Source organism: Manacus vitellinus, unplaced genomic scaffold (assembly GCF_001715985.3).
Source record: "Manacus vitellinus isolate BGI_N305 unplaced genomic scaffold, ASM171598v3 scaffold_5_pilon, whole genome shotgun sequence".
Classification (NCBI taxonomy): Eukaryota; Metazoa; Chordata; class Aves; order Passeriformes; family Pipridae; genus Manacus; species Manacus vitellinus.
The window spans coordinates 20,021,141-20,165,319 of NW_021940682.1; the positions used below are offsets into that span (position 1 = coordinate 20,021,141).

The 144,179-nt window shown below is 38.1% G+C and overlaps 4 protein-coding genes across 9 annotated transcripts in view; all 4 read right to left on the reverse strand.

Moving 5' to 3' along the window:
- Nucleotides 1-7,276: 7,276 nt before the first annotated feature.
- On the reverse strand, nt 7,277-24,459 carry GAS2L3 (growth arrest specific 2 like 3). 2 transcript variants are annotated; one of them, XM_029963650.1, is made up of 12 exons: nt 24,418-24,459; nt 23,369-23,487; nt 21,615-21,676; nt 20,734-20,862; nt 19,348-19,393; nt 18,193-18,361; nt 17,671-17,789; nt 15,821-15,962; nt 12,149-12,212; nt 11,329-11,467; nt 10,039-10,146; nt 7,277-9,323 (listed from the first exon to the last, which is right to left on the reverse strand). In XM_029963650.1, the coding sequence occupies exons 5-12, from the start codon at nt 19,375-19,377 to the stop codon at nt 7,950-7,952; spliced, it is 2,145 nt and encodes a 714-aa protein (XP_029819510.1). In that variant the 5' UTR covers nt 19,378-19,393; nt 20,734-20,862; nt 21,615-21,676; nt 23,369-23,487; nt 24,418-24,459; the 3' UTR covers nt 7,277-7,949. The 2 variants fall into 2 exon arrangements, with proteins under 2 accessions (XP_029819510.1, XP_008918481.1); XM_008920233.3 differs by having other exon boundaries at nt 21,615-21,782.
- Nucleotides 24,460-25,211: 752 nt separating this feature from the next.
- NR1H4 (nuclear receptor subfamily 1 group H member 4) lies at nt 25,212-69,939 on the reverse strand. Of its 4 annotated transcripts, none has more exons than XM_029963543.1 (10): nt 69,909-69,939; nt 56,865-57,004; nt 48,175-48,537; nt 42,980-43,132; nt 39,255-39,388; nt 38,629-38,727; nt 37,409-37,508; nt 36,006-36,152; nt 27,236-27,349; nt 25,212-25,917 (listed from the first exon to the last, which is right to left on the reverse strand). In XM_029963543.1, the coding sequence occupies exons 2-10, from the start codon at nt 56,947-56,949 to the stop codon at nt 25,679-25,681; spliced, it is 1,434 nt and encodes a 477-aa protein (XP_029819403.1). In that variant the 5' UTR covers nt 56,950-57,004; nt 69,909-69,939; the 3' UTR covers nt 25,212-25,678. The 4 variants fall into 4 exon arrangements, with proteins under 4 accessions (XP_029819403.1, XP_008918483.1, XP_029819404.1 ...); XM_008920235.3 differs by lacking the exon at nt 69,909-69,939 and adding an exon at nt 62,494-62,626; XM_029963544.1 differs by lacking the exons at nt 56,865-57,004; nt 69,909-69,939 and adding an exon at nt 62,494-62,626.
- Nucleotides 69,940-78,756: 8,817 nt separating this feature from the next.
- On the reverse strand, nt 78,757-108,729 carry SLC17A8 (solute carrier family 17 member 8). The gene is made up of 12 exons (XM_018080241.2): nt 108,596-108,729; nt 101,231-101,483; nt 96,562-96,680; nt 91,292-91,406; nt 90,608-90,695; nt 88,339-88,425; nt 87,296-87,435; nt 85,589-85,738; nt 82,689-82,821; nt 81,321-81,431; nt 79,786-79,913; nt 78,757-79,156 (listed from the first exon to the last, which is right to left on the reverse strand). The coding sequence occupies exons 1-12, from the start codon at nt 108,694-108,696 to the stop codon at nt 78,818-78,820; spliced, it is 1,764 nt and encodes a 587-aa protein (XP_017935730.1). The 5' UTR covers nt 108,697-108,729; the 3' UTR covers nt 78,757-78,817.
- Nucleotides 108,730-118,549: 9,820 nt separating this feature from the next.
- The window catches only part of SCYL2 (SCY1 like pseudokinase 2), a 31,765-nt gene continuing 6,135 nt past the window's right edge, over nt 118,550-144,179 (reverse strand). The window contains exons 2-18 of one of the 2 annotated variants that reach the window (XM_018080595.2): nt 143,966-144,123; nt 141,188-141,332; nt 140,404-140,553; nt 139,563-139,784; nt 138,571-138,687; nt 137,144-137,269; nt 135,474-135,650; nt 131,976-131,987; nt 131,720-131,842; nt 130,351-130,464; nt 129,726-129,858; nt 127,813-127,931; nt 127,101-127,201; nt 126,363-126,429; nt 126,142-126,231; nt 124,955-125,074; nt 118,550-124,401 (exon numbers count right to left, since the gene is read on the reverse strand). In XM_018080595.2, the coding sequence (XP_017936084.2) occupies nt 123,751-124,401; nt 124,955-125,074; nt 126,142-126,231; nt 126,363-126,429; nt 127,101-127,201; nt 127,813-127,931; nt 129,726-129,858; nt 130,351-130,464; nt 131,720-131,842; nt 131,976-131,987; nt 135,474-135,650; nt 137,144-137,269; nt 138,571-138,687; nt 139,563-139,784; nt 140,404-140,553; nt 141,188-141,332; nt 143,966-144,123 (2,625 nt within the window). In that variant the 3' untranslated portion in view covers nt 118,550-123,750. The remainder of the gene's footprint in view (nt 124,402-124,954; nt 125,075-126,141; nt 126,232-126,362; nt 126,430-127,100; nt 127,202-127,812; nt 127,932-129,725; nt 129,859-130,350; nt 130,465-131,719; nt 131,843-131,975; nt 131,988-135,473; nt 135,651-137,143; nt 137,270-138,570; nt 138,688-139,562; nt 139,785-140,403; nt 140,554-141,187; nt 141,333-143,965; nt 144,124-144,179) is intronic. The other variant, XM_008920238.3, reaches the window with a different exon arrangement.

The following is a 144,179-nucleotide window of genomic DNA, read 5'->3' on the forward strand; positions in this document are numbered from 1 at the left end:
TAGAATAGCTAAGTTGGAATGAACCAATACCAATCATCTAGTTCAATGATACTTCCAGTGTGATCCAGAGCTTGTGGAATAGAGATACTGCAGGTTTCCTTCTACAGAGCAACATACAAAACTGTCAAATAATATTGGAGTCAAACATAAGCTTAGGAAATAACACAACTAAATTGGTCAGAATTGCTTGTAGCTCCTGAACTTAGATCCCTTACATGCATTTAAGATGAGATGAGCTGCAACTTCTGAACAACTGGTTCTGCTTCCTTGGGAGTGATAGATGGAGATGAACACGGAGGTAATACAGGAAAGCTGGATTGATTATTTTCTCATCTCTTGCTTCAGGCAAATAATTTCTGTCTTTAGGAACAAGATTTATATATTCTTCTTTTTTTTCCTTTGTCCTTTCCTGCACGATACCAGACAAATGAAATAAGCCCACCCTTTCACAAAGAGTTACTTCAATTTCTCATTATGAGTGTCTGACTTAAGCCCATTAGCCAAATTTGCAGTGCTGCTAAGCTCTCCCAGCTGTAAGTAAAGTCACTTGAAATTTCAAAGTCCTGTATCTCACTAACTACTTTAAACACTGAAGTATAAGTCAACTCTAGTTAATTAACTCAACTGAGTGGGTGCTTTAATCTCAGTGACTTTCAGGTTTGACTTTCCTTCAGTTTAAGGAGATAAGCCTGTTTGACTTTATACCTCAAGAGACACTCAGGTGCTGGTGATGAGGTCGTGGAAATGCTCATGACAATGAATCACTGCCTTCAGCACAGGGTGGAAAATAAGGTAGGGGGGCACCCACTGCGGTACAGTGAGAATCCCCAATACTGTACAGCTGCTTATGCAGTCAGAGCTGTCTCTTCTGCAGGCTGAGTGAAACAGCATCCTGATGAAATTGTAGTTTATAATGGAAGTATATGTCAAAATTATAGAATCATAGAATGGTTTGGGTTAGAAGAGATCTTAAAAATCACCTAATTCTAACCCTCCTGTCACAGGCAGGGAAGCCTTCCACTAGACCAGGTTGCTCAAAGCCCATTCCAACCTGGCCTTAAACACTTTCAGGGATGGGGCATCCACAAATTCTCTGGGCGATCCATTCCAGTGCCTCACCACCCTCATAGTGAAGAATTTCTTCCTAATATCTAATCTAAACCTACTCTCTTTCAGTTTAAAGCCATTGCCCCTTGTCCTAACACTATATACCCTTCCAAAAGTCCCTCCTCGGCTTTCCTGAAGGCCCTCTTTAGGTACTAAAAGGCTGCTCCAGCTCACTTATCATATTCATGGCCCTCCTCTGGCCACATTCCAATGGGTCCAGGCCCCAGAACTGGACACAGTACTCCAGATACTCCATGCATGCTAGAGAAACAGTTGCACTTACCGTCTGAATTATATTTTTTTCTAAACTGTAAATGTTTGACTTTACAGTCCTAATATGTTACTTTTACTTTCCAATGTAAAAGGACTGTGACTTAAGGACCCAAGTCTTGGAGGAAACTTGTGGCTTTTTAAGCAGGAAATCACGAAGAAACTTCTCAGTATTTTCCTTTAAACAATCAAATGCACACATAGTCTAGCATAGACGTTCCTATGGTCTTTTTCACATAGATCACCAAAAATGCTTCTTCGTGTATATATTTTGTAAGTAACTTGACCTAGCTGAATTTCCTATACAGTTAAGGGTGTTCTAAAATCCAGACAACTGTGTACTCACAAAAATCTCCCAAATCTAATGTATTATATGGGAGCTTAATTCCAGGAATATAGACCCAGACCAAATTTGATTTTTAAATAAACTTATTCTGCTGCTCTTTTCTTTGAATGCAGCAATAAATAACGTCAAGGTACTGCAAGGGTCAATGCTGCAGTGTGTACACAATAAAAGTAATTTATTATGGTTTTGTTTCACAGGTGTCTATAGAGTACTGTACTCAGCAAAAATCAAAAACAAAAAACCTGTGAAGAAGCATACTGTTCATCACCATGACACACCATGGTAATTATTTCTGTTCTTCTGGGAATATAGGGAAATGTAAGTTCCAGTACAAGGTACCTTTTGTTACAGCAGCCGTGCTTCAGAAGAGTAAATAATAATGATGATTATATAAAAGATCAGCAAACTACAAGATTCTCAAACTGAATTTCAACAACTACTTTTATTTTCAAATGCAAGACAGGTAAAGCCTATGCTTTAACATTGTAAAGATGGATGTAACTGACCTTAATATGGTTCTTATGAGGTGCCATGGGTGAGTACTTTGACAAAGACTAATGTATTCTACTTTTCCTGTGTGAATATCCAAGCATGGTCTTTTTTTGAGGAAGCATGCAAGTTTGTCTTTGTTTAGTAGGACCTCAGCTTTGCACAGTACTTTCTGACTCAGCACTAAAGACCGATTTTATATCAAAGTTCTATGCTGCAATCCTACCTCCTAAAAACTCTTAGCACAACTAATCTGTCAATATTTTCTGCCTAGCTACATTCCTTGGAGAAATGGACAGCTGCTCCCATCCTGTAAGTTTTCTCTTCCATCTGGAACATAATACTTCACATAAAGTGCTGTAATAGCTTTGATTTAGACATCAGTACTCCTCCCCAACTAGAAAGTCATCCGCTTCTGCCATTCCCACCATCTGATACACCTTCAGGTTTGTGTATGAGTTAGTGGGGATTACTGGCTAGCTAGACCTGTACTGTGAACAGATCTACCTCTCAAATATTTTAATGTGTTTTTTTCTTAAGATATCTGAAATGTACAAAATGTTCAGCTTATTTACATTTCACACAATTCATTTTTTAAAAGTTTTAGTAAGGAAGTGATCTTCAATCTCAGCTCTTAAAAAAAAAAAAAAAATGAAAAGGTTTTCAAGAATGTATTTGCCTGAAATGGAAGGGTCTTACAGAATTAAATATTTCTTGCAGTATTTGTTGCTTGCCAAGTCTGGATTTTGCCAGCTAAAAGGTTTCATTGGAATCAAAGAGAAAAGTTTTGCCTGTGGACTTCAAGAGAAGTTAAAGAGTTTACATTGCCAGAGTAGCCTCTATAAAGCTCATAGACACCAGATGGCCCCATAGCTCTCGCTCATCTAACAAACAGATTTCAGTTTCCCTGTAGGGAAATAGAAAAGAAGCTGTAGAGTTTGCTGTTCAAAGCTATAGCTGCTCAAAGTTTTACATGGAAAACTGCCTTGAATTTTATCAGATATATATATGTGTATGGGTTTTTTGGTTAGTGTATATAGGTAAGGGTTAGGACACTTACCTGAGACAGTCTTGGACTGTCTTCGTATTTTATTGGCCAGCTGTAACAATATGTCTTAAAAGAAAGCTGCAACTAACATCTTTGCAGAACTTGGTCCTGTAGGAACAAGTATGGTAGATGCCACAAGAATGTGACCAGACAAAGCTGAAGTGGAAGCATAAGTGTATCTACATGATCAGGCACTAGCATCGGACTGGCAGGAACTGAAGACACTGGAACAGGCAGAGAAATGCAGATATTAAAAGATTTTTAAAAAATCAAATAGGGAAGGGGAAAAAAAGTTCATTAGGTGGCTCCAGTGAGAAGACTCAATTCACTTCTCAAAAAAACTAATTAGGTTTCTGTTATTGATAGCGACAGACACAGAGATGGGTCTAAAGTTTGCTGACAAGATGTAAGCATGGAAAATATTAGCACACAAGTGCTTTATATTTCAAGTGGAGCTGCAAATAATAAAACTCTCAGAGGTATATCTGAAAATACTTGGGCTCTCTGTCAGCTAGGGATGAATAGAAAGCCCCTTCTACACAATTAGTCATATTGAAAACAGGATCAGAATAAAAAGGTCTTGAACTCCAAACAAAGCAATGGATTTGATGCAGCTATTTATGTCTTTATCACAGCCTGAGATACCATTTATGTGGGGGTAGAGAGAAAACATAAGCCTTCTGAAATACATTCTCTTTCCCTTCCCACAAAAAGACATGAGGACTAAAAACATGTGTGCACCTAAAAAGGTGCAGTGTATGTTTATTCAAAATAAGTACTCATACAGAAGGACATTGATATGACATGAAGAATTCAGTCAGATTCTTGCTTCAAATTATCTTTCCCTCACAAAAAGTAGCACAAGCTGAAGATTAGACTTGCTATTTGGCAATATAAACATTGCAAAAAGAGTATGTATTCCCATTAGGAGGTACTTTGTTACATCTTATTCTTGGTTCACCTCATGTTACATGACACTTGTAGTTAGAATATGACTATACAGGTGAAGACTACAATATTCACAGAAGTTGAACCACGCTCAAATACACTATTTTTATAATAAAATCAAACCAAGTCTATCCATGTGTAACAGAGGAATGATCTTTAGATTAGCTGAAAAAGGTTTCAACTGTAAAAGCTTATGCTTTTTATGTCATTTTGAACCATAAAAATCAATTTTTTACATGAAATAATAGATCACAAAATGAAGCTATCTGCTTCATTTTCTCTGTAGTTCAAAAAGGTAGATGTTAAAATTGCTTTACACTGAGATCCAAGAGTCTCAGTGTTTAAATTGCTACTAAAAACCTTGTAAATGGTTCAAAAAGTATTGTGGGTTGACCTCAGCCAGCAACCAAACACCTATGCAGCTGCTGCTCCCCTCATCTCTCTTTATCCCCAGCAAGACGAGGGAGAGAAGAGCAGCAAAAGCAAGACTCACTTGCTGAGATAAAGACATTTTAATAAGTGAAGGAAAGATATAAAAAAAATAAACCACCAAGTGATGCAAAGGCAATCCCTCACTACCTCCCACATGCAGATTGATGCCAAGCCAGTTGGCAAACAGCCACCTTGAAAGCCACCCACCCTGCTCCCCCTTCTTTCTCCACCTCTTCCTTGGTTTTATTGTTGAGGTGATGATATATGATATGGAATAGCCCTTTGGCCAGCTTGGGTTGGCTGTCACAGCCATGTCACTCCCAATCTTTTGCCCACCCCCAGCCTACTCACTGGGGGCAGAGCAGAAAAAAGAAAGACTTGACCCTGGCAAGTGCTGTTCAGCAACACTGGTGTGTTATCAACACCGGTTTAGCCACAAATCTAAAACACAGCACCATATAGGATGCTATGAAGAAAGTTAACTCCATCTCAGCCAGACTCAGAAAGAAACCCCAACAATTCAGCTATTAATCTGCATGAGATATATCGCATGTAGCTCACTATTTGGATGTCCAAAAATCAAAAGCAAGTCATCTACTGTAAAATGCTTTCAGCATATAAAACCATGTGCCACATTTATCAAACCTGACAGCAATCCACTACAGTCAATACTTTTCTTAACATTTGTAGCAGTGGCTTTGACCGGTGTACTTATAAAATAAGTAAGCCTAAGGCCTTCCCAAACATACAACTTTGTATGTGAGCTTGTGGGACTTGTGTCCACATTATCAAAAGTGATCTGTTTTCCTCCTACAATTTGCATATTGGTTTTTACCGTTTACTCCCAGCAGGTTGTAAGCAGTATGGTACAGTAGATATGCATAAATAGAATCATAAATAAAATAAAAAAAGCTAACAAGGTGCTCAGAAAGGCAGCTCAATGACTTTGCCATGCATGAGAACTCAGTTCATGATGCTTGCTTACTGTAGTTCCAGGGAAAAAAAACCCCAAACCAAAACCAATAAAACCTCATAACAGCAGAAACTGTTGTCCTTTTTAGGAAACTTTCTTGTCTGACCATCCAGGAGCCAATCTGGCACTCACACCTGCTCCTGCCCATAAATAGACTGGGAATGGAGAGAAGTGATGATCTGTGGAAGTCAGCAGTGTCTCTTCACAGACCTTCACTGCTTCTCAGTGTTTGCAGGAATGACTGTTCATGAAACCCAAAAAACCCCAAACAGTGCTACTCCCAAAGACAGTAGTTTTTAATCTACCATGACGCTCCTCCTGTTAAGGGTAAGACGTTTAACACACTGAAAGCCTTCAGAGTTGAGAGTGTAAACAATGCATAGCTTTCTGGCATTTTAAGAGGTTTACAGGCATTACCCCTCACCTCCAGAGAGTAATAGAGAAGAGTCAGTAAGAAGGTCTTCATAAATAAAACAAAAAAGGCCACCGCAGACTAAGAGTGCCTACAAAAATGAACCTGTAGCACTGAGAAAAGTATTTAATGATTCAGCCTTACATGCAAAGGCCATTCCTGCAGAGCAGTAAGACTCTGCCAGTGCAGGTCAGTCTTGCAGCTCAGTGTTGCTGCAGCTGGAGCTGCTTTGGGGCTGCAACGTGGGAGCAGCAGCTGGTGTAGGGCTCCAGCCCAGGGGAAAATGTCCTCCCAGGAACTCAGGAGCATATCTTAATGCAGCAAGAGCTTTCTAGGAAAGCCTGGGCTCACTTATAGTCAGATTAGAGCATGGACTAAGCAAATTTGTCTGCCCTGGGTTTTAGAGGTAGTATTGCTCACTGAAGAGATCTTTTATGAATTTGAGAGACTAAGGCACAATGAGAGCAAGCAATCAAGGCCACGATTTTCCATGTCCAATTTAACATAGACCAAGAAAGCTCCACTTCCAAGAGAGCTGAAGAAGGCATATGGGGGGCACAGTGAACACTGATAACAACATCTGTAAAATCTAAACATGAATAGAGATTCCTTTCTTTCTAATACATGCAGGTGACCCAAATTTGGATTGTGGGACACCAGTGAACCAAAAACCGTTGTTTTGTTTGAGGTATTACAAATGTTACAGTAGAGCACAGCTCTACTGCTTGCCATGGGCCTTGATGCAAACATGCCAGAACCACCAGAGTCACTCAGGCTCTGCCCTGGGTAGCTGTTTCTTGTGCAGACTTCGCTCCACTGAAAATGAGCAGCAGCCTTAGCTCCCCTTTCCTCTCTCCTGCTGTCCTACAAGGGCTGTACAAGGGCTGGGACCAGTTTATCACTATGTGGGTATAACCAAAACTGTGCATTCTACACACTCTATGTCATTTGTGATGGACTGTTAATAATGGACCGTTTGCAGCAGCTGCCCAGGGCACACCTGGCACCTAAGGCTACGAGCTGGGTGTTAAATAAACCCTGCAAGGCTGTGAAGTGTTCTTTTGTTTTCACACCAATGACTCAGCTGCGATAACTCCCCTTCGGAAAGGCATTAACGCCTTCTCACCCAGCCTGAGGAGTCACCTCTGCTAATGGGCCATACTGGACTGGCATAATAGGCAGCTGCGACACTTAGACTTCAAAAATCAAAGACTCCAAAAATATCCCATGACTAACAGAGTTAAATCACCCACTGTGAAACTCCCCGCCCTGGAGGAGGAACTGTGCATTACCACCTGAACTTGAGCATATATAAACTTTGGGGTTTGGAACTTCTGGTACCACTCATCATATCCAGAGGACCAGAACTCCAACAGGACTGCCATTGCCACTCTCGACAAGACTGTGCTCATTATTTCAACAGAACTGCCACCATCATCTGAACTAACAGGTTTTCTTTTCCTTATACTTTACAGTCAGGGAGGCCACGTAGTGATCAGCACAGGGGCCACTAAACACTGTTCTGTTCTTGTCCCAGGGTTATATATCTGTTTGTGGGGGGTGAAAAACAGTTTTCTCTGTATCATTTCATTTATTGTAATCTCTTTTTGGGAAATTGTAACTCTGACTTGTAATCTCTGTTGAGTTGCACTCACTTCTACCTCTAGTTTACTTTTAAACCAGCACACCCACTTTTCTTACAGCAGGTCAGGAATATTTTCTATTCCACAGTGCTAAACAGCAAGCAAGCTCACTTCTAAATATATCCAAATAGAAGTTTCTAATCGCAAAATAAACACAGTTCTTACAGTAAGTTATGCAGCAAAATGTAGGTTATACCTAATATTTCATGTTAAATGTAGTGTTATTTAACATTTTTTTCTTGTCCTCAGTGTTTCATAAACTTATTTTGAAGAAAATAAGTTTACTTTCTGGGCTTTTTACTCCCTGTCATAACAAAATAGTGATCATCTTGCCTGCTCTTCACAAGAGGAACTTTTGACACACCAGGTGTGCCTTTGTTACATGACTGTTCCTTCGGGAGAGGCTTCTTGGCTGCCGGGGCCAGACTTTTGTTTGTTTGCAAGGTTTTGGCTGAAGGCTGACCTTTTGTGGAAGGCTGTGCCGACTTTTTGGTCATTGCCACTTTGGCAGAAGTTTGAGGAAGTCGTACAACAGATAAGGGGGTACGTTCAGGAGGTTTGGATAAAGAGGGCCCAACCAGACTGGGATTACTGACATTCGGCTGCTTACTGACAGCTGATGATACGTGTTTGTTTGTAGGTATCAGTGAAGGTGGTGACTTTGATGCTTTGCTAACTGCGAGGGAAGGTGCAGAAGCGGAGAGGACCGATGCACTTTTCAAATTCCTTGCCAGGTCAGAAGTTGTTCGTAGGGCTTTCTGAGGATTCTGAGACGCAGCTCCCGAGATCTGAATAGCATTTTCAGAAGGAGGTTTTGCAAGGAGCTGCTGAGAATGCGCAAACTTGGCAACAGCACGCAGATTTGTCACAGGCGGCCGAGCAGCCCTCGGAGCGACTGAATTCGCTTTGGTTTTAGTGATAGAGACAGGTTTGCATTTAGCAGGGACACGCTTCTGTTTTGAAGCCATCATTTCAGCTGTCTCAGACAAATGAGACAGCTGTTTTTTAGAGGATGAGAGGGTAGGATGGAGTGCTGGTGCTGCGGAGCCCTGAGGCGGGGCAAATTTCACCTTGGGAGCATCGGGGGACCAAATACGTTTGCGCACTGTTTCGGAGGGAACTAGAGCTGTTCTTGTTCCTGCACATGAAGAACTTTTGCTTACAGGCTGTGAAGAAGCAGAAGCTGGTGAGCTGCATGCAGGAGACTCCAGTTTCTTTGAGGTACCAGCTAATGTTTTGAAAGGAGACTGCACACCTGTTGCTGAAGACCCTTGCATTTTGGACCTGACTGTTGATGACTTGGCTGTGGAAGATGGGGGCCCTGGCACTCTTGGTGATGCCAGAGCAGGGGACTGAGGATGTTTAGATAAAGCCTTCTTGGCACCAGCCCCAACAGCTAAAACAGGAGTAGTGACTTTTGATGGCTGCTTTTGAAACATATTGACAGCTGACATTGGATTCATAACAGGAGGCTCCTGATTCCTAGCTGATGAGTTAGGGGTACTGTCACTGGTGACCCCTTTCTGAAACGCAAGGATTTTTTGTTCCAGAGTTGCAAACTGAAGCACTCGGCATGGATCATATTTGAGCAGAAAACCTTGAAGAGTGTCCCAGCCTCCACCAACACGTACCATCACATGCTTGCCATGCAGCATCTGAGAATGGAGGAAGAGGGGTTGGGAACAGAAGGACAAGAGAAATTTCTATCTTGTTTTATGCGGCATTAGGTCTTCAGCTTACATTACCATCTATTGAAATTACCTAAAAATAGCACCTCCTTTCTTATAGAGAAACCTTTTAAAAGAGAGAAATTATGCGATAAACAAGGTTTATGCTTCCCAATTATTTTATTAGATAGTTTCTCCTGTAGAGACAGTCATTACACATCTGCAAATAATGGAAGCATCTTTACAGAAGACATTTTAACCATTCTGTAAGCATCCTCATTTAGTATTTAGAGTTTTGGATACAGGTTTTGTTCAAATTATAGATGCCCCTGTAACACAATCTCTTATGATTGCTGAAGAGAGTACTTAATTATCCTGAAAATTATAAACTCCAAGAGTGGAGGTTTTGAACAGTCAACGTTCTCAGGATATTCCATGACATTTCCTTATTTATATTGCAAATAATTGTTGAAATTTTAAAACCACCACAGAAAAGCATTAACTTTTTTTAATGTGATTGTAAAATGAATAGTTGTAAGATCAAAGTAACTACACCTACTTTGAATAGGTGATTGAATGGCAAGTTGTTCCAACCCAAATAATTCTGTGACTCTAAAACAACACCATAAAAATGAGGTATTCCACTTAAAAGCATTTCTCTCCCCAGTAGAAACATAAGTTGGAGTTCTGAAAAACAACTTACTCTTATGAAGAGTATTTTATCTCCAAGTCTATAACGTCCCTCTGATAAGTATTCAATTGAAAACCGATGGGAACAACTGCAGGGAGGATCTTCTGCTATATGTTTTACCTAGTTATTAAAATTGAAAGTATTTGTTAGTCTTTTGAAAGAAGCATGTGTTGAATACAAGAAAAGACACCAATATCTTCAGCCCATAATATAAGAAAATACTTGAATTCTCTTCCTTCACAAGAAAATCTCAGCTACATAAAGATACAGAGTGTAGAATAAAAAATTAAAAGAAAGAACAAATTGTATGTACAGACAAATATTTTGAGTTGTTCTAATCCAATTTTTTTGATTTCTTCAATTTTCTGTTATTTCCAATTCTGGTATTAAGACAAGTCTATACTTCTATGCATAGTAGCCTCATTTCTAACCACAACCTTGTAAAGACACTCTTATGGTCTCTAGAAACTGAAACGAATGTCTGGGTCTCTCTTGTGACCAAATCCATTGCTACACCTGGCTCAGAGCTACTTCACCATGCTCCCCAAATTTCTGTTAGGCTAAGTTAATCTTCTGTGAGATGACCAAGAAGGAAACCACTGAAAAAAGGAGAAAGGTAGTCCCCAGATATGTGCCAGGTTAGAGAAGATGCGTCTCTTAGAGCCATTTAGAAATGTAATAAATTGGAAGGTCAAGACTATTGCCAAGAAGAAAAAACAGTGAGAGTTTTGAGAGAGAGCAAGGACTTGGTGGCTGACGTTCCCAAAGAAACAGAATTTTTACATTACTACAAAGAGGACCTTTAAAACAAATGAATTTTAAAGACTTAACATGCATTTTTAAGCAAATCGGAAAATTACTCGTAATTTCTTTCGGACCAATTCACAAGCTGTTGTGAGTTTCATCAAAGCCTACTTTAACATTTGATAAAATTTTAGGAAAACATCAAATTGAAGAGAAGCATTCATTGCAGTCATAGGATATTGACACACCAGAAAAACTGAATGAGATTATTTCTTATACTCAAAGAAGCAATGAAAAGGGAGCAGGGGAAAGGAACTCAAGGTGGGTTATATGCACAAAGGCATTTACTCCAAAACATATAGAACAGCATTGTCTTTATAAAACAAAAACAAACAAAAAAAAAAATTATAAAAAGAGATGCATACACTTTTGTTTTCTGTTTAAAGAGGCTAACATATTAGATGAAAACCAGCCAATGCTTACTGAGCCAGATCATACAAGTACAAAACTTAAGAGCTTGATTTAAAGCCCATATCACACTAAGTAAGAAGTACTTACTGCCTCATGTAGCTCCCCATGGTGACAACACGATTTTGCTGCGCTAATAGGTGATGGTGGCCCAGAGGTCATCAGTAGGGTTTCTTCTAGCTCAATTTCCTTCTCTAGTTTTACAAGTACAGGAGGTTCAACTCCATACCTCAAATACCAAAGTAGAGAGTTTAATTGCTAATTTACTAAAGAAAACGGAAAGAAACTGATATTAACAAATTTGCAAAATTCTAAGTGGTTTGGCTGACATGGCACAGCACTAAATCAGTCAGAGGGATAACTGCCTTGATAATCCAAAGAGAAGGAGCAGCTCTGAGTTTTTAGCAGAAGTCTTCCTTAAGGTGGCCTTGGTGTTACCAGAGAAGGAAGTAAAAATACTGTCAAAATTACATAATTTAGGTCACAACCAATTTAGATAAACTATCTTAAAGCTTCCAGCTCTGCACTAGAAATAAATCAAAAGTCTAAATGTAGAGAACAAAGAGATACCTGCCAAAAAGATGAAAAATTATACCCCTTAAAATAATCTTTAATGTTCACTGAGTTCTTCCAAGAGGTATACATATCTATAAGTTGAATGTATAACTTAAACACTCAACTATAAAAGGCAGCATGGAACAGTGCCTCTCCCTGAAAAGGTCTGATAATTATTTGAAAAAATATTCATATTATATGATGGTCCTAGAAAAACCACTCATTACTTTTTGTGAGGAATTAACATCCACTGCATTGCACTAAATGACCACAGATTGTCTTAACTTTGTCTTAGCTTTTACTAAATAGGATGTATTCTTCAATTTCTTGTTAAGATTATGTGCAGTTCACGTACTTGGATACAATGCGTCCAATTTCCAACAGACAAAGATACACTTGTCTTGGATCCTTGTGCAAAACTAAAAGGGAAGAGAACGAAGAGGAGTTACAGTTCATATTTATTGCAGCAAGGCCTATGCAATTAGGTACATAGAAGAGAAGATGAGGTATAGATGCCTACAATTTCCCATTTTACCCAGGGGCAAGTTACATTATCATTGACAAAGCACTATATGCTTTCCAACTCTAATTTTCTATTTCATAAAGTCCTTAAATGCATCTTGGCATTCCTGAAATCAAACTGTTCTTTCTAGGAGAATTATGTTTTATTTGGTTTTATGATCTTCTTTCTTGATGAGAACAGGAAAGAAAGAGATCTGAGAGCTTTCCCTACCCCCAAATACATTATCATAGTCTTAAAGATGAAAAGCATTTAGCAACTGCAAATAGGAAAATATGCTCATGCATACAGACAGATAGGCACAGGCACTCTATAGGTTAACATCCATAGGAGGATACACTGTGAAGGACCAAGTGGTTGGCTACATAGCCAGTCAGCCTAAGCGGTTTAGTCCCTTGGCTGTGAAAGAACAGTCTGGGTGACTGCTACCATTTCAGTTAGCAACAGATCTTTTTTCTTATAATTTTAAATGTTCCAGGTGCCAGCAGTGTCCATCCATATGGCAGATTCATCCAGTTCCACTAGAAGATACCACTTTGTCAGTGGCAGCTCCTGTACCTCATCATTTTACCCCCTCCCAAGCAGCCCAAACCTCCTGCCCCATCCACCAAGAGGTTTTCTTCAGAATTTGGCATCTTTGTGAGGCTGTATCTGAAAAGGGTGGTCAAAACCCCTGAGCATAAGAAGGAGGGGAGAACAATGCTGGTTTAAAATACAAATGCTCAGATTCAAACATGAGATACTAGCTGTGATCACAGAGAAGCAGCAACACACTTTCAGATACGTTAGTAGCACAGTTTTGCGCAAGGCTTTGCTTCTCAAAGACTTGTCCATAGTAACTCAGCTAGTGCCCAAAGCAGAGGTTGCTTCACACCCCTCAATTCAGAGCAGCTCTAGCAGCTATATGAACTTGATCTTGTAGGCACACTAAATGATTATCAGGAGAGCTGAAGAATGAGATGCAAGAGTGATAGCTAAGCAATGTGAATATGATGGTGGCAAGTCTGGGTTTTCTTAAGAACTTTGAAATGGAAACATTCAATTATTTCTACTGTTGCACTGAAGAATGGAAGAGGCAGAAGGAAAACAATGTCTGTTTTGGTTTCTTGAAAGTTCCATCTTTAGGTGTGCAAGAAAAAGCAAAAAGAAACAAGGCCAAGAACAGAGAAAGAAAATAGTTTAAAACCTCACGCACAAGCAACTACTTCCTCCTCTGTCCCCATACAAGCCTCAAAATCGAGATTCTTTCAATATGTTCTAAGAACAGTTGTACAAATGCTTTAGAAAACAGACGATCCCTGTGCTTTCTTAACTACGTAGGAATATTGCCTAAAAACTCAAAAATCAAAGACTGGGAGAAAGGTCATTCAACTTGCCTCAACCCACACACAGCACCATTCCTTCCCCCACTACCATCAAGTATAAGAAACCAGATAAGTTGTAGAACATCTATGTGAACAAGTCTGACTTTCTTCACACCATGTACTAACAATACTCAGTAGAAACCGGAAATTCCCTCTGAAGAGAAACCTGAGCCTGCTCTATATTTACAGATGAAAGCTGACATCTTTCTGATGTTCAATTTGATATTTAAAATTGCTTTGATTTAAATAACACTGAAGTGTTTCCTAAAGTATAAGCTGAGTATGAAGTCAGATTCCCTTGTTTACATCATCTACTCCATTTTGTAAGTCTGCTTTTTAAAAGGTCTGATTATGAAGGATAAATCTAGAATAGAAAGTTGACACAGCCATAATTTAAAAGTTACTAGAGGTCACCTAATATCTTTTCTCTGAGTGTGTGTGTTTGCCAGAAGTCTTTTAATTTGCCTGAACCCAAAAGAGAAAAATCCAAATATACCCCTAGCAGAAATCAAGATATTTATTTTGGCTTGATGTCAAAGGGCATCCCATGATGTCTATTCTTCCTTTCTGCTGTCTCTAGACCCTCTTAATTTATTTCCTTCATAGTCATCTACACTTTCAGGAGATGTTGCCATATGCATCTGATGGGAAAAAGACAACTGTTAAATTACCCTTCCCCTATTTCATTTATAAAGAATGGCTTGAAGGTCTGATGGAAAACATCAGTGGAAAGAATGTTTCATCAAGGAGGCTGCAAGTCTGCTCATTTCAACTGCCAGAAAGGCTCACAGAAGATATTTATGCCATAAAGCAAGCTTCTGTCAGGAGTCACAATCAGACTTCAAAACACTTATTTGCTGTGAGTGAAAGCCACAGCACCAGGAAATCCTGTCTGCTTATCTCAGGAAGGCTAAACAGGCTCCAGTTACCCATCCACTTACAGGACCTAAGATGTTTAAGCAATACGATTCATACAAGGAACTAAAAAAAAATTATTAAAACTAATTTTCTTACAGCTCAGTTCTACTCATCTGTTTTTCATGGCACTGAAAAAAGATACAGTCACCAGACTAGTTAATCAGAGTGAGACAGATGCAAATGATGGTGTTTTCTCAACTATTTTAAAAGATGACTTATCCAGTGGAGAAGGCACTGGCAGTCCAACGAGCATGCAAATGGCATTAAATGGCACAAAGACTTTGAGAAAATCCTGTGAATATTGTGACAAATTCATTTGATTACTGAAAACAAAGGTACTTTTCAATTTTTTTTACTATTCTGCTGACAGGCAGATATTTTGCTTATTTTAAAAAAATTAACAAAAACAAACAAACAAAAAAGTATTGGCTTGCCACAGAAAGTTTTGGATTAATTAATTTTTACTGACATAATAGCTGGTAGAAGAGCATTTCTTTATTTACCATGTGATAGAAGTATAGTTCCTCTTAATTAGCAGTTAAAAAAAAATTATTTCATCTGTAAGTATCAGTCTAGAAGCTGTTTGTTATAAGGGACCAACTGTGCACTGGGGCAGGCACACAACACACAACACAGTTGGCAATATTTAGTTTTATAACAATCTTATTGGATGAGAAAACACAAATGGTTTAGGGGCATATCAAGTAGGTGCTGAAGCAAATGTTAATTGCTAACAGACTGTTGCCACTTCAGGCACAACTCCCTAATGTAGTTATCAAATTTATCTGTTATGAATGCATTATTCTGAGGGATTCCTTCAACAAGAATGAGCTCTAATACCAAATAAAGGATCTCATTGTGAGTTGACTCCATGGCCCTGTGGTCTTCCCACACAGGGAAAGCAAAACCACAATTTTCTCCTCTGTTTCTCAGTGCTTCTTTTTACTGAAGGACAACATGCAAGTTTGTTGCACAGCTGTCAGCCCCCGCTTCATCCCACACCACAAGTTTGGAAAAGCATCATGCGAGTTAGAGCAGTCACTGAACTGATTTTTCAAGGCTTTTACTTGGACACTGCCTTAAAATTAAAAAAAAGCATTAGTAGCTTGCACGAGACAGGAACGGTCAAGAGAAAAGGTTCAAAAGACTATACACAAGGGATCTCCCCAACCAGGTAGTTATCCACATACAGAGGGAAGTAAATCTTACAAAAACAAAGATTTACCTAAACCTTCAGATTCAAATAGATAAGTCTCCTCAACTCCAATGGCCCTACACCAGTTAAGAAAGTTGGCTGTATTATCTCTGGCAAAAAAGGATCCTGATGGAGCATCCTTCTTACATGGAACTTTTCTCATAGGAAAATTCTGGCAGGGGAAGAAAACAAAAAGTACATTGTGCACATCAACATTGCCAACAGACTTCAAAGCATAGTTGCAAAGGAAAATACACCCTAAATTCAGAGTACAGAAACAGTTGTAACTATTTTGTGTTCAACCCACCATGTACTCTATCAAAAAAGCTACACTAATATAGAAGGCATTCTATCTTATCACTGTGAACAGTCACTGAGTGAAAAATCCTTAGCTCTGCAGCCTCTCCCAAAGCTGTCCATGCAGTTGCTTCCCCATTTCCCCACATGCTGGGGTAGAAGTCCTACTGGTGGTTTCACAGGCCTGGATAATTATTCCCCTTTCCCAAGCTTAAGTTCACAGCAGCAGAATAAGCACAACAAGAGAATGTTAAATCAACTAACTATACTTAGCTGACAGATTTCAATATTTTAGAGCCTTTTCTAGAAAGTGAAAGGAATCATAAGGGAGCAAGGAGCAGTTTCCTTTAAAGCAATTCAGTACTTACTTGTTTTTAAATTGGTACCTTCAAAACTAAAAACATAGTTCAAAGATACACAAGTTGTACGTTTCATCCTCCTTAAAGAGCCCTAAGGATTTGCTGGGTATCTGATGGACAATGGCTTACACAGTGAAATCCATACAAGTGTGGAAATGCATTGTTGTGTTTAGCAACAGAACCACAGGAATCACTAACGTTGTGGATAACTTGCATATTTCTTGTAGACAGAGTAAGGAAGCACTGGGACAGGCTGCCCAGGGAAGCGGTTGAGTCACCAACCCTGGAGGTATTTAAGAGATGTGGCACTTAGGGACTTAGGTTTCACGGTGGACTTGGCACTGTTAGGTTAGCAGTTGGACTTGCTGATCTTAAAGGTCTTTTCCAACCTAAAAGATGCCATAATTCGAGGGTTCCTTATAGCTCTTGTATAAATACTGTTTGGCATCTTAAATCTGCTGTCTTGTACCCCACAGTTAATAATAATTCTAATATTAGTAATTATACTGCTAACTGGTAAATATCCATTATTTAAAACTTTTGTTTTACTAGGTAAACCAGTAAAAGTTAAACATTAAAAAAATGGTCTGGTTATAGTGAAACAGTTCCTCCTGTCCTCCAGGGCAATTTAGCTGGTAATCTACTGTTTAACAAATCCAAGCATTGCTGTAGCTATACAGGGTACTTGTACATTCAACAAATGTTATCTTGACCAGTTTACATGACTTTGTACTTCAAATACAGAGAGTTGCTTGAGATTCATATTTCAACTGAGCATTGATTCCCAACCAAAACACTGAAGCCCATCTTCAGGTATATCAGTTTGGATATTTTTATGGCTGATCTGTACACTAGAGTACAGCCATAAAACATACTACCAAGTGCCAGCATATGTCTCATTATCAACCCACACTGATGTGGGTTGATAAAACTCCAGAACTGCACTAAATCTTCCTCAGGCAAGACTTCTACTGAAATCAAACTAAAGACCAACCAAGGACCTTAGGATTTGATTAACAAAGCAAGAAGGTAATTTTTTGCACAAGGCCAGTTTATCCATCTACAAAAACACACTATTGTTAATCAGTCCCTGGATACAGAGGGTACAGAGCATTACTTTGGGAAGCCTCACTCATCTGCTTTCCTTTTAATGACAACTACTTACTTAACTACCTACAACTGGAGAGTTTATATATGTATTTTAAAAGTCATGATATGACTCACCATTAAGTTATTTGAGCTACAACATTTTTTAATTGTGTTTTGAAGAACACCAACCAACTGGCAGAGTAATACCCCATTATCAAGTTCTTCTAGCAGTTGTTCTGCTTTGACTTCCATTCCTTAAAAAAAAAAATAAAAAAGAAGGTCAGTATTAGAGTTACTCTACAGAAGGTGAAGAAGTTTCATATGAATTTAGAGGCAACTCAAACAGATTTCCAGTGTTAAAGACTGAAAATTAGTGAAATATATAAGTAAACTAAAATCAAATATCCATTTAATTACATTTTAATTAGACTAACAAAATTCAGAAATATAAATTAGAATTATTAATTATCCTCCCTCTAAGAGGTGGCAGCTAATAAAATCTGAAATCAAAGCATGCATTTTAATGCAATTCTCCCAGCCATTCAGACTCAAATATGCCACATCTTAATAGTAGTATAGATATTAAATGTCACCAGTGACTAGAATATTGGAAGGTTCTTTGAAGTTCATTAGACAGTGATTTATTTTTAACCTCACCCAGCAAGCCAGACAGCCAAATGGACAGATCTTCTTGCATAGGTACCAAAGTTGCTTCATGCCGCACAGATATCCATTGGTCATACAGGCACACATCTGCCAAACCCGGCCCGTGTCTGGGAGTCAGAGGACTTCGGGGAGTTAAGGGAAGGTCATCTCCAAACCACACCTGCAGAGGATTTCAGTAAGCTGAAGACAGAAAGCTCTAATACTTGCAGTCAGATGACAAAGAGTCATGGTTCTGAATTACGCTGAAGAACTATTATTCAAAGTGTTCCTTTCCCTTTGGACAGATACACCAAACCAACACAACACCAATCAGATGGTGAAGCTATCATTAGTAACTCCTGTGTTAAAATACTACTGCGTTCATTCTCTTGAATTTTTCAGATTTAAAATTACACACTTTCTTGAATATTGAATAAAGAAAACGTGCATTAAATGTGTGGGTGATTTTTTTCCTCAGCACATTTTAAGTCTTAAAATCTGAAGTTTATCATATAATTTACTACAGACTACTGATTTCTCTGATCAAACATTTCAGGGGGATTTTGTGCTTCAATCATTAAAAATTATGACATTAAAAGAGGAAATACATTCACGTACAAGAACATAACACATTTATTGAACGTGAATCCTTAGCATTTCAGGAGTGCATATTTTCAAAATGACAGGTAACTTACATTTCAAGAAAAGGACCACACTGAAATTTTGTGTACAAAATTCCCAAAAACAGAGTCCTTCTGCTACTCTTAACTACTTTCCTTCAGTTCAGTGTGTGTAAAAAATACATTTATTTATTTATACTTAAGTAATTAACTAGAATGTTTTACATATATGAGGTTTTAAAAACTATAAAGTTTTAAAAAACACTTCTTAATCACCAAACAGATGTTTTAATAATCTCAGCCTCTGACTTCAAAACCTTCTTAGGTAACAGCACTAAGAAGTAAAAGGGTCACCTGATAGTAACAGTGGGTTATTCATTGTCACATTACTCCACTTGTAAAATGGAAAATTATAACTTTTTTTTTAATTAGAGGTAACTCTGGGGAGTCTAGTATTTCATCTGCCTCAGGGTAGATCTTTGCATTGAAAAAAACAAAAATATATTATACATGTATGCAGGATTGAAACACTTCAAAAGACATTTACCTGAACTGCATTCTGCATGGTCACCTGCATTTACATTCGTTTCTCTCTCTGGGAAAAGAGAATAGATTTTTAATACAGTTTGTCCTGCTTTCATGAAAATCCCAAGAAAAACTCACCAGTACTGTTTTGGAAAAATAAGAAGTCTAATCAGGAAAGGAAGGGGAAAGAGAAAAGTATCTTAGTGACTAAGGTTTTGATCCAGTCAACTTCAGTTCTCTGCCCTGAAATAAAGGCACAATTATTACAGCACAAAGTAGCAACTGCCTTTGCTTTGGATTAACACTACTCCAAAGTAGCTGTATGGCATTTATTCTGCCAAAGTGTAATACAAACACTTCAAACCATTCTTGGATTTAACAACACTGGCATTCATCTTTTTCTTCTGAGTTATCACATGTATATCTTTTACGTGTGTGTAGGCAGATATATGCATCCTGACTTCACATTAAATACTCCGAAGATTATGAAAATATTAAAGCAAGGAAACAATTTTGAAGAATAAGATTTTTTCTTACAGAATCATAGAATGGTGGGGGTTGAAAGGGACCTTAAAGATCACCTAGTTGTTATACAGATACATGAGAGAAATCAATGTTTTTAGTAAATTCTATTGGGATTGTGACTTCCCAGGCAGCATGCATACACCTAAGGTTTCAACAGGCAGCTGCAAACTATTGCAGCAATATAGTTATCCGGACAATTCCCTGGCAAAACAAACCTTAAGGAAAGTTTTAGAGGCAACCTAGTCAACACTTTCTCTCCTGAAGCCAACACAGTATTTTCCAGAAATGCTTTTAACTATGGGAAAATCCAGCACAAGCTCTACACTGGGCTGAGGATTAGTAAGTTTCTCCATGGAGGCTCCAGGTCTAGAGATGTGCAGCATTACCAGGTTTGCTAGATACACATGTACTAGAAGGTATTTCTCCATCATAATTCTCCACAGTGGTACTGGGGGGCAGTACAACATCAAAAACACCTGCTGTGTCTTGCAGCCGGTTAAAAGACAACTTTCTTGCTCTGTTACTCAATAGCTGCAATAAAGCGTCTTACTGATTAAAGTGAAAAATCAGACTGAAGACATTATCAGATGTTTTTAACTCATCTGTTTTCCTTTGAAAATAAGTAACTTTCCTCTCCTGTCCCAGATGTTTAAGTTTTGTATGTAGATGGTATTGTTCTCTCGTCCTGCAAAACCTGGCCTTCCTATGACAAAAGGCTTGAATAGCCCATCACAGAAAACAAATTCTTGTAAAAATTCTCCCCTTTCATCCTACACAAAAAGCAGAACAATGTCATTTCCTTCCCCTTTTTTCCTCCCACTGCCTTAAACCCCACACACTACATCAGATCACATGTCAGCCATTTCAAACATTTCAAACTTACCTCTGTGACTAGCAAACAAGCAACCAGTTCGTTTTCAGGCTGAAACCACTTCCCTGTAGCACAACTGCTAGCACTTCCCAGACTTTATCAGAGACACTCCAACTGGTATCTTTCCCCTTCCTTTTATTTCTAGGGAAAGAAAAAAAAAAAAAGACATGCTCTCCTTGATGTCATTTTTCCTTCTATGAATGAACAAGGGAAGGGCAGGGTATGTACCAAGCATTACTAATGAGCATGTTATGTTTCCCAGAGCTTTGTCCACAGGAATACATTTTCCTTTGGCATAAGAAAGCTATTGTCCCAAGAGAAGCTCAGTAAGAGGCTTCATTGATTAAAAAAATAAATAAAGCAACAGCAGACCAGCCAGTAGAGATGTTGGTCTCATTAAAATAAGGAGCTTCATATAGGCTAACAAGAGCTCCAGCATATTAACTGCCAAGGGAAAACAAAAGGCAGCCTAATTCACAGGGAGAACTCAAAACAAGAACAAAGCAAAATATTCACACAGCAGCTATCACAAGAATTCTCAGCATCTGCAGTTTTGTGGCATGCCTAACAAAAGCTAGTCTTACAGAAAAAAAAAAAAAAAGAAGGAAAAAAGAGGAGATTGAGGAAAACTGTGGCACTTGAACTTCAAGGGCCTGTTCTTCTAAAACAAGTTATTTTGTAAACCCATATGCCAAAGGGTTCCCTAGAAAGTGAAACGGCTTCACTTATTATCAGGGCATCTGAATAACACTTAACAAAAAAACCCTCTGATGATAAAGACTACTCTGCACGAATTTTGAGTTGAAAAGGTAATATAGTAACAATTACCCATTTTCAGATCTCAAACAGTTCAGCTCTGAGACTGCAGAGAATACGGATTAATATAGGCTTACCACTTACAGGGAGAGGCATAGGATGAGAAGACCCAGATGTCTGCCACCTTCAAGTAGTCAGCCTGCAAAGGTGCAGAAGGTGTTCTGGTGAGGTGAATGCTGCAGTACCAGGCAGAGTCATAACCAAGTCTGACTTCTAAAACCGGTTGGGTTCCCTGCATCAAAAAGCTGTACATAATGAAGTAAGTATTTGACACTGAAATCTGGCAGTTCCAGCTAGAACTGTATCAATTTCTACACATGCCAGTTTTATCAGCTGGCCTTCATTCAACAGGAATTTGGTGTTCAGGGATCACAGTTTGTGTAAGAAAAGACCTCAGAATGAAAATACACTGTAATATGTCCCCCACATAGCTTCAGGCAATGCCATTCCCATGCCAGCTGATATCCCCAAGGTCCCTTGGGACAAAAGACTGAATAAGCTCATCACAGCAGAAACAATGCTTTTAATAATTCTTTCCCTTCCTATTACTCTTTCTGGGCAGAAAACACTCTTTCTGGTGATGTTTTCCCTCCCTGCTTCACCCGCTAAAACAGGGAAACACCAGAAAGCTCTCTACTTCTGTTGCTAATGGCTCTAGGATGGAAGGATAAGAGAAGTGTCACCTAGCCACACCTTACACCTGTATGAACACAGCGACACTGATTTACTGTGAGATGAGTGGTCAGCCCCAAATGATACATTGGGAAAGGCAAGCACTGCCTTCAGCTGGCAGATTAACAAACCTCCAATGAAGGACTAGAGCTATGGATCAATATTAGCTAAGAGAGATGAGAAAAACATTCCTATCTATTGACATGTGGGGCAGAGGGACAAGCATTTCTCAAGAAAAGGGGTGCAGACACCCCCTGGACATGACCTACACAGCCTTGCAAGACCACAGTCTGTCTCTGCTCTCCAAAAAGATGCCTGGCATTTTGCCCTCAGGGAATCTGAGAAACAGCAAAGTCAGCAAATGCTAAAGCACTTCAGGGTGCTAAACACATGCTCTTAGATGCTACATGAGATAGCCTGTTTAACATCAGTTGTATCAGGATTTATAGATCATTCACTGGAGCCCAACCCAAGAAGACATGCTACACTAATTACAACCCATTCTGTAGCACAAGATGAACAGAGTCCAAGTCCCATTTTACTTGACTGCACAGTTTACAAAGAAAGAAACAAACAAAAAAATCCTCAACTCCATAGGTAGCTCCAACATTGATGAAGCAGCCATTGACCTAGCTGAAGTGGAACCTAAAGGGATTCACGGGCTCATTAAAATGCCTTGGGTTAACAGGTTCATTAAAAAAAAATAGGGTAGAAACACTTTTACATCTTCGCCCTATATTTAATATATATAACACATCATCTTCTATTCCATCAACACCCAAAGGCAGCCACAACAGACTCACCCAGAGCAGCTGGAAACTGCAGATTAGTCTTAACAGTACCTACTGAAACCCATGTTTTTAAACACATTGAAATGAAAGAAGCTGTCATTTCAGTATCTGTTGAAACCTACTACAGGATAGTCAAGATTTTATTTGGTACACGTATCCTTACATGCAGAAGAAAAGAGGTAGGCACAAGAGATTCATTGAGTGGAGCATTACTCCCTCCTCACTACAGCAATTACAGAGACTTTTTGTTGCACTACTGAGTCAGCAGGAGCCCTGCTTCCCTGGGGAGGCCTTAGAGCCATGAAAGAGAAAGAACCAGACTAGTCAGTCCAAGGTGATGGGCTTTAAGGTGGCAACCAGCTCCTTACATTCATGCACGCTGATTGCTCTCCTCAGGGACTGCCTTTCCGCACCTCTCCATGAAGTGAGTGAGCATGCAGTGAGCACACTCTCTCCTTCCAAATGGCAACAAAGGCCTTGGATACACCTGTCAAAGCAGAGAAAACCACTTGAAATCAGGGAGGAGTACTTAATCTCAACAGCTGGCATCTCCACAGGAGACAGGCAGACGGCTCCTTTACCACAGGAGCATCCAGTCTGGGGAGAGGCTCATTAACACAAGGTGAACTACCCCAGCTCTTCTCTGGACTTCACAGGCAAGCTCTTCTCACTCTCTCCCATTCCCACCTCAGACTTTTGCCAGCAAAGCAGCATTGGAGGGCATCACTGCTAGATGCCCATACAGTAGGCTGCTGACTGGCAACAGTCAGGAGGAGTTTATTTTGACTTAAATATAAAATCCTGTCTTATTATGAAAGATCCACCCAGTACAATTTCAAATGCATAGGCCAGTTATGCCTTATAGATCCTAAAAGAATACATGTACTTTTTGCCATGGCTTGATCTGATACTATGCCAAAGGTGACACACAGCATCCCTGGAACATGGCCAGCTTTTGGGCAAAGAGAGGAGCCAGACGCTTTTCGGCTTATTAAGCAATATGAATGAGTGTTCTAGCCAAGAGCACTGGAGCAAACTTCCTACAGAAACAGCACTGCATCCTCAAACGCCTGTATGGGGCACAGGAGAGACTGGTTTGAAGGCTGTTATGCAAAAACTGTCCCCTCTCCCTTCTCCAAAGTAAGTTTCGCGGTGCTTTCCCTTCCGACACCCATGCCGGAGACGCTGGATGGGAGCTGCTGCCCCTGGACGGATGACTGGGCTCAGCCCAACACCGGGCTCTGTCCGCGCTGCTCGGGGTCCCCGACACGCTCAGCGAGTTTCCAGCGCTGCCCCTACAGACAAGTGGGACTCACCGAGAGCCGCCGTTCCGGAGCTGCGCGCCCGAGGCACGGACGCGAGCGGAACCCTGCCACGGCCCCCAGGCTGGGCCCGCCGCCGCTCAGGCGCTCCTCACCTTCCACGCTATCCTATGCGATCCGGTCCGGTCCCGTGCCGTGCCGTGCCGTGCCTTGCCTTGCCTTTGCCTTGCCTGTACTCACCAGCCCCGCGCGCTGCCGGCCCCGCACCACCGGGACGGACGGGACAGGACAGCCCCGCCCGCGCCGCGCCGGCCGCTCCTTCGAAAGCGCCAATCAGCGCCCGGGGCGGGGCGCGGCCCGGCCCACCTGTCCGCGGCGCCGGCGATCCGCGCTCGCTGACGGGACGCGGCCGCGCGGGGACAGCGCTGCGCCCGGGGACCCTCGGCCATCGGGGTGGGAGCAGGGAGCCGGCCACCTGCCCGCAGAGCAGCCGAGAGCCGAAGAGGCCCTTTGGCAGCCGGCATTCTGCACCCCGAGCCTTCCGGCGCGCTGCTCGCACGGCTCGGCTCACCGCTGCTGATGAGCCGTCGGGGCTCAGGGCCCTGGGAGCGGACCCGGGCACGGAGAAACTACCCACCCTGCCTGCAGCCCCTGGTGGCGTCAGGAAGCCTCGCCCACCATCCAGACGCATTCGCGTGTTCCAGGGATGTTGCTGATGCTATTTTTCAGAGCCATTAAGCACCAACAGTCGAAGTCATAAAGCAAAATAATGACTTGTGTCATTATTTTGTGACACACTTTCACGAAGTACAGATACTGTATAATTTTTACTTTGAAATAGTAATGCAAATGAAGCTACATGTTATATTATGAAAAGGGGTTTTGTTTTTGTGTGACTTTTCTCCATTTCATAATGTTTCTTCTTGTGAAGAAATAACATCTTGCACACCTTATATGAACACATTTCATGGCTAAACAGCAAATGACTATGGCATTACCATTTCATATGGTTTATTACAGTAAATATCTGGAATATGTTTTTTAACAGAGGCAAAGCACAAAAAAAAACACTGAAATGAAAAAATGCGAATGGAAGCTTGCATTTCCCCATTTCTCTAGAGGAACTGTAACTCCAATCAGCTTAATCACAGATGGAATTAACTGTTCCTCTGAGGAGCTGGTGGGCTCTTTCTGATCAGACAGTATAAATACAGAAAAAGTTATACTCACGTGTGAAGATCTGGTAGCTATACAATATTCTGTGCATAGTGAACAAAATGACTTTTATGAACCCATGTCATGTTTCTATAAAAATGCATTAAAGAAGATACAATGCACTGTGGGATACTTTTCTATGAAAGTAAATGTTATGTGGTCCTTTAAAAAGATATTTCTCCTAAAATAAAAAAGTATCCATCACTGCACATCCCAGATCTCACAGAGAAGTGGTGTGAATTTGTGATCATTCACTCTCCATGACATCAGCATCTCTGCGTGATGATGGTTAAATGTCCGTAATTCTGGGAGACGACCCAGAAGACATGCAAAGTGTTGAGGGTTGTCTGGGTGGTGAAGTTTGCAGAATTTTTGTAGAATGTCCAGCAGTGGTTCCTGAAGCTTTTCCACAGAATCTCTGTCCTTTATGTATTGTCGATCTGGTTATGGTTTTAAAAGGAAAGAAGTAGTTAGCAAATACATACTATGATACATTGCAATTATTTACACTGATAATATAAAAATATTCAAATATTTACATGTGCCACTGATGTTCACACCTACCAAGAATATTTATTTTCAAATTAAGAGGAAATAAAAATGCTTAACATTGTATTTTTACATTAGGGTTTTCATGTAAACTTCCCACTTCTGGCTAGGGAAAACTTTTAACTTTCTCAAAAACCAAAGTGTTTTAACTCTGCAATGTTTCACTGGGGTTTTATCATCATATCCCCATGTGGTTCTGCACCTGAGTATGTTTTGTGATGCACTGCAACAACTGAGCAATGCTGCATAAGTCCTTGGAGGTGTAGTACTCCCTGGGAATTTGGCCAGTACAGAGGGGTTACAAGTGGGTCACCAGGGCAAAATCAAACATCTTCATCCTCAGATGAAATTTCTTTGTTAGAAAATACTTGTCTTTTTATTTTGTTCATATGGAAGTATGTGTTTGGGTACTCGGAGAGGGAGGAAAAGAGGAGGATGGGGGTTTGTCACTGAAATTTTTAATGTAAAATAATTTCCTGAAACACACTGACTCAGAGAGTGATAGAAATGCTTCACCTTCCCATCTTCCATGAAACCTGATTTGGAAACCTCACTGTCCATCTTTTACCCCGAAGCATCAAGCTTCTCTTCTCCCATTCCTGTGACAGTCAGTTTGTTTGATGCACTATACAATTTCTCTATATTCTGTACGTAGAGATAGTTAGCTTTGTGTTGCCAAAGAAATAGATTTCATGGCAGAGCCTGTAATGAGGGCAGAGATGCTATCATGCCAATACTTCCAAAAAGTCTGTTTTCAACAATTTAATAGTCAAGAGGGCAACTTGCTACTGTCCTTCTGCTCTTGGCATCTGGTGTTTGTCCAACAAAGGATGAAGACCTTCATTGCTTTATTCTATTCTAAGTTATAGGATTTCCCAATTTCCCTCTAAAAATGTGACATTCCACAATTGTCAGTAGTGATGAGCATGTAACCAAATGGGATTTTCTGAAGGAAGAAGCCTGTTGTGCTAAGCAGTGAGGAGACATCAGTAATTTTTTTAAGCAGAGTATTTAACCACTCTTTTCCTTGTATGCAAAACAAAATGATGTAACAGGACATTTGGTGTTCGGATTTGTGTACTTGTTTTCTGGTTTAACAACTAAATATACTGAATAAGCATGTATGCTCACTCCATGTAGAACGCAAGGTCACACTCTGCGTGCTTTCTTCCCAGAATCACAAATATTTAATTCCGGATAGGAAGTTACCTGGAGACAGGATAACTATGGCTGTGAGCAGTGCATATTCTTCCTGTGTCATCTTTAGCTCTCCAATGCTTTTGTAAAAATTAAACATGGGAGTTATGAATTCATCTGAAATACCTGTGGGAGGGAAAAAAGTTATAGTATTTCTTAATTATTGAAACAATCCAATTTATTGCTATATAGCAATTATTTTTTATTTCATAATTATTGTCTTGGTGGGAGAAATTTACTACACAAATCAGACCTGATGTAAGACAATTACAAAAGTGTGAGCATATCCTTGTTTTCTAGAGCAGACTAGACATGGGCAAGTACTGGTAATTCCTTTTTGCATGGTTTCAAAGTCTTTCAAATAATTAATTTTCCTCTACAGGTATGTTCATCTGGCTCTTCAGGACAAGTCTCATACATGGTTTCCTCACTGTCTGATATTCTAACTGCCTCCTCTTTTTGAAGCAGTCCCCACGTTCCCTGTCTCTGCATTAATAATGTGGAATTCTCTCAGGGCATATGGTTTAACTCTAGCCCAACTCTACTCTACAGCTAACTGCCTCAGGCAGTTGCTTCAGTCATCTCCACAGAGACATTTAATTACTCCTTCTATATAGCATGAAACTTTACTTAGGTCTAGGTTTATCTGTAGTCCAAGATCAACTTGCCTGCAACTACTACTACTTTAAAGCATAAAATAGTGTATTATAAAATATAGAGCCATAAATAACTAAAATCCAGCCAAATTTAAGCATGGGATTATGTGATTCTCTCACCATCAGCGAACCCTTTTGGGGTTACCAAACTGTGGCATGTCAGTGGGGCTTCCTCTTACTGACTTTGTCATCAGGTCACAATGTTCTTAGTTAGCCTTAAATTACAGATGTACTCCATTCTGCTCTTTGGTGTAAAAGAGAAGTAGGTCCTGTGACATCAAAATTATTATTTTTTGAAATGATGTATGAGTCACTCAGAGCAGACTCTAGATTATTGACAGCAGCTGCTTGCAACTCTGAAATGGTGGCACTGATGAAGTGTAGACATCCAAACCAGCAGTTCTGCAGCAAAAGCCTTTTGGCCTTCCTTGGCTGAAAAGATGGAAACCTCCTCTGTTGCCATACATGAGTGCCATAGGATCTCTTGTAGTTTTACTCTTATTTTTGAGCTGTTCTAGGAGAAGCCTTTATAACTTGGTGTGGAAATCTCATGAAATAATGCAGTTTTGAGTGCTCAGTACAACACAAAGCTGAAGCCCAGGACTGGTTATGTTTGGAGTGTCTCCAATAGGGGAAAGTCAAAATGAAACTCACCAGGTGGAACTCAAACAAAGGAAACATAAAGTCACTTGACTTAACCATGAAACAGTCACATTTTGCTGTGACAATGAATTTACTTCATCCAATGGAATAGTTATGTGTCCCAACGGTGAAAGAATGGTCTTGCAGGGTGTGGTTTATTTCATAGCTGAGTCATGTGTTTAAACACATGACATGAGCAACCTATATTCACTTCAGATTACAAGCCACAAATTTTGGTTTTGTAATGAGTTCAACACTACTGAGTCTAAGTTAATTAAGCAGATATATATGATGCAGGTCAGCTCGTCCTGTAGAAGTTAGTAACACAGCTGGAGCTTTTTACAGAGCAAACAATAGTCAGAGATTTTAATGTTCTGTGAGGATTATGTTGTTAGTCATCAGCATTAACTATTTCAAATTTTGAACACTTGTTATTGCTAACTTTTGGGGAACAACCTGTCTCTCTCCTGGGCGGTTTTAAACGCCAGAGTTCCTTACAATATATAAGTAACACATACCTATGGCACATCAAAGTCTTAAAGTTTGCATGAAACTAGAAACAGGAAAAAAATCTGAGCCTTAAAGCAGAGCAAATGAATTCCTTTCATGGAAGTTAATAACTCAGCAATGACATGAGAAAAGTCCAAGACAAACTTGATATTTTTAGAAGTCTCTGTGCAAAGTATCGTGCCGCTGGGCACGATCGTTTTGGCAGCAGACAAGAAATAGGAGGAAGTGGGCTGTGACTAAGACTCCCATCATTTGCTTCTCATATTCATAATTCGATTCTTTTTTTCTCTCTCCTTTTTTTTTTTTTTTGAAAGTCAGGTTAGCTTTCAGCTGGATGAATTTATTGTTTTGCTGACCACAAACTCCTGAAGTCCTGCTGTTGATATAGCAGAGGCTGGGTGAAAATGATGCTGGGGAACAAAGTGAGGAATAATTAATTCAGGTCCTCACTGGTCCAAACACTGCATAAGCACGTAGTAAAACAATCCCTGTCTCACAAAGCTTATAAGCTAACCCTAATAAACTAAAGTATGGATGAGTGAAGCAAAAAATGAGTATAGATGTGGAAACAAGTGAAATTATGGCAGAGAACTTCTCTGCATTACTGTACTCCAAACAGAGAACTAAAACAAAATAGAAGAGATGAAAGGGAATAAAAAGGGATGTTTTGGCAATGCAACTGATTTACCCTTCGACTTTTACTAAAGAGAATAGAATGCTGAAATCTTTAAACCGATATATATCACAAGACAATTATTAACAAAACCATGCAAAATGAGCAACTTTGAGACTAGGATAATGGAATTTTCTATTAGTTACTAGTTTTGTCATCATCCCATCCGTGCTGTGGTTTCCCATCATCGTTTGCGCATTAAGCAAATTGCTCTTCCGTCACAAGAGGGGGCTGTTTTCTAATGTGATTGAAATGCTTCAGTTTGGATTTAATAAACTCCAACAGAAAGAAAAAAAAAAAGCAGAAAACACAGGAAACAGATGTTTGTGGTTCTTACTTTCTTTTTCTTAGCTACTGTAAAATATGTTGTCACTTCAATTCACATTATCAGAACAAGAATTAAAGGCGACTTGGCACTTGTAATGGGAAACACTAGAGAAGAAATAAATTACATGACTTTCCCAATGCCATTGTTGCAACTTATACCCCAAAAGTGAGAAAAAAATCAAATAAATATAGTTATATTTCTGACCTCAATAAGAATAGAAAAGTTAGTTCTGTTTAACCCTCTTTATCTAGATCAGCCAAGAGCCCTGCACTGTGCCGTGCCAGGCAGGCAGAGCTTCCTGGTCAGTGCTAATAGTGTCTCCTTCCTAATGCTTATTTCAAAAAGGTTTCAAAACTTTGTTTCATGCAGCATTACGGCAATAAGAACATGCTCGTCCTTCATGGGTCCTTGGGCATCATTCTGAATTGCACAGATTTCTACCTGACTACCAGCCCCGCTCAATCATCTGCAGAAGATATTACAGATCATTTGATTGATTTCTCTATGTTAATGCATGACTGGCTGTAAACCCAAGTGTAGTCAATCAGAAATATGAGCTTTACCGAGTACAGCCTTGCAGCATCAGATTAGAGCAGATTTAAACCCATGAACATTATTCATTGAACACCCCTTACTTGGGTAATTTCATCCCCATTTGTAGGTTAAGACACAACGTTGCTTTAGACCCTGCCTTTTTTAGAGTTTCGTTGCTATGTTTTCTCTATAAAGTTAGGATGACTGATGCTTTCATAAGGTTTGCAGTTTCAGGCCATAAATAATTATCTGGTTAATGTAATCCTGCGGTAGGTGGTTTTAGTGTGATATCAAGTCAGTATTGGCAGCTTTTTGAAACAGTATTCTCACTCCTATCTTCTCTGTTTGATAAAACTGAATAATTAATTTATTGCAAGAAGAAAGCTTGATAGTATGTACTAATTAACAGTAACTAGCACTGTGTTATTAATATAGATAAAGAGATCTTTTTCTTGATAAACATGGAGGTGGCAGTGGATATGAAACCAAGGGTATATTAGCAGCTGCTTTATGCAAATAAAATATTTTAATTACTTGCAAACTTACATTTTATCTTGCACAGTATTTTATCTACCAGAACTACTTTCCATGCTGCTTATGAGCTCTCCCTTCTGAGCTATTCAAATGTATCAGTGGCCCTTGTATGTATCAGGGACCAAATTCACCCCATTGATGCCAAATAGGGGAAAATCTAGCCGGTAGAGAAGACACATTGGAGCAGTGCACATGACCTCTCTTCGGTCTGTCACCATTTTGTAGGGATTAAATGGCTAACTTAAATGAGAAGTTAGCATGTGTCAAGGAGAACTCAGAATCAGGATAGCAAAACTCCATCTCCTTTAAAGCAATCCACAGAACTTCTGTGAACTCAGTATTGCAAGCAAAGAAACCTTAGTTAGAAAAAAAAACAACCTAACCTTCAAGGAGGGTGCAAATGACATTGTCACATACCATCCTTTGGCAGTAGCCTGAGTGCTTGCAATCAGGAGACAAATTGGGTCTGGCACAGAGCAGCAGCATCTGCACTGCCTTGAGCTCGTCTTTGTAGGTAGAGTCTAAATAAGTTTTTGGCCTGGAAAAGCATGCTTACATAGAAGAAAAGAGACTGAGTCCCTGAGATCTGCTCTTGTTTTCATGGGTATAAATCTACTCTGCAGATGTAATTTAAATACTTTCAGCGACTTTATTTGTAATTCAGGAACATAGCACTGGCTAACTCAACGTGCAGGAAAGGTATGTTCTTCTTAAGGAAAGAACAGAAAAGCTCTTTACGATATTCTGCAATTTAAAGTGGTCCTAATTTCTAAATGTTTTAGGCAGTGTGCCAGTTTTGAGTTGAGTCACAGAATGGTGTGTCTTTCCCTGAGGATGCATGTGACTGTTTCAAGGGTTAGACACTTTGGACTCATCAGTGAAGATAATTTCATTTTGTTTCTCTGCACAAACCCCAGTACAATGGGGGTTTGAAACACCACCATTACTCAGTACCAATAACCAAATGATAAAAACCAAAGACAATGGAAGTGATTAGCTCTCCAGGGTTCTGATAGCAAATTTTGCCTTTGGTTGCAGGAATCTCTTGTCCAAATTAATGGGAACTTTGTATCCCCCATTCAATGGCAAAAGGTGGCCTCTTGCCAGTGGTTTGAAAGTGTAGCTAATTCTTTTTTTTCCTTGGATCTGACTGTACTTCAGCCCCTGTAACCTATCCAGGAAGACAACAGTGTATTTCACAATGTCAGTTGTCCTGCTGCCAACCTAAAATTTGTGTCCAGATTCTTCCATTTCTGTTAATATCAGATAGTATCTTATTTCCCAATACTTAAATTCGTAGAAGAGCTCTGTAGAATAAAATGATGAAATAAAAATCCGTGTCTGTTCATGACCACTGAAAGTTGGTGTCCTTAGGAAAACAAACTACAAATGCTCACTGAGAAAATAATTCATTATCTCAGCACTGTTTTTTAACAATACTGTACTGCTCAATAATGGGGAGAATTTACCTTCAAAATAACAGAAAAAAATCTAAGCATTAAATTACTAGGATGTCAGCCTTTCACAGAAAGAGTCAGTCACAATGTGGTGTATGCATAATGAAGCATCTACTAAGATAAATGGCACAAATTCTCAATAATATTAAATAAAATGTCTGTATTTTTCATAAAGTCTTAACATTAGGGTGAGTAGGAGAAGATTTCAGTCACAGGAGCAGCTAATGTAATAATTTCCATAACACCTTATGAAGAAAGACCATCAGGGCACAGTCTCTGAGATGCAACAGGACTTGAGCAATATGCGCAAGCTAAGAAATAAAAATGGACCTCATCAGCATGAGAATGAAAATGAACGCTGATAATGCTCAAAGGTCATCACCACCAAATCTCTGACTTCTATATCAGAAAAAAACCAGCAAACCATTCCATACAATCAAACTGGGGAAGGCATAAATATTAATACAAGAGAGCAGCTTCAAAGTGGACTTGGTGGCAGGTGACATATCTGGACAGCTTGTGACTTTTAGGCAGGATCACCACCACCCTCCCTGATTTTATGGATAGAAGCATCAAGGCTTGACAATAGGACTTATGTGATATTTAGGCATTTGTCTGCAACTAAAAATATGCAGACAGAAGTTCTGACTAACAGCAATATTTTGTGGCTGCTGGCGTGATGGTGTTTAGGATCTCACTAGGAGCCATGAATAATCTTGATACTGTTTTTCCATTTATCACCTATAAACTTAATTTTTAAACTCTCATTCAACCATCCCTGAATTTCTTCTGCTGTTCTCTATTTTCTTTGTAAGTTTCAGTTCACTGCATTTAGTCTTTTTTTTTTTTTTCCAGTGAGGTGTTTGTAAAAAAAAATGTTTAATCTCTTCTGGCAGTCTTATCTCTTGGACCAGTCTATAACATAATGGCCAGCTGCAACTTTTAGTAGTGTTTGTCCTTACTGGTTAAGGCCGGAAAAGACTGCTTACATTTCTACCCTGATGTCACGTTTGGTACAGGTTACTATTCAACCCAGAGTCCTGATGTTGAGTCTTATGACATGCATATTTAGTATTTTTAATATATTATACTTAATGTTTTTGAAAGCCATATGTGTAAACAACAATAACAGAAGAATTTGGATGCTTTTCTTTAATTTTTTTTAAACTTGCAACACCTGAAAATGATGAGGATTTAAGCCACAAAAATAAGCTATTTCAGTAGTAGGTATTTTAAAACTATTTTTAAGTTTTATTTATTTAAATAGGTTTAGTACAGCAATTAAGTTAACAGTGCTACAATGCAAAGATTTACAAGCTGCTTTTGTTGTTTACTGTCACAGCCCCATTAAATGCAGTCAAGGAAAATCTTTTTAAGTAGGCTTGAATTTGCACAGAGTGGAGAAATAAAATATATGGAAAAGGGTACTTTGTTCTCTATTCTGCCTTTTAATAGAAGGAAAGAATGCAGTCAGCAGCAGTAAGCTGGATAATGCATTATCCTTCTGTAATATATTCTAGCAGTATTTCCTCTTATGTCTCCAACTTGAGCCTGGCTTCAGGGAAGATGTTTTAGAAAACCTTTTCCAAGGGCAAAAAGAAACATGCATATATATATATACACATTAAAAAAGTTATTGTGTTTCATTTCTTGGGAACTATTCAGCCTAGGTTTTTGGTCTGATCCAGAATCCATTTTTAATTTACCTTGGAGGGTTTTTTACCCCCAGAAAAAAAGAATTGCAGGAAATCTTTCTTTGGAGTAAACAATACCTCATTTGACATGGTTACTTGTCTTGACATTTTCTCCTACACAAAATGCTATTTTTCAAATCTGCTTCATGACAAGTAAATAATACTAATGCAGAATGCAATGTAATATTCCAGCTAGCAGTGTTGTGAAGTGTTATCATTAAGTCTAATACAAACTTGCAAAAAATAATATTGCATCTTATCTGGATTCAGTAGTTGCAGACAATTAACAGAATATTTTAAAATTACGACTAAGGAAAAATTATTGGTATGACATAATGGCTTATGTAATGGTCTGGATTAAGTATTTCCTCTGCTTCTGATTTTTTTATGAACAGTGGATACCTTGAACAAGAAGGATGATACTCACTGTATAGATTAGAGGAGAGAAGTTTTCAGTAATCATGTAGCCATATGGATTACTTTCTCTAAGACCTATTTTTATAAAAAATTTAGGTTATAAACCAATAGAAAAATCTCTTAATGAAGAGATTTGGATACACTCAATACAGTTTCCAGGAAATACATCTGGTCTTCTTGACATGCTTATCTGCCTGCAGAACCTGGACAAGGAGCTATTCATATCACTCTGGAAGTCATCATTTCCAGTCCATCAAACAGTACCCTCTTACAATCAATCAAAATGAAAGAAATATAAAAACCTACTAAATATTAACCTATAAATAAGTGTACTAAGGCAAAATAAACACATACCTGCAACAAATGAATTATTATTAAATTTTCTAACTCCTTTTCAGTGTTTCCAATATATAAGTATTGGCTTAATTTTGCATACATCAGTAGTACTTTCTGATTAAGAGTTTCAGAACTGAGATCATGCCCATTTTCATGACTAGTATTGAGTTTACATGTTCTTCTGTCTCTTCTCTTTCTGACTCTTAAAACAGAATGTCAGAAGCCAGAATCTATAAGCTAACTCTCTGATTCAGAATTGTTGGCATATTCTGTATTCTGTGATTTGAATTTTCAATGATAGGTAGCTGAGGCTTAGACAAAGCTTGCTGGTCAATACAGAAAAATGGAAAACATTCAGTATTGCAGCAGTGGAGTACAAAGAATGCATAATAAGACAAAATACTGCTTTGGAATAAGCAATATCTAGAACCATTTGGCTTTTCATAATTATTAAGATTTATGTCTAGAACCAGTGGAATTTATCAGAGTCACTGAGCCTTTGATGGACCTGAAGAATCAGAAAACACACTGAGAACATGCCATGTTTATAATTCTTCTATACACCTTTTGCAGTGTCATTTAGTTTTACCAATGACCCTAAGAATAGGTGGTTCCCTTCAGTCATCTCCAGTAACATCCTAAAATCACTTTTTCTTTCCTTCTTACAATGATTGCTTTTGAAAGCACACTTTATGTGAAAAGATTATAATAGTGATGTTTCTTCTTCACTGTTCTTTCATGTCTATGATTGGAGACATGCACTACATTTATTTGATATAGCATTATTCATAATACTTGCAATGTATTTATAAAGAAACCTTAACCTTTTGAGCTTTAGACTCAAGGCAGAGTTAGGTTTGCTCTAGTTAGTATAAAGAACAACACTCAGATAAATCTGTTTCAGTGCTAATAAACAATTTTACTAGCTTTCCGAGGGCCAAATACTGACAGAGAAGTGTAATGGTGTGGTTTGTTTTTTCCTCATTAAACAACACACTCACCACTGTTGCGAATTCTTTCTTCTAAAAGGACAGTATGTCCTGTAGGAAGTTTCTTGCTGAAGATCTCAGCTGAACGGAGGAACATGGCTTCTACTGCTGAGCCCTTCAGCAAAGCAATCTGGTCTTCATGATCAAGAGTTTGGAAGCCTGTGGAGACATTAGAGATAAGTCAGGCAGCAATGGTGAAAGTCCCACTTCTTTCTGTCCTGAAATTCTTATATGTGAGGTGCCACTCATTTGCATAACACTGATGTGGGTGTCAGTAGGGTTGCCAAGTGCTGCATAAATTCTCACCTGGATTCCAGAAAATGACACATATTTGAACTTCACCAAATTGTATGAGGATTACATGTGTTTCAGTGTTCATGGTACTTTTAGAGGAACGTGATAAGCAAAATCTAGTGGTGTAGCATAACCAGTAGAATTTTGTCTAGCCTTATCCTACTCCCTAATATCTTCTTTCATGTTTCCACCAGAGCTCTCTATACGGCTTTCCCACTGCCATGCTGCTTTCAGACCTTTCCGTGCTCTGATGGCAAAAATCAGCACTTGAAACATCTAATTTTAAACATTTCACCTTGCCTTTGGACTAATATACTATTTCACACAGAAGCTTCCTGCTGTGTTTTAAATATTCATTTCTCTTTCAATTACAAATCTCCTCCCTTCTTCACTTCCTACAAGCCTGTATCCCAGTTAACATTAAAAAATACAGTTACAACTGCAGTACCAGGCTTTAAAGCAGCCTGTGAGACACAGAGGAAGGACCAGGAAAATCTTGGGTTTGTACAGCTAAGTGTTAAAATGCACCTTCCCTAATTAAAGGGAATCTCTACCATGTCCAGTGTTCAGTACTGAGGTAACACCAACTTGGAAGTTAAAAAATACTAGTAATAAACTCAGATTTTCGGTGCTTGTCAATAACACACAGTGCAAGGACCATAAATATTGGTGCCACCAACCTTTTGTGTGTGACTCACAATTCAGTGGATATTATGACCTAGAGGCATTGCTAGAAAGGCAGCAAAGAGCAGGAAGCAGAGTCTGGCAAGTGTTAGTAGTAATTAGATTGCAGCAATAAATGAAAATAATTATATATACATATAATATATATGTTATATATATGTAATAATTATGTGCCTCTCTAGAGACACAATCCCTTCCCTGAGCATTTTGTTTGTCAATAGGTGAAGAGTGCTACATCTCAGAGTGGCAGAGTTTGAATTATTCAGCATATTATTCTTCTGAGCACAAAGCACCTTTTCTTTAGACAGTGTCTGAACAATGTGGAGGAGGAGGAGGAATTTTCATATGCTCTTCAAAATATGCACAATTGCCAAATGGCAACTGAAAGGCATTTAAACTTTGCAATAGCAAAATTTGCCCCAAAACACTGGATATACCTGGTAGTTTTTTAGTGAATTCCACAAGAACCTGCACATGACTGGTAGCCATTTCTGTTAAAATCAGAAAATTTCCTTCAGCACTGAATTCCTCGTTTAACTGTTAGAAATCAAACAAAAAAAATCTGTTAATTTTCACTGACATTTCACATTTAAGAGTATAAAATATAAGAACTATTAGGTTGGACCAGGCAAGAATTCCACCTAACACTGTAATTCGTCTCCAGTGGTTGTCAAAACCAAGTATTTTGGAAGGCCATGTAAGAAGTAAAAGAATTAGACAATGTGTCTTTTCTCTGGAATATATATTATTTTCAGTGTCTAGCAATGATTTAGGCACTTATCGATCTAGAATTTTTATGGCTATCATCATATTTAAACAAAGGCCTTGCTATAAATGATTTTGTCTATTTCTTTTGGCAATTTTTTTCCTTTTTTTGACCTCTTCAGTCTCCCACAGAAATAAGTTCCACAAGTTAGTTAAGGCTTATTCAACCCTTCCCCTACAAGTGTCTTTGTTCTAGTTTTCAAAGCTGTTGACTTAGGAAATTATTTTCTACAGTAGTTGTCATTTTAAGTTTGTTTTGGTTGGGTTTTTTTGGTTGGTTTGTTTGGGTTTTTGTTTGTTTTTCAAGAGTGAACCTTACAGTTTTATTTTAAAAATGTATCTCTTTAAAATCCTTTTTTCCTCTTCTCCCTGTTTCCCAGCCTTTTTCCATCCTACCATGAAAGCTGGGAGTTCTTAAAGGAAAACAGAATTTCTAGAGGGTATAGAGGAAAAAGAAAGAAGAGAGGATTAAACAAAAATCAAAACTTGGAAAATGTTGAAATTTGTGTTAAAAATAATTAAATATTTTCAAGTTCCCAGGCTGGTGTCTTCATAGAAAGGAAGCTCGACAGCAAGTCAAACTCAAATCTCTGCCTACACTAACAAGGCAAAAAACAAAGCTCCAATCAACAAAGGTTAGATTTGAGTATAAACATGTTATTCTAGAGTTTAAAGTTTTTCTTAACATTTAAGTTTGATAAAGATGTGGTCTAACTGTTGACTGAATAGGAGAGATTCTGCCCCACTTGCAGCATACTTAAACTGTAAGCTTTTACCCAAAGTTCACTCTACTACTTACTACACCTATTTATGCTGACTACAAATATTTTTTGCCATGTAATCCTCAGCTTCATTATCCCTATCTCAAAAATGAATTCATCAATATACTTACTAGTTTTTTTGACACCTCCTGTGGTATTTGTTGTTTACTGTATGAATCCATGATATAATCAAGAAGGTTCTGCTGTTCTGGGGTAAACTCTACTTTCTCCTATACTGGCAAAAAGAAAAAAAAAAAAAAAGAGCCCATCATGATATGCAGTCATAGAAATGATCTAATATCTCTTGCTTTAGGCAAAAGCCACACCTCTATTTTTCACACTTCAGACCAAACATATAAGAGGTTTGCTTGTCACTGAGGTTTTTATAGAAGTGTACAGAAGAGAGGTGTATAATGTTTTTAAACTGCATGAGTTTGTGTAGTTAATTATTAGAAATAAGGAAATGTTTAGCAAATAACTAGGTATGTTCAAGCTTTATTATCACACGTCACCATATGTGATATATACCTGACATATGTACCACAGAAAAAAAATACTGTATGGATTTTATAGATGCTTTACAGCATATATAGAGTTTTGACTTCTCTACTCAAGGTACTTCCTTGGCTTGATGGAGGATCGAGTTTTAACTAATAGAGACAGCTCCAGAGAGTTTGCAATACTCTATTTTCACTATACTAGACACATTTAACAAAAACCACCAGTACTGTACAAACTATTACAAGAATTGTCTTACCCTATATATTTTAGTTGTAGATGTTACTTGTTTCACATCATGGCTGTCATTATCTTCATTGACTGTCTGATCTGGGGGCTGCTTCACATTTTTCCGGAGCCTTTTTGACTTGCACTGTATCTCGGTTAACAGGCCTAGAACACATAATCCAACACAAAGCAATTTGATTTATATATGCCTCAGGCACTGAATAGGTACCTAAGCATGCCTGTGAATGCCCTTTACACCAATAAACTCGCTTACCTGTGCAGATCATTTCCTGAATGTGTCATTATCTTTGGTCTAATGAGTCATGCTGTGTACACACTAATGAGTAGTCTAGCCCAGATGGAGCTCATCTGCAGAGCAAAACAGTTGTTTATGGTGATCCAGCATCCACACAATGAGCGTGTCACAGGTCCTGCTTTGGACTAGCTCTAATCTATTCTTACAGACAGAAAACCTGTTAGTGATGGGAGTGTGCTGGATTATGCCTTTGGTTTAGTTTTATCCAAAAAAAAATCTCTTCCTGTGCTCCAAGACCAGAACCAAAGTGCAATAAAATAGGAGCAATTGGAAGACTGTCATCGAAAGTGTGCTCCTCATCTGCTCCTCATCTGATCCAAAATGGTAATCCAGGTGCATCTGTTTTTACACAAAGGGCACTGGATATTTTCGATAATATTTAAGCAATATTATATCTGTTGTGCAGAATCTTCAGACAGAAAGTCTACTAAGAAGAGTGGATCCAGGGCTTTATCTACTACTGTGTCACTATAGATAAACCAACAGCTAAATATGAAGAGTAAGAAGTAATTCAGGCCGGCAAATGTACCTTTAAAATGTATTTATTTAAAACTTTACCAGCTGGTCTTGCTATTTTGCTTTTCATTGTATTAGAGGACTGTATAAACCCCTGGCTTTATTACAGAGTTTCTCTTGCCGTAATGAAAAAAGATTTTTGCACTTGTGGTTTGGAGGGTTTTTTTGTTTCTTTGTTTGGTTTTTTTTTTGTTCTAGGCTTCATTTCAGTACCTTGAACCAGGGAGCATCCTTGAGTGGATGTCATAAAAATTATAATTTGCTTGTGCTAATAAAAGAAAGGGACAATAGGTACCCTACACAAGCTGTGGAAGACAGTCAGAAAGCACAAGTGAACAAGTAAACAGCTAAGTATTCATCTAAAAATAAACCCATCAGCATGGGACTGACTTTTTCTTTCTTTCTTTCTTTCTTTCTTTGCTTCTTTCAAGTATTCTTCCCATTCTTCATCTTTGAAAATGCAGAGCAGGAAAATAAGCTCTTTCGGTGAGTATATGATGTGGAGGAAGATACCATGTAAAGAGTGAATTTCGTTGTGAATGTTTTTAATTTCCTGTTTAAGCCCTATATAAAATAAGCTACCTGAACTGCTGAGAGAAGAGGAAATTTACATGATTAAAATAAGACCTGCAAATAATACCTTGAAAGGAAGGAATAGGAACGATGGAGATAATAATTGGTATTGAGCCATGTAATTTGCGGTGCCACACAGCACCATAGATTTCTTTTTCTAAATTATTCAGTGCATCCTTTGGTAGTGTTAATGGGCTTGTGCTTTTTTCCACCAGCTTAGGGTCTGGTCTACTGCCTTCTTAGGGAAAACTGGCTTTACATTTGCCTCAAGCATTAAGACAAATTTTTCTCACGCTTCCTGCTACTAAATATTACCTTGACATCTTATTCTGGCTCCATTTAAGTCAGTTGAAAAACTCATGTGTGAGACAGGACTTTACTTTTTACCTCAGCGATATCTAAGTTTCAATGGGTATTAAATTCCAGGAAGAGTTGCAGCACCAGAGTCTTCCCTAGGAAGACATTTCACCCAAATATTTGCAGTTTAGACCAAAATGACAGCAAATTACTGAAACTGATGGGTAGTAATTTTAGTCTGTCTGTACTTTGTGTATAGAGGGCAGGAGTAGGATTGTTGAGTAGCCATACCATAAATATTTATAATACTCTACCTCCTTGTTCAGAGGGGAAAAAGAACCCACAGAACCTGCAATTACAATCTCACAAAATGCGCAACTGAAACAAAGTTCAAGGTAACCTTTTATTTCCTAGTCATATTTTTTCACGTAAATGCTCTATACTACTAGAAGTTACATGTTATACTGTCCTGTATTGCCTTGAACTAAAAGCAATTATACAGCACACTCCTACTTAAAAGCCATTAAATAGTGCCTTGCCAAACATCCTCATTGCAGTGCATTAGAGCACGCTTATGGTTAAGTCATGAGCAACACGAGACACCCCACGTTTCCATTGCAGAGAGAGAGTCAGATGGCAGTGGCACTCACTGGCTTTTATTTCACATATACCAGTTTGTGAAAATGATAGACCAGTATAAAAGTTTCATGTGGTCCCAGTCAGTATTATTTACACTGACCTGTTTTTTTTCAGCAATGGGTTGTTTCTTTTGTCACGCTGAGTGAATCAAGCTATTTCAAACCCTCAAAATTTTGGAACAATGGATCAGAGATTAGGTCCACAGGGGAATTATTTTCCTCTGACACTGCAGGACACATTGAGTTCTGTCATCACAGTGTTGTGTGCTCACATATTTATGTATTGCTCAAGAATATGTCATATCTCAGGATCTTTGTAGCCTGTTCAATTTGCAGAATGAAAGATTAATTACATTATGCTGGCAACGCCTTCCAAATATTGATGAAGCTTATTGTTTCTCACACAACCAACAGTTAATACAGCATCTTCTGATCAGATTAGAGGATAAAAATATATTAAAAATTCCAAGTAGATTAATTTCCTGTATGAACCTAAATTGGTTTCACACATATGTGTATGCTAAAGTGATTGGAGCCATCAAGAAAAATAAATTGTAGTCCTATTCATGGAAGGCAGAATAGCAGATGTATACAGATTGTTTTCAGGAGCAAGCTTGGAAAAATAGTGCAGTAACTCAAAAAAGGAGCTTTAAACGTGTTCCAAGTTGCACTCAAATATCCCTGTCATTCTCTGTTATCCAGTTTGAAGCTCAATAAAGTTTATAAACTGGTTCATCTGAATAGCATATTTACTTTAATGTGAAACATTATTAAAATTCATCAGGTTCATTTCTGGAGACAGTTCTACCTATGTGCCTATATGCAAGGCAGGAAAATCTATAGTGCCATAAGAAAAGCTAATGAGACTATAAAAAAGGGCTAGCCCTTAGCAGCCTTTTCCTGATTGCTGGGTGAGGTCTGGGAACATACACTTGGCAAGTCCACAGAAACTTCCTGCTAGCAACATTCTTGCTCTTTTCTTGAAAATGGCATTGTTTGTGTGCCAAAATTTGGACTTGACCAGCAAGAATTTGACAGGGAGAGCCCCAGAAAGAGCAGGAAATAAAAGCACCAGGACTTTCCTGCTCTAGTTTCCCCAACACTGCAAACTCCTCACTCCTGGGAGACTTGCTTAACCTCCCACTCAAGCAGAGTTGTAGCTGTCATCTAGTGCAGGATAGCCCTTCCTTCACCATTTGCTCAGATCCTACACCCTTGCATCCCTGACTGCTAACAAAATCCCATTGCTTCTATGTGCATTTGTCTTTTTCAACAGGATTTGATGCAGAGGCATGGCATCATCTTTAATACACCTTCCACCTGCCAAATGACATATTTTATACCTTAATTATTAAAAACAGACTAATTAAGCAAATACAGTATTTGATGCACACTCTGACTATATGATGCAAATACCTGTATACATACATTCAGCCAACATGCCCATTTGCTTGCATTTCCTTAGACGGCACTCCTGGCATTTTCTTCTCATGTACATGTCCATCTCACAGTTGCCTCCATTTTTACACTTGTATACTGCATTTTTTGTGATACTTCTTCTGAAGAATCCTGCACAACACAGCAATGACATAGATGAAAGAAAATGCTCAAAGAAGCAAAGTCATCAAGTTGAAGAGCACCTCCATTTGCACTGGATTTTCTGCATGACACATGTTCTGCCACAAGTTTCTTTCAGTGTCTGAATGACTGCCCTCTTGATATTTGTATTGACAACAATATCAAAGTCATATAATTTAATAAATTAACACAATAAATCATGGTACCAAACATTAGACATTAACCCCAACTAAGGTCCTAGAATTGTGGATGTTGTGAAAATCCAGACCCAAATCTGAAACCTGCCGGTAGCAGGCTGAGCACCAGGACTAGAGCCAGAGGGTGACACCATACAAATAGCTGGAGAAAAAAAAATATGAATCTGTTAAGTCTCTCAAGGTACAGGATATGCAGAAAGAGTTGAGTACCTAATCACCCTTCCCACAGTTCCTGGGAGCAACAGGAGCTCCACTTACTGGTCTGCTCGCCCACCCTCAAGTTTAATAAGGAATCTGCATTGTATTGCCTATTGTACATGTGGCCTCCTCCCCTGTTTGCAAGACGTTCCAGCCTTGTTCACTAAATATTGTCCACTTGATGAGTTAAGCTGTCACCTAATTCCACCTGCACAGGCAGTCTTTGTTTCCTGAATTTTTAGCATGACTCACTGTACCATCACAATCTTTTTATGTTGTTCTTCATTTAGCAGAGACTATTTAGCATCAGATACAGAGAGAATCAGTTTTCCTTTCCATATGAGGGCAGGTTTTTGAAATAAACTCATGGGAGCTTCTACTGGCACATCACTGATTTATACTGTGCTTCAAACTAGAGCCCTGTGTAAATTTACATTAACCAGAGCTATTAAAAATCTTTTGCTTTCTTATCACCACTGGCTGGCACAATAAACTCATCATTTTCCAAGCTGGCACTTTGATGCACTAAAAAAGGCACTTGATAAGACCCAAACTCCCATATTCAAATCACAGAGAAAATTCGGATGTGAATCTGAAGGATTTGTCTGTGTATTTGCAGAATGCATACAGCTGAGTTACCATCCCACTGAATCTAAGCAAGATAACAAATGACATGATGATTTTGCCATTGTCAGATGACAATTTCCCAAATTTGATCCATGTTCTTATAATTGCATAATCTCTTCCAAGCACCAATGTGTAGCAACCAGTAAAACAATTCCACTACCTGGTAAAAAAAAATCTGGCATTTCTCTGAAGCTGCAATAATTCCTGCTTGAAATCTTTTCCGTGCTGTCCATTTTATTGGCTGGTTTTCAAATAAATACAGTTGACTGGCATCAGTCTCTTTTGAAATGCAAATTACTTAGAACCTCCAGCAGCCCCAGGCATTATTTTTATTCATCATTCACATGGTTTTAATACATTACCATTTACCGGTCAGGGAAGGGAGAAAAAGTCCTGGATTTAAACTGTAGGTTCTTACTGTCAGTTAAAGGCAACTGCATCTGCATTTTACCATTTATAAATTCTGTTAACTTTAAATCCTGTAATTTATGACAAATTAATTAGTAGTAAATGCTGAAAAGCTCTGCACAAATATTTATGACATTCTAAGACTGATTGACGACTTTATCACTCAACCTATCTACCAGGTGTGCATTTGTTTCTTCATGGGGGAACAAAGAAAAAGAGCTTTAGTAAATGAATTTTTTAAGATATGCAAGAATGTGAAAGAAGAATGCAAAATTATGGATATAAAAGCTAGGAACCAAAAAGATTCAAGCAGTCAAATATTTTCTCTTGAAAACAAAGGTTTTGAAAAAGTGAAATAATGTGAAATGAAAAGTGAAATAATTTTGTTGGCAAAAAGTAGTCTTTACTCTTGCTTCAGTTTTATTGTGAAGTGACTCTTAAATCATCTTGTTGAACAGATTTCTTCATAATTAACTTTAAAATTAAATTTTGGTATGAATGATAATTATACATATATTATTCACTATTAATTCAAAATGAACTTAAACTGTCTGAAATACTTTATGTGTGACTATCTATAACAGGAGGAGTTTTACTAAAATTTAAAAGTAAATCAGAAATGGCAAATGTTAAACTAACAAAGGGTGAGTAACCCCAAAAGCTGAAGGCACAGTCTAACTTTTATCTGATCTTGCCAAATTACAAAAAGCTTATGTTGGCTGGAAATGTTGAATTCACTTTGTTCTCTTAGATAGTCATGAATATGATTAATTATGGTAGAGTGGCTCCAGTGTTACTGATGCTGATTTTTTCTTATGGAAATCATGAAAGTTGAAAGAGGACAGTTGTAAAAAGTGTAGATGAAAGCTTTGGAAATATCTCTGTTTGCCATCCTGATAGGTTTTAAATTTAAAAGTTTTTGAAGTTCACAATTGCTAACGAAGCACCTGCTCTGCTCTGACAGACTATCAAGACTTCTTTCGGCATTCCTTCCCTCTGCCCACAATGGTGGGTGTTAGTGAGGAGAAGATTAAAGCAGGGACCCTTCTTTGCAAGAAAAATTCTCAGTCTGTTGTGAGAGACATCGAGCAGCACAGGAGTGTTTTGAATACTGCAAAACCTCATAATGCAAACCTGCAATGACTCACAGGGTTATAGCATAGTTTGGGTTGGAAGGAACCTTAAAGATGGGGACCTTTTCTTTCAGCAGAACTGATTCTGTGGTTTTATTAAACAAGCACAACATTATGTCAAATTTGTTCTGTAACATCTGGAAATGGCCCTTAAAATCCAATATCGCTATGCAGGCTGAGGCTATACCAGAATGTCTTTGATACCTGTCTGTATAGGTTATCTCAGAGATGGCCTTTACAGTAGCAGGTTTAAATATAGTGCATTGTTCCTTCTACTGTAAATGTTATATAAAATATTAATTAAATAGTTCGTACATATTTGTCAATGGATGGTAATGTATTAAAAAATATATAGCAGTGTACGCTCCTGCCAATATCTTCAGATGAATATTTTCATGAGAGACAACAAATAAGATCTTAATATTGTTCCTTCTGCCCAAGAAAGAAAACCAAAAAGAATGGAAGGTGTTGCTGAATGCATTACCCAGGAAAGAATTTTTTTTTTTTAAACTTAACATATTCATCACAGAGGATTGAATCCCATAAAAATATGTGCAAAAACTCTCTCTTTGAATAAGAGCATCCACAGCATCAGTGGAGCAGAAAGGGATCAGCATGTTATTTTGGACACACATGGAGCATGGATTAACAGTCTTGTTGCCAAAAAGAAGGGCTAATCTCATACTTGGGAGTGAGACACAGACACAGGAGATAGTTCTTCTACTGCACTGATAAGAGCACAACTGAAGTACTGAGCCTAATTTTGGTCTCCATGCTCTGAAGGTAATGTGAAAAATTCCACAGATATACAGAAATGATCAGAGATCTAGAAAACATAGTTTCTGCTTCATTTTGTCAAACAGAATTACTGTCCTCAGCATATTGTTTTACTGAATCAGCTGGTACTTTAATCACCTCTAAAGTTTATTGTAGAAACAGAATGCATTATCTTTAAATAACTCAACTTTTACTGTGTTTGATCATGGGTACTATTCTTTGTAATTGATGTTGCAGTCATGAAACAGAACAAAAACATAAAATAGATTACCCCAATAAGGCAGTAAAATTGTGGTTACATAGAGTGATTCAAACTGAATCAGTAGGGAGGTGGATGCATATCTCCTTTCAGTATGGGTTTTGGTCTGGATAGTTGCCTGGTGGTTTTTAATCTCTCTCCTAGAAACATTCTTTAGAAATTTCAAAGTCTGCAATTTTAAGTCTGACAAGTTGCTAAGACATTTAATAATGAAGTTAATAAACAGTAGGAGTAGCTTACTATCAGAATAAGTGTATCACTACTTGGAATCTTCACACCAAAACTGAGTTTAATCTGATTTGTAATGACAGCATTCATATGAGTTAATTCATAGTTTTTGACTTGGAGACTATTCACACAGACAGCAGAAAGGAACTAATCTCTTATTTATTGGAATTTCTGAGATAAACTGTGTGACTCTTGACTGTATTCATGTTTAGAGTGGTTGACTAGTGTGGTCTGTTGTTTCCTCACAAATGATTTTGTGATAGATAAAGCAAAAGGCCAAAATTAGTTCAAAGTCCACTGTTTGTGACAGTGAATTCCACATAAAGATGTTTTAGTGCTTCAGTAGTTTCCATGCTTTAGCCTTTATCCGTAGAACAAAAATGATAATGAAATATTTATTCACAGAACAGAATGCGAAACTGGGGCACTATTTTTCTGTACATCAGCCCTGTCGCAGAATAACCATCTTCAGGTTTAATAGTTGGAATAACCTTTTTTCCCTCTCTGTTAAAATATCTGGCAATCATGTTTCCAATAATGGCAATGATTTTCTATATCCCATTTATCCTGATACCAACATGTGAATACCGTTCTTCTAAGAAGCAAGATATTTGTCCTACAAGTACCACCTGCTTCCTGAAGAAGCTTTCTCCCTGGAGACAGCAGCTATCCCTAGAAGAAAGTCTAGAACTAGAAATCCTCTTATTTAACAAGCCTGAAGACACCAATCATATCCTTTGAGAGGTGGGGGCTGCAGTAGGGGCTGACAGCTTTCACTTCCCTTCAGTGCACACTACAGGAGGCACCTGGGCTGGTTTTACAGCTATTTTCTAGGGCAGCCTGCCACTGAACTCCCAGCGGCCTCCATGGGTGTGGTTCCTTCCACAGGCAGAGAATGACATAAGCAGCCTCTGTGGACAGCAGAGCCAGGCTGCTAGGCTCCACATAGAAGTTGTTTTTCAGTTTACCAAGAGCTATTGGTGCTCAAGAGCCATAGGCTGGCATACTGTGATGTATAATCACAAGACAGTGGTGGAAGACACTGCCAACCTATCTTGGGGAAAATACAGAATAGGGTACAAAATATCAAAATGTAGACTCTAAAATGCTTAACAACTTGGATAAAATTAACAAGAAAGTAAAAAAATACTCATAAACCACTGTGCTTATTAGCTGAATTGCATTCTGTAATTGATTTCATCCTACCTTTGCATCCTTCACAAGTAAGGGCGTTGTAGTGGTACCCAGAGGCTTTGTCACCGCAGACCACACAGAGCTCTTCTCCTTTCACTCTTCCTGTAGAGTGACCCAGTCTAGGTTTTTTGGCTGCAGGGATATCCATTATGTCTGTCTCCCTGGTGAAAAAGGTCTCTGAGGGTAATCTCCTGAGTTCGTACATCCCAGGGGAATACCATTCCTCATGCTGCGGAGGGTAGAAGCCTAGGTTGGGGTAATAAGGCGGTGATGAAATCTGAGGCTGAACTTGGGGAAACGGCACACTGTTGTACTGTGCATAAGGTGACACATCTGCTTCTTGTACTGGAGAACTCATTGGTTCTGAAAGGACACCTGGAAAATAATAATGCAAAACCAATCTCTATTACTGCTGTGAAACTGTAGTTATTAGAGAAGTTTCCACTTCCAGACATCTATCTCAAAAACCAGGCACAAACATAAAGACTGCATTATCTGAGCTCAGATTTGCTACACAAATACACTGCAAGATGTTTTAGAAATAACTTAGTCATCGTCAGCCACTCCTCTGTCATGGGTGAAAATGTCCAGCACTGGCATTTATATAAAAAAAATTTTGAAAGATATTGTGCAGATAATCATATAATTATTCAATTTACAAGAAAGATCAATCCACACCTCAGGAAAGCTAGCAACCCATATTAGGTCTTATAGCAGAATAGAAGAAATCCAAACAAATGCCAAAAATCCTATGGCATTGGTGAAAGCTAGATCAAGATTCGAACATCATATTAATCCTTATTTAATTCAGAATGAATACATTATGACAGAGAAAAACAGCACTAGGGAAAAATTACAGGAGTGAGGCTCAATTAGAAGGCTAAGAACATGAAATAAACCTTCAAGAGGGCCTGAAAGATGGGAGCGAGGTTATCATGAAGGAATAGGGAAGATATTCCTAATATAAGTGGTGAAATGCAACCTTCTCACCATCCAGCTTCCTGTGGCCAGCCAGCCACTACAGCCTGGTCCCCAGCCCCTGCAAGCCTGTGCCATTCAGTGCAGTTGTGCAGTTCTCATAGGAAGCACCTCTGTAAGCCAGCATTAATCACCTCTGAGCCAACAACAGACCTGGTAGTGGTATAAGGAGTGGCAACCTTTCCTGTAAGGATCAACACAATATCTGGAGACTACCTTAACTTTGCTCATTAAATTTCATGTTTAAAATTGCAAACAACTCAAGTCTGCTTTTTTTTTTTTCTGTACTACAGGTACAACAACATCTAGCAGTCCCTGGATGGTGTAGTTAAAATCAAACCCATGTCAAACATCTGAAAAGTAGAATTTGAAAGTTATTTGCAAACTACTTCATATTTTCTGTTGGAGAGAGCCACATCTTGCTGTTTCATGAAAACTCTGACTCCATTCCTTTAATAGTTCCAAGAAGAGAGTCTGAGAAAAATAGTGCATATTTCCAGGAAGATGACCAGTCCACTTTATTTGAGTCAACAGCAGTATTTACAAGGAAATCTTAGATTAATATTCATTGGTGACCATCACTTAACAGTGCTTCAGAAGAATTCCAAAAACATTTTTGCTGACATAAAATTGGTCCTGGGTAAGCATCCTTCACTTCTGAGGAATCAGAAACAACGAGAAAATGCTAACAGTTAGGAAGAGGGAACATCTGCAACGACAAAAATAACTAAAATCTATAGCAGGGGATCCTTCCCTCTCCTTTGTCTCACTTCAGTTAGTGCCAGAAACTAACCTTTTAATTTCAGCTACTTTTTCACTTTCAAGGTCTCACATTTTTGATCTGCAGCCTTCTGCCCTTCCTGCTTTCACATGCTGCAAAAGCCCTGCAAGTGTTTTGGATTTGTCGGGTTACTATCCTGCCCACAACACATATTTGCCAATAGCAAATGTTGAGATTCCAGTTCCAGAATAAACAGCGAGATGTATGTCAGGAAAAATGTGACAAAAATCTGAATAAGAATAATGGTCCCATATATTACTAACAATTAGTTTAACTACAGTTGCATCTGGTTGCTCCAGAAGAGGCCAGGGCCCCAAGTACTATACTGGCTGGAGCAGAGTAACAGAAGGCACTCCCCAAACCCAAGTTTATACCATTTAAACAAACAATATACACATACAGAGGGCATCTGGGACTCTATGAAAGAGCCTGGAAGGGAAGTTACACCTTCATGTATCAAATGCAAACTGTCACTGATACCTGCCAGCCACAGTGGTGACAAAAAAAGAGTAGAACAATGTTTTGATGTCTGGTATAGGTTTAAGGAGTGGGTGGTAGGTTTTTAATTATATTTACTTTTTGTTGAGACTGCTGCTTATTAAGACTGGTCAAGGTACTTCAGGTACAAAAACTGGTGTTAATTGTGGGGTACACAATCATTCAGTGTCTGTTTGGAAAGGAATCTGTTCACCATGGAAACCTAAGCTGTTATTTGCTTGTTAGGAAATTGCTTAGTTGATTGTGTTCACTAAAGGGAAATGGGACAATCCCAAAATGAAATGAAAGAAATTGTTCACTTTTAATTTTATGCCATCCACAGGAAACTCCACGAAAGCTGTATACCAGCATCCTGAAAGAGCTGGAAGAGCTCTTGCTCTGAAAGAGCAAGAAGAAAAGTCAGTATTCCTTCCACATCAAAAATCTTAGGGCTGGTTAAAAAACTCAGGACTGCTAAAGAACTGTAGAACATCCTAAGACAAGACTGGGTGTTTATTTAAACCACTGTAGAACTGTTTGGGTTACACATGTATTTAGAAAAATCTTCACTATCATTAATTCTACTCTGCTTCTGAAGGAAAAAAAAAATACAAGTCTTAATGCGTGAGGTTAAATATGGGCAAATAAAACCCAAAAAGCCTATATCACCTTCTTCCTTCTGTATCAGACACATAGTTAAAGAATTTAGCTGAACTGAGTCCATGCCCAGAGCAATGGAAGGGAAAAGGAAGAACAAAACAGGGTTGAGAGAGACTGCGAGAACATGGTCTTGTTTTACGTAAAACAGACTAAACAGCTGAAACTCTGCAAAGTGGTCAGCATCCAGTATGATTTTTGAAGATAATGAGGTTGCAATTATGTAGGTTCCCCCACTTTCGCTAAAAGTTTTGAGGGGCTTTTGTTTGGTTTGTTTTAGGAGACTTGAACATGATATACCTGTAGACCTGTACATCAGAATCTAGACCAAATAATTTCTTATCACAAAAGAAAAGTAATCTTATCTTGCCAAGGGGAATGTACATAAGCTTTTCTCCAGATACGTATTCGTAGAAGTCTGTGATGGACTTGTCTCATGTTACTAAAGCATAAGCAGTCGAGTAAAATCATTGGAGTCACAGTAGTTTAAGCAGTGAAACTGAAATCAGAAATGAGTGCACTGGACTACACCGACATTTTATGTTTGTGTGATCTTAGCTATTTTGAAACATTTATCTGTTTTTCTTTTTGGAAGCATACCTTTTACATTTCTAAGGAAAGACTGCTTACACACACACAAATGTGATGTTACTTACAGCTGCAGATCTTTTAGCTTATGTTTTGCAAATAGATGTTTTTCAATGAAAACATTTCACAGAAATATGGAAAGCTTACTAAAAACCTTCCCGTGGATATGATAATTGTCTTACAAATATTTTTCCACTGTCAAATGAAACTCATTGAAGAGTTTTGCTTTTGTTACTTTCAAGTTTACACAGAATATTTTACATAAAACTTGAAAAAATATTTGACTTGTAGAAACTAAAGGTAATTTTCCTTATAGGAACTAAAGAAAGTGTTTTCAATTTGTAGAATTATTCTGAGGTTATGTATAGACTAAAGGTGGTTTTATGCAGACTATTACAGAAATTACAATGAGATCATTAATGTAAAAGTTATTGTTCCACTAATATAAAGCTAATTGAAGAGAATAAAATTCTAGGCAGGTTCAAAATATGAGCATCCTACAATTTCAAAGAAAAGTGCAAGAATAGTGGCAAAAACATCCAAGCAAGAACATAGCAGTATCCTACCTCAGGCTGGGTCCAATCTGACCATTTCTTGAAGTAAAATACTCTCCTTAAGGTGCCCAGTCTTCCTTTCCCTCTCTTTTTCTTTTTTCTTCCTCCTAAAGACTATCTATAAATAAAACTTTTCAATTCTGCTCTGTCTGTATCCTGTTGCTTTCTTTACTGTGAGAACTTTCTTTAAGATTAGAAAGGAGTGACACAGACCAGAGGTTATATAGTTTACTGATTAACTTCAGTACAGAGAAACTTGTTTGTAAATGTCTGAAACAATATCTGTTCCCAGCGTGGATTTACCTGGATAAAATTTGGTTATCATTCGATGGGATGCCTTCAAGCAGCCTAGCCTTGTAATTTTGTACCTATTTTGCTTTAGTTACAACAAAATTTTTATCGATAAATATACTGTAAGGTCAGATTAACCACTTCCATAGCACAGGAAGCATGTTTTAGCTGAATGGATTAACAGATGTTAAGTACAGAAATTTTAAATTCTCAAAAAAAGGCCAAAGTGCTTTGGCCATACTGGACACATCTGTATGAGAAGATAGAATGGTTTGGGTTGGAAGGGACCTTAAAGATCATTTAGTTCCATATCCCCTGCAATGGGCAGGGACACTTTCCCCTTAAACAGATTGCTGAAAGCCCCATCCAATCTGTCCTTCTCATTAAATTTTTTTTCTTAGATTGCCACTCTGTTTGGTTCTGCTCTTTTCAGAATTATTATACATACAAGATTTTCTGTTTTAATTTGTGTTGGCTTGTTTCCTTTGTATTTGGGGATCAGTTATGAGCCTAATTATCTTCTCTACAGGGATGAAGCCAGATGTTGCATCATCTGCCAGGTGGTGCTAAAGACAAGTAGTTATTTAACATATCTTATGATCTTGAAGCTGTTTAATCAGTTTGGACACTTGACCCTACTACCTTTAAAAGAAAAAGAGAAAAAAGCATAACTAGAACAAATGCAGATTTACCTAAAAGGAATCAGCTGTTCAAGCTCCTCTTAGGCACTGTTCTATGCCTACAACAATTTTCAGTGGCATTTGGTTGTTCTTTCATTGAGAAGTTTAGATGTATTGCTTTCTTTTCCCCTTTGTTAGGTGTAATTTTTTTTCATGTTCTTCCTTCTCCATTCCAAGACATCTTTTAAAAGTGCTTATTCACCCAAAAAATTTCTTTCTCAGCAGGAACATACGTAATGAGGGTAGCATTTCTTGTCTTGTTAATGTCATGTAAAAAGAAAACATTTTCAGGCCATTAAAAAATGGTTTTCATTCAAACTAAGTGTATAATAGTACTGAATTACCTCTTCAGGTTCCTAGAAATAATTCTATTTCTGATATCTGAAGCTTCACACTTAATATCTTGCATACTAATAACTTCTATATAAGGTGCTTTCACAGAAAACAGAATGGAGCTATTACTTTAGAGGTGTGCTACTTATAATAGAAATGACAGTTTGAGTCAAATGTTGTATATAATTCAGGTGCCATACAAATATATAGGCTTACCCTCCACATTTAAGATTTGAAGGAGAGATTTGTTGTCTGAAAATTAATTCAGTCCCTTGTGATAAAGGGCAAGTGATGACCATTGAAAGAAATAAGGTAATGGAAGTATAGGTATTTAAAACACATATTGTCCCTAATATGAAAAACTTTCAAAGGCAATTGAAAGAGGTTATCAAATAACTTTTTGCAACAGTCTTGCTGTCCCAGCTGAATTGCCAAGCCTTAGAGCAAGGCTTGTCACAGTGCTCTGCTAATGCATCTCACCATGTTCTGTGTCACAGCTTGTGTCCAGTCAATTTGGAGCAAAATGGAGAAGTTCAGATCAGTCTACATCTGTTGTAGCTCTAAAGTGAACTACAAAGCTCCCAAAGATTTTAAAGGAGACCATGATTTCAGTCCTAAATTACAGAGGTTAAAAAATACAATTTGGTAGGTGTGTCACTTTCTCTTAGTTCAGGGTATGAAACTGGACCACTCTTCACAGAGCTGGCCCTATTCAGTCCAATGGGCCTTGTGAAATAAAAACAGTTTGACTGAGGAAGGGAAGAATCTCAGTGAGAGAGGTCCCATGGAGACCCACACACCTCTGGGTTTTCTTGTCATAGAGAGTCCCTTTCCATCACTGGGAAAACCAGAGCTGCAAGAAAGATAAAGTTGATTTTGCATGCTGATACTATAGAGATTGTATCATTTTATGAATTTGGTTTTGGCCACTTCTTCAAAGATATATTTTCTGTAAAGAGGTCTGGGATGTTTCTAAGTCACCTGAGTAGGGATTTAGATAAAGAGAAGCAGTTTTCCAGGAAGACAGGGTGGAAGGGAACGACTTTTACTAGGTTAAAGATTCTTCCTCATCTGCATTTCCAGACCTTTTTTCCAGGGACTTATAACTACAGAAGTGAAAAACTGTAGAACACACTGACTCCAAAGACAGAGACACTTTACCGTAGACATATACTGTTAAAATGACAACGTACAACTTCCAGCTACTGAAAGGTAGGAAACCCTTCTTTTTTTTCTTTAAGCTCTTCTGAAATCTCCTGCAACTAGAAATCTTGAGGCTAGGTATATAGAAGTGCCCTGGAATTACCATGGTGATGAGGTTCACAGCACAAGCAACTCACAATTGACGTTTCTTTTGAAAGACCTGAACCTGGTGCTAATGTTTGGAGATTCAATTAAATTTGTTTTTGAGGTCTAAGGACACTCTCCCCATAGACTAAGTGAGTCATGATGAAAAGAAAACACATTTCCAAGGGTTTTTTTTTACAGAATGCTAGTATGTATCTTTGAAAAAAGGAAACTGGTTTGTATAAAGGCTAATGTTTGTAAGCCAACAATTTTCAACCTGTGAGCTGTGATGTGTGAGAAGTCCTGAGAGAATTTTATATTCTAAGGGCATTGAAAAGAAAAGCTTTGTTCCTGTTTCCTTGGGTTCACAAGTCACTTCCTGCCAAAACTGAATTTCAAAAAAAAGTAAGTAATTTACAAATATAAAATTGAGACGAAAAAACAATTCCTACAAGTCTTTCAAAGAGAAGAGTCATATTTGCACAATGAGTAACTTTCTCTGTGGACTCAGTTGCATATTATTTCTGACAGGTTTTTTTTCAGCTATAAAAGCAAAAAAGACACCACATAGGAGTGACACCCCACTAAACAAAAATCAGCTTAAATGAAACACAGCAGGTGTGCTGTGTCTCCTTCCTAATGGGTCCCCTGATTCAACCCCTTAATACATTATTTCTTCCTCTTACAGAAATGTCAGCTTGAATTAAATCTCCATTTTGCTAAGGTCTGAAGATCTATAATGGGAGACACAATCCCTCTTATGAAGGCCTCACAACTTGTAAGATTTCCCTGTGAATGGAAAGTATTTTACACATTAACATTTTTCCTAGCATTTTAAGCTACCTGATCATTACTCTTTAAAAATAATGAAATAATTACTGAAAAAGTAGATACTGGGGGTAAATCTTGATAAAAATCTGAAGTATTTCAGTTATTCAGGAGTTTCTCAATGATGACTAGATTTGAATATCATTCTCCTCCTTGTATATCATGGCCTGAGACTAGAATTAACAGGTTGCGAGGAAGTGTTTTAGCTCTTTGCATATACTTTTTTAACAACTCCAAAATATTTCTCCCACCCAACCCCAACACAGAGAGGGATAAAAAGCAGTAACACACAATAATGGAATGGGTTCTGCTTATCATTAGTGACAGTGCTTTAGTTTAGCTGTATGGAGCCAGGAGACTGGAAGTGGTTTGACTTGAGAGATGCTCCTGACTTCTGAGAGCTCTGCAGCTGGAGTGGCTCTGTGTGTCAGAGTCCTTCCATGCCCCAGTTACTATTCTTGTTTCAGACAGATAAAACTGGAATGTTTTCATTTTTCCAGTACCCAAAAAGGCAGAATTGTGGAAACTTTTGAAGTGTTGTAGCATTCTGCATATCTCACAATACTCAATGTTTCATGTTAGTCAATGAAGGACCCAGTCTACCGTCAAACAAAAAGCTAAAAAATGTATTATTCTCTCTTTTTTTCTTAGTAGAAGACAGCTACCCCATGCTTACAAAATATTGACCAAGAAATTTTCATTCACTAGCAAACCCATATGTAGCCTTGAAATATTCAGTGGGACCGGAGCAAGGGGAATTTCCCAGCTTGCTTTATAAATTTTCTTGTGCACTGAAGTTAATAGTTTTTAATAGTCTTAATAAGAAAAAGATTTTAATTTAGGTGAAATTACTTTCATAAATTTGCATAATATGGCAATGCAAATACATTGCAGGATAATTTTGTTACTAATTAACTGGAAATACATCTGCTCAGCTTGATTTAAAGGACTCGCAGGAAGATAACAACCAGCCTGCATACAAAGGTCTGTCTTCACTGAATGGTTTTCAGTATTAGAAGAGTTTTACAAAAACAAACTACAGGCTCTGCTATGAGCAGTGATGAGAGCAATAGTGTGTGGGATTACATTAACACCACAGATCCATTGTTATTTCTTTTGTAAGTATTGAAGATTCAAGAAGGTTGGCACATGTCTCTCACATGTCCGTGACTTGAAATTTCAGTCCATTTTCTTCTACGTTCCTGAGTAAAGGACAGCTTGCTATTTCAACCTGATTTGGTGACTTACCAAACAAATGAGGACCTTCAGCAAGAGGAAATCCATCAGCAGTGGCTAGCTGATGATGTCCAACTAAATTCATTTCAGATCCCATTTATTCTTCAATTCAGAAGGAATATGCTGATTAAAAAATAGGTTGAAAGGAGACCCTGAGAACATATAAAGCAAAAAGAATATTTAAAACTTGGTTTTGTGTACCTAATATAAGGCAGGATTCAAGAGGTTGTTTCAATATTTCCTCTGACGAACACTGGCTTGAAGTTATAATACCTAATTCAGCCTTTAAATAAAATGCTGCATTCAGCTTGTTTGTTTTTTCCTTGCTGTGGCATATTTTATTTGCCATCCTTCTGCTATTCATTTTAAATGAATGTCAGTTTTTGCTCAGACTTATTCAAATATTCACAGACTGAAGAACTGGCCTGACCTGCTGAGAGCATGCTTCCCAGTCCCCCTTCCACAGAATACCAATTGTTTGAATTATTTTTTCATCACTCTTTCACCATTTCATTGCTTTCACTTACTGGAAAAGTATAATATTATGGTTAGATCAGAAGAACATAGCCAGGAAACTTGACTTTAATTTCCAGTGACCAGTTCTTTATTTTGCCTTCAGTAATTTCTGTCTGAACAAGATAAATGGTAGCAAACACAGAAAGCAAAGCCTTGCTCTGGTAACCAGGCTCACCCATCTACTCCCTCTGTAGTCTCAAGCAGTTGTATAACTCTCACCTGGGGAGGTTGGGAGATGCTTGTGCCCAGTCATTGGCATATTTTCCTAGCAGGTCAGATGGAATAGCTTTCTTCCACTAAGGCTGACAGTAGCACTCTACCTAGGCCATCTTTATCCCATTCCAAATGCTAGGCTTAAAATAGAGGCAAGAGACCTACCATTGTCCCTACTCTAGCAGAAGCTAGAGCTAGAGTAACACTGCATCCAGGAGGAAGGTGCACAAGAGGCTCCCTTGCCCAGGTCTGGTTCATGTGAATGGAGTGGGGCAACTCCAGATTACATTTGAGGCAGGACCATCAGCAACAGGAGAACATAACAGCTCCAATGACGAGATGTCTCAAGAGCTTATACAGACACCAAGAGGATTCTGCATAAAGTTGACACAAATCTGTTTTGCTTTATTGTCTTCATTATTTATTTGGTTTTATTCCCATGGGACTGTCCCTGGGAGTGAATTTCCACTAACTGAAGGTGTTTGAAAGTTATAGCCCAACTCTGCTTCCCAGTGAGAGCTCAGCATGCTTCTCAAGCAGAAATGAAGTCATCTAACAAAAATGTGAATGCTGCAGGAGGCCCAAGTTCTGAGCAGGCTGGGAAGTAGCTTATGAGACTGGCAAGCACACTCTGTAATTATATTCAGATTTGTCCCCAAGGATTCATTAAGTTCTTTCTTGACATAAACAGCAGCCCTCTAATTAGACAGATGCATTTTAAATGTCTGCCCACAGATAACTTAAACAGTTTACTCAGAGACGTCAAAAGCTACTTGTATCACAGACCAGATAGGGTTCTTGTGGCAAACAACACATAAACACACAGTCTCAAATCCAGCACAGAAATACAGTTTTGCAACAGCAAAAAAATTCAAAGTATCTTGGATGGGGCTTGGCCACCAGCCCAGCTACCCTAGTAGGTCCATATTTACTTCCAATCATTTTACTGCCTTGCTACCACACTTGCTAGGGAAGGTATCTGCTGGACTCAAGAGGTGGGGCTGCCCACATGGCTGCAAAGGTCCTACAGTTCCTGACAGTCTTCTCATGAACCGCCTATGAAAAGCCCTCGGGATGGGATTCCTCTTGCAGCCCATTACAAGTGTTCTGGAATGGGAGAAGACAGCAGCACAGTTCAGACCTTTATAATGGCCAGCAAGAGAAACATCAAAATGAGGCATCTTCAGAGGACTTGTGAATATTTATCCGGATTTTCTTGCTGAAGATCAGAGGAGAGAGGCCATCACCACCTTCTCCCCATGTTCAAGCCCTTCAATATTTTCCTTACAGCCCATAGGAGTGCAACCCTTAGAGTTCCTTGCAGGAATTGCTCTCCCTACACCAAGCATGACGATTATGTTCCATCACTATTACTACTCCTCATGTTTCCTCCTCAGACCCTTAATTTTGGTATGTATGGATTCAGTTCAAACCAAATGTTCATGATGATTTTACACTTCCCACCTTTCTTAATACTTCATTTTCTTTAATATATTCCACTTATACAGACCATTTACGGGATTTCTTGGAAAAGACTATTCCTATCTCCTTAGGATTTCTGCAAGGCACAAGACATGATCACCATTAAAAAGGTTGGAAATACATTTTCCATTGCATGTATCTTTGCTATTGTAAATTTCCCTGAACACCAAACTCTTCTGATTGACTGATTGACATTTTGCTTTGATTTGCTCCTGAGTCCAGCCTGCTGTGAGCTGTCTAACCTGTATTAGATTTATCCTTACAATTAATTTCACTGATATTTAAAAGCAGCAGGTACTGATTTCTAGCTTTCAGACCTACACTAGGTACACAGTACAGAGCATTTAAGCAACACTTACCTACACATTTTTCAGTTCTGGGAAATAGGTCACTATAGGTCCGTGTTGCAAAGCGTCACAGATCTAGGGGTGGACTCCCTTCCAAAGAGCTGGTTCCACAATGTGAACTCTGTCCTTAACCTCTTCTCAGCCTCATCCTCCTGGACTCTTTCTGAGGTTAAACAACTGTCATCCCAACTGGGTGCAACTCCCATGGAGCCGAGGCATTGGTCTAGCCAATGGGATAGGCACACCTAGCAGATATAGAGAGGCACCCAAATTGCTACCAGCATGACTGGGTGAGAAAGGATGCCCATGTGCAGCACCTATACATGGAACCTCTTGGCAGAAGTATTCCTTCCACAGCTAGAGGGGTTGAGGCATTGTTTTGACTAGTAACATATGTTATGTTAACATATGGTTACATATGTTAACATATGGTAACATATATTAACTGTGTCATCTTAGCTTCCAGAATGAGTTAATCTACATGATCTGGATCAATAACCAGTCTCTTAATTCAGATTTCTTTATCCACCAAACCCTATGGTATGGGAAAGCTTCTTGATATTTTTAGGCATCTTTGGTATGAATAAACATTCATAAGTATTTCTACGTCATGCTTGCTTTCTTATATGAACTACTTCTTTGGAGCTACTGCTATCATGATGAATCTAGACTACCTTAGCCAACTTAACTGGTACTCCACCCTAAGGTGTAACAAAAAGCCCCTGCATTAGATACGTAAAAGCTGTAATAAAGGTAACAGTTCCAAAGGAAATCAGTAGTGCTCTCCAAAATAAAAGCACCTTCAAGAGAAAACAAGAGGCATGGGATAAATCAGAAATTTTAATTTACCAGATAATTATGTTATTTAACTTTTGAAATAAACTTATTCACTCCACCACCTTTAGAGATTATTGTCATAGGCCAAAAATATACAACAAAGAAAAACAGGGATCAGTATGTATAAAGTAAAATATATGCCCAACTGCTTGAGATTATAGTCATCAATTGCATTTTAAGAGATCCAAATTACATAAAATTTTATTACATGTAACCTTTGACATACTTCAGAACAGTCAATCAATGCATGTTTACATGTTCTATGTTTAACTGAGAAAATTGACATGTGTATTATAATACATGGGGCTTGTTTTTCCACTGTATGGATACGTACACATTTATTCAGATTTCTTAAGGATATATGTTCATTAGAGTATACAAATATATATGTATACACATGTGCATTGGGATGCAGGTTTCAGATTTATTGTGGACTCTTATCAGTGCACTACCTGTGCTATGGTCAATAGTAAAGCTTTCCCTGGCTTCTGTGTAAACAAAGCCAAGTCTGTTAGTAATAGAATTAAAATTAAATCTACTGAGCTCACTGAAAATAAAGCATCATGGCCTCATCCTTTCAAGTAACAAAATTATGTTTGATCATCAGAAAAGCTCTATGACAGTCTAATTGTGGTTTACCTTCAGAAGAATGATTGAAACTGTTTCAGTTAATCAGCAAAGGAAGGCAAATCAAAGCACTTGCAAAATTTTTCACAAATATTAGTGAGGTACGTTTCTTCCACCTGTCCCATAATATTGTCCCATTCTTCACACATCTGACTGCCTATTGCTCAAAGAGAAATTTCAGTAACATCATAAACTACGGCCCAATCCAAACCATTAACATCAATGGGAAGATGGATTCCCATCTAGTTCACGGGCTTTTGATGTGGCCTCATAGCCTTTTTGTAGAATATTTAAGGCAGTGCCTCAGTTATTTGAGAGGCCGTTTTATTTACCTGCTTAGTTTTTTTAAAGTGTATCAAAGAGACATGAAAGCATTAGGAAGATTCATGCTTTCTGTTTCTAGACTATTGCTGTTAGGTCATTTTGACAAGCATGGCACCACAGGCAACTACATAGCAACTGATGCAAAATGCAAGCAACAGTACAAGCATGTGTTTGTTTGAAATTTTCTGTTAGATTCCTTAATAGGGAGTTTAAAATTAGAGCAGCAAAGAGACATGGGACACAGAAAAAAACCCATAGGGCATTCTTACAGCTTAGTTAAGAAGCAAAATCAAGTATCTAAGACACAGGTAGAATGTAAACCTATGAGAAGTTTCAATAGCATTCCTGTAGGCAGGCAAGTAACTTCAAAGAGTGGGGCCAGCTTCTGACTGTCACTGGGATGACCACCTGAACACCATTTCTCTGTGTCTTCCTTTCTCCGGCATCTTCTTCATGTCTCAACTGATAAAACTGCAAACCCTCCATTGCTAACTGTTTTTGGACTCCCATTTAGCCTAGTGGAATCCCAATCTAGTTTGGGATCTCTAGGTTCTCTGTAACACAAGCAATAGCAATAAAAATAACAAAAGCCAAATGTGTTTCACCACGATAATAGTTGTCTGAAGATAAACAACTAGCAGGAACACTCAGCTTAAAATGACATTTTATTAAAAACTAGCAATGGATTCAAATAGTAATCACTTGAAATTTGAAACACCCTTTTCCTTGTGCTAGTTATGCAAAATAAGAGCTAAAGTCCTGGACTTTGGAAGATGCACCTGGAGTTTCTACACAAAATTGTCAAAGAAAAAATTACATGAAACAAATATAAAAATACAATAAAATTACATGAAACTGTTCACTTTCTGGATTGTCCTCTGCCCATTAATCACATTGAAAACACTGTCTGTTCCTAAAAGGATACAAAAATTAACAAGTATAATTTTAAAGCTAACGGACATAATTAACCAGATAGATTGCAGGAAAGACTCAATATCAAAGTTACACTTTCTTTTCCAGTGACACACAGAAGCCAGGTTTCTAAAGACAAATTTCAGCACTGTCATTATTTTTCATGACCCTACCATTTTTCCCAAGGGGAATTCCTGCTGTTGAGACAGTTTTTTCATGAAATTACTTCTCCTTATATTATTCTTCATTGAAATACTAAAGCTTTTAAAATATGATCTTTTCTGGTCAAAAATCCACGAACATCCACTAAGTAAGTCAGGTGAGAAAATTGCTTTTATACTACACAACAACAAGAGCTATCAGTTTAAAGAATTATTACTTACTGTTTTTTTCTAGAAGACTGCGGATGGCAGGATATAAGACAGTTCTGTGCTCAGTTCAGTATCCTAATGATTCTCACACAGGAACATTTTTGTTTTGTTTTCTTTTTAGGTTTAGCAGAAGGCTGCAGTGATAACACAGTGAATCAAAGCTTGGACTCATTGGCTCAGTGCCCTAATGGACAAGGATTACTCATTAACAATTCCTTCTTTGCGAAACTCTCCAAACAAGGGCTGTATTAAAATGTGAATTCCAACTCAACCATCAGCACAGAGATTTGAGATGCTCCTTAATACTTTAATTGGGTGCAGGGGGGAAGCTAACTCAAATAGCAGGGTGATAGTACCTTGCTGCTGATTTTAACACTTTTCTTGCACATGTACATTTTTATGGCATTTTCAACCTCCTTGCCTTTCCTATCCAGAGAGCCAAGATGTCATTCCAAGATTGGAACCATATCTTGATTTCTAAGTAATTCTGTCACTCTTTACACTTTTTAGTGTACACTTTAGCATTACACTGAGTACTGAAGCAGAATGGGCTATAAATAAAAGCATCACAGGGATGTAGGGACATTAAAGTTTAGTTCCTGGATCTGCCACAATCTCCAACAGACTGCATAATTTTGATTTGGGCTCATTCCATGAAGTTTTAGATGTGAAAGTGAGGCCCTTAACTTTAAATCTATTAGACTCATGCACTGTTTGTGCATAATGGGAAGAAAATGGTACCTGTAGATAGTAAACCACAACCTGGGTGGGCTGCACTGCATCTGAAAATGCTGATCTCTTGCCATTGACAGAAAGGGGACCTTGAGCTACTATATCCCCACTTACCCAGTAGAGGAATTAAAAGTCAAGTGGAGCTGATTGAGGCTGTTTCAACATCCCACCTACATAGGAAGGGTAATAATTCCCTGGTTTGGGGACAAGTTGATCTGGCAGTGGTGCTGAGAAAAATTTCAGCCAGAGGTGACAACTGACAGCATCACTCATGGTGCATTCATGACTGCCACACAGTATATGGTCTCCATCCTTCCTTACATATTTGCACTGTCTGAGCAAGACTTAATAGGCAGAAACACAGGCTGTGCCTCCTACTTGAGCAGAGAGAGACATTGTGCAGCAAACACAGTCCTCTCTAGGAGAAAGGTGAGAGCTGCTGGTCCTGAGATTACCAAGAGTAAAATTCCCTCACTTTGCCTCATTTTAAGAGAAAATAATAATACTTTTTAAAGATATATTCATCCTCAAGCTTGTATCAAGGAAATTCTCTATCCTTCTCTTGAAAGTATAATTAATAAAGGGTCTTTTTTTATGTGTCCTGTCCCTTGCACATTCACCTGGTAGCCATCCAAACACTTGTGGTACAACAGGTTTCTGACGAGATCAGTGGAGAATAATGCCATAAGACTGTCACTGGACACCAATACTCCCAAAAGGGTGCTGTTTTCAGGGATTTTTGCCTATAGTTCATTCCAGCAGGCACTGGCTGTATAAGTACATTTAAGATTAAGGCTCTTGCAGTTCTCACTTCTGACTCTCTGAAAGCCATCTCACTACTGTAAACATAGAGATTTTTGTTTGACAAATACATGCTTAGCAAAATTGCCAAAGTACTTTCAAATAGGACAATTCTTCCAAAACAACCCTACCCATAGGAGGCAGGAGGTCTCCTGAACTCCAAACATGCAAAAATCCCATGTAACGCTTTCCAATACACGTCCACTCCAGTGGAACCTAGAAAACACATGCCAAAAAAATAATTTCTGAAGCCAACGATGGGTTTTGTCCCTTATCCAATGAAAAAGCAGAAGCAGAACCAAAAAGTCCAACAAATGTCATGTGTCTCATGGAGCTTTCTGCCTCTTGGTTAGTTCTGCAGTTCTGAAATCTCTTTTTCAGCTTTCAGCTTCCTGCAACGTTGGTCTGAGATAGTTGATGGCACAGAGCGTTGCTATTTAGAAGTCCCTAGAGACCAACTTTCAATAAAGGTTCTTTCCCAAAAAGCATTTTTCTCTCTCTGGGTGCTGCTTGTCTGACAGCAAAGAGCTCAACACAAAAGAAATGGAATTTAATACCCCTATTCACCAAACAAATTTGTTGCATGAAAACATTTTTCCTTTCCTTACAATAATAAAAAGGCAAGTGTCAAAGTAGTGCTTTGTCTGCTAATCAATACTTTCAAGACTTTATAGGGAACAGCAGAGAAAGAATCCACATGATCAAAAGAGATGTTGCCTGTAGCAACAACATGTGGCTTGTTCAAGCCAGGTGTTCATATTTATTGTGGTTCATGTACAAATGAGAATTGAAGAGAAAGGAATTAGAGCAAATCAAATATATCTTTTGTAGTGTTAGGAAAGACAATCTACATAGCATTGGGGGGAGGAAAAAGAGAAAAAGAGAATATTCAAATACAGTCACTTATAAATGGAATATCTTTTTTGAGATCACTTGCATGCTATAATTTTTTAAATTTCAGAAATTTAACTAACATCTTAAAACTAGTAAACAATAGTAACATCACATCAGTATCTGATAAAGAGCATGTGTTCTAAAGTACATACATGCCATTATCAGTGTAAATACATGTTCAGCAACAAAACCAGGCATACAGATAACATTCAGAGCTAGAAATGTCTGCCTAGAAAATACCACTTTGTAAACTTTTAAGATTAGTTTAGCTTATTCAGTAAGTCTTTCCTTAATCAGAGCCTCTTCATTATGAATTGCTCTCTGATTATTTGGTTTCTGGAAAGCATAAAATTTATTCAACAATCCTGTGTTGTGCTCCCATGAAATCCAGTAGTCTGTCACTCACATATTTTAAGTAGAGTGTCAAGATAGGTAAAATGACCACAGCACAATCTCTCCTAAGAGGAGGAATTCCTCCCTGATGGAAGGCAGTTAATTTTTATCTAACGTGCTCTAGCAAGAGCATATATGTTATTAACAAGATACCATCTTACAGCCACCTGGGTGCGAGAGGAGAGCTGAGCACATGTGGAATCAGCTGCAGTATCAAATACTAAGCTTCAGCAGGGGGGAACTTGGTCTATGTCCCTCTAGCTGACTTCACCAGAAATTCAGAATGTTTTTCTAAGAATAAGTTCTGGTATTCCATGTGTCAGTTCTCTCTCATTATTTTAAATTTTAATTAAGATGCTGATATTACATGCTCTTTCCCACCAGAGTTTACAAGTTTGAAAGTTCCTAGAGAAATCACAGCTTTAAGTTAAACATGCTGGTACAGTATTAGCTGATAAGAAGTTTTACTAGAGGCCTTGGACTAAATATACACTTTATTCTAACAAATTTTTTTCTCTTGACATTTTGATGTTTTACAGTATAGTAGTGATTGAGTTCAATAAGGGTTAGTCTTCATTTATATAAATATTTGGAGAGATAAAATTATTAAGGAATGTTGATGTTTTCCAGCAAGTGAAAGCACTGTCCTTTCATTAATAAGTTGTTCTCTTAAACTGGATGTCAAAGGTGACAAATAAGTTATTATTAATAAATAAATATTAGAATATTTTTAGATTTTTTTTTAATTGTTAAAATAATCACATTAAGTAAATTCATTCTGCAAACTTTTAAACACCTACTTTTGTCTCGGTGTCAAGAAAAAAAATACACGTAAAAAGACTAGTTCAGTAGCTAGCAAGAAATCATTTATTTCAGGATAGTAGAGGAAATGTAGTCTAGACATGTATAAATGGATACTGTAAGCCATTGGAGGTGCAGGAGGAGCCTCTGCTAATGCTACCTGGCAAGCTGGAGTCACTGTTAACCTTTTAAACTCTCGGTTCTATGCTTTACTGTTCTAGAGGAGGCTCTACCATACCTTGAAGCATTGCAGGCAGATGACTGCTCTCATTATTTATTGAGAGGGAGGGCTGCAGAACAGGTACCAGACCCCCAACAGGTACCCAGAGGAAAGCCTAGGGGAATCTCCCCACCCTGCCTCTAGAAGTCCACCGAGACCACCAAGGGAACAGTGGAAACATCAAACACTCAGCAGCTGATAGGAAGCTCATTACATCTGCCTACCCATCCAGGAGAAAGGGGAACATCAGGTTCTGCTACAAGGAATCATGCAGGAAGCTGTCTTCTTCCTTCTACAAGGGAGACACTTGTACATCAGGGAGGAGCAGGAGCAGGTCTATTCCATGAGGGGATAAAACAGAGCTGAGGATAGCTCCACAGTACCTGATGGGTCAACATGCAGATAGCAACAGACCTAGAGAAGGCAACATGGAGAATCAGGATGAGGGGTCATCCAGGGATCAGCCAAGATCAGCAGGAAGAAGTAGGGCTAGATGCAGCCCTAGAGACACACTGTTTGCAGCATAGTACAGGATCCTTCCAGGAGGCAGGGCAGCAGCAGGACTGGAGATAATGTAGGTTACAGTCAAGCATCTGCAGTCTGCCCAGAGAAAAATGCACTCCTGAGCCAGATTATGAGACAGCAACACCAAGCACACTTCCAGCTCATCACAAACCAGGAACAGAGGGCCAGGCTTGATCTTAAATAGCTCATCATAAATAACCCCTCAGCCCACAGTCAAGGCATGTGGGAGGCCCCAGATGAGGCTGGTCAGAGTTATTAAAGCCTATTAATGCCTCAAGATCCTGATATAGAGCAGTTCTCAAAGGTTTTTTTGACTCCTCCTTGTTCCCTAACAGAATTTAGACAAACGATGAACACAGTTACGATCACTTGTGGCAGGCAACAGGAGTAGCAGCAGGACTAGCCCCTCAATGTCCAACTTGTACTGAAAATACTGAGATATTAAAAAGCCAGTGCCACTAGTTCAGCTGAAGAGTACTCATGACACCACCCACCTAAGGAAAGATGAAAGGGGTTGGAAATTGGATAATGTTGGGTCCTCAATATAACTGAAATACTGCCAAGCTCAGAAAAGTACTTTCATGGACTAGGGCCCAGGTCAGTTGGATCATCCTCTTGGTTTTCACCCTGCTAACAGTTGGTACTGAGGAGAAAAGGGGATTTGAAGGCCAAGAAAAGGTGTGGTGTTTGAAGAGAAAGTGAAGGAGATATTGAACAATAGATCTTGGAAGAATTAGTTTATTATTCTTTCTTTCCTAATCTTCAGTTTACATCATTGCATTCTGAAAACAAATTACTTCCCTTTTTAGAAGAAAGAAATTAAATGCGGTATAAAGTTTATTAAATTTAAACAACACATATCAGGAAATGGATAGGTTACTTATCTCATAGCAGTATTAGCTTGGGCTCACTCTGAAACAAAGCTTTATTTATCAATATCTAATCTGAATACTGTTTTTGTCCAAAATTGGGTCATATCCCAAAATACAAATCATTTGCATTGGCAGATACCTCATTTATGTCAAATCTCACTTGGCTGATATATTTCATCTGCCCATCTCATCCCAAAACAGAAAATATATAACAAAACCAGGTTACCTAGAGAATAATGATAAAGTAGATTTCATGCATGGGCAATCTGTCTAATTCTGTTTCTTGTCTTTGGTAACCCCTCCTCCCAAACCTTCACAAATGAGGAAGTCTTACATATCCATGAATTTTAGGCTTCAACTGTTTGTCTAAATAGGTGTGTAGGATAAGACAATTCATGTAGAAAAGGGAAAAAAACAATTTGAAGCATGGCAGTTCACCCAGTCAGCAACATAAGCCATTGTCCCTCCTTCTGCACTGGCCCCTCACAAATACAGAGCCAAATTAGAGATTTCTGTCCTTTCCCTCCAGCTTTCCTCAAAATTGCATCACGCTATTGGGGGACCATGCCTATAACTCTCTGAATTTACAAGCCTTCCACCAAAACTTGTATTTCCCATGAGCAAAGGAGTTGCCTACCCAGAGAATCTGTCATGCTCCTACTGGAGATGGCTCTTTCTCAACTGCTAATTGGTGGTAGAATAAATCCTCAAGAGCCTGTGGTATTAGTTCCTATGTTTCACTGGCCAGTTTTAGCCATATTTGTATTTCTTGGACACAGAAACTGATTACCACAATGGCAAATGAAAAGGAAGGTTACGGCCAAGCATCTTAGTTACAGAAATACCAGCTAGGAAGTTCTTCAGAGCAGTGATTGGACTGAGCAGCCAGCCCTGGTGTTAACTGTTTTGTGTGTCAGGAACCAGCAAAGAACTGGGTTACAGTAGGAATCGAGATCATTCCTACCACCTCTTTGATGTACAGAAGAACTGTTTAACAAAAACATCCCCAGTCCACAAGAACCAGCTGCCACGTAGCACGGAGAATAAAGTTTCAGTTTCTGATCTTTTAAATTTGAGTGAAAAATTAAAATAAGACAGCACCAATGATTGATAACTATGGAACTGCTGTTCTAGTTATCATGAGGACTACAGCTAACTCTTAGCTGCAGCAAACTACATATGTACTTTTTTTAGCCAAAACACATGGGTGTCTGTGTGTAAGTGTTGCTATTTCTACTCAAAGGAAACAGAATCTCTACACATGATAAAATTAATGGCACTGACAACTGAGGGGCAAAAGTCATGCCCTATTCTTTTTCCGGTAGTCTTTCCCCGTAACAACTGCTGCTGATAAACACAGCAGTAGAAGCATCAAAGGTACCAAATACTGTAATAATACTGTGATTATTAGATGCAATTGCTGCTGTTCTAATATCATTAAACTGATTACATTCAACACGTAATGCATACTTCCTGAAAGTGATCCTCGTGTAAACACAACAACAAAAGGGATTCCTTCCTGTGTGCATGAAAATTACCGAGATACCAGCAGATGACTCTGTATGTCAGATTGTGTCTCACTAATGTGCAGCCACTAATGTGCATCCTGCCAAATAAAAGATTGACAGAGGAGAAGAAAAATAATGCATGTGGCAACATTAGTTTTCCAGAACAGAAATACTTTTCTCCTGGATATATGACATCAACCTGGAAATGTACATAAAGCCTGAACTGCATTTTTTTTCCTCCACAACGAGGTCATTCCAGAGAAGGCCAAGGAAGGGTATACCTACCTGTTATCACTTTCAATTTAGTCCAAGTGAGGTAACTCGAAGTTCAAAAACGCAAGGGAACCTCTATTTTCTGTGACAGAACTGCTGTTCAAGTGGGTGATGCACTGTAATCTTAAACTATGCAAGCCCTTTATGCCACTGCTATAGCATGATACTCTCTATATTCAAAAATATTTCCTCTGAAGAAACATCATCTTAAATCTTTTTGGAAAATTTGACAAAGCATAACCAAGCTGTATTGTAAAGTTGATCTAAAAGTGAAATTTACTAAACATATGCCTCTCCTCAGACATTAAAGATTATACTAAAAAAATTGACTGAAAAAGAAGATAATAATAAGTATCAGAGACTTCAAATAAGCAGAACAGATAAATTTTAGTACTTCAATTTACTTACAACTCAGAGAACTGGGTTTTTTAAATTCTTCTTACTTTCTAAATATCTTTTAAAACTAGCAGAGTTGATACTCATTTTATCAGTTTAATCATTGACTTCTTGCTTAACTTGTCTTGTTACCTAGGTCTTTAAAAGTCAACAGATAATAATATGAAATAAATAAAACCTTTGTCACTCATTCCTACATCAAGTTTTATGTAACCCTTCTAAATATGAGTTGCAATAGAAACCTTTGAACGACATGCCAGTAAAACAGAGTGTATTGCAAAGAAGCTGATAAAGTCTTGTTTGGAATACTGTCAATTTATTCCAGGAATTTAACTGCAATTAACCAGATACTTTAGGCTTCTTGAATGTAATAAATCTCTGTTCTGTAAATATCCTGCTTCTTATTTCTTCAAGTGGAAAAGCTTGATCCATAATTCCACAGACACAGTTCTTTGAGACTGCCAGTAAAAGTGGGCAGATATGATGATTTCTCTAATAGGAGTGTCAACCAGCAGGTGCTAAAATGAAATGAGACCTTGACTGCCTTTATACCCGACCTTGGATTATTTCAAGGCAGTAACTGAGGTGTGGAAAAGCACTGTTTTCTTGTACCTACCTTGATCCCTCCACTTAATATCATAATTTAACAGCATTTTAGCAATCTGCTTCCTAGTCCAGAGTTTTAGAAATGAATTTAAAATTTGATGTGTCTCCTTTGTTTGCCTTTAGGTAGCGAATATTCATATACCTCCTGCTGTAAACTTAGCTGATCCCCAATGCAGCTTGGGGTGGGAGGAAATAAAAAGAATTAAAGGTCTGTGTCCCTCACAGGGCTCTGATCTCTTTGGGATCATGGAGTCATTGTGGGATAGCTCATGTCACTGGAGTGCTGTCTTGGGTGGATATAGGTCAGCAAGGAGATGAAATTGCCCTGTATGTGAGAGCAGCAAGTATGTATGGACCTCTGCCCTGGAATGGAGTCTGAGCCAGCTAAGATTTTACAGATGAGGATTAGAGGCAGAACAATGAGGGCAGTGTTGTGGTGTCTCCCACAGATTGCCAGAAGAGAAAGAAGTAGATGAGATCTTCAGGCAATTGGAAGAAGTCCAAGAAGAAATAAGGAGCAGAAGTCCAATATGCAGCTTGTAGTTCTCATGAGGGAGTTTAACCACCCCAATATCTGCTGGATGCAGATATCCGAGCAAGGACAAGAAATCCAAGTAGTTTCTGAAGTGTGTGATAACTGGTAACTAACTATATGTGATAAGAACTGACTGAGAGACAGAAGAGAAAATATGCTCTACTGGACCTGATTCTTTGAAACAAAAATCAGAAAGTTCATACTAGGTGAATACACAGTCAGTTGGATTTGAAACATGCAAAACTGTCTCAAATGTTTGGGATCAGCAGCGTGAAGCCCAGCTAGAAGCAGTAATTTGTGATATATCCCAGTGATGAATACTGGGACCAATATACATTCATTAATAATCTGTATGATGAGACAACAGCTTTGCAGATGATGCAAAACTGGCAAGAGCATTGATACAACAGCTCCTTGTGCTGCCATTCTGAGGGGCCTTGACAGGTTGGAGAAATGGCCTGACAGGAATCTCACGAACTTCAACAAAGGGAAATTCAAGTCCTCCACCTGGGGAGAAGTAGCTCTGAGAAGTAAGCAAATTAACCTGTGCATCTTTCACTAAGACAGTAGCTACAGAAATCTGTCTCTTTGAAGAAAATATAACATCACGAAATAAATTAAAATGTTAAGCCTACTCCCAATTTGGGGAGCACACCAGGTGTGGAAACTAAAACTCTACACCAGTTTGGTGGATTTTAGTTTCTCATCTTTAGTTATTTCATAGTTTCTTGTGAGAAGCACTAATGAAAATATTACTGAAAAAATTCTTTTCTTTCTAGAAGGATTTGTCCCAACAATTCCTGATAAGGAAATCTGCATGTGTGTTGTGTTGGGTTGAGGGTTTGCTGACATTCAGCTGCTGCAGTAATTTGATGGCTCAAAAAAACACCCTGTGATATTTTTTTCAAACTAACATATGCCTATGTTCTCTGAAATCAATCCCAGCCATTGGCACAAACCAAAGAAAAACCTGTTAACAAACTTCTCCTACATGCCTTTTTGAAGAGACGATTATTTGTTAAACTTTGGATGAGTCTTTCCCAATAACTGGCATGAGTCAGTACTGTATCTTCTCTGAAAGACGTAAAATTCCCCAAGAATCATAGAATCATATAACAGTTTGGGTTGGAAAGGACCTCCTAAAGGTAATCTAGTCCAATCCCCCTGCTATCAGTAGGGACATCAGCTAGACCAGATTGCTCAGAGCCCTGTCCAAGCTGATCTTGAATGTTTCCAGGACTGAGGCATCTACCGCTCTGGGCAATAAAGAAGGGGCAAAGTGCAGAGAGGTGTACGGGCCAAAGGTACAGCTCGGGGGCAGTGAAGGAAGGATGGACTGGGAGCACTGAAGGACTCTGGGGTAGGGATACAGCTTAGGAGAGAGAAGTAATTAGCTGTGGGACTGGTCCTTGTTATAGGTAAATATAACAGCAGAAGATGCCAGTTGACAGGGGGCATTTTGAGCTGCTCACAGCTTTTTCATGGAATTGGAATAGAGGTGGTTGTTTGGAAGTAGTAGAAATATGGATGAGGAATGCAGAAAATTACCTGGAAAGAGCAGCTATTTCTCATGATCTGAAAGTTCATGTAACCTGCCAACCAACAAGGGGAGGGAACAGAGATCCTGACTGCAGTTCCCTTCCCAGCTTCATCAGCAACTTTGCCCTCCAGCCCCATATAAGCCTGACAGTTCCCTCTGTGCTCTGGCAGTGCAGAAGGGAGCAGGGCAGGTCAGCACAGCCTTGACCTTTGGCCAGCCAGGGTAACATTTCAGCTGCCTACTGTGGACTGGTGGCTCCAGCTGCTGCTGCCAGCAGGAACCTTGGTACGAAATGTAAAATGCTCTTTCTAGCAAAAATAAAATAAAATAAAATAAAATAAAAACAAAATAAGGAATATGCTAAGAAGTAAACCCTTGCTATTTTTGGCTCTGTGTTGTCCTGGTGTCTTGTGCACCATTACGTTAGTTAACAAGGGTCAGGAGAAGCCACATGTGGAAACAAGAAAATACAAGATAAAGATAAGGGTCTGCTGTGACTTTTCTGCACTCTGTCAAAAGCATTTTAACAGGCAAACTAGCAGCCAATACAGGCCACTGGGAAATGTTCCCAGTGAACAGTGCAGGACAGAGGATATTCCATTGAAGTCCCACGCTGAGGAAAAACCTACCCATTGGGGTACTCCCAGTTGCCCCTGCATGCTGCACACAGCATCGTTATTCCACAAGAGTAACATTACATCCATTCACACAAATTGCCCTTCACTTGTTTGTCCTGAACGTTAATCTCTTTCACATCTAAATTCAAGTTTCATGTGAGTAGTAATACTTCCCCTTGCCCACCGTGGATCAGCAGGGACCCTGAAGCCCCTTCCAGCCCCCTGCAGATTTGTACCAGCACAAACTACAGAACTGACTGCTGTCAAGTGATAAATTAGGTCTCTCAGGACATGCAGACATCTTTTTTTTATTACACACTGGGAAGGGAGCAGAAACCAAGCAGATGGGATCAAAGTCCCCTCCCTAAAAAATACCATTTCCCTTGTCTTAATCACTGTATCAGCAAGTTTCTTCAGCTAAGCCCCTCTCTCTTCATTCCAGCTATGCCCAGCAGAGAGAGAGCACCTGGCAGGGTGATGACTGCCATCTCTAGAAAGCAGAGCTACCTTTATTGGGGGTACTCAAATATTTCCTAGTTTACAAAAGTTGTTGTCTTCCTGGTTGGTGTTCCAATGATATGTGAAACACCTCTGGACAATCATAACTGAGCAAATGGAGATTTATTTCTCATGAGTTCCAGTGTTTTTCTGATACATATTTAACAAAATGGCCATGAACTGCTCAGAGGAGCTCTGAGTTTGTCATGCAGGTAGAACTAAGCCTAAAATAAGCAGTGAAGTAGTTGTCAAAAGTTTGTACAGCATGTGTCTGAGCACTGACTTTATTGAGCAGATAAATACGGTTATACATAAACAAATGTAGTCTGCTACATTATCTGCAGATATCCAATAAACTAATTGAATAGGGTGGGAGTGGGGTGGGAAGGGGGGACTGGGATGAGGTGACATAGGAAGAGGGACAACAAATTAAATGGGTCAACTTTTTATTACTGTCAAGACTTAAAATACCTCAATGGTATGCTTATGTGGAAAAAATGTGTGGCTCCTATGTTACAGATAGTTCAACATGAAGAAGTACAATCTTACTACATTTCTTACACAAATTTCTTTCTTTACTTATGTAATTTTGCATGCAGAAGAACTGTAAAAATGATAAGCAGTATAAACACCAAAACAAAAAACAGTTGAGGCAAAGAAGGGACAATTTTTTCTGTCACAGCTAAACAGTGTTATCAAATGGAAGATAAGAAATAACTGATACCAGTATATAAGTAATTGAAACCATTTTTACAAAGAAGCCTGCCAGACTGTCTTCTGCATGTGTATATAAAGCTGCAATAGTATTACTAGTGTTGCCTTGCTAGCAGTGTTATCTAATCCAACATAAGCATTTGGAAGACATAAGGATGAGAAGTTTTTAATCTCTCTATTAATTCCTGATTTCATGAGAGTTAAGGTTTTACATGAGACCTGAGTGAATTCCCTGAACCCTAGGATGGTTCAGGATATCAGATCTTGGCCCATCCTGTAGGGTTTTAACTCAAAAATGTAGAGGACTCCAAGTTCTGTTTCCAGGATTTGAAAACTGATTTCTTAATCCAAACTCAGCCCTCCCTCTGCATTGCCTCGTAGTTGCAATTTGCTCTCTCTTTTTATCTATTCTTCAAACCACAAGAAATACTTACTCCTCTCTCTTAAAATATGAATAATTAAATAGCACTATAAAATTAAGATCTTTAATGGAAAAAAGGAAGAAAAATAAGGTAACAAATCTGATTTTTTATGAAATCTTATTTAAAATAGTGACTAAACTTTTAGATCTCTGTAACTACCTGTCAAGAGGAGTCAACTGGAATCATACATGTGAAGCCATATCACATTTTGCATGACCTTGTGTTCATTTTTACCTTCCTACTTTCAATTAGTTATGTTACACATGAGACTCCTTCTGGCTCCTTGTTAACATCTGGATGCCCTTGTTATATATTTTGCCTCAAAGTCTGTACATTCTTTTGTACTAAGTGATTATTTCCCTGAAGAAATTCCTACTCAGGTAAATTTTTATCATTTCCATCATTAATTTTTCCTTCTTTCATGACAAGGAACATTTTGCTTAATTCTTACATAAATATAAAAGCAGTATTAATTATCATTGAACTTCTGCTAGTAACACCTAAAAAACACAAGCTGCCAAAGAAATAAAAGCTACAGCTTTCTTTGTTAAGAAAGATAACAACACTGAACAATACATTCCTGTCCTGCTTCTTCTATCCTTAAACTTGAATTCGTATTCTGTGGTCTATCTTACTATTTCATGCTATGGAGAGCTGACTCTTCCTCTGGCTTGCTTAAGATCTCTATTCCAGTATAAACTAAGTTTTGCTCCCTTTTGCAATCAAAACCATTTTCAAATCCAACTCTGAGTTGTATGAGCACTGTCATAGCTGAAAATAAGAACTTATTTTGGATGTGGGGACAAAAAATATGCAAAAAATGTGATGAATGAAGTTTAATCAAGCTACTATTTTTCCTTAGAAAATATCTTTTGAGTTAGTCACATCCACTGGCATTAGAGACATGACTTTTTGGGGAGTCAAGGCTGGGATATGCCAGCTGTTTTCCTGATTCTTTAAATGTGCCAAGCTGAAACATATTTTAAGAAGTCAGTTTTAGGAGAAACACCCTCAGTGACTGCACTTCCTTAGATTCCACAATAAAATGCTATTGGAGCAGGTTGTACATAGAGACATCCAGCAAAACTGGAGTTACAGAGTCAGTTTGTTCTCAATAAGTTGTCTGTATTCCTGGTCATACATGACTGTGGAAGCCACTGTGTAAATCAAAGAGTTGATTAACTAACAGAGATTTCCAGGAAAGAAAACTAGTTTCCAACCAGTGCTGCTGTTTATGCTTCATGCAATGTACCTGAAATATTTAAACAGATGAAAAGGAAAGTGAGAAAGGCAGCCCAAACATCTGAATGTGAGTGCCAGGAAAAGCACTGTGCCATGCATATAACTTCAACTGGTCAGAGCTGATACTAGGTCTCTGGAAGAAGCTAAATTTGGAAAAGAAAGAAAGAAAGTCGGGGATTTTTTAAATGCAAAAGCTTGTCCAAAGGTTTTTAAACCATTTTTTTCAGGGTACTAAATAATGCTCAGATGTCCTCTGAAGTCAAACTTCCACTGCACTAAATCAGTGCAGTCTGGATACAAAATGATCCTGCTAAACTGAGCTGCTCACTGTCACTTGTGACAGCTGTGGTGCATCTGTAACACTAAGAAATAGGAGCTACATTCACCAGAGAGGCAACTGAGCTCTCATGGGCCAGTTGGCCATTTCCCAAAATTTTGGGATGTTTGTAGTTCTTTGTCATAACAACAACGTTCACTCCCTTTGTGTTCCTCTTAACAAGACAGGAAAGTTACCCTTTATCATTACTGGGAAAATGATGCTGCTTCTGAGAAAATGTTACTGTTTCTAGAATGGTATGTTGTCTTGTCTTCTCTTTCCTCTCTGTCAGATTATACTTACACTGATTATTATATTAAATCCCTTCATAATATGGTTTACTCTATTAAGAGTTCCTGTAGTAACTATATGCATGTTACATCATTGGGGAGGGAGAAAGAATTTATTTGCTCTGTACATATGTAACACGATGGCCCTCTTTCCTTTGTAAATTGTGGTAGGCATTGCAAAATACCTTGACAGTAGCTGGACCAGCTACTGTGTGATAGACTTGAACTCAAGTTCCTGCCAATGAAACCCCCAAATGTTGACTGTAAGCTGCAAGAAATAAGATATTTTCTTATACCTACTCTGAATATCAGTAGTGAAATAAGCAACTCTAGTCTAAACTAAAGTTTAGAATTTTGGAAAAAAAATATTCTTTTCTGTCTTAACAGAATAAAGTTAACAGATTTTTTTGAAGTGGCTCATTAATAAACTGCATTTTTGTCGAAGTAGGATTGAGCTGTACCATAACAATACCCCTATCATTAAATTATCTGCTCATACCAACTAAAATCTTCACTCTAGTCAAATTTGGCGTGCATTCATTCAATTCATTTTCCATCTTATTTATGTACAGTTGTAGATTGGATTTTGCTGAGTAGAAAAGAAATAAGAGACAAGAACAGAGAATCAACTAACTTCCCAGTCACCCTTTTTAATTACATTTGTAGGGAAGATAAATAATCTGTGGATTCAAATTAATGTACAAGTATAATTTCACTCCTGGTATTCAATTGCACTTCAAAAAAATAAAAAAAATGCTTATGAGAAATATTCAAAAACTTGTGTGCATCACAGTGGCTATATATGGTACATGAGAACAATAATGCTGAAACGTCACAAAGCACAGCATAGGCTAGACATCATAGCTTTCACTTGAGTTTAATGAGGCAACAGTCATGATGAGAGACAAATTAAAATACAGCTTACTGAAATTATCCATTCTGAAAAGAGTTTTGATGTTACAATGAGTGTCTGAGCTGCAGCTAACTGCTTGAGATGACACAGCATACTCCACTGGTTGATTCTAAAAATGGTAGAAAAAGGCTAAAGCCACTTTATACACTCAAACATATACCAATGACAAAAGAGAATTACTTCTAGACATAGGCACCCTCATAACTCTCAAATGGTACAGTGCTTCATTTGTAGCAAAAACAAGACTGAGGCATTGAAAAGTTACAGATCCAGAACTAAAGACTTTACTCCTGTAAGGAAGCTCATTCACCTAAATGAGGACTGTTGGTGTTGAGACCAGGAACTCTATCAGTATAATACTAGAAAAATATATTTAAATTACTTCACAATAATGAATTGAGTGAGAATCCTACTCCAAACAGGACTAAGATTTCCTTTCATAAGGAGTAATAATATTGCATCACTAACGATGATTTTGTATTCAAAATTATTTCATGCCAGCACAAAATCTTTGCAGAGGGTGAAATTTTACAAGTATCCATTTTATTGCCTTATCCAGACTCTGTGGGTTATGTGTATAAAGAAGATTTTCAATCAATTTGTACGAACAATTGAAGCAACACTATGCCACTTTTGCTACATATTCCACTCCCTCTTGTTGAGTGACCATTAGTAATTAATTAGAGCTGACTGTTATAAATCTGCTTTTCCCTCTACTCTGATCTTTTAGCATGGGCTAGTGTTTTGACACGGAATAAGCAGTTCAAATGTCAATCTAGAGGAGTCCTAAAAAGGCAAAGCAGGGTCACTCACAGCAGACTGTCACACCACTGGAGCCTCAGTGATTACACAGATCACCGTGGATCCATCTGATATAAATTGTCCTTTCTCTGTTCAGATGAGAAGATGAGGGAACTCCTTGCTCCTGCAGTCAGTCTTACAGCTTGCATCAGGCAGGAGCCCTACTGGCTGGTCAGCTAATGGGCACAGAAACCCTTCCAAGGGCATACAATGGCTGGGAGAGGATTTAGTATCAATTCTCCCAGTTGCATTGCCATGAGCCCTCTTCCACACTATTAGGAGGGAACTATCACCCCTTGAATCTGGCCAAGTGGTCAGATGTTACATAATTGAATAAGAGAATAAACATGGATACCTGATGATTTGGGGCAGCTAGGCAGAAGGAGTCGTGGGAGTAGATGCTATACAAATCTTACAGTTTCAAGTATTAAGACAAATCTTGAAAATTTCCATTTTCATAATGGTAAGAAGTCTGTTCTTCCATGTCTTGAGTTACTTGCTTTTGCTTCCTCCATTCCCTTCTCTGTACTTCACTATTTTGACTGGTAGCACCGTACATTTTCTTTGGACTTACAAAAGTTTCATTGTTCATCTCCGTTTCTTCAGCTAGTTCATCCTGATCAATTATACCACATTTCTCTTCACTGAGGTTTTCAGGGTCAGCCCATTCCTGCTTCTCCCCAGAAGCAAAGATGGCATAGAATATCACACCACTGTAATGCACCAGGGCTGCGATCAGAAAGACGTTCTGCCATTCTTCACGGGTCTGAAAGAATGGTGCAGGTCTCATTAAGTTTCCAGTAAAAAGAAATATTACTCTCTGAATTACACCATGAATTAGCATATATTGAATAAAGATTGTGATCACTGTTTGATTTCTGATGTTGTGGATAAAACAATTTATAACAATCACTGTGAAGAACTTTTTTTCTTTCCATAACAACAGCTAAAATAATAAAACTTGGGTTTCTTTGGGTTTTTTTCTCACGTTGAAGTTTCTCTCTTGCATGTGAAATATTCATGGAGTTAGAAATACAGGGATTTCTCTAACAACTAAGTTAATCTTATTGTAGATCAATGATTACTTAGGAACCCTACCAGGGATGCATTGTAGAGGAGTTTCCCAAGCCCTATAAGCATTGCACAGTTGTATGGAGATATTGCAGAGACTCAGCCTCAGGGGTATAAAATAGTATCTCCCTACACAGATAAGTAGTTTATAATACCTAAGAATCAGGTCACCATGGTACTATAAAAGTGAATGTTTAAGACAAACAACAACAGAAAACAGCTACAGAGACCAATGATAAAATGGAATACCCAGCAGTCTTTGAAAAGTCTTAACTTTCGTTGCACTACCCAATGCTTCTCCTAGAAAACATGGAGCAATGTTACCTTGTGTTTTGTCATTGCACCAACAATGAGTGGGCACACCATTCCTGACAGTGTCCCCACGCCGTTTGAGATGCCCATCAGAATGCTGGCATAACGTGGGGCTATGTCCAAGTGATTCACATTGAATCCTACAAAACATGTGAGACAGTGGTCAGCTATGCAGTGTTGCTCTACCAGGCCCACAGGGTTTTCTACAGCCATGATGGCTGAAGGAGCCTGAAAAAGGTAGGAACCCTACTACTATATGTATTAAAAAGAAGAATAGTATTTTCTTGGTGACAAATGTGGAAAACATTGCAACTCTATTCTTTCTCAAAGCTCCCTTTTTCCCCCACCTCTGGAGATCATGTTGTATATAATTTAAAGTTTTAAGTGCTTGTACCTCACATCTTATCCTGAAACAGCACTCCCAGAAAATATTTTTAATAAAGAAATCAATACCTCATATTGGTAAAATATCTTCTACCTTTTTTACTTAGGTAGTAGTGGTTTTTAACACATGCTTTTTGGTATTTTAAGTAGCAGTTTAATAACATGATAAAAAAGCAGAATATAAACCAGTAGGAAAAATATAATTACCCTTACTAGTGTGTCTTCTGGGTACATATTTTATTAAGAAATAAAAACAAATACTAAAATACAAATAGTAAATACTCAGACAATTGTCATGCCTTAGATAATGAAAATTAGTCATATGAAGTAAGGTTGATCACAAGAAATGATGGTGAATTCCAAGTGCATGGTATTAAATACAGTAAGAAGTGAACTACTGGGTAAATCCTGCAATAAAAATTGATTAAGAGAAATGACCTGCTATGCAACGATCTCATAATTGAGTTATAAAACCACTTCCCATCTCCATAATCCTGAAATAACTGAAGACCAGTAGTTATTTTTCTGATTAATTTGGTTCAATAGATCCATCTTCCTGGCAGTCTTCTTAGAAGATGTTGTCCTTCCATTTTCACAACAGAAGGTTTTGGATTTTTTAGGAATGATGATACTTTTGATGCTACAAAACAGCCTGAGATTGGTGAGACCCATGAAAGTGTTAGAAACAGCTGTTCTGGAGAAGGGCTGGTTGTAGGACACAAGAGAAAGAGGGCTGACCTAGAAAGCAGAAACCAGCCACTAGGGCTTGGGGCAGAATTGCAACTGATAGCCCTTGTGCAGCTATTCATTGCACAGTAATTCTTTCCTTCTCTCTCTTTCTCTCTTTCTCCTTTTAGGATACAGTTTAAACAAGAAGAAAATGGCAACTGACTCTGTAAAATTATATTAGAAAATAGCAGAATGCTGATGTAAACCGGAATCAATAAAAAGCAGGTTCTCTCAAAGTTTCATGTTCTGTGTGCAATATGTTTTATAGATTCTGAAGTAAATTATTTCAGATATGGGAAGAAATAGAGAAGAACCCATAAGTAGCCACATATAAGTGCAAACATAATAATAGAAATTATGACAGTAAGAACAGCGAGGATAATAACATCACTTTTATCAGGAACAGTAAAACCAAGAATAAGAGTAATTCTTACCTGAAATGGCAAAGCCACTGAAGCCTACTGCTAACACAAGAAAGGAAATGGCCACTCCTTTTGTATGAGAGTAACCAACCACCAAAAGCAAGGTTGCTTCCATCCCAAAGCCTTCAAATGAAACACATAAGAATGAATTACATTTAAATTACTATTGGTCATGGAGATGCTAATAAGGACTATCCAGACTAGAAGCTTAAAATGAGACAAAATTCTTTTCTATCTTATAGCTATTCTTAAACATACTTGGGAAATTTGTGGATTTGCAGAAATATTTGTATATTTATTGTTTGAGAATATGTTGGGTTTTTTTACTCCTCATTCATTGCTGTGTAAACGACCCAAACAATTGGTGAAGTTAATTCACTGAACAGTACAGGAAAACAATGAGAAAATGACTGTGCAAAGGGCAGAAAATTCACAAACACAAAACCATCATAGGCAAAGGAGAAAAACACTTGCCTTCATTTTCTCAGGGTTGTAGTGATGCAAGATGCTCTTGGTAAATGGAACAAAAGAGTGTTTTACATACAAGTGTGCTACCAACACCATAGGACATCCCTGGGCATCACAGGACACTTCCAGTCTTTACTGTGAATTCACATTTTCTAATATGTAACAGTACAACCCTTCTGGTTTGTTTTTTTAATGACACTACTAATATGCCCTGAAAATACAATGAATTTGAGCATCTTCTGTGAAGATGCATAGCAAGTTGCATGGTATCTCTAATTGCAGGCATCTCTGTTTCTAGCAGCCCCTACCATCCATAAATAATGTAAACCAGCAATTGGCAGTGGACAACTAACTGCACCACAGGCTATCTGGCTTGAAATCTTTTCTCTAACTTAGTATGTCTACCTTACAGGTAGATGCCACTGATTTTGCAGTTCAGTGACTGAACTGGAAACAAATTACTTTGTGCTGAGTAAAAATGAGCCAGTCCATCCTTCAACTTTTTTTTGTCCCAAAGTTTCCAGCTTAAACTTGCCAGTGAGTTCTGCTGGAAGTATCAAATGGGAACATCACCACTTATTACAAGACTGTATCCACTGAGAAAGGGTCTCTCCAGCACCATGGTACAGGATTAACTTTGTCTGTATGAGTTTGCAGTATGAGGCCTATTTGACCATACTACTCTATTGCCCTTTCAATTATTAACCAGACTTTTTGCCTCCTCCATTTTTAAAAGCATGTTCATATGAATAAGGATTTATGCCATGAGACACCAGCTCTCCATTTAATGTTTCAGATTAATCAGCTGTAAACGCAATCTTGAATAAATCGTTTCATTAAAATTAAACATGAATTAACTATTATATTTGTAACATACAATTGAAATATCATGTTTTCAGAGTCCAATAGTACCTCCACAGTTCATGACCTTCCTTACAGTGGTGGTGGTTAAGATCTTCCTGCTCCGTAGGAAGTCAGCTAGCTGCCCTCCGATGGGTACAATGATTGTCATGACCATATGAGGAACAGCTGACAAAAGGCCAACCTGCAATTAGACAAATGACTGCTTACTGCTCACATCCTCCTTCAAGACTTAGGAGGAAGAAATCAGGAACCATAACTTTCCTTCATCTCTTTCCACCTTATTACCATTAGACACTTTTTTATCCTAGATTCTTGTGTGGGAGGTTTGCAGACAGGTCCAACAGGAACTGCAGCTAAGACCTGAGTGACCTTAAGCTGCCTTTATCTCATCTTTAGGGATTTCTAGGAGCTTGAGAGACTCCAGCAAACTTTTGTCCACTTAATAGAAGCTTTCATCCCAGACCTTCTCAGTAATGTCAGTATATGAGCCACAGCATGGTTGACCAGTGCCTAAGGCACCAGGGAAGTGGAAAGAGCCTGGGCACCTTCCTTAATTTTTTGGGGACTAACCTGGTGGTTTTCCTTCCTTCCCCCCTTCCTGCCTTTCTCCCTCCATCCCTCCCTGAAGGAGAGAAGGGCAGGTAGGGTTTTTCTCTGTTCCTATTTATTTTCTGACAGTAGAAAGAGTGCTGCATATTTGTGCATATTTGTACAAATTCAAGAGGCAGGGGGAAGAGACACAAGCTATAATAAAGATTAAAAAGAGAACTCTAACTAAAAATTCTGATGCTTATGCTCTGATGGAGTTTTTCCTCTCTCTAATAACCAACAAAGAAGCACAAGAAAACTGCTCTAATTTATCTGTAGACATCACAAAGTCCTGTCTTATGTGTCCTGATATTGGAGTACTCTATCTTGGTTTTCAAATGCTTTTATATATTTTTGTTATTCAGGTTCTCAAGGAGCTCCTTTCTGAATAAACAGTCTATCCCCACCACCTGCCACTATGTAAAGGAAGGAAACGCCTGCACATTGTATATGGACTGAAGACGGTGCAGCATAAAACCTGGTAATAATTTAATAATTTTACAAATTATTAAATAAGCATATGTGTAAAGATATGCATGCATTTTTATTCTTGTGGGATTACAACCTACAAACTGATATTCATCTTCTTTAGATTTCTATAGCATCCCAGAATCACAGAGTGGTTGAGGTTGGAAGGAGCCTCAGGAGGTCATCATCTTCAATCCCTCTGTTCAAGTAGGATCACCCAGAGAAGGTTGCCTAGGAATGCGTCCAGACAGCTTCTGAATGTCTCCAAGGATGGAGATTCCACAACTTCTCTGGGCAACCCGTGCCAGTGTTGTCACCCTCATAGTGTGAAAGTGTTTCCTGATGTTCAGAGGGAAACTCCCATGTTTCAATTTGGGCCCATTGCCTCTTGACCTGTGACTAGGTACTACTGAAAGAGCCTGGTTTCATCTTCTTTACACTGTCCCTTCAGAAATTTTCACATATTGATGAGAATCCTGCTGAGCCTTTTCTTCTCCGGGTTAAATAGTCCCAGCTCTCTCAGCCTTTCTTCATAGGAGAAATGTTCCCATTCTTTAATCATCTTCATGGCTCTTCATTGAATTTTCTCCATATGTCCATGTCTCCCTTGTACTGGGGAGCTCAGAACCAGACACAGTACTTCAGGTGTGGCCTCACCAGTGCTGTGTAGAGGGTAAAGATCACCTCCCTTTTCCGGCTGACCTTTCCATAATGCAGCTCAGGATAGCATTAGTCTTTACTGCAAGGGGACACTGCTGGTTCATATCTAATTTGGTGTCCAGCAGGACTCCCAGGTCCTTTTCTGCTAAGCTTTTCCAGCTGGGCAGATCCCAGCATGGAACTGTTTCTCCCCAGGTGCAGGATTTTGCACTTTCCCTTATACTTCATGAGGTTCCTGTCAGCCCATTTCCCCGGTCTGCCAAGGTTCCTCTGTATGGCAGCACAACCTTGTATAACCTATCAGACGCTCCTCCTAGTTTTATGTCATTTGCAGACTTGCTGAGGGTACACTCTGCCCCATCATCCAGATCATTAATGAAGATGTCAAACAGGATCAGACTCAGTACATCCCTCGGGCTACTAAATTTTAGTGATCAGCATGACATCTTCCTTGAAGAAGTAATTTAGTGATAAGTTTGAGTTTACTTTCTAGAATGCACAACCTCATTGCATTGGCAGTCAGTCAGTTTTATGTTGGTTTTAAGTTAGTGAGGTACAGAGGGGTGCAACTCCAGCATTAATGAAAAGCAGCTCAGAATAAACAAATCTAATTTTTCTTATATCCATGATCTTCATCTGTATGTTGTACTTGGCCATTCAGAGTGTCATCGCTACCATGTTGTAACTTGGACACACTGTGCTCCCAGAACACATAAATAATGATTAACTTTGTTATCATTATCAGCCATAGAGTTGCTTGAAAATAATTACCACATAGCAAGTAGGTTTGTTAAAGGAATGGTTTTTTGAAAGGGAAAACTTTTCTGAAACAATTATTCTGAATTCCTCATTCATGCTCTGAAGAGGGACTGTAACAATACTGATTTTAATGAAATGGTGGTGGCAAAACATTCTGGGAATAATCTACTGGAATTATCTGATTTCTCCTCAAATACTCTGCATAGAATCATAGAAACATTATGGTTGGAAAAGACCCCCAAGATAATTGAGTCCAGCTTTTGACCAAACATCACCATGCCAACTAAACCATAGCTCTATATTTTAAGTGCCACGTCCATTCATTTCTTGAACACTTCCAGGGTGTGGGCAGCTCATTCCAATGCTTAACCACTCTTTCAGTGAAGAATTCTTCCTGACTTTCAATTTGAGCCTCCCCTGGTGCATCTCCTAGGGTGAGGTCTGAAGGTCACCGCTTCATCCCAGACATTTACCTTGCTTATTGCAAATCCAAAGACTTCTTCAAAGTAAGCAGGTTGGCTTATAAGGAGCAAATAGAAGGTCCAGCTTCTGCAGAAGTTTGCCACAATGATTGCGTAAACTGGCATTGAAGTGAAAAATCTCTTCCAGGGAGTACTAAATTTCTAGGGAAAAAAGCCACAAAAATTGAGTAGACAGAGGCAGAATAAAGGACCAGTGTTTTTTATTATCAAGCCTATCCAGAACATTGCATGCAACTTACATTGCAGATCACTAAGAATGCAAGTGAAATATACCTCTTGAATTAATGGCAAAAATCAGGTAGAGACATTTTCTTAGAATAGTTAAGATTTTTAAGACAAATACTGCACTAATATTGCCCTGCTTACCGAAATTACACGAGGTCTTCTGGAGTCCTGCTATTGGTATAACAGGATCAGTAACAGAAGCAAAGAAAACTAGAGAAAATCTTGTGTCATTCCCCACCTTTTGGCATGATGCAGTTTGACACTTTCTTCTGAAAGGAGTGTGAAAAAAGCATTATCCAAGCTAAGAGACATAAGTAGCACAGCAGCAAGCAGCTACCTGCTTCAAATTAATTAATTTAGTTAAGAAAAAAAAGCCTGTGGTAGAGAATTTAATTTCTGTAACTTGCTTTTGGCATTTTCAATTTCTATTTATGCTCCAGTACTCCATACATGAGGAATAAAATGCACTTCAGAGACCTATTCATTTGTAATAGAATTCAAATCAGAAGGTGAAATATGTAGCTATGGCAACATGCATTGACATTCTCCTTTCTTTAAAAAAAAAAGTTATCTGTGTTTTACAGGCAGCAGTATGCCTGCAGTTGTGTGCAAACACATGAAAGTGGTACTACTGTCCTTTGCTTTAAAACCACCATACAGCAAAGAAAATCCATGATCTGGAAAAAGGATGTGTGTTTCCAGCCAAGACCTCATTGACTTCAGCCAAATCTCAGGAGCATGCTCAAAAGCAGAGCCTTGTATTTTACACTGTCAGCAAGGCTATTACCCAAAATATGTAGAGGAAAAAGCTTGGAGTTACTTTATTCCAAAATGTTCAAGACTAAAAGCCAAGAAGGAGCAGTTTAACAAGAAACATCTTTGGTTTTTACTACTAGCAAAAATAAGTTACCTAAGGGAATGGAGAGAAGTTCGATGGCAAAATATATTGTAGCTCAAAGTTTCCAGGATCTTCTCAGAGAGAGGATAAAGAGCCTTAAGGAAGGACCTGAGCTGCTGTGAGAGTGAGCAGGGCAGAAAACCTGTCCATAAACTTTCAGATTTGCAATCATCCTTAATAGGAGATCAAAAGGCAGATGGATAAATTAACATCTGCAGCCAGGTTTCTTATTTAGTTAAATAAATTAATGTTTTTTAGAACAAGCATGACAGTTACTCAAGAGCAGGAGACCAGAATGTGTTGTTCTCCCTTGCACCCCATCCCTTCCCTCCCTAGATCTGGGAAACTCTATAAGCCATGGGCTGAAACAGCATTATGTGTTTTCCTGTTGCTGTACTCATCCTCTCCAGCTGCATGAACCTGATCCTGTAATTTTCATAAAAGGAAAAACCCCTAAACATCAACAGAAACTAGTTCTGCCACTCTTATGCAGCTAACAGTATCCATCCAATCTTACGCTCATCTTGTGCAAAGTGCTCACAAATTATAACAAGAAAGGCCTTTTTTTTACTTACACTTGCATTAGCCAGGCTAGCTCCTTCTCCTATACTTGTTTCTATATATATTCTTTCTTCATTGGTTATTGTTGGATGCGCAGCAGGACTCTCATAGGCATGAAGCAACCAGAACATATACCAAACAACCCCAAACATTCCTGCAGAGGTCAGAATAGCAAAGCTTGATTTTAAAAGCCAATAAAGCTACACTTCAGTATCTGCAAGTCTTGAAGTTTGTTTCAAGTGCCAGTTAAACCAAACCTGCACAGAAATTATGCCCAGGGAAGTAACAAAGTACTGTAACTAACTCTATGTATATTGTATGCCTGCTGGTAAAGTATTTTAGCATTTTGTTGCTTGTATTACATGTTATGCATGGGGCAGAGAAAAGGCAGAAGGAAAGCTCTGTGTAGAACCTGGGAAAGGAAAAAAGCAGACAGGCCATAACACGATCAAAATCTGCATAAAGGGATTTCACAATCAGATGGTGTTGGCAAATCTTGTGGTGTGTCCTGTATCTCCAGAGAAAACCTGTCTTAACTGGGTCGCTGATATGCAAGGCTAGGTTGGAGCCAGTTCTTCCACATAGTGGAGGGGGGAAGAATGAGGCACAACAGATCAGCAACAAGGCCATGCATGTGTAGTGGGACCACTTTGTAGGGGTGGCATTGCTTTACTGAAGATGGGTAGCATGGGGAAGATTTGTCGGGGCAGAAGTTTTCAGAGGTATTGGGTTCCCCCTCGGCAGCATATGCTGTGGTGTTCACTGTTAGTGTGCATCTGGGGCAGATACCACACAAGTGTTTGTGCTGCAGAGGAACCTTTGCAACTGGGTAGCCATGGGCTGTAGGCTGGTCATGACAATTTTACAATCTTTTGTAACAGATGATTACAAAATGAAAGCTCTCAGAATCTGCAATAACTAGAGAATAAATTGGAATACCCATTTGCAACCTCTTCATTCATCAAAACAACTTTGATCCATACCTGTTAGACAGGTTTAAGGGAATAGCTGGCAGTACCAGTCTAGTGGCAGAGGTCCTTCGTGTTAAGCAACTCACCATAAATGTAGAAGACAGATGACCATCCTATATACTGTACCAGCACACCTGCCAGTGGCATGGCGACCACCGCCCCTGCATAAGACCCTGAGGAGAAAATGGATTAGTAAAACGTATCAGTCATGATAGGTGTGCCCAGCTTTCAGAACAGATGGTCAAGACAGGTGTTCGTGGGGGAAGAACCAGAGGGACATATTTGGCTGACTTTTTATGAACGTGAAAAATTGGATGGAAGCTCCAAAATTTTGCTTGGGGTGGTGGGAAGGACTGACCCTTGCTGGTGTGAGATCACCAGTCTCATTTTGCAGTTAGAAGGGTTGTGCCCTGTAGGTAAATAGGATCTGCAAATCCAAGACTGATGACAAACCATCACAGAGGCATAAGCTGTGTGTATGCACTCGAGTGGGAAATCTCACCTAACCCCATGGTATTTGAGGTGAGTTTCGGTGAAGCTAATGACCCAAGTTTTGGAAGTCTTCCTTGGTGCCAAGGAATCCTGATGATTGCAGATATTCGGGGAGGCTCTTGTCATGGCTCTAGATTCATGACCACACAAGAGCTAGCGGTGGGGAGAGTGTTCAAACCAAACCTGTGTCTGTGTAGCCATGTTTAGTTCATATCAGTGGCATAAACAAACAGTTGGAATAAATAGGCAAATATTGATGGGAAAAGTAAGGATAAAAACATGGTCTGTGCCAAGGCTTTTGATTGTGAAATATATAGTAGTGGTGAAATATATTTCCAAGTGACTTGTAGAAAGAGATGAGTATTTAAGTGCAATCTGGACAGCAGGTTTCAGTGCAAGACAGTGCCAGTGGCTTCACATGTGAAGAGTGTTGCTTTGAATTATTCTAGGAAATGAGATACTTGTGATTTTGAGAGTATTACATACTTCACTAATAAACACTTGTTAATAATCTACTCATTAGCAAATATTCCTCTGCAATGGTTCACAGTGATCCTTCTCCTCATCTCCATGTAATTCATTTTTCCTACAGCAATAGAAAAGTCCTAGGCCACAATGTAATAGAGAAACCAGGAACCTGGTTAATATGGGTTTTCCTAATTTTTCTGTTGTTCCTGTGCATCTTACAAGTGCAAGACTCAGTGATCTGTAGCCACTAAAACTGGTGTTGAGCTGAAGGAGTGGTGGTGAACGGTGTTGCATCCAGTTGGCGGCCAGTCACTAGTGGCGTCCCCCAGGGATCAGTGTTGGGCCCAGTTCTGTTTAATATCTTTACTGATGATTTAGATGAGGGGATTGAGTCTATCAGCAAATTTGCTGATGACACTAAGCTGGGGGGGAGTGTCAATCAGCTGGAAGGCAGGAGGGCTTTGCAGGGGGACCTGGATAGGTTGGAGAGTTGGGCTGATCCAACAGAATGAGGTTCAACAGGGCCAAGTGCTGGGTCCTGCTCTTGGAGGTCCCTTCCAACCCAGCTGATTCTATGATTCTACGATTCTGTGATCTTTCTATATCCAGTGCTAGGGTTTCAAGGAGAGAGCACTGAGTGTGGAGAGACTTTTCTTTTGATCTGTTCTTCTGCAGAAAATGGAAACACTTAAATAATCACTAAATCCTGAAGTAATCTGTAATAAAAATAAAATTCCCATGATATGCAAACATGGGATTTTCCCTCTTGCTTCACTCCTCCTTTTATCCCTTATCTCATATTTTAGTGCTATATTTTCCCTAGCCTTACAACTCCACTGCTGATGGACAGAATTTTTTCTATGATTTTTACATTTTCTATTGAACATTTTCTCCTACAGACATTCATCTTCAGCTGTCAGCATTGGAAAGGGACTCAGAGAAAAGGCCAAAGTACGTGTTTGATCATAACTCAGAATGAAGCAGAACGGCTACTGGTGAGAAGTTACATCATCTCCACTGCAGTATATTGAGAAGCCAGCCTAAAGCCCTTTTAAGATAATTTCTGAGTATGTGTTTGTTTCAGAGCATCCATTCAGTATGTATAATAAATGGAATCACTAAGGATGGAGCAGATAAAAAAATACAGTGTAATTTCTTTCATGTGACACCTTTAGACCCATTTTAGTTTACTATGAGAGCCATTATGAGTGTTGGCTTCAAATGATAAAATGGTGACATATTAAACAAAAAGGACTCTCAGGTTCCTGAGCTTAGAGTACAAGTTGATTGTAGCAAAGGGCAGAGGGTTCGTATTTCTCTTTCAAATAATGAAATTAATAAAATAAATCCAGTAGGAATATGTACTTACTTAAATCACATAAACTATCAACTTACCACAGAATGATGTGGTAGCCAACCTGCTCCTCTCCAGCGGCGGAGCCCATTTACTCCACATCCCATGGCAGGCTGGGTAGGTGACGCCCTGGCAGACATTTCACACATCATATGATTTGCTTTCACTGCATTCCACTTAAAGTATTACAGAATCACAGAATATGCTGAGTTGGAAGGGACCCACAAGGATCATCAAGTCCAACTCCTGGCCCCTGCACAGGACCATTCCCAAGAGTTACACCATGTACCTGAGGGTATTGTAGTTGCTCATACTATCCATACTGTCTAGCGTTTGTCATCATGGAATGATGTAGGAAGGGTTAGTTAAGTTTGGAAGAGCTCAATTGTTTGGGTATGAAGATGTCAAACCGATCCTGATTACTTTTTACTTCAGTAGTAATACATACATTCTGAGGTAAAAATGCTGTTTAGTATATGCAGTGGATGGCACAAGTAAACTAAAATAGCTCAAACTGCTGCACCAGAAATATAATTTTTTCTTTACTTGTAAGTAAACTTAAAAATATGAATCAGCATGATTAAAGAGTTATCATCTAAAAATAAGTAACAAGTTAAACTGTAGGTCAATCAGAAAGCTTGATCAAAAAGATCTTACAATGTTTTAGAACTAAATCTCAAAAAACAAACTATGTTTGAAAGGACCAAAATGGTGAGTGCTCCTACCTCCACCAGACCTTGAAGAATCCTTACAAACATCACACAGCCATAATGCACTCTTGCTGCAGAAGGGATGATCATGTTCAGTGTAGATGTCAGAAAGATAGCTGCTCCAAATACCCTGTGGAGAAAAGTACCATGAAAGAGAATACAATTATTGTCTATTTTTCAGAAGTGACACTGTTTTCAGTTACAGTTGCAGAGACAATTACACTTAACCACCATCTCAACAACCCAAACACTTATAAAGTCCCCTTTTTGTTAAAAGGGGATAAATATTCAAGTGGTCTATACATTTTCTTCTCTGAATGGAACAGATTTTTGTACATGCTTAAATAAAGGTGCTGGACTTCTATTTGTATCAAGAGAATTAGATATGGAGGTACTGGAGGCCCGGAGGTACCGTTTATATGAATCCTGACCTGAGAGAAGTATTGCTATCCCAGGAGGTACTTAAATTCTGTTATAACAAGAGGGTTTAACTTAAATTAGGTATGGCCTGGTTTAAGTGCCTCTGTGAACATGCTCCCACGTGCTGGTTAGTTCCCCTTGCTGCTGCTAGAATGGGTAACAGGGCTGCTTAAGATCAATTCCTTTCCAACATCACTTCTCTAAATAACAGCTACAAATGTCCTTTATGACTATGACATAGAAGGGACATTTCTGCAAGACAAATTCTGGGAAAAATGTGATATAAATATTTTGTTACCCTGCTTGGGAAGAGTACTTGCTGCAGTTGGACATTAAGTCAGTTGAGGATCTAAATGTACCTGGGGCTCAGCACCTTTGGGAAATCATTTGCAGCCTCCCAAAGGTTAGCACCTGTTAGAGAAACAGGCAGCAGAAACCTCTGTGTAATGGTAATGAATGCAAGCAGCAGTCCTGAAAGTGCAGGCTACACAGAGGTCCCTAGGGTAGCACTCAAAGCCGTGTCTGCTGCACTCACCACAGTCTGTGGGAGCTTTTCCCAACATGGACATGGGCTTTCCTGTATTTAACTGAAGAGTGGTGCACACTTAGTGCCCAGTGACAATAATAAACAACAGTGACACTAGACATGGAAGACAGCTGGACTACAAGGCAGTCATTTCAGTATGGCAGAGGCTCTGGGTTTGCCAGGCACTGATGCTGCAATGCAAGGGAAGAGTATCCCTGGGTTCCCAGTTTGTGCCCAGAAAGGACATCTGGGAAGTTCATTTGAAAAATGAGACTGCTGCATCATGAAAAAAATCATTGGAAACCAAGAAAGAGGCTGGGAAAAACCAGCTGGAACCATCACTGAAATGACTACCATTAGTAGGAATGAGCTGTACTTGCTTGATTAGATTTCACATATCTTCACATCTGGCTGAGTGAAGCCTCAGGTTTCCTTTCTGTGCAATGAATGGGGTTCATTCAATAGCTGTGTCATGAGTGCTCTGAACATTAGGAGTTCATTACTATAGCATCTGTGGAAGTTGATATACATGAGGATCCCCTCTGAGATCCTGTTACAGCACTGAAAAATATCAGAACTGGCAGTCAGAGTTCTCCACAATTGCCAAGCACCATTTAAATTGAATGGATTGCTACTAATCTTCAGTAGTTTACTGTCTTCTTTGTGTTGTCTGCAATTGCAAGCAGCCATGCCTGGCTCCCTGTGGACAGTCTTTGTATGGGACACCTTTTATTCTGCAGCTAGAAAGTTGCAGCAGTTGGTGGCCCTGCAGACCACAACGCAAGGACATGGGACATCAACCCAAAGCTGCCCTGCCTTGCTCCAAGACTCAAGGTGACACCCTGGGAATAAAGCAGCCTGTTTTGTTCAGGGTCCTCAATTCCTAGCAACACTATTAGCTACCAGCATGCTGCTGTTTGTGAACTGTAATTCATGTTTGTTTTTCAAACCACTCAAATTCAGTGACATTTAATAAGCTTTGAATTGTCTTGTTATGTGTGTGGCATTTCAGGAAGACAAGTTAAGCTTCATTCTGATACATGAATCATATTAGAAAGATATTTGATCAGAAATTTTGTGGTTTGGACAACAGCAGTATTTCTCTCCGTTTTGATTTTTTCTGGCAAAGACATAAAAAAATATTATTACAGATAGCTCTTTATCACGTTCCACTTCAAAATATTTATAAATTTTTGGAACTTTTTGTTTCAATTCCTCTTTTATTTTATTTTTTTTTAATAAGGATTTCAATTGTTTGACTTTCAGTCTCTTTTGAAAACTTATTCACAGGAAATATACGTGATTTCATTTTTTTTTCCTGGTCTTAGTTTTTGCTGTAGGATTAATGGTAGTATTATAGTGTGAGGAATCTACAGTCAGAGATCAACACTGTTTTATCTAAATTCTCTACACCTATTGACAAAACCAACTCACTACCTCAGTGACAAGAAAGCACTAAACAGATGAGCACAATAGCAAAGAGGCTGAGCAGGCTGGCAGAGAGAAGTGACAAGGGAACTATATAGAAACCAATCTGAAAATATGAACTAGAATAAAAAGGCCACAGTCATATCTTGACATTGAGAAGATTGCTTTCAAAGCCAAGTAAATGTTTAACTGAGAAATAAGTATTACTTATCTATTATGATCAGTGAAGAAAAGACTTTTGCACCTTGCTTTCTTACCACTAATAGAAATATCAGGTCAGTTATCATAATGCTGTTGACTCATGGAACTACAGCAAATCATGTAAATTAATACACATGTGAAAGAATAAACTGTGAGAAAGAGAATGTATTTAATTATCCAAACAGGTAGCTCTGAAGACTGAGTTTCCGAACTCTGCTACTTCTTTCAATGCCAGTTGTTAATATGCCTGGGTTATAAATGCATCATTTATACTGAGTTAGAACCAGTCACTCTTCTGCTACTATTTAAAAAGCTGAGTATTGTTTCCACAAAGAGGCAGCAGCTTTTCAGCAGTTCACTGCCATTTATCCCAAAGAAGTTGGTCTATACCTTGATTAAAAATATTCCAGTTTCTTTTCACTTCATTCACATATTCTTCTCTCCTGACTATCATGATCCTCAGGCCTCTTTGGGATCAAAACAGACTTCTTCAGCAACACACTTCTCTGCCCAGCAGGGTGCTCTTACCAAACACCAGTATCAAGAGATGCCTTGTCTTTCGTGTATACACCAAACAATGATGAAATTACATTTAGCTGCATATTTGAGGATAAGCAGCAAGTCAAAGAGATGGTGTCACTAAATGATTCATAAACTTTTCGGTGGAATGCTGACCTACATCAAGTTGGATCAATGTATAGAGCAAATTATATAGTGTTAGATGGTTTTGCTGCAAAACCATAAAGCACTCAATATTTTCAGCTATTCTGAGATCCATTTGAATCCTAGATTATTACAGATAATTATGTCCAACAGAGAATTGCCTGGGGTGGAGGCATCCATGTATATTCAAGGTTGCACAGTTCAAACACATGGCAAAAGAGCCTTTGCCTAAATCTACAACGTCACTAGTAGGATACAATTTCAGTTCCAGAGTACAGATGAGACAAAAGACAGCATTTGTCTTTCTAGGGATGATGGGTTCACTGGTCCCAGAACTGCTGTTTTCCTATCCTGTGTCTTAGCAAATAACCCCTCTGAAACAACAACTTGGCACCACTGGTGAATCTACCTAAGCTGAAATTGATTGGGTAAACAAGGAATAAAGGAAAAACATGGACTTAGCCAGACCTGTGAATCCTATTACTGCAAGCAGAAATTCTCTTCAAGCTCAGCTTTTGAGCTATTTTTGTTCCTCAGTAAATTCTACTCCTAAATCCAGTTGTAGTGGAGCATTAGATTGAGTTGGAAAAATGCACTTAAGGAAGTAGTCTGCTGACAGAATACATTGAGTTACAGTGTAAATGTGGTTGATTTTACTGTTTGCAAGTAAATTAAGGAAACAAAAGCCAAACTAATAATATGCTGAATTATTCAACCACAGTGTGCACATCTGTGTTTTGAAGCCCTTCTGCTGCAAAAGCTGGTGGCAAGACTAGAAAGGCTGGGGAAATTATTAAGCTTAGCTAATTTGTTTGTCTTATTTGTCAGATGGAAAAATACTCTGCTTAGGCACTGTTACGTGGTAGAGAAATTAATAACTGAGGATGCTAAGAGTGTTGAAGAAGCAGTGTAAACTGAACTCTGAGTAACTTTTGGTTATGGACAGAGGGGATTTGGAACTGAACAGTTTGGGCAATTCTATGGGATGACTCTGTTCTGGAGTAATTTCTGCAAGGATATATGGTGGGAAGAACATCCAGGCAGTCTTGTAACCCCTATAGCTCTTTGCAGAAGGCAGAGCAAAGTACTTTGATTTGGGGAAAAACAACATATAAATGGTGCTAAAGACTTTTCCAATTCTGACAGTGGTTTTAGCTAAATCACATCTTGTTTGCAGAAAATGAAATTAGTACCAATCATCTTGTTTTGTTAATCTAAAAATCAAAAATGCCCCAAACATGCAAATCTCATGAGCTCGTTCATAACCAGCTGTCTTCAGACAACCTCCCCCTCTCTTCTGAGAGACCGTGTTCCAAGTTCTTAAGACTTTTTGAAGTAAAGTCCAAACTCAAAGTTACTGTTGACAAAATTAACCACTTTTCTTACTCACATTTTCTAAAGCAGTTGAATTTAAATAAAATAAAATAAAATAAAATCAGCTGACAAACACATTGATCGTAAAAGAAATCTGTATAGATGCTCAAAGGTCACCAAACAGAAATCATGATGCTCTATTACAAGTTCTATGCAATCCTAATTACAGTCAGTACTAGATCCAGCCATGTCCAGGATGTTTGTGTGCACTAGGATAGATTTGTGGCTTCAGAAGACAAATAGCTCTGCAATTCCTTCATGCTTCAGTCCACATGGAATTTTTAAAGCAGAAAGGTCAGATTTTGTTGGAAAATTCTTGTTTGGTGTTAAGTTGAGCTAAAAGGCACTAAGGCAATTTCTGAAAGACAAATGCTACAACCATTATCTGAAGCACTAGGTGTGATTTTCCTAACACTCTCCAGATAGCATTATTGTTTAGAGAAGAAACGTATAAATATTTGAGATGAACCAACTAAATTGGAAGAATCACCAATAGGCCTATAATGGAAATTGAGTCCCATTTTTAATTATAGGCATAAATACTGCATGTTCAGTTTCAAATGTACATTTCTGAAACACACTAATTCACTATTTTGCTAATCATAATTTAAACAGAAGTGTAAAACTGTCATCAGGCTCTAAAGCTTAATTCTTTTGCTTATTTTTTTCTTACCTGTTAGCAGCCAGTTTGTTTGCAATGAACCCTCCTGGAATTTGTGTCACAATGTAACCCCAGAAAAAAGAGCCATGAATGAGTCCCACGGTCTCTGGATCCCAGTTGAATTGGGCTGTCTTTAAAGGAAATGGGAAAAATGCTGTAAAATGAAGCATACTCACTGGAAGATAACTATTGTTTGGAAGTCACACAGAAGTCACACCATCCTCCAAATAAAGGCAGCCTCTTTACACTGGCTGCTTGGGCTTGCTGAGCTTGAAACCCCCAGTTAAGGCAGAAGGATATCTGATTTCCATGTGAGATTGCTGCTTTTTTTCTTAGCTTTCAGTTGAATGGATAAGAGGGGGAAAGGGTTCAGCCAGGTTGTAGTTAACACTGGACCTTCATCTTTGCCACTTACCACTGCTTCCCCCTGGGCTGCTTCATCCTGAAACCTTTGCTTTTGAGCCTGCTCAGAGTTATAAGAAGGACCTGAAGCCTTTCAATGGTACCTCACTAGGTGTTATAGTGCCATTCACACTCCCTGCTTTTAAGATGAAAATAACAGTGACCAGGTGCTGCAAACTGGTAAGTCATGTTTTCCACTGTTCTGGCACATAAGCTCCCCAGCTTGTTCTTCTTCACTTCTTTCCCTCTAGTGACCTGCCTTGTGCTCCAACACCTTGTTATCACAGAATCTCTCAGCCTTAGGATGACTTGCCTTTCTTGGTGACTCCAGTCACATTCCAATGGCAAATCAGAGCAGGAGATTGAGAGTATGTCCAACACTGGTGGTCTTGAGCAATTCTTCTGGTGGACTGATCGTATTGGGAATGTAAGTCAGACCATTATCCCTGTGTGTCAGTGATTCATCCAATACCTGTAGTCCAATAATCAATACGAACCCTTCCTTATTTCCAGCCTGATGTTATTGCTAGATTTCAATCTATTTTCCCAAGATTATCAAGGTTGCTTACATTCTTTGGACTCAACTCATGGTCAGACTTACCCATAGTTCTCCCTGTCAGGCCAAACTCTGGCCATCCACGATCAGCACTAAGTGGTATGGGAGCAGAGAAGGTGGGGGGTGAAGGACGTAAGACCTGAAGACAAGGAAATCTGAAAATAAAACTAGGTAACACTAGCTACTGACTAGTTTATTTTTTATTAAAAGTGATGCCAGTTGTAGCGCTGGATTTGGATGCAAAAGGCCAGCCACAGGCTGGTCATAGGTGGTTCCTAGACAAAAATGCCTGCAGCCAAGAGAAGAGCTTTCCTCATAGTTGAATACTAAGCAGTTTCAGTCTTCTCAAAGCTCTTCCTGAATAAGCATTTCCCTGTCTTCTGATGACCTTGTTTGACATACCTTGTTCAGAAGAGGGATAGCCAAATTCCAGGGCAAAACATAAAGAAAGTGAAGAAAAGGAAGGTGGATCCAAGGTGCCCTTACTGCCCTCCATTCTGTGAGGGCAGAAAGGGCCTGGCTCAGTATAAACAGACTACTGTAAGGTCAGTGTCAAGTTTTTCTCAATGAGCCCTCAGTTCTGAAGAACTCTTTTCAAGCAATAAAAAACCACTGTGTTTTGCTTCATGGTCATTTTCATGCTAATCACATGGCAGGGAAAGGTGGTTAAGTATGATCTGAGGAAGCAGCACAAATGTCCTTTGGATTCAGGATTAAAACTGTCACTAAAATGCCACAGAGAAATGACAACTATAGTGATAAACCTTAACATCTCATTTTTTGGTATTACTTTCTGCGTGTAAAAAGAACAGTTTTTCCCAGTAAGTTGCTTTTTACTCCCAAACAAACTAAAAAACAGCTCATTGTTTGACCTGCAGGGAGAAAGATGGCATTAATTAGCCAGACATGTTTACAGAGGGCTAAATGTTTTCCCTCCTCATCAACACGCATTTTGACAAGAGACCCACTTTCCTGTGTTGAGCTACACTTCTGTATAAATACCTAATTTTCTGCTGGTGATTTCCAGATAAGTTTCTAGGTAGTGTTAATTTTTGAAGGCAGAAACACCATGTGACATCGAAAAAGTTTCTGATTCAGGAGATGCTCATGCCCAAACAGTATAAGTTTAGACTTGTGAAAGGAATTTATCCCAATTTCCTGAAACTACCTCTTCTGAGCCTCCCAACCTATGCAGGCACATCCTTTCTCTTGTTTCAGGGTTAAGTATAGAACTGTGAAATCCCAGCAGGATCACAGGGAGCAGGGATTATAAAGAATAAATCTATCTAAGCAGGAGCTGGTCAGAGGAAATTGCAGCTGAGGAAGAACTAGGATCATAGAACCATGGAATACCAGGTTGGAAGGTGGATCTCAAGGACTGTCTGTTTCGTTCTTTTTTGGCAAAAGAAACACAATAATAAATACTGGAGTGTGATGATAAGGCCTCCTCTATGCCTTCTTTTCTCAAGGTGACCAAACCCAGCCCCCTCAGCCTTTCCTCACATGGCAGGCTTCCCAGTCCTTTATTAATCTTTGTGGTCCTTCTCTGGATGCTCTCCAGTCTGTCTACATCTATTTTGTGCAGGGGGGACCAAACTGAACACAGTATTCCAGGTGTGGCCTGACAAGTACTGAGTAGAGTGGGATAATGACTTCTTTATCTATGCTGGTGATGATCTTGCTGATGCAACCCAGCATTCCTTTGGTTTTCATTACCACAGCAGTACCCTGTCCTCTCATATTGGTCTTGTTGTCTACCAGGACCCCTAGGTCCCTTTCCACAGAGCTGCTCCCCACAAAGAAATTCTTCATTCACTTTGGTTAATCTTTTGGGGGTTTATTGAGTCTGATTAGAAATACTCTGCTTGATAGCTAGGAAGGAGAGAGTAAAACACTGTAGGACTGGCCATGGCATAATGTGGGAAGGAAGATTCATTTAAACTCCAGTCCTAGAATCATAAGCATCATCTCTGATCTTTGCAGATCAAAAGCTCCTATCATCATGAGTCATGAAGACAGGCGTACTTTTAACTTTGGTAATTTACTATAGATGCCTTCTGAACTTTTCTTTACCAAAAGTTAAAATATCTGGGAGAGAAGCTGATGAATAATTGCACAGCATTTCATTCAAGAGTCAATATTCGTGTGAATTAAGACAAAAATATTAAAAAGATATCAAAAAATAAGTCAGCAAGAAGAGCAAATGTAAAGTTTATAAAGTCCATTAGGAGACTCATGATATCACAGCCATATACCAAGGCAGGACAGGCAAAACTAAGGTATGAATTGAACCTGCAGTTCCTTGGGTGCATTGATAAAGATATGTAAGCATCTGCTGTGGACCACATGCAAATTTGAAAATAGCTTGGTACCTAGCTCTGTATCACCTCTAGGCAGCAGTCCACACTGTTGATAACCCCATGCCTTATTGCCTGTGACTGCTTTAAGATCTGGAAAACTATCCACTGATCTGAATAGAGTGGGTGCAGCCCTACATAAAACAACTAATAATTCCTCCGGTAGCAGCATCAGAGCATGTTTCCATGAGAGATACTAAATAGTAAAAGCTTCTGCCACCACAGCAAAATCTGTCTACAACTGAAAAATCAGGGACCTGGTAGACATGCAAGCCAATTCAGTTCTCCTTTCTGCTACTTACATCCTCTCTATGACATTGCAAATCCTCAGATCAGCAAATTTGCAAATTACACTAAGTTGGAGGGGAATGTCAATCAGCTGGAAGGCAGGAGAGCTCTGCAGGGGGACCTGGACAGACTGGAGAGTTGGTCTGATTCCAGTGAGATGAGGTTCAACAAGGCCAAGTGCCAGGTTCTCTACTTGGGCCACAACAACCCCATGCAGCACTACAGGCTGGGGACAGAGGGGCTGGAGAGCAGCCAGGCAGAAAGGGACCTGGGAATTGTGGATTGACAAGAAGCTGAACATGAGCCAGCAGTGTGCCCAGGTGGCCAAGAAGGCCAATGGCATCCTGGCCTGGATCAGGAACAGTGTGGCCAACAGGTCCAAAGAAGTGATTCTTCCCCTGTACTCAGCACTGGTGAGGCCATACCTGAAGTACTGTGTGCAGTTCTGGGCCCCTCAGTTCAGGAAGGACACTGAGGTGCTGGAGCAGGTCCAGAGAAGAGCAACGAGGCTGGTGAAGGGACTGGAGCACAAGTCCTATGAGGAGAGGCGAGCTGGGGGTTTTCAGCTGAGAAGAGAGAGGCTCAGGGAGACCTCATCACTCTCTACAACTACCTGAAAGGAAGTTTGACCAGGTAGGGGTTGGTCTCTCCCCAGGCAGCTATCAGTAACAAGGGCATCCTTCTGGTCCAGGGGTTTTAGTTAGATATTAGAAGAAATTCTTTACAGAGAGGCATCCATTGGAAATGGGCCCAGAGTGGTTGATTCTCCATCCTTTTTTTAAGATGAGACTGGATGTGGCACTTAGTGCCATGGTCTAGTAACCACGGTGGTAGTGGAAGGGTTGGACTTGATGACCTCAGAGGTCCCTTCCAACCCGGCTGATTCTATGATTCTATAATTTTACAGATTTTTAATGTGACTTCATCACATAAATAGGAATTAAGTACTTGCACATCTACGTGAATCGAGACTCATGTGTCTCCCTCCCTCAGATTTTTGCCACACTACTTCACTATGTGGCCCTATGATTTTGCAGTGGGATCTGCTCAGAAGAGTGAAAGAAAGATGCTTTCTCACCTGCAGCTCTGGTTTCCCATTGACATAAACAGTGCTGTTGTTCACCATTTCCACAATGGCAACACCTAGGTTGCACCTAATTCCAAAGGAGATGCAAAAGCCCAGACCGCTCATGATGGCGATGATGTAGCGCTTGGGCAGCCCACAGCAATAGCACTCACACAGCGCTGGCTTGCGGGTGCTTGCCTGCACGGGCTGCCCCTCTTCTGTCAGCTCAATGTGATCCTCCTCTACGTTGATGCCATCGATTTTCCTAAATGGATTAAGAAAGAAAAATTGAAAATGCTTTATTGTCTCAGTAAAATTTTACTGAAATGTGGATTGACAGTTATGTGCTCCAGTCACCTGCTAACTCATCTCCTTGTGAGGCACTTGTGTCTTGGTGGTATGATGAGTTAGTGCTGGGCTAGTGCTGAGACTACACTTCTCCATGAATGACCTCTGAAGTTTATAAATCTGAGCCGTCTAGCCAGACAGCTAGCTGCAAAAATGTTCACAGGCTATTCATGAGCATAACTATGAGAACTAAATGGAGGTCTGTTGTGATGAATTCCACCAATTCTCAGACAAGTATACATATGACAAAATTAACCATAAGTTCTAACTAGATCTACTAATAAGAGGTGCCACTAGATTTCAAGAAAAGGGTAAATACAACACAAATAATGGTTTTGCTCAGCCCAAAATATCTTGGAATTTGTTTTCTCCTGTGAGACAAAAACCAAGGCTGTACTGCAGAGGAAAAAAGTCTCTGGTATCAGAGCTCCCACTTAAGACATGGAAGAGACAAGCCCAGACTTTCTCTTCCCAAAGGGATTTGAAGCCACATGTTCCCCCTTCTCTGAAACATCACTCTCACCACAAGGACTTAGGCCACTGTACAGTGAATCAGTGCAATTCCTATTGTTGAACATATTGCCCTTTGTGTAAAACACTCACTGTTAAATGAGATCTGAAGGAAGACAGGAACTTTCTGGGTTGTTGATTCACCATTTCTCAGCAGTGGAGGCTGAAACAGTTTTGCCTGGGATCAAATTTGGTGTGGCAACTGCAGTGCAGCTGGGAGGAACTGGGAAGGAAGATGCCAGGGATGGAAGCTCCCCCATTTACTTGGAATAGGAGCAAATGGCACCCAGCTATATCAGCCTGTGAGAGGTTTCCCACCAGTTGCTAACATAGGAGTGCAGCTCCTCCAGCTTTGCATACCCAGCCTTTACTAGTCCTACAAGCAATGTAGCTGAGAGATTAATATTTAAAAAAATGGCATTTCCATGGAATCTGGAATTGCATGATAGTGCAATTAAAAATTAATTTGGTCTCCCAGTCTGATTAGGGTTATTAACATCATACTGCAGGGAATGTGGAAAATCTCTAGTAGAAAAGGTGAGGTGCGAAAGAACTGAACACACCCTCCCAGATCAGAGCTAGATAATTCCTTTCCTAACATTAACTTTCCAAGCGTTTGTTTTAAATACAGGATATGGGTTTTCTGACATGCTGAAACTCTTAAGGACATGACTGGCCATGAATACATGACTAGCCCACTAAACACTATCCACTATCTTAATGTTAAGTGTTTGCTAAGGGAGGCCTTGATCAGTAGCTACATTATAAAGCCTTTCAGTTTTGGCATCACTTTGAAGAAGTGAGCTCGGAATCCAGCTCCTTTTGCGTCTACCATGAAGTTACATGGAGTACTGTGAAAATAGGAACAGTTAGTTAATCTAAAGGAAGCCCAGCTTCCCATATAAGATGAGGAAATTATTTCATTCACTCTTTTCTGATAAGGAATAACTTCCTTCCTTCTTTCACACATCCGGTTGAGTGCATTTTAAATCTAAGGCACTTTGGTTTTCCATATAAAAATAGACTATAAAGAAATATTGACAGACCATACATGGATGGGTTACACCTGATTTATCTACACGGTAGCTGGTTGGGTTTTTTGGGTTGGTTTAATCACAGCTTTGTCCAGTTGCTGTCTAACGTACTACTCATAATCTAATAGTACTCTGTACTAAAGGGTTTGCAAATATAGGTGGTGAGTATAGCTTCCCGGGGAGCTTCTTGTGGACCTAAATATATCTTTCCAATATAAAGTTCCACTTAGAAATCTCGTTATTTTTAGGCTTTAGAGCTAACTGGTGCATCATTTGCTACATTATCCCCTTTTACATACCATAAACCCATTACTTCAGCCTTAGTCTTAACAAAAAGAAAAAAAACATTTTACAGGCTGTCAGCTCACATTTTCAAGAAACACTAGAATCCCAGTGTTTGGGGCCAAAAAGGAACTCCCATAATTATTTGATTTGATCCCTTTCTCAAACCAGTGCTCACTGCAAAGTAATCATTAGCTCATGGTCAGGTTGGAGCAGACTTTGCATTAATGCAAGATAACACAGGAAACATGATATTGCTGTGGTGTTATTGAGGGTGATTGAGAACTTATGATTCACTGGCAGGGAAACAGCATTTGTTAGTGAAATGAGAGTACAGAGAGTAATGCAGTCAGGCACTTTAAAAAGGAGACACCATATATTCCATGCTCTATGTGTTAATATAGGTAGATGTAAACAGAATGAAATATCAAAAATAAAGACATCTGGAAGTGAAAAGACAATTGAATAAATATTTTTTAGAGCTGCTGTCATCTCAAAAGTGTTATTAACAAACTGAAAGAAATAAATTAGTTGTCTTCCCCTAAAATAATCTAAGATATTAATTGAATAAAATCAAAGCACAATTTTAAAATTTTTGTACCTTTACTGGGCTCTATTTATAAGAGAGACGTTAGACTTTAATTGGTTCATTATTGTGGGCAGCTGGCAAAGAATAGACACATCATGCAAAGACAAAACATCTGTTCTGAACTGGATGTTTTCAGCTGGCTGTCAATTCAGATAGGCATGAAAACATCCTTCTGCTCCAAATTCACTGCTGAAAGTGGTGAGCTAAGACTAACACTATGGACCAATATTGTCTCTACAGGAAAATTAATTGCTTTGCTGTTGTATTTGACTAATTAATAATGGAAGCAAGTTGAGCACTGATCCATGATACCAAATCTATACAATATATTTTATACCCCCAAAGATTAATGCTAAGCCCTTTATAGCAGGTTTGTTTTGGAGAAAACTATTTTGCAATAGCACTCCAAAAACATAGGCATTAGAGCAGTGCAGACACTCACAGAGCCAGTGTCTGACCTAGCTTTTGGTTTTATTGTATTTAACAGATATATAATGAAGATATGGCAACCCCACGAAAAGATGAATAGATATATCTTCCAATTGATCCATATATTTTGGTAGTGTCACTGAAAACTTTCACCAGTGATTTAGAAGAATACTGCTTCAGGACCAGTGCTGTCCTATAATTACCTGCCTCATGCAGAAGAGCACTGTGCTGCGCAGGAAATGTTCACTCCTTAGATGTATGTTTTTCCCTTTTTCATCAAACATACAATACTTGGCAACTAAGAAGAGCTAAGCTATTTGAAGATATCTGCATCCATGTTCTGTGCCCAAGCATCATAATTACTGTATGCAACATTTCTTTTCTTTATTGAATGGCTACTCTGGCATATACAGAATTTTGAAAGAATTAAAGACATTTCAAAAATTCTTATCAGTAATAAATAAAATCCCTAGAGCTCATTTACATTTGGCAACCTGTATTTATGGGATTTTTAGCCTAGGAGTTAGTTCTTTCTTCAATTGATAAAGTAGGTAGATTAGAATCATACAATTTAATTTAATTGGATTAAAACCTCATCAATTCTACAATAACAGGCAAATGTTAATATTTGCAATGTGTTAAAACAGACTCGAGAACGAATTTCATCAGATATTGTAGGCTTTCACAGGCAGCTGGAGCACCATCCTACACAATACTCAAACCTCACATCTACAAATTCAGTAATTATGATGATCTCTGCATAACTTCAGAAACCTATACACTGATTACTGAAAAACATCATTTATTCAAAAGCAGATACAAAACTTCTGAGACCTTATTTACTCGTCAGGGATTTGCCCAGGTGATAATTTTCCATACCAAATCCTGGAATTGACGCACTGGTACCAAATCCCAGTACAGACAGGCAAACTCTCTTAACTCAGTCCATGGGACCTGTCTTGCTGGTTTCTGTGTAGTATTTCCATGAAACTCATGGCATGTCTCAAGGGACTGCATCTCCCAGGCTGCAGGGCAACCTTGCAGTTTCTCCTCAGCACAGTCTCAGTGCACTGAAGGGATGATGCCCTTTGGATGCCGCAGCGCCACACGTGTGCATTGTGCCCTTGCTCTAACCCCGTTGCACAAGACACCTCACACAGCTCATAAATCAGCTGAATCTGGACCCCCCACGTTGTGCTCACAGTGGTCTGGAAGGCACTAAACTCTCTCTCTACTTGTATGCAAAGGGAAAATTTGAGAGTCCAGTGCAGCCAGAGAAGCCTTGCCTGATGCAAGCGTGTATCATTCACCTTCAAGTTGCAGCTTCTAGTAATTTAGGCTAATTCACCAAGCGACATCTGCAGCAGCCAGAGCTACACCTATCAGGGCCCAGACTTCATACAGCAGCCGTGACATGGCCTATATGACTTTTCACATCAAAAGTGATATTATTTAGCTGTAAACCCACTTAGTCACTTCCCACTTCATCAGTAACCCCACGGTTGCCTTTAGCTCGTCCAAGACTCCTGAAATCCTTAAGCAGGGAGAGCCTAAGATTTTACTTCAGTTCATAACTTTTTCTTTGACTGCACTAAGTTCACAGAAGGACCAAAGTGTTTGTGCCTGCCAAGAAGCTCTGCATGAAAGGATTTCTTTTCTGGGGAACATAAGGTTTACAGAGTCACAGCTCTGATATTCATCCGCCCAAGCCTTGAATCCTCTAATTTTATTCTTTTTTTGCTTCCTCGCTGTATATACTTAATCAACAACCAAAAAAAATTTTGTGTTAAAAATATTTTATACAAAACACTTAAAACATTTTCTAGATCATCTTCTAAGACCTCACAAAATGAAACTGCTGCCAAAGTCCCTTGAGTCTCCCAGTTCAGTCCCCCCTGCTCCCTTCCAGGATCCAGACACCCTAAAGTCACCTCCTGTGAACAGACTTATTTTGCAGCACTCACAAAATAATTTGATGTTGTTGCACACCTGTGAGGAGGCCAGTGAGTCACTTTACGCTGCCTGCACTTTAGCACTTGAGCTCGACTGTGGACAATCACTATGCAGCAGCCGGTGTCTGGCAGCTGCTTTTGCCAGGTACCAGTTTCTGGGTCTGCTCTGTTGTTTGCAAGACAGAGGAAACGTGGTGGGAAGGCACAGAATAGTCATATTTACAAAAGCTAAAAAGTATTTTTCTATCCACTTTGCTAGTTTTGACCCCACATCAACACACTGCAGTCAGTGAAATCACACCGCACAGCCTAATCAAGAATACGCATTAATATAATTTGTCATCTATCAAATGAAAGAGAAACCAAATTCTTTGCTGATTTACGCCAAATTAAAGCAAATTGGATTGGATAAAGAGCAAAGTCAAGGTTGCAGCTGATACATATGTACAGGCACCACTATGTGAAAACACAAGTGTATGCTCTCATTTGTAGACTAAGCTGTAGAGAATGGAGTTCAAGTTAAAAACATGCCTGTTTCATTTGTTTACAGAAACCTTCAAATATGACTGCGTACTTCCTTCGAGATTGCTAAAGTTGCAGCAATTATTACTTAGAACTGACTGCAAACACAGTAAAAAAGACTTTATAGTTTGGATTATTTCCTCCGCTGGCTAGTACATCTAAGGAAGGCATTAGGATATGTATGTTTAAAACAGAAAATAATTAAGCTTACAAACTGTCTTGTATCTCAATTGGTATTTGATTTAATTTGATTCAGTAGCAGTATTGCTGAAGTTGGATGCCAGTACTTATCAACTGTGTAGGAAACCAGCATGATATCCTTGATACATGGTTACAAGAGGAGAGTAATCTGGATAATTTAAAGTGAACTCAGTGTACTGCCCCATCACATACTCATAAGATAGAAACCCGACACGGTTTTGGTTAAATTTGGCCAGCAAAGTCCACAGCAAAGAAAATTTATCATTGAGTAAGTGACTTAATCTAACGTTCCTAAAGAAAAACTGATTCCCTGGAATTACTGTAGAGTATTGCAAAGGTAAAAAAAGCAAAATGTCAGACTTATCTGTAACATCGTAAACAAAAAAAAAGTTAAGTAGAAACTGTGTAGAACACAAATACTTTGTTCACATAATACAGAAGTAGAGTAACTGGTTATCTAGCAGTTCCTAATACGTATCTCTTAAAAGTGTACATTCTTACTCTCTTGCATATATGTTCTGCAGCATAGTATATGTAAATTATTACACATTTTCTTGTTATCAGAAGCATGTTTATATGTGCCAAGAACTGTATCTGGAATCAAAATAGCATTCCTAAAAGAAGGTAAAGGGATGGATATGAAAGCAGATTCAATTCAGTCACTAGAAACACCTTCAGTTCAAATGTTGTCCTTATCCACACAAAGATTTAAAACACTTAACATCAAGTATGCAAGAAATGCCACTGAACCCTCTGGCTCTCATTTATTGATTAAATAAGTGTTGTCAGTGGCGATTACTAAGAGAAATAATCTTCCATTTAAATGAGAAATCTCTTTCCCTTTATGAAACTGGTCATTTGTTACGACAGATTTTCATCTATCTAAAAATAAAAATCCTCCATTTCTTGTTTCATAAAACTGTCAGATTAAGATGAAAATCTTTAATCTTTTCTATCTTTTTACTAGCAAACAGCTGCTTCTCCTTTTTCTCTCTCTAATTTGCTAGTCTCAATAAACACACACATACACATCTCTATTTAATATATTTTCTCTTACTGACTCAGAACAAGATTTAAAAAACTCCAAAACCTGTAATTTAGGAACACTAACTGAAAATACCATTCAGGAGTGGCATCATTTGGGAGTGTTAATTCCCATTAAATCATTACTTTTTCTCATGCATGCTAAACTACAGAATTATTCATATGTAATTATTTAAAAGTTTTTAATTAAACAGTTTTTCAAGCTCATTGTAATATTACAACATTATTTCATAACTTATTTTCACCTTTTTTTGTTTAATATAAATATTCTATGATCTATAGTCATATGCTGTTGTAACAGTGTTCCTTCTACATCTGTCTTACAGTAAGGTGTCTCACCCTCTAAACTCAGATATTAATTTTACAACTCTAAATTCTGTTTCATGTTTATACGTTTTTCTATACTGCATTTTCCTTACTAGATTGAAGCAATGGATCCATCTGGGAATTTTCTGTTGGATTTTACCTTCTCAGATTCCCCAGCGAGTCACTAATGGTGTTCTTCACCTTTTCCTTTCCTGGGTTAAAAAATCTTTCTTTCAGTGAACCGAGCCCTTTGAAAGGCATTTTGTCTTTCTTCTTCAGTAAATCCCTTATGTCAACAAGCATTCACTTCTGCTGTCATATTTCCCGATGCCAGATTCAGGAGCCTCCACAGGTCCCCTTGGTGACCTCTGCAATACCAACCAGTTGCTCAAGAAAGGAGCATGGAAGAAAAAAAAAAAAAAAAATCAAACCAGATCTTCCAAATCCAGAAGGGCAAAGCTCTGGAGCAAAGCCCCCTCAAAAGCACTCAGGGACTCGGCGTTGCACTCGCAGCAGCTCGGCTGTGCATCTGTGCACACTCGGTACCTGTACGGGGTCAGTTCATCTGGGGGCTGCAGCTGGGGAGCTGGAGGTGCTGCTGAGGGCCAGTGTCCCTGGGCAGGATGAGCTGCCTGCTCCACAGGCGAACCTCAGGCTGGCTGGCTGGGGCTCATCCTCAGTGCATCCCTCCCTCTCTCCTTCCCTCCCTCCCCTGCCTCTTTCATGCCGAGATCCTGTGCAAGGTGGTGCTATAGTAACGGACACAATACCTGTCCTCAAGCCACTCCAGTTCATTAATAAGACCTCATCTGTGGCAAGGGCCAGAAGTTTATTAAACATTTATGAGTCCTTTCTGCAGGGAGGGAATTATTGCAAGCTACAGTTCCCATTCACTGTGTACCCCCCACCCAGGGGAGCCCCCTCACCCCAATGCACCTGCTGGTTTGAACCCAAACTTGCCTTCCCCAGCCTGGTCATTTATTATTGATGTTGCTGGGCCCTTGGGCAGATAGATGCAGAGGTGCATTGGTGCAAAGCTGTTTGAATAAGCAATGGAATTCTAGTTATAAATTAAATCAATTACATTTTTGAAACAGAGTGTGGTTCAAAGAGGTGAGCCAGTCCAACTCTATGTGACTTCATGATGGCAATGCTTCTCCTAGCACGGCAGAAAGTACTTAATGAAAACTTGCATGGAAATGCAGCCTACCAGTATGCTTATCATGCCTGCACATTGGCTGGAGTCAAATGAAGAATTTCTGCTTTTGGCAAGGCTTCAGTTATTGGATGTGGGTTATAGACAACAAGAATAAAAAAAAAAAAACAAAAACAAAAAACAAAAAACAGAACAATCAACCAAAACCAAACCAAAAAAACCCCAACAAACAAACAACAAACAACCAAACAAAAAAACCCCAAACACCACCAATCAACAAAAAAACCTCAAAGCCCCAAAACCAAAAAACCAAACTATTTCATATACTCTCTTCCCTGTCAGCCCTTCCCTGTTCTTTGGGTGATGGGGAAGGTAGAAACCTCACAGGCTGTTAGAAAAAGGGAGAGCTTTGTGTTTGGCATATTACCTTACTCTCACAAGAAAAGTTAAAATAAGAACCCACCAGTGCCTCATCAGGCCACTAGCAGGATAAGAATTGGTTTCCCCTGGAAGTCCCCAGCTGAGAGTTGCCATGTGGAGGGCAGATGGGCAGGCTGCTGCCCAACCACAAACCTCAGCTCCTGTTCTGCCTCTGGCCACCTGGTGTCCCTAAGTAAGCTGCCATGGTTCTGGTAATCCTCCTCCTGACCTACACTGACATTATTCTTCCAGGCACAGTGCCCTCACTTTCCCTGTAACTTCTGTTCAGAGCTTGGTCTATCCAAACTCTACAGATAGAGAGAAGAAAAAAAGAAAGCAAGAAAGTGATTCCTCCAGAGAAATAAACCGTATCTGAGTTGTTTTCACTTACAAACTCCTCATTTGGATGTTTGAACTGAGTGCATAGGATTGAATGGGACGTAAATATGGGCCAAAGCCGTGCAAGGACTATACATCCACCCATCCATTCCTCTCCTGGTTCCTTGCACAGGCCCTCAGTCTCTGGGTTTTAGATGTCTCCATAATACAAATACCAAATGTCTGGATTGTTCCAGCTCCACTTTGAGGAAGGGGATGTTGGAAAATACACTTCCTCATGGTTATGTCAGGCAGGCGAGTAGCTTTCACTGAAATCCTTTACTCCTGGTACAAATCAGGAGCAGAGAAGAGAGGGAGAGAGGAGAGAGAGAGGAGAGAGGGACGAGAGAGAACATACCTAGGAGCAGAGAAAGTTTTGCTTAGCTGGAGCAAAACTGGCTCTGCTATTGCAGAACTGGTTACAGTTTCTTTCTTCTCTTTGAATAATTCATATGATGTAGAGAAGCCTCCTCCAGCCTCTGTCCTTGCAGACAGTCCTCCAATAGTGAGCAGTAGGAACATGGGACCACCAGCTCCCAACATTACCTACCCACATGCCTGCAGCAGAGCTTCTCTGGGTGTATTTCTGTCTAGTTGGGTGGAACAGCAACTGCTTTCACTGCCAACCCAAGGACGGCCCAATGACTCTCCCTGCAGCATGTCCTGCTGCCCTGGGAGCAGCTGCAACTCCTATTTCTCCTCTGCCTCCTCCTCGCACTGCTCAAGCTTGAATCTGGCCATCTCCAAACTGAGCAAAAGGAAGTAAATCCTCCTAATTTCTTACTCCAGATCCATGGCCCTGGTTTACCCTGGCTCATTGGGGCCTGCAGACAGCCCGAGTAGCCAGGTCACCACTGTGGAAAGGCCCCACACAATGCATTAAAACAGTGTCTCCAGTCTCCACAAGGCACACAGAAAATGAACCCTAGCAGGTCAACTGCCAGACATCAGAGGTATGTATGGTTTTAGGGATATATACATATCAAAAATAATATATAATCAAATTGTCTTCCATTTAAACAAACATTATTTTGCTAGCATTTGAGAGAGTTTCCTGGATGTTCTTATGGCAGCTGAACACCTGAAAGGACTTTTGCTATTGGTTTCAGTGCAGACTGGATAGCATACACATTTCATATGCAGGTGTTATTCAGACAAGCGTGCTTCTCATTAATATGATTCCTGATACAGCCTTGCAAGCAGCCATTTTTCCCAATGCTTGTAAAACATAAAATTTTGAACTCTTTACAAATTATCATAGTAATTGACACCCTGACACTAACATCCTGAGAAAGTCAATTTAACCTTTTGGTGTCTCTACTGAATAAACATAGAGATGCTTCACTTCATGCTGTGTGATCAACCCTAACAGCAACCAAAGGCTGCTGGGGTCCTCCAGTGGAAACACACACAAGTGCAAAGCATTGTCACAGCCTGGGCAGCCAAGGTCAGACTAGAATAACTTTGTTAATTTTTAATCAGTTTCTTTTCAGTTCAAGGCCATGTGATCACATCCCTGGTGCTTGTGGGCTGCTTGTTGGATCACAGTTTGTTCTTGTTATTTGGAGGAACCTTCCTTTGGTAAAGCGAGATGAGTTTGTCTTTTTAGTTCTTACCAAGAGCTCAAAGGCTAGAAAATCCTGGTGACCTGTCTTCCTAAGTGAAGATTTCTTAAAATTAAATTGAATTAAAACATTTCAATGTTTCAAAATTAAGTCTCTTCGAAAGTTTTAAATACTTCCTTTACTTCCAAACGGAGCAAAGTAATGAAGCAGAAGTGATGAATGTTGGTTTCATCTACATGTGGGCCTTACAGTTGGTAGCAGTGTGAGTTTGCCAATGCTTTGCCCATGGACAAGACCTAACTCAGAATTTTCTGTGATTCTGTGAAGAAGTTGTCCGGTAGATTTCACAGAATCGTAGAATCATTCCTTCAGGAAAAGACCTTTCAGATCATCGCATCCCCCTGTTAATCCAGCACTGCCAAGTTCACCACTAAGCCATGTCCCTAAATGGTGCCTTAAAGGTCCACTCAGATGACAAGCATATTTTATCATTAGGCATGAAACTTTGGGGTGAAATCAATTATTCCTTTGTATAGTGACTGGTGTACTGGAGACTGTATTTCTATTGGCATCTGTAAGAGTCTCCCAGCCTTCAAGATCTACAGCATCTGATGTCAAAGATGAAAGGGGTGACCTGGGATGCCATGGGGTTAGGAATAAATGATCAATATGGTTCTTCAGGTTTTGAAACCTATGGTTTTACATCTATAGTTTTCCTCCATAAATGAAGATGGATTCAGAGACTCCAGGATCCTGATTTCTATTTTACCATATATGAGAACTGAGTGCTTTCCTGATGGCTTAAATGCTTTGTGTTGAGTCTGCTCAAATCAAATTTTCAGATGCTATGTTTGATTCCCTAATGACTGTAGCAAAATCAGCACTAATTTCAAATGGTTAAAAAAACTCATCTTTGGTTTCTAGTTTCTACTTCCTGATCAGATCACTGATAGGAAAGGTATTTGATCACAGTTGGACACAAAATAAAAATAGAGGCTCCTGGGATCTAGCAACAAGTAAAACAATAATGGAAATAAGAATTCTTATTTATAATTTTCATTACTGGAAACTGCTAATTAAGTAGTAATTTCCTACACCTTACACAGTAAGTAAGAGGGCTTTAAAGCATTTCTATGTGGAAAGTTCCTGTGTGAAGTATGTGTCTTTCTCCACCAAAAAAAAAAGACAGTTTCCACATCATTGCACTAACTAATACAAGATACATTGATGATAATTTCTGTGCATACAGAAATAGAGTATGTTTTTTTAAAAATGGGTCCTTTTTTACTTTCACAAAGCAGTATAAGGAAAGCCTTGTAGCTGGATAAGAACACTTCTATAATGTTTCCAATTTATTTGAAAGTTTCTTGGGTTATAGTGACACCTTATGGCAGTTTTATTACATCTTACAGGTCATTTTGAAAATTAACATCTCTTATAACCTTTTATATACAGCCTGTCACTATCAGTAAGAAACTGTTTTGATGTTTTTAGATATCTTTTTGTTACAAGTTACTCAAAAGATGATTCCATCTCTTCAAATTTGTGGCTTCCCTTTTGCTCTTTCTAGGAAAATACATTTTAGAGGGGAATAGTCTTTGGTATTGTCTTCTCTTCATGTTTAACAGATAATCTATGCCAGGTAGTATATACATATCATAGTAATTATAAATAGCTGTAGTGATACCCTGCTTGTAAATAGCCTCTTGCTTGATTGATTTACCAAATTATATCACATAGCTCATTGTGTTCCTCTAATCCTAGACCTGAAGTCTTTAAAAGAAAGCATTGTAATAAAAGCTAATGAAAAAATTCTTCCCTTTTAAATACTGTTGGAAAACAAAACTGTGGGATATGTAAATAAAACTGGCTTCTTTGTGAAGATCAGAATGTATAAAACCTGCCTTCCCAGGGGTCTCCCTTACACGAATTTTCTAGTGTCTAACCAGAGTTATCTCTATCTACAGCCCTTCCCTCACTTGAAGGGCAAAGTTGGTCCCTCTAGTGAGGTAACAGTTATCCTAAAACTTACATTAATTCTTTACCTTTAGTATTTTAATAACACTTTCATCAAACAAGGGTTGAAAGTGGGCAACAGGTTTGAAGTTGCAAAGGGCTAAGAAGGAATGGGGGAGAAGGATGACTGAGCAGTCACATTAATCTTAAAAAACCAGCTGAAAATCTACATATGCTATAGTTTACTTGAAGGGGGAGTTGCACTTAGGCTGAACTGCAGTTAGGGCTTATTTATGTTAGAAAAAAATAAGCTCCAGAATACCTTTTGTGTAACCCTTTCTTGTTTAAAAATTATTACATAGAGAGAGATGCAGTTTAAAATTATAATCAACATTTTGTTTCATCGAGCAAAATAGTTCTGTTTAAAATTAATATTTTAAGTTCTGAAGACAGATATCAGTGTCTAAATATGTTATCTCTTACAGCCTAGAAATTAAAAAAAAAAACAAAAGTATGCTTTTGCCAGACTGTTAAAGATATTCCCATTGCTAAGCTAGGTGAAATCACTGACTAAATACCCAGCACTGTCTGAGATTCTTTTGAAAGAGTGGAAAGGAAATCAGTTCTATTTCAATTTTAAACCCACTAGTTTTTCCAAGTTAAGAAACTGAGAAACACTGACAAAGAAAAATCTTCTCTTCTCTTACAATGCATGCATTAAAAGGAACTGAACAAAAATGAAATTAAACAACTACGGCGTCTTGAAAGACACGGTGACCAGTAATGCACAGTTCAGCCCAGTGCTTTTAGTTCAAATAAATTTGTTTTAAAATGCACAGTTTTAATAAAGTTGCTTTTTAATAACTCTAATCTGTATGTATACATATTTTAGCTATTGAATATTTTACCTACCTCTCTCCAGAAAATGTCTGCTACAGCAAAACAAAGAGTGGAAAAAAAGGGATTTATTCAACTTCCTAGTCACAGTCATTCAAAGTAACCTTTTCCAACAAAAATAATCATAATGAAACATTCCAATAAGTGTGTTAAGATTAAATTAAATCTGAGCTCAAGCAGCAGCCCAGCAGCAGCAGCAGCAGTTGTCAGGACCAGTCTCTTCCATGAGACAGCATCAACCAGCACTTCTGCACAGGCACCAGGAGTTTGAGCAGAGCAGTTTGGCAGGGGGCACCATTTCAAAGAAAACAGGTCCAAGCCTATGGAGTTGGCACTAGATATTCTGACATTTTGGAGATAACATTTTCCACTGTCTTTCCTCCCTTTTTTTTTTTTTTTTCAGGTATGCCCTGAAATCTGCCTCTCTGCTCTGAAGGGTTGCTGTATCACTCTGGGATCTGGATTCAGTAATCCTGCGGATCACTTACCTGCAGCTGCTTTTATCATTTCTCCTTTGGTCTCATGTTGCCTGTAAAAGAGCTAGCAAGGGAGACAGAGGCCTACTCATCTGCCCTCTCCATCAGCTTGCCAGAGCTAGACCATCAAGCCGAGATGCAGAGCCTCATGTTAGGTTCCCTTCTTCAGCCCCTGATGGCAGAACAAAACCCTCCAGATAAAAGGTATCAGGCACAAAAGTCAGACTGTCACTGTCATAAATTCAGCATTCCCTTACCAAGTATCACCAGAAAAACAAAATTGTCAAAGCCCCCTGCTTTTTGTTGCCCTTCTATTACTTTACACAGCCATGCGCTGCTTGGGAGCATGGATGAGAGAAAAAAAATGCAAGAGAAAGGACATGCAAGAGATGGCTACATCAGAAAGGGTCTGGAAAAGTAACAGGCACATGGCCCAAAAGAAAATTCTGACAAAAGAATTGCTATACATGGGATTGAGCTCAGTTAAGTTGGCAATTATGTGTGAAGAGACCTCCACTTATTTAATCTTTCCAACGTGCAGAAAATCAAGGTTTTATACTATCTATGACATGAAAAGAATAAGGAAACAGCTCCTACCCAGCAGCCAGATAACGATCTGATTAGCTTAAGAAATGTTTATAGTGCTTGTTTAAGCAAAGAGCTTCAACTGTATTTGCAAAATGTGGCAGTTGAGGATATTGCAAAGGTGTTATTTCACTGTAAATCCTTCTCTCATAATGGTTGTCAATCAGTAACAATTCACAAATTAATTCTTTAGGAAATAAAGCATATATGCACAATCAAACTGAAAAAAAACTCAACTAATTTAACAGTTTCCTGCTTGCCAGATAATAAAAAAAGAACAGATTAAATATTAATTTAATCCTGCACAGGATAATGATGAAAATACAATAGTACTTTATATTGAACTCACTTCAATTGCAACATGACATTTAGTATCTATCAAGTCAGAAATCCACACAAAAAACTACTTCTCTTCCTAGTTTTATCCAACAGATGAAGGCTTTGAGCAATCACTGTAAGACATGATTGTTTCTAGAAATTTAAAAAAAAAAATAAAAATAATTAAAAAATCTGGTGCCATGTTACGATAGATTCTTCAGATGAAATTTATTGCTGTAGTAACAGTCTCATCTGATTACTTCATTAGCATTTTTGTTTATTTGCAGTATTTGAAGTCACTTCTGTGACATCAGCTAAACACTCACAGCTTTGGTACTATTAGGTAAGTGTTTATTTCAACAGCATGGCAGGGGCAAGATTTTTATTTCTAGTTTTTTAGTTCTCCGCTCTAATGTTTGATTTTTCTGTTCAGAAAATCAGCAGTTATTCTGCCTTGTGGTGCTTGGTTCTTAAGTAACCTGCTGGAAAGAAAGCTCTAAAAAGTTTTGGTTTTGTTTACTCTTACAAACCATAGTCCTAAGCTAGCATTAAGGATACATGGAGACAGACACGAACAAATGGTGCCAGTATAGTAACTTCAGCTCCCAGTCCTTGGTTTTCAGGTCAAAGATAACAATGTTTTCATTGATGTGGTTTCAAATGGAGCTGCTTCTTTCATTATCCTTGATTTGAATGGCTAATTACTGCAGAAGAGTGTAAAATTTAGTCTTTTGAATGTTGCCCAAAAGGTGAAGCATTTTAAGAAATTCCATTAAATAAAGGCCAAATAATGACTATGGCATAAACAAAAAAACCTTCAAAAATCGGTATGCAGATGTAGGCAGGTCCTTAAATCTCTATAATTTCTAAGTTTCCAGTTGCTTCACATCCACAAGTCCCTTAATTTGCAGTAAGAAACTGCACTAGAGCCATAACAGTATAGTTCATAGGCAGGTGTCCTACAGAGGAAAAAAAAAAGATATTTTTTTTTTAGCATTTTACAGTTTAAAATTTATGTCTGGAATACTCAGTAAGTTTTTTTAGAGTTTGAATAACTAGTACTTATTTAGCTGCTCTTAGGTTTGTGCGTGAGTAGGAGTATAAACTCAGTTCCTTCTTTGTAAGTTTGGCACAAGAAATCAGAATCCCCCTTGTCATTCTCAAGAGCCAGTTTTTCAATCTACTGAGCAAGTGCAGTGGCCTCCAGTAGGTGACATGAGCACAGGGAATTTCTGAGATGCAGGATACAAGTGCATTTGTGTCTGGCAACAGGAAGAAAACATTGAATGAATCATTTCTGTTTGCATAACTCCTCACAAAGAGCCAATTTCCTACATCTACTGAGCTGCACTCCTCACAGCTGCAAACTCCATAGGATAACACAGCCCTATAAACACCGATATAAAAAAGATTAACACAAAGCTCTGGTATATGACAAATCTAAAAGGTGGGACTAGAGATACTTAAGTGATGAAGCAGAGATGAAAGAGTTTCATGAAAGAGCTTATGAAAATTTCAACCTTAAGCCATAACAAACCAACCCAAAACATCTGGATTTCATCACCTGGGACCTTCCTCCAATAGAAACAGGTAAGTTATGGATCCTGCCAATATCCAGAAATAGAGGGACAAAGAGAACATTACCATAGTAAAGGACATACAAGTCAGATCAGGACTGTGATCTGTTGAGCAAATTAAGGCAGGTCTTTTCTCAGCAGTGACAAGGCTGTAGTCACTTGACAGATACAGCTGCAGAAGGAATGGGGCTACTGTCATCCTCAGCAAGTGAAGAGAGAACTGAAGCCACCTGATGCTACCTTCACATTTTCACCTAAACTATCTTCTTCCTTTTTTACTCTCTCCTCCCACACCCTCTCCAGCCAACAATGATACTTCTAAGCAGATCAGATGTCTCATACTTTATCAATTTATACCATATAAAGAGCTGAGAACTATCTTCCCTCAGAGTGCTGGAAAACTAATCTGACAAAGCAGTGTATTTTGAAACCCAGGTTTAGAAAAAGGGCTGGTTTCTGGGTCAATGAGCAGTGAAAATGCCAATTGAGATTACTATGTGGCACGAGGACCCCAGATTCCAGCATGGGTTTAGCGTGCCTTCAGAAAAAGTAATTTTAGAGACATCTAGTGCATTAGTTTTTCCCCAGGACTTTTATTCTTTGCATGAAGGCAATATGTGATGACATTTTACAAATGTCTGGACGGCAATGACTCTAAGAAATGAACTCAAAAGTATGCAGGATAAGATGCATTTCAAACTAAATATACAGTGAGAGTTTTCTGCAGAAGTTACCATTAGTTAATTCAATGGAAATTTTAAATAAAAATATCCTTCAACATGAAGATATGAAAAGTTCATTTATTTCCACAGGCAACCTAATTCAGAGTAAAAAGTGATGTGAACTTCTCAAAACTGCCACCGTATCTTTTACATATTTTTAAAGTAACTGATCTAAAAGTTGATACAAGAATAAATTTGTTTTGGAAGAGATGTCCAATAAACTGGATATACACTAATGCCATGCTATGACAGTTCTATTTATGAATCACAGCCGACACTACAGTAACATCACTTTATAAATCTCATGAGAACTTTAATATTTTACAATCAAAACATAAAACTGCCACTCATACAGAGATTGTACAATTAGACAAGTAAACAAATATTAAATATTTTGCACATGGCCTGAGTTCACTGTAACATATTTTGATTTACAACTTCATCTCAGAAATCTGTACAGTAGTTAGAACTGTTTCAGAGAACATAAAGATAATACAACTTCAGAGCTTATTTGTCCTGTTGATAGAAGTGTGAGGCCTGGAAGGCAAGAGGATTTGTTGTATGAATCCAAGGTTTTACTGCCTTGTGTAACCTCCTTGCAAAGCAGTCAAAACCTAATGGAAAGTAAGGTACAAGGCAGGACCTCACTTGAAAATAAGCTAACTCATCTGAAATTCTCCAGATAGGTTTCCTCACAGCTATTTCAGAGTAAAAGTTCACAATGAATATATAAAATGCAGCATATCTCTTAACAAAGAACAAAAAAGGGGTCACATATACAACAAGGTACTTTTTCTGTATTCTCCCTCCCTATATTTCTCTCATCGGAAATGGCACAAATCAGCATCCCCACCCATCCCCAATAGAAAACTCCTAATCAATAAACAAAGGTCACTCTAAAGTCCAAAAACTTCATTGCAATGCAAGATCCAGTGTTCATAAACTTATGTTTTAAAAACTTTCTTTTTATGCTTAAGTCACATAGACATAGGCAGATTAAGCACATACATTTATAATAGATAACACAAGTATCATGTAATTCTTAACCTGTATGGAAGCTTTATGGAATTTGATTAAAATCTAACTTCTCATTTAATTTTTGGGTTTTTTTGGTGCAGTTGAGCTGAAAAATCTAAAGTCATATAATCTACACACAGACTTGTCTATCTACAGACACCAATAACATTACAACAGGGGTTATAATACAAAAGTTAACATATGTTTTCCTTACTTTAAAAGGCCATCAGGGTATTTATTAAGGTTCCACGTAAATGTGAAACAGTTGTTGCTAAAAAGACAAAACTTAACAGAAAAGTTTTAAAGAATAAGGCTTGAAATGTTGTGTACCTACACATCCAAAAATCCAGCCTTCTCCTCAGCACCTGTGTAGGCTACAACTACCCCACAACACTTCTTACTCATAGAGAGGAGATCACAGTATCTTCATTAAAACAAACTAGGGCATACTACCCATGTTCCCAGTAAAAAAATTTTTCTCCACATCTCCCAAATAATTGGTGGACTCTTTTACCTTTCAAAAGACTCTGGTACTGCTGTCTTCCTGCATGAGCAGGTTCCATGGGCTGTTCTGTGCCTTATTCACAGCACCTGCATGATGAAAAGGAACAGAAAATCTGCTCCCTCCTCCATCCTTGAAATTACACCTCCTGAAACAGTCAGAACTAGGGGCTTATAAATTAATCTGTAACTCAGTAGTTTTAACATTCCTCTCCACCAGCCCAAGCAGAGAAGGTTTTTCAAGCTTCTTTAATACAATCTTTCCCTCTAGTAAAATAGTTTGCTTTCTGAGTTTTCAGAGGGTACTTCAGAGACTTTCATACTTAAAACCAAATGGAACCAACAGTTCTAATACAGCAAACACTGCTGTCTTGGTGCAGTCATGTTCATTTAGCATACACTAGAGCAGCTAAAGCACAACTGATGCACATACGTAAGATGTGCAGTTGTTTTCACTTCTTTTCTCCTTTTGTGGTGAATACAATATAGATAAATCAATTAAAGTATAGGAACTTACTCCCTTCTATTTACCTCCCCTTTAAAATTAATGTAAAGTAAACTATCTGGGCTGGGCACTTCAGCCCAGACTATGCTCTAATTTCCACAGTAGAATAAAGACATGCTCATAACTTGCTGGGCTTCCACATTTTTTCCTTCAAATTAGGTTGACTAAAAAGGGCAGAAACTTAGTGTACTTTACAGTCTTGTTCAAGGCATTGTAAAAAAGAACTTTTTTTTTTATCAGGTTACTATTTCAGTAACAGCATTTGTAATTTCTTAATCAGATACCTATTTCAAACCTGTGTTCTCCATTTTATTTTACATTAGGGCTAGGCAGACCCTCTGCTTCCGGCCAAGCTAGATGTAACACTGCTTTCCATCCAAGTCCAGACACAGAAGGCTCCTGGAATATCCACACTCTTTCCAAAACAACAACTTGGATGTGAAGTATAACTGCTGCTCTCAAACAACGGTATTCCCTCTGGACACAATATGAGTCTTCCAGCCTCTTGCAGGGCCTCAGGACAATCACTTGCAAGTGGAGAGATTATCTGGACAAGGCTTCCTAAAAACTACTGTAGCAGTACAGTACTGCTGCTACTACACAGCTGCAGTGACTTACCTCTTGCAAGTCCTCTTTCCTCTACATAAAGAAGAAATAATTAGAGAACCTCACATACACACAGTTTCCTGACAAACTGAACAGGAAGCATCTACATGAGAGAGGGATTTGACTCTCTCATTTTAACTAGTTACCTTTTATTTTTAAAGAAGATTTTGTTATGACTTTCATAAAGCACCCTTTTCCGTTTTCTTTGTTGTTGCTATTCTGTTTTGCTCATTCTGAAGATTGCAGCAAACAAGAAATCGAAATTATGTTTCAAATATAAATGGAAAAAAACCTATTGCTTGAGACAGATAAAGACCTTATTCCATTGTACTACCACTTCATACAAGAGCCTCTTTAATTTGAACTTGTAGGATTTTTTTTACTTTATTCTTACAAAATAGATTATGTTCTTGTGTAGTCCACGCCAAAAGCACATACCCCAAGCCCACAGTTTAGGTCTACTATATGAAATCTTACCAAATATTTTCAGTTAATATCCCCTCAAAAAAGTTAAATTAAAATCCAGTTCTGAAAAGCCCACAGTCCAGGGAGCTCAGTGACTGAAACCCTAGATCTAGAGACTGACATTTAAGACTGCCTTTGCCATAGATGTATTAATCTAATATATTGTAGAATCCTATGAGATGTTGCTTTTAATATAAACGCATTTTCCAAATAATTTAGAGAATTACAGATTCAAGTAATTCTTCAAAGGTTTGCTTTAAGTTATCTTAACAAAACGCAGCTTTCAAGAGTTGACATAAAAGAAGACATTAGTGTGACTGAGAATATAGAGCACTAGTAACAGCAAATGAACTTATATAGTTTAACAGTTCTAGCATTGTACTTAAATTTACACAGATCTCTTAACATAACCTACAATGTTTACCATGAATACTAACACCACATAAGCATTACAATGTGTCAGGGATTGTTTTCTAGATCAGAACTTCATTGGTCCCAGGTGTTGTAAAATAACAGGACTAAGGCAGCAGCTGTAATACATAAATGATTCTTTAAGAAATATGCTTAAATGCTATTACTGCTTGGAACTGTGGAAATATAATAAAATACAAGTCACATTTACAGCATAAGGCCCTTTGGTTTCTTAAGCAGCAAATGAATGAACAGGTTCTTCAGTGAAAGGCTTTGAAAAATAAAGCAGGTAGGATTTCCATAAAAAAGGTAACTAGTTCTTTCCTTCTCAAAATAGCCATCTGTAGTCTTCAAAATATTATGTAAGAAAGCTCTTGAAATTCTTAGGAAAGAAAAAGTTAAACCTCAACAGTAGTATCTGACAGAGCAGAGATTCGTTCCATCATGGGCAAGCTGAACATACACCTTCTGGGAAGTAGAAGAAACTACTATTTGGATTTCTGGAGAGCTTTATTGACTTTAGAGCAATACAATAAAAAGGATCTGAAATACCTGTGTATTTACCATATATTCTAGAGCTTACAAATCCATATTTGAGAACTCACTTTATGTCAATCTATCCTTCATAACGACTTGAGTTAAAACAAAATTAAATAGTTCATTCTCGTCAAGGCAATTTACGGCAGTCTGCTTTTTCAACAATCATGTGCAACTTGTACAAGGCAATCCTTTTCCATCTTCTCAATTGAGCCAAAAATAATGGATTAATTCAAGATATTTCTGTGTAACTATATGATGTGTGTTTGGTTACACAGAACTGTTTAGCTACACAGTTGTGGCAATCAATATATGAATTTTACAGAGAACATTCATTTTGTGAGGTTTCATATCTACCATTACTCTTTTTTACACATCAGTTAGAAGCAGTATCCAATAAGCCAAAACACTGAAATATATAATAAATGTGATGAAGTCACCACATGTATTTTAAAATCCTGCTTAAGTGGTACGTTGCTTTTGCTATGGGGCTTGCAACAAGGATCTGGCATTATAAAAGAGATTGTAAACAAGCATGACCTTTGAAGCAGTGTTCTTACCCTGTCCCAAACTTGTACAAAATTTTAAAACTTCTTATGCCTGATGAATCTTGTTGTAGTTTACCACCATATTAATTATAATTATCCTATATAGATAGAAAAGAAAGTCAAAATATGCTCTCTTAGCCTCTTTCACAGTTATTGTTTAGAGCTCTTTCTATATAACATGGCTATTGAAATTTTTGGGCTAGCATAAGAATTTCCTTTTTTCAAACTGTCATATGGCAAATTGACAGTTTGTGCCAAATGCAGGCAACACGAATAATTGTGGAGGGTTGCATTCACTAGAATCATTATACCCAAAGCATTTTTGGTGAGCCTAAGAAACAAAATTTTGTATGAAACTTCATAGGGGTTGATTGAGTACACCTCTGAACAATTCTGATATACTTCTTTTTCAGTTGTATATATACATCCTACATTCATCATTCTCATTTTCGGTAAAGAGACAGAAATCTTTAGCATGTAAGATGATTTGCACTTGCACAATTCCACTGCAGTACCAGCTGAATGCAACATCAGCCTTTTTTCCAGTGCAGAAGTCTTTACTTTGCTGGGCTGAAAGTTTCCCCAAATCGTGCTTTTACTAATCAAAAAAAGATGTTAATCAGCTTACCCATGATCCAAATTTCATCAGTCTTTGAAAGAAGAAAACAAAACGTTTTACCCAAAAAGATCTTTTAAGTCATTACTAGCTGAGCTGCTGTTTGTCATTGTGTTTGCTGGCTGTGCAAAGTTCTGAGGAGAAAAGAAAGGATTACCCTGTATACCAAAGCCAGGCTGTCCCATCATGTTCATCTGAGGTCCCAAGACTGAACTGCTCGCATTCGGGGACCCTGGTGGTGGTACAAACTGATTAACCCACTGGCTTGATTTCTGTTGAGCCAACTGTTTCATGCTAACTTTGGGTTTTTGAGGACCAAAAAGATTATCTAAAGCAGACATATCTGGGGGTCTGTTTTGTTGTGTCAGTGGAGAGACTGCAGATGCAGCATTCATAGGACTGTAATTTGGCATACTGGCAGTTGGTACAATGTTCATCTTGGTTGCTCCTGTTGCACTTGGACCACTGAAGAAATTCGGAGTGGCAAGACCTGCTCCCATAGTGAATCCAGCAGTCTGAAAACCCATATTTGGATTTAGTCCATTTGTCATATTTCGCTTTGTGTTGTCAACAGGTGATGAAAATCCCATTCCAACACCCATAGAAGGAACAGAAGAGAAGCTGTTTGCAGATGAAACTTGAGCTTTGTTGATAGGATGGCTAGTCAAAGATGACATGTTATCTATCAAGGTATCTGTCAAGTCCTTTGTCTGCAAAATATATAAAATGCAGTTAAATGGTCTTCCTGTACAACACTTCTCTTGCAACACTTTTAGCATTGCTCCAGTAGAACTGGCACATTAATTTTTCAGAAATTAGAATTTACTGCATAGAATTGGGCAGAAAATGTAATTATACACAAGAGAAATGAGGTTTTTTTCTTTGCTACTTAGAACTAATTGTTATGCAGCTTTAATTTGACAACTAAGACTACACACAAAGTACTACTGTGACTATCTGCTTTCATGCCCCATTTCTATCCCAAATTCCTTTACATATTTACTTAATAAACTCTTCAGAGCAAAATCATTTTAATATGTCCTTTTTCCTTATCTAGAACAATAGCCTTCTGATAATAATGATACCCTTGGAAACTCTTGGAATATTGCTAATGAAGCAAACGTCAGACACAAAAATTTAATTTAGTTTTTCTCAGCTGTGCCATTGTACTACCAGAGAAAACAGAAGTGACTCAGAGAAGGAAAAAATGCCAAAAGCATCAGAGATCCAATGGAAGCAGTGCAGTAGTTTGTTCCTTCTCACCTGCTTCACTGGAGGTGTTATTGCAGTTGCTTGTGGCTTAAGAGGTTGCTGGCTTTTCAGTTTCTGTGCCTGTTCTTGTTCTTTAGCTAACTTTTGCTTCTCTTCCAGTGTAAGTGATGCCTTTAAAAGGAAAGGTACTAAGTTGCAAGAAACGGTGATTTGTACATTCATATTTGTATTGCATAAATAGCACTGTCATTGCAATACATGGTTGAAAAATACAATTATTTAGAAAAAGACATAAAAGAGAAAGTGAATAAGCACAAAATCTATCATAACATTTACCACATTACTAAAAAGTACTTAAAGCAAATAAATATAAGAAATTTGGGCAGTCAGAAATAAAAGAGATATATCAACAAAACCACTTTAGCTTTGTCTTCTTAATATTGGTCAGAAGAAAAAGTGTTCTTCATAGTTTTTGGTTTTATATGGTTACTAACTTGATATAGAGCTGCAATTGACCATGAAGTAGGAAAGGGAATTTTAAGATTGCTCGAGAGCCTTTTCAGGATTTTAACTTTACTTTTGTTAATAATGAAGGATAAAATAATGAAATCATTCCCCCTTAGTCTAAAATTAGTGAGAGGATTCAGGTAACTAGAAATGAAAATTATACAGATTCTGGGAAGCCACTTCCATAATTATAAGTATGAAAAGAATTTTGCAATAGTTTATGCTTATGTTTACTATTCTATCTCATGTCGTTTTTCTCTGCTTCTTGTATTTAACCCCATACTGACTGCTTATTTTCACTTAACTTTGAACTCTACAGTGAATGTTAATCTCTGCTACTACATGAAATTCTACATTTTATCTTCATTTCTCTTTGTAATTTTATCAGAAAGGTCCCTAGTTTGTTTTCCTACCTAAATCCAGTGCTGAAGTTTCATTGAAATCTATAATTAAGGAGAAGGAAAATGACCACAGATTTATAATCCTAACTGCTGCCTACTTTGTATACAGCTATTTTCAAGGAAAGGCTTCCATGGAAATTCAAGGATATAATTTGAACATTTTTCAATGGACCTGCACATGTGACTGTGTATGTGCCATACAAAAGTAATTAGTTTTTCTATTAAAGCTTTAAAAAAGGTAAATATTTACACACGATCTTTTATGCAACCATATCAGCCTTATATTAGATAGCTGGACATAACTGAATTGCAAAGCAAACTAAAGCCCACCTTCTTCTGTATTGATGACACCTCATTCTCTTTACTGTCAGATCCACTAGTTAGAAGGTCAGTTCCACTACTATTAAATACCTTGTCGATCTGTTTAAGTTCAAAGAAACAAAACTTCATTATTTGAACTGTTGCAAATAAAGGTAACAGAAATATCAACCAAGTAATTTTAAATTTCAAATTTCTATGTGTAAGTTACATAATAAAATATTGTTACTTACCTGATTGCTTGTACCACTAGATCTTGCCTCTTCAGACACACTCATTTGGTTAGCTATATCCAAAGATCTACATAGTGCAGAATATATTACAAAAAGATAACTTTGAAACCACATCCATCACTAATATAAAAAAATTTCATTATGAGACCACTGCCATTTTTACATAATGCCTTTAAGAGACTGGGAAATGTTACTATGATGAATAGTAAAGGTCTCCTAACCATTTCACGTGGTTCTTAGTTCCTTCTTTTGAACAGAATGACCCAGACTTGAGATAGTCCAAGTTAATTTGTCTCAGAAATCTCACCTCACATCAGACTCCATAAAATAGCTCTAAGTATCTTAAAACATCACAGTCTTCTAAAAGGTTGCAATGTTTATGTTTCCTTAGTATGATTTATTTCTCAGCAACTAGAGGAAAGCAAGTTAGCATATAGAAGCAAGGCATCAAACAATACTAGTAGAGCTCAATATGAACTTTCAAATTTAATGAATTAAAAATTATTGACTTAAAATAATAAACTGTACCTGAACTGTATAGAGGGATTTTTTTCTATAAATCCACTAATATCACAATATTATCATCATTTTAGGACTAGTAAATCTTGACAACTGTGCTTATTTGAGGTAATTCTCAACTACTGAACTAAGAATTGCCTAATCTTTTTATTGTTATGGCTAGAGTTTTCTAACATTTGCCAAAAAAACTACTTCTTTAACGTAAACATAAACACTTACTTCTGTTGCTCTTGCATGACATGAAGTTGTTCCAGTTTTGTTTTATGTTCTGCCTCCAATCTGTTAAGCATATCTTTTATAACACAAATAAAAGAATTGAACTGGAAAAGAAATATATAAGAAGTTCGGATTTTGGAGAGATGGAATTCAGACAGATATAACTTAACAGGTAATACCTCATAAAACCTACAATATATCATGTCAGATAAGCTGCAGATTTTTAAATAATTTATCACCTTCGCTATCATGCATTAGATACAAAACTACAAGCAGAGTGCATATTGGAAAAGGGAAAAATACATTCCACTAAATAAAAAAAAAGGGACAATGCAGACAAAACCCCTCACATATGAGTATTACCAGATTAATTTTCAAACAAACAAATAAACCTACTAGGTATTCCCTTTCCAAATATTTCATAGCGACATAGTATTTTAATTTGAATTCTTATTATGTTAGTAGCTAACTGCTTTTGCAGGATATTTGGAAGGTGATAGCATTAATTTTGAAATTTATACCAGATCCGTTAAACACACTGAAAAATAACATGCTTTAAACATACAAATGCAGTAAAACTTGAAAGGGTTTTGGTACTGTTTGTTTTTACAACAGATACAGACATCCAGTAATGTATGAATTTCTCATGACAACAGTTTAAATTTATTCTTTGATAATTATGAAGAAAAAGCAAGCAAAACAGTCATGTTCCTACCTGATTGAGATTAAGATTGTTCTCGATACTAAGAGGAATCAGATGGGGCAATACTTTTCCTGCAAGCTGTTCTTTGGTAATTCCCAACTTCTTGTGAGTAAATGTACATTTGTAAATACCTAACATACAACAGCAAAATAGCAAAAATTGTTAAGCTTAGTAAGCAATGTGAACAAACTCCAAGTAACACGCTCATGTATGTACTGATCATCTGAATGATCACTCTGCGCGAGCAGGGACAAACATGACCAAGAGAATCATAAAAAGTACTCCTTCACAACAGAAACTTATAACAGCAAAAGGCTTTGCTACAGTTCAGAATAAGAGGATGTCCAAAGTCATATTTAGCAGTTATGAAACCTGTTATTAGTCAAGGTATTATTCTATCCAATTATCTGAGAATATGCATCTTTGAATAGATCTTGTGCAACTGAGTTACCACAAAGTGACAAATTGCCACTGAGAAATCAAGCTATGTTAACTAAGGATATGCTCTCTCCTGGCACATTGAAATGGCTAGGATTAACTATCATACTGTTCTCTGATGGTATTTTACAAATATTGTTACCTAGAAGTATCTGGCTGTGTTACATTTGGGATCAGAAATCATGCATAATCTTTATCTGTTCTAAAATCTCTGAAAAAAAGAATACTGACAGGCACGAGGGACACAGTGTTAAGGCCACAAGTTCTATAGTGTTTCTGACAGGAAGAGTCCTCTGCTTAAATAGTCCAGCTCTTGTGGCAAATGCTAAACATATTAGCATAAAAGACACAGCAGCTTTCTTCACTTTCTATGGTAGTAGAACAGAGCTGTCACCAAGACAAAGAAGGTATCACATACGAGTAAGATGGTATTATGATTCTGGAGAAAAGGACTGCCTGAGTATATAAAATTGATTTCAGTCCACCATTTCCAAACAAAGGTTCACTTATTCCCTGTATCAGAGTAGAATTCAGCAGTAACACAGCTAAAGTAAAAAACAGTGTCCCTCTTCTTAGACAGCAAATATAAGTCAAACCTGCAAGGATTAAGGGAAACAGGCAGTTCTAAATCAGTACAATAGTACAGTTCTAAAACAGTACAGCCTTCTTACTGATTCTGAACAAATCAAAATAATGCTGCCATCACATATTATTACAGTGTTTAATGAGGGTTGCTGATACACCTCAACTGTTACAAACAGTCTTACTGACAACTTACTGACAATACTTCTTTGTCAGTAAGAGAAATGGTCACTGTCCTCCAGACATGGCCACGCGGTTACACCTCTTTCTTGGCTGTCTCTATGGTCATCTGGTCTCCTTGAGTGCATTGAAATAGTTAAAATCACTCACCCTGAGTTAGGCAAGCACCAAGTGACACTAGAAAAGCACAACTGGGAGTGAGGTCTCCCCTTCCAGAGGAAACAAGCCATTAGGTTTTGTTAGGCATTTTGTGAGACTTCACCCAGCTCATGTTCAATTTCAGTGCAAAAGGCAGAGCTGTTTGTTTAAACATCCAACAAAATGAGTCTAACAAAACCTGCAGTAAAGAACAGCAGATTTGTAGACAATCATTCATAGCATCTGACATGAAAGAGTATCTGAAAGAAGGCAGATCATACATTCTTCTGAGGAAAACAGCCTCTCTGGCTCCATGGAGCACACAGTCCATAAAGTGTCACAGCCCAAGAACTGCAATGAGTACTCAGAACTGCACTGGGCCCTGAAGACTAAAAATATGTGTACTAGTGTCAGATGTACCTGCAGTACTTAAGGTAACTGAACAGGGACGTACTTAAGAACCAGAAACAGGAAGTTTTAAATAGTCATTTTAGAAATACACTATGTAAACATGATCAATGATGAGGAAGCTCTCAGATTTACAACATGAAAGAACATAAGATGAGAAAGTGGGAAGTATTAATTACCTAGAATTCCCATGAGCACTGCAGGTTCCTTTGATGGAATTTGTTGTAGAAAAGGTAAAATATCATCAAGTACAAACCATTTATCCAAGTACTCCAAAATCTTGCCTAAGCACACTAGTGAGTTTACCCGGACCTGTGAAGTATGATAAGAATTAAACCAACTCTTCATTATATTTTTGTCCAAGAAAAAAAACCCAACCTTACAAAACCCAGAAGAAAACAGGTGCTACTCAAACTACAACCTTTATATCTGAAAATTCAAGAGAAATTTAAAAAAATCCTTTTGTGTCATGAAAGTAAAACACTTGTATATTATGCATAGTTACATAATGCTCACAAAATCTTGGCTTTTCTGCATGACAAACACTGTCAGTGTATATTATTGTGGAGCACACTTCAAAAATTTTTCACAGTATTATTAACACAATAAGATAACAACTTTAAAAATTGTTAAAAAAGTAAATGGCACTTTTGCATTGGTAAAAAGTATTTTACAAAATTTAAAAAAAGAAATCAGAGCACACTGATTGGATTTTCTTTAAAGACACAACAGCAGAAAAGCCAAAGTAATTAAAGGTAACAACATATTCTGAGGACTGAGAGATAAAATTACTAGGATACTCACAGCAAGAGAAGAAGTCTGCAAACATGCATTTTTAATTCTTGGAATTAATGAATTTTTCATTGATGGGTAATCTATTAAATTGGCAAACGTGGGAATTATGTTTAGGCAAAGCTCCTACAAAAAAAATTCCATACAAGTTTAAAAAGAAACATGTACATTTATTACAAAATTAGTACTAATTTTACTCAATATCAAAGTCAGTTTGAAATGCCTTCTTAAGCTTTTCTTTTAAGGAAATATGTTCAACTAAGCTGACCCTAATCTATCAGACTCACTTAAAAATAGCTAGAATAATAAAGCATCATTGTATGTATACAGAACCTTGGAAACAGTCTTTAGGAAAGAGAGCATTCATAAAGTCATAATAAAATATTTGGATAGCAAGAATATCTTGTATTTTCACAAAACAACTTTACATAAAAACTAGTTTTTATTACATCAAGCTAATATAAAGCAAGCAAATTTGAATGAGTACTATCAACAGCAATACAATGATGGGGTGAAAGATAAAAGAGCATTAAACATATTTTAGCAACAGAGAAAAAATAAACACACAATTTCAGCCCAAAGCAAAAAACAAGAGACAGTAATATTAAGTGGGTTGCAAGTAAATACCTGAGTAACTAAACTACTGACGCAGAAAAAACTCATGCCAGGTACTTAAAAACCAAAAATCTTTCTCCATAATATTGCAAAGGCTTTGCAAAGGCAGAAGTCAAATCTGATTATCCAAATCGTTCTTTAGGAAATATTTTTAGGTTTATTTATCTCCCCCTCCCAGCCCTGAATGTTTTTGGGTAACTGGAAGTTAATTCCAGTAGAATGATTAGGAAAAAAAAAAAAAACCAAACAGACAAACTTGAGAAAGGTAGAGAAAGAACAAAGAGAAAAATTAAAATACAGATACATAAAAATGTCACCAGAAGGTATATTAATATGATTTTACAGCAAATCAGGTCTTCCAAGGTAACTGTCAGCACAGATGTTCTTACCAGAAGGACCTCAGTATAAGCCACCTCTCGCTGACAGGTAAGAGCATGCATGCCTGCATAGTTTCTGCTGCACAGGCAATGGAGTATAAATGCATATCCTACTTTTTGCTATGGTGGCTAGTAAGATTTTAAGATAGGAGCATTAGAACACCAGTCAAGTGGTTACCCCCTGGGAAATAAGGGAACTAAATTTTATTTTATTAAAACCAAATTTTCTTTAATAAAACACTCATCTCTTTCAATATTCAGGAATATTACACAGATTTATCTTCTTTTTTTTTTCCAAGTGAACAAACACATCAGTATACAAAAAGTTGGCACATCAGCTGAAAGAAAAGAGAAAACAATGTTTTAAATAAATGCTGCAATTACTATACCTGGATCTGAATTGAAGGTGCTTCCAAAGCTCTATAAACCATTGGTAGAACGCTGTTCTTTATTTCATCTGGTGGAGTTTTGGTTAGAAGTAAATCCATTTTTTGCAGGAAGATTAACAATATCTATTAAAAGAAGGACAATTCAGAAGCCAAAAGTTTTAACTCCAGAAGCATATATTTACAACTTAAAGTGTATTGTAACATATCATAAAAACTTCACAAGTTTTCTTAGAACTCAGTAAATGCAATCACTTACCATGTTGCTTGCCTGAAGGCATGGAAGACAAAAAACACTTTGACATATTATTGCATTTTAAAAAGAGCAAATACAAATCAAACAAAATATACATGTTCTAGATTGACCTCTCTAAAATAACAAATCCAAATAGCTAAGTAAGGAGTTCTTGTTTCTATTTACTCCATGGTCTTTTGTTAAAATTCACCCACATAAAAATCTTTATACATACATCACTATTGAAAAAGCTAAACTTTCAAAAACCTATGACTCAAATTCTGACCTCAAAGCACTTGATTACAACTCCACATATAAAAGCTGTATTTCATGTGTCTAGAATAAATAGGGATGTAATGAAAACAATATTGCAACTACTAGATGGCCACAAAATGCCTTTATTTTATTTCACATGGAAATTGTATATCATAAAATAAAAAATCTCAAACAAAAAACCCTCACATTGCATTAACCTAAAAAGTAACACTAGAATAGCACATATATATAGTGTGATTCACCTTGCTCAGGCTTAGCCATTTAAAAATTAGCCACTATTCTAAGTCACTCATCCAGGTTCAGTCTCAAATACAGAGAGTGTCTCTAACACATAAGGTTCATAGCTCAGCTCAGACAGGCAAGACAACTTGCTAGAGGTGACACTGAGTATCCATTGATATATGGACCCATTTTAGAAAATAGGTGAGACTAGATAGATAAATTATGTTGAATGTAAACATACTAATAGCAAAATGTCAAGTATTTTATAGGAGGAAATTAGACTTAACTTTTAAGTCTAAAAATACATAGCAATCAGTGCCTATATGTCAAACAAATGGAAGCGTCAAAATGTAGAAATAGAAGTATATCAAGAGCAAATTACAAACTTCCCCCATTTATTTGCCTTCCTTTACAGGGAAAATAGATTTTTAAACTGCAGCTAATATGTGTTTTCTCATTGTATATTTATAATTTCCTAAACTGCACACACACACACAAAATCATTCATTCATTCATTCCAAGAAAACTGCTTCTGATGAAATATCCCCATATTTGGGACAAAGAGGGTAAGACGGACAAGATCAGTTTTAAAGTTAGATTTTATAATTTTCTTCAATATAGAATTTTTGTTTGTCCTAAACTTGGCTTTTTGAAACCTACATGTGCTCATAACACATGTTCTTCTCTAACAGTTCTGTAATGCTGTGGAATTACAGTTTGTATGTTAGTGACATCTATAGCTTTGGAGAAATATCATTCGATTGTTTTTGCAAATTTGAAAAGAATATGAATGAAACCTCTTATTTAACAACTAGTAAATTTCCTCTAAAATAAGAACCAAGTACTATACAGTAATTTAGACTTTACAGAAGCAGTTCAGCTCTTTTCCACTGCCTGTCAATGCTTTTCATCTAAGATAAAGCTGAATCATTTCTATCTCCCTCTACCTGGGTTTAACTGGAATGTAGTTCATGTTGTTCCAAAGAACACCTTTTAGTTTTAGCTTCTATGGTCATATTCATTACTTTTTATCTATTTAGGTAGAAACTAAGATGCTACAGTCACAGATTCACACATATCATCTAACAAGCAAGTAGTAGCAGTTGCACTCTAAACAATAACGCATCTTTTATTAGTGCAGAGCCCAGTACTTCTCAGGGTACACTGTGGTGGACTGAATTAGAATATGGATTTACAGCACATCCTATGCTAACTCTCCATGGATTCCTGTAATTATAAATTAAGGGTCTGTCTGGGCAGCTATGCCAGAGTAAGCTACTATGTTAATTTACAGCACACGTTACTCCACACTAACCCCAAGAGTATGATATAAATGAGCAGTTTAACTAAATATTTAATTTTCATATTATAAATTTCCTCATACAAAGACATTGTGAACACTAATAATGTCTTCATACTGAATCACAGTAGCTTCCCTATGATATGTTTATTTCCTAACCCAAGCATACTATGAAAGTTAAGCAACAGGCCCCTCACAAAAATCTACATCTCAAGACAGCATTTGGAAGAAACACTGGCACATTCTCTGTCTGCCCCTCTCTAGGAGCAAACACACAGAAACTTTTTTGCCTTGCACAAAGATAGACCTAGAATTCTACCCTCTAGCACTCTGAACCTTTGTATTTTTTTCTCAAATTCCCGGTAAATTAATTTTGAAAACATGACCTAGATTACTTAAAGAAACTTTACCATATTAAAAAGACCACAGAAATAATAGTTGAATAAGCCTTGTAGAACTTAGCATTGAAAATATCAATGTAAGAATTTAATACATAGTATCTAGATAGCTACAGAAAAACTTGTGGTCAGCTCATAAAGAGTGAGCTTTGCCAAGTTTGTATTTTGCTTCCCTCATTTCTCAAGACATAAACCAGCTTTTGTGTCCATTATGCTGCTGATAAAACTGCTACAAACTTTTTACAGTGAAGATCTTTCTCACAAATCTAATGTTAAAGGCAGCAAAACATAGTGTTACCTTTTAGGATGACACAGCACAAATGAGATGTTCACTGACTTTTGGTTGGTTAAATGTTTACTTTTTTCAAGACAACAACAAAGCTAACATAAAGCCTCAGTGTACCAAAAGTAAACAGTATTAAGCAGTTCAAATTTTCCAAGGTATTCTCAGTTACACAGTTGTTCCCTTTCTCCCCCTCCTCAGTATAATGAGAATTCTTTGGTCCAGTTTTCTGAAACCCAGAAATAAAAAGTCTACTTGTTCATTTCTATGTTTACCTTGCCCTTTAGGTGCTCTACCAGGAAATAATGGCATAAAGCAATAAACCAAGGTGAGCTGGAAGGAATGCATACATGCCTTTCATCTGTGGAGGCACAATGCCTAACTTAGTGACAGAATTCTCAGGAATCATCACGCACATGGTGATGATAAAAGGCTGTAAATTTTTGCTCCTTTACAGTAACAATGGTGTCTTACTACTTTTATGCATTTAAACTACAGTGAAAAGAGCATAATTATCTTACATATCACATTTGACATACAGAATTAAACAAATTTCACAAATTTGTGCACAACCCTCAAATAAACACTGTTCTTATTATCATGGATAAACAGCAATTCTAAGAGAGTGCTAGAGTTACAATTTTTTCACCCCATGATCCCAATGTCAGCAATCTGGACACACACAAAAATAAAAATCATGGGTACAGCTTGCTCAGATTGGCTAGATAAGTGATAAAATGCTTATAAGTATACCTTCTACAATCAACCAAAACCAAGAATTGAGTGGTATGTTAAATGTTTCCTTTTCTGCTTCTCTAATCTCCTTAACAAATATACCCTCAAAAAATTCATCTGAAAAAGCAGAGGCTTTGTATATTTCCTGGAAAAATCTATTTTGCATGAATCAAGACTGACTGCTTGGACAACTACAGACAGGTTGGGCAATATGTGTGAAGCTGGAAAAGGCAAATAGAACAATTAGTCATTTTCAGAAGAAAAAACCACCAAAGGGAAAAATTGTAATCTGAACAATATTAACATACCTGGATTGGTTCTTGCTGCTTAAAAACAGGACCAAGATCAGGCAGTATAAGCCTGACATACTCCTCTTTGGTACATTCCTCAGCAATTAAGAGAACATTAGGCAAGACGAAGGGTACCATATCAGGATTCACAAATTCAGAAGTCAAGCAAGGCAAAATTCGCTGAATTATAACACGCTAAAAGAAAAAAAAAAATACAACAAAAAACCAAGTATGCCTCATGTTGTACTGCACTGCAGTAAGTCACCACTGTGCCAGCTCAGCAGCTTCTGTGTTAACCCAATATTTACAAAAAAGCAGACAGACAATTTTCAGTTTTGAAGTCTTATTTTCACAGTATACTGCAGCTAATTTATACTGTGCTACCCTGGTTACTTTTCTGTTAGCATTCAAAACATAACTGGAGACTTTAACAACTGTGAAGCTCAACAAAGCAACAAACTGTACAACAAACTCAACAAAGTAATAAACTATACAGAAAAAAGGACTTTCAACCACATAAATGAATTAAGAAAACTTTATTCTATATGCTTTCTTTAAAAAGACCCTTTAAAAAGACCCTACCACCCCCAGAAAATAATCCCTTTTTCTGTTCCCCATCATTCACTCATCAAACACATAATGATACTATACTTCCCAGTAAAACTCCAGGTACATTCCCTAAATAGGATTTTGTTGATGAAACAGGTATTTGCACTGTGGATGTCTACTGCAGAGTCAGACATCCTTAAATGCTTTTCAAGTCAATAAACAGAAATATACAGTTCAAGGGCACAGTCACTTCCCTCATAGAACATACTTTCAAGACAGGAAAAGAAAAAAAGAATGCCCTGAAGATGATTAGGTCAGTCTGTGGCTGCCTAAAGTTAAGTGAAATGCATGCCATCTATTTTCAAATTCAAAGCAGTAACCATTTCTGATCAAAGGAGAAAATTACTAAATTAAAAAGAAGAGAGTATTAAACATGAAGTCTGAATTTTGCACTGTGTAGTGCAAAACAGAATTAAAGAAATTTAATGCAACAGTTGAGAAGCTCCCTTATTCCATTAGGTATTAAACTAATACTATTTTTCTATCACATATGCATTATGGCTTATATAAATTAAAGTATACTATAAAAGGAAAAGGAGCGAGTCTAGACATAGTGTCTAACAGCACACAGAAGAAATCTGTAATGACAGGCATTTGCCTTTGAGATTTCTGGGCACTGTCAGCACAATAAAGCACTTAGTCTATTAAGGGAAGGAAGCTTTAGACTATTCAACATTAAAGTACTGCCTTGCTATGAAAAAAACTTGAAACAATCTTATTGGGAGAAAAGGCAGCAAGATGACTTCCAAGAGCTATGATAGTACCTGGAAACAAAGGGAAAGCCTTGTAAGTGAAGACAGCTTGCCTTTAAACTGGGGTGAACTACAACAGGACATGCAAATGATGGTTCCTTACACATATTGATAGCATGATTTGCCATTTTCCATTTAAAGTATTATTTAAAGCTGAGGAGTATTTCCAAACTAGTTGTTTTCTAATCTCCCTTTCTTTCCTACTGCTCTATTCTGACAGTCTACTATGGTACAATACCAAAGAAATTCCAGCTTCCAAAAATCAGAATGCTAATAGATGTTCACATATTTTCTAACTCGTTATTTCAAGACATCGTTCAAACATACCTTGGGTAGTTTTGGCAGAACCTTTGGTAGTCCTTTAAAAAACTGTGATTTCTGCAGGTTATCCCTTTGAAATAATGAATCAAAATATTGAAGTGTCATTGCTCCTACATCATCGAAGAATGGTATCTAAAGATAAGATTAAAAGTTTGTGATCTGGAGGGAGACGACACTGACACTGCTACAATAATTCCAAAACATAATCATCTATTTACATTTTCAATGCCCTATAGGAAACCTTTAAAATGACACATCTGCGACTAAAAATGAGAACATTTTTAGACACCAAGTAATATAATATTCACAGATACAGGTTGATTCAGACAGAATTTTCCTGGTATTTTTCAAAAACCCATGTATGTTATGTGCACCTAAGTTAACTTACTGTATATGAAATAATGTTTAGTCTACAGAAAAATGTAATGAAAAGTAAAAACTTCGATTAAAAGTTCTCCTAGGAATAATCATGCTATTTAATATTACAGTAAGGGATTACCTATTAGATCACAGAGATCTAGCTACCACCCCTGGAAACTCTAGGAAACCCTGGAAGCTCTAATATCTCTACTCTACACTTCAGTGTGCAGTGTACCTGTAGCAAAAGAGACTTAACATCTTTATAAAACCATACTGCTTAATACAACCATTTACAGATTTGTTTTATTCCTTCAGACAAGTGAGTTGATACTGGAGAAATATTTGCCGATTCCCTCACTTGCCATCTTTCAGCATATATGCTGACAGAAGTCATTACCTGCTCCCCCTCTCTTCTGCACTCACTATTTCTTCCAACTGTTAAAACATTGATTTCTCTCTCTGCGTACAATCTTTTTATATGACAGCAAAAGAATAAAATTATTTAGCAAAGCAAATCTATAAACAGAAACCTGAAAGGCTATCAGATATAAGAAAAAGGAGTATAAGACAAAGGAAAAACCAGGCTTTAAAGTTCTACTTTCAGATAGGAAAGAAGAGCAACAGTTTGTCAAATGAAAACTTACATTATCCTACTTGCAATTAATTTCTGAATATACTTTATTCTTCTGCATATTTAAATCATAAGACAAAAGTTAATCCTTACATTTATAGCCCTTGATCATTTTATCGTTTCAAAATCCTTCCAATACAGTTTTAAATACTGAATTGTATAAAAATACAGCATAGAGAAGCTTCCAACTGTATTGGAAAGGAGTAAAACAGTGTTGCACTGAATAATTATTCTAAATTCTGTCTCAGTACCCACTTTTTCTATATAAACAAAGGTCAGCATAAGGACAACTTCTGGCATCAACAAACATTATTTCCGAAATAGTTCAAAAACATTTAACATTTCAACTAAAATGATTAACAAAAACCACTTTAAAATAGATCTACACATCCAACACTATTTCCCCTCTATCCTATGGCTACTTTATTTTCCATGAACTGACCTTAGTCATTTGATCTGCGTCTGGTCTGACTGCTGGAGCTACATTTAAGAGTAGCTTTACATGTTCACGCACCTCCTCTGGTATATTCTGAAGAGTAGTGGAGCTTAAACGGCTCAGCTGCGTAAGTAATTTAAGCACATGCACCATGAAGTCACAAAATCCTGTATATAACTATTTCCAGTATACAACAGGACTATACTTGATGGTTTTTCTACCCACACCTTTGATATCCCTCCCGTCTCCCCTTCTATAACCCATTTGTTTCTGAGTCCTCATAGTCTTCTCTGTTTCCCCACAGTCTAGCTGTTTCAGGTTCCATTCCACTATTTTCAACTTCCCATTGTTCAGGTTATCAGAGAACACAAACATGGTATCTTTAAACAGGCAAATGTCATTCCATGAGGTGTTGTCTGCGAACATTAAAACACAGGGCACATAGCTACAGCAATGGGCACCCAAAGAAGTTACAACAAAGGCAGGCTGCATATGAATGGACATTATGTCATCTGATCCAATTAACTGCTTAAACCATGACACTGTCTTCTGTTAATGTGCACAGTCCACAAAGAATGCAAAATATTGGACTATGTGGATACCAATTACAACGTCAAGTGATCAAGTCACTCCAAACTCAGCCCTCTTTCAATGGTCCTACATAGGTAATTCACTGCCATGTTTCATACTGTTCACTCCAACAAGTAAACATTATTCCACAAGACCAGTATTCAACAGGTTTACAGAGAATTCAGATGAAAAATGCAATCTGTAGTTTATAAAGTTGGTACATGTAACCTTCTCTAGATATGTTTTTATTTCCCATATTTTTCTAGGATTCTTTTTTTCTTGTTATAATGACAGTATGCAAGGCAAGATACCGTTATCAGATGGTTTATGTTGAAGCACTGATACAGTGTTCTACATATTTAAATCTATTTTAAAACAATAACTTTTCAAATATGAAAATCAATGAATAATAGTCACAAATAGAATACCTGATCCAGCTGTCTACTAAAGCTTTTATAAATATCTTGCTTGTTGACCTCAAAAATTGGTTTCCCTTTATTAAACACTGCATACATAACAGCTCCTAGAGAGTACATATCACTGGCTGTCTCACAGCTCACAGACAGAATATATTCTGGTGCCAGATACTCAGGATTTGGAAGACACAAGGATGGCAAATTTGGATCCCATTCCTTACAAGGGAACTTTGGCTACAAGAGAAGGAAGAAAAGTAAAAGAAAGTACATTTATTAGGGATTTTTAAAGACTATTTTCAATAAGAAACTCAAGCAGCAAAAAACAACTAAGCTACTCAAATCCAATTATGAATCAAACAGAATTAGAGTAAGGCAAAACTGTTAAGAATCTCTGTCTGTAGCTTAGAGTGATTACCTGATGCATTTAAGTCTGAATATTAGAGCTGGGAACTGTAATGTAAAAATCAAAGCACCTCTGCAAGAGAGAAACATAAGCTATGATGGAAATTCATTGCAGGAGGTAGTAATCAGGCACTGAGTGGATGCAATAGATTAAATTAGGTAGCTTTGCATGTCATCCAACATGCAGGTGAGCACAAGTGGTATAGGCTTCAGCCTCTGTCTGAAAACACCACTAGTCTATTTTGACTCCACTGAGCCAACACAGACTCTTTTTCTGTGATGACCAAATGCAGCAATTAAATCCAGACCTGTGCCATATGTTCAAAATTCCTGCCAACAAAATACAGAGGTGAATATTAAATGATTCTGTACTGGAACGCAAGGTCATGAAACTGGTTTCAGACAAAGATCTGAATTTGAAATTTACTGATGATAAATACAAAATTATTACCTCCTGTTCAGATGGATTTGTTGATTGGATGCAAAAATCAAAGCCCATAATTTTCCATGCTCCACTCTTATTCAAAATTATATTTTCAGGAGTAATATTTCCATGGACCATTTTCACACTACTGTGCAAAAATGACAAGCCTTCAGAAACCTGTTAATAAAAGATTGTTATTTCAGGTTAAGTATTTCCCCAAACATCCTGTAAGACATTTCTAAAAATTCTGTTCCTACGGTCACAATTAAATTCATAAATTAACTAAGAAACAATTTTTCACCACTATTTTAGCCTATGTCTTGGAAACTACGCATGGAGAAAATTAAACACAGATGGGTAATTAGCAGATGAGATTACTAACGTCCATCACAGCATAAGTGTGGTGGTGCATTCCCCCCTCCCCTCAGGCCACACTATGATCTCAGAAGAACAAAAATGCTTTACAAAGTTGATCAGTATATTCACCAAACAAAACTTAGGAGCTACTGGTCCTCCACAGAAGGTAAAGTTTCACATAGAGGAGAGACAGCTGTAGCATGGACATTTATACGGAAAATAAAAATTAATTGAATTTTGTGTTTTACATGTCAAAATAAGCAAAAAAGAGTAGTAACTTAGAGCCTCCAGCGTTAATCCTCTCTCCCACTTAGACTGATCAGGGCACTATTATCTCTCACTTTGCAATTATTTGATTTACTAGAGGTAGACAAAACTTTGTCAGTTTACAGACTTCATAAAAAAATTATTAATACTAAATGCACATGAAAATTGTACGGGCAACCTGTCATACCTGAAGCAAACCATATTTGGTCTCCACATCATAAAGTTTGTATTCTTTAATATCAGATGGTAAAGGAGAAGGTAGGTTGTCCCAGTTGCCAAGAACATTAGCTAAACTTGCACAGACTGGTTCTGTACAAAATGCCAAGCAATCCCTGTATAGGAAATGCATTAAAGAATTTCTTGTAAGTAAATGTAATAAGTCCCCTGATTGTGAATAAAGAACCACGCAAACATCATACTATATATTACCAGTGCACTTGGTGCTACCAAAAACCATATTGTATTTCAGGTTTTGAATTCTTATAATATTATACTAAAGAGAAATATATCAATACCTGAAGTATTAAAAAAATACTAGAATTAAGTTATTTTATTTTCTAATATTCACATAAATCACTAATGATACACACAGTGCTTCATAAAAAGTTTTAACAAAAAAAAGACATTCTTGTCCTGATCCAAGATCAAGCAAATAAGTTTTACTACTATTAAGACTTGTAAAATCAGGCTTTTACCCGTGCCTAAAATTGACATGTCCCTGATTGAAGCAATACTTAATGTGTTCAATGATCAGAAACAAAATTAATATAATATAAAGTAGCACCTGAATATTCTTTTTCTTTGCAGAGTAGTAGAAAAGAAGAGCTACAAACACAAATACACTTGTTGTATGAACTGCAGTTTGCATGTGAAGTGACTGTTTTCTAAGTTGTTTTATCGATTCTTTTCTTCATGTAAAACTACTGGTCTTATTTATGCATTTTTGTGCCAACTGTGTTTGAAGCAAACTTCTGCACACATAACACTGTGCTTCAAAATTCCAAATTTCTAAATTGATCCTGAAACCAATATATGTCTTAGTTTCCCAAACTCCAACACAGAGTCATTCTTTATATCCACATTCTTTATACTGGTCTGCACACTGGTGGAGGTCCTGGACAGTCATTACAAATCACTTCCTAATTGTTTTAAAGTTTTTTTTTGGAGAAAGCATTACATGGATGGTAGCACACATACATGCTTTAAGGACAATTAATTCATGAGAACACTAAATACTGCATAGCATGAATAGAGAGAACAGACACCAAGTAACAGTAACAAAGATATATTTTTGAATATAAAGTTGCAGGCAAGAAGACAGAACCTAAATTTTTGTTCTTTCCACAAAAATATCACAATGTCTCAGCATGGATCTCCCACATACTTTTAAAGTATTTTAATAATTAACAAGCTTGGTCTTTGAGGTAAAATAAGGCTGCTGAAACATGCAAACCTCCTATTACTCATCAGATTTTAGTTTTATCTACTGCTTCTCTAAAGGAAAAACAACTGAAAAGTAAAATATACTAAATCATAGGTGTCAGTCAACCTGACAGAACTTCTTTGCTTGGTTTCCTCCCTACCATTCTGTTAATGACATACCTTTCACATGTCTATTAGCACAACCAGGGCTATAAAAGTTGTTTCTGTTGAAATCACAAAGAAGAATCAGAGCACAGAAAGACAGTGTCGTTCATTTTCAATCTGACTTCAACTTTACCACAGAGCTTATACATCTAGTTATGGTTGAGGGCATGGATGATAGAAAATACCTAGGGAACTATTCAGTGGTTTTCATAGCATAAACTCTGTGATTACTGTTGTTTTGAGGGAATAAAAGGACGAGTGTTTATTTTCTGCTTTAGAAGCTAATTAAAGGCTCCAAACCAACGTAATGGAAGGATGCAATAAATCTAATTAGAGTAACTGAATATTGCAAAAGCTGATGTCTGCTATACAGTGTAGCTTCTCTAACGGTTCCTGAATAATATCAGAATGAAATTAATAGTAGGATAAAAAAAAAGAAAACACTTTAAAAATAAAAATGATGCCCAAAACCACATATGCTTTTTACAGGGAAACAATGTAACAAATTGAATGTCTTGTAAATTATCTGGGACTCCTCACACTACTATTTTTAATGGGTAGCAATGATATCATGAGTTAACTTTCAACTTGTTTGTTTAATCCTTTTCTCCAATAACAAGTTAGATATAGATGAATATTGGTTACCAGCTTTGTTAATGGAATTAACTGACAAGTTGCAAGTAAACATATTCATATTAAATATTTAGTATAAATAAGGAGCTATTCATTATATAAATGCATGTAAAGATCTATACATCATTATATATATTATATAAATATAATTATATTGAATACCAATAATTTGTAGTAGACACATGCTATTAATAGTGGGAAAACTACCTACACACTAGGGTCAGAAAGATATGGTCTTTCTTTCTTTCTCTACTTCAACTGTGCAGGTACATCAAGTATCCATTTGCCCCATAAAGGAGGAATAAAGTGTTCAACAGTTCAACACAAGTGTATGTTACTTGGGAGACACAAAAGAAAAAGACCAGGTACAGTGTCTCCAGAAGGAGCCCATGACAGATTTCTTCAAGAATAGGTGCTCTGGGAAGACCTGAAATTCTAAATAAATCTTGTAGCATGCTTGCACAACGTTACACATACAAATATTCTAAGCAAACCTTTCTTTTATGAATCCCCTCCAAAAACCGTTACGTCACTTTCTACCACAGCAAGCAACTGGACGGGTTTTGTGCTTCCGGTGTTTCTACCAGTAGCTGAGTGTGCTGAGTATAGAAAGAACAATTCTCCTATGAATAAATACAGTAAACTTGAATCTCATCACATGTGTGGGTTCAGTGTTCCAGATATTTTACATCCAATACCAAAACAATGATTAAAAATGTCTCTTCTCAACTTTACTAGAGCTTACCTAGATTCTTCCAATGGATGTTGAACAGTAAGTAGTCGAGGGTGTCGAAGCCTGGTCAGCTGTTGAACACCTCGTTTTAAAGACTCAATAATCTGATCTTTTTCAAATTTTTGATACTTGTCTATTAGCTTCTTATCAAAGACAAAAACAGCCACTTCCTAGAAATAATCAACAGAAGTTAATCAGTATATAACATAGCCAAAACCCAAGCCTA

Excerpts from the sequence above, each read along its gene's own strand:
- SLC17A8 (XM_018080241.2), bottom strand. The coding sequence starts at position 108,696 with ATGCCTTTCAAAGGGCTCGGTTCACTGAAAGAAAGATTTTTTAACCCA. Across the intron at positions 90,696-91,291 it reads TTCTTCAAGGTCTGGTGGAG|GGCGTCACCTACCCAGCCTG; the intron begins GTAGGAGCACTC and ends AATGTCTGCCAG. Across the intron at positions 82,822-85,588 it reads TTGGATTTGCAATAAGCAAG|GTTGGCCTTTTGTCAGCTGT; the intron begins GTAAATGTCTGG and ends GTCTAATTGCAG.
- NR1H4 (XM_029963543.1), bottom strand. The coding sequence starts at position 56,949 with ATGGGATCTGAAATGAATTTAGTTGGACATCATCAGCTAGCCACTGCT. Across the intron at positions 43,133-48,174 it reads TACTTGTGAAGGATGCAAAG|GATTCTTCAGAAGAAGTATC; the intron begins GTAGGATGAAAT and ends TGTGTTGTGCAG. Across the intron at positions 25,918-27,235 it reads CATAGTTATCCTGTCTCCAG|ATCGACAATACATAAAGGAC; the intron begins GTAACTTCCTAT and ends AACCATAACCAG.
- GAS2L3 (XM_029963650.1), bottom strand. The coding sequence starts at position 19,377 with ATGCAGGTGACCATGCAGAATGCAGTTCAG. Across the intron at positions 18,362-19,347 it reads CCATGCAGAATGCAGTTCAG|GTGTGGTTTGGAGATGACCT; the intron begins GTAAATGTCTTT and ends AATCCTCTGCAG. Across the intron at positions 11,468-12,148 it reads ATTGGACGCATTGTATCCAA|GTATGGAGTTGAACCTCCTG; the intron begins GTACGTGAACTG and ends TTGGTATTTGAG.